This window comes from Palaemon carinicauda, chromosome 17 (assembly GCF_036898095.1).
Source record: "Palaemon carinicauda isolate YSFRI2023 chromosome 17, ASM3689809v2, whole genome shotgun sequence".
NCBI lineage: Eukaryota > Metazoa > Arthropoda > Malacostraca > Decapoda > Palaemonidae > Palaemon > Palaemon carinicauda.
Genome location: NC_090741.1, coordinates 41,800,082 through 41,923,067, shown reverse-complemented (window position 1 = coordinate 41,923,067; position 122,986 = coordinate 41,800,082). Strand labels below are relative to the sequence as shown.

Here is a 122,986-nt window from a genome sequence, read left to right as displayed (position 1 = left end):
GTCGATTTATCTGAAATAGGGAACAGTCAGCCCCAATAAATTTGTGGAGAATGTTGGTAAATTTAATATCTCCAATGAATCTATCTGAATTCCCTGTACACTATTATTATTATAGTAGGTTGGTTGGCCAGGCCACCAGCCACACGTTGAGATACTACCGCTAGAGAGTTATGGGGTCCTTTGACTGGTCAGACAGTACTACATTGGATTTTTCTCTCTGGTTACGGTTCACTATCCCTTTGCCTACACATACACCGAATAATCTGGCCTATTCTTTTTCAGATTCTTCTCTGTCCTCATACACCTGAAAACAGTGAGATTACCAAACAATTCTTCTTTGTTCAAGGGCTTAACTTCTGCAATGTAATTGTTCAGTGGCTAATTTCCTCTTAGTAAAGGTAAAGGAGACCCTTTAGCTATGGTTAGCAGCTCTTGTAGGAGGAGGGCACTTCAAAATCAAACCATTGTTCTCTATTCTTGGGTAGTGCCATAGCCTCTGCACCATGACCTTCCTCTGTCTTGGGTTAGAGTTCTCTTGCTTGAGGGTACACTCGAGCACACTCACTATCTTAATTATCTTCCTCTTGTATTGTTTAAGTTTTTATAGCTTATATAGGAGATATTTTATCTTAATGTTGTTACGCTTCTTAAAATATTTCTTCTTCTTTTTTCCTTCCTCACTGGGCTATTTTCCCTGTTGGAGCTCCTGGGCTTATAGCATCCTGCTTTTCCAACGAGGGTTGTAGCCTAGCAAATAATGATAATAATAATAATAATAATAATAATAATAATAATAATAATAATAATAATAATGTCTTGTGAGAGCTTATTGTATATTCCTAGGGCCGCATATTTGAAAGCTCTATACCCTACAGTAGACACATATCTTAGTTACATTAATTTGCTAAATATAATTACAAGACTTATATATAATATTGTAATGATTTATTAACCATATTTTTCTAGATCATGCTCTCAAAAATTTATGCATATATTTTGTATCTCGAGTAACAAATAAACCAAGATGTGTAATTTTGTAAATTATTAAATTAGGTGGGTTATGTTTACAGAGAAAAATGCTATTGAATGTAATCATATTGTAAATATTGTAATTAGAGGGTTATAAACATTGAGTTATATACATTGTTCATCATTTATTCTTAATATGTTTTATGTTCATTTGAGTTATATACATTGTTCATCATTTATTCTAAATATGTTTTAAGTTCATTTCAGATTGACCGTGGTCATTGTTCAATAATAAAGACATTTGAATAAATGGACCAAGCTCTTATTTAGTAATAGTAAAAAAATGTGTAATTTAACTTTTTAAGAAAAAGATAGAAAAATAACAAATAAACAAAATGCTCTGGAAAATTAATGTAACAGGTGATTTAACTCTGACCGGTAGTTTGATAGTTATACGAAGAAATGACAAACAAGAACTACTTGAGGATGTCTTTAAATCCTTTACCAGTATGCATTTGTGATTGATATAAAACTTGAATGTTTCCTCTATTAAATATGTATTCATTCTAATAACAAGTTAAATAAATAGATAGAATTTAAAACAATGTTTATCATGTTTACAAATCGAACAACTTCAAGAAGAAGAAACATCGAAAACCCAAAGTAGGCAGTTCAATCAAAACAAACCGTGTTGTTCAGCGAAGTCTGCGAGGAACTTCTACTACAATTCAACTTCAACTAACACCAAAGTAAGGAAAATGCTGTTGTCTGTTACCTCTAAACGGCCAAGTTAGTAAGTGATTAATTCAAAATGACTGGACGGTATGTATATATGTGTAAAGCTATATTTATGGAAATGGAAAGGTTCCACATAATCGTAGACTCCAGGGTGTGATTCCCGACTCATTTTCCTTACCCTAAATTAGACGTTGTTACTTGTTCATACATCACTGGTATTGTTACCGGTGGTTACTTATTACCGGGTGTATGTGTGATGAAGGACATGCTCCATACTTCCCTTATATTTATCCTTATTGGTATGAATACTGCAGTCTAAGCCCTCTAAGGCAGTGGGTCTTGAGTTCCCCGTTAGAAAAGTAGGTAATGAACGCTGCTTGTAGGTTAGGTTAGGTGGGAAAGTTTGTGGCATTCTATGCACGTGTTCCTGTCTGTCGTGATACAAAGGCTCCACACAATCTATTCCAACTAAACTTGGTGGATGCAACCTTACAAACCCCAGGGTGTGTGTATGATAGGGGCCACCACGGTGTATGATGGATGACAGCTTACTAAGAATATGGCAATGTAAGGGGGATGCAGTCGGGCGTTGGCTGCCCGGTTAAGTAAGGACACGGCTGTTAGGTTAGGTGGTGTCCAAAATCTTTGCACGTGGGAGAAACTGGCTGCTGATATATAGAGGCTCCTAAATTCCTTGATACCCTCTCCAAGTCCAGTGTAATGAGTTACTCAATGAACACAACCACCAATTAATCCTAGTACAGTTAACTTAAGTATACTGTGGCATGTTAACCCTCTCCCCATAGTATCCAGTAAAGACATGCTGACATATGTACAGTAAAGACATGCCGACATAGGGAAAGTAGGATTTATTTGTTAGGCCATATTTCTTGCTCTTGTTCCTATGTGAGATACAAACCATCGTCCTTTATTAGATAATTTCAGTGGTGACTGATATAGTAGTTATTTTCGGTTACTTCCTCAGCTGTATGTACGTCAGAGGAAGTGCTATGAGGTAGTAGAATACTATCCATCTCCTCTTCCACTGGATCCATCCGCTAGAGAGTAATGGGGTATTTTGACTGGCCAGACAGTACTATATTGGATCCTTCTCTCTGGTTACGGTTCATTTTCCCTACACACACACGCACACACACCAAATAGTGTGGCCTATTCTTTATATATTCTCCTCTTGTCCTCATACACCTGACAACACTGAGATTACCAAACAATTCTTCTTCACCCAAGGGGTTACTGCACTGTAATTGTTCAGTGGCCACATTCCTCTTGGTTAGGGTAGAAGAAACTCCTTAGCTATGATAAGCAGCTCTTCTAGGAGAATGACACTCCAAAATCAAAACATTCTCTAGTCTTGGGTAATGTCTTAACCTCTGTGCTATGGTCTTGGGTTAGTTCTCTTGCTTGAAGGTACTCTCGGGCATATTATTCTATCTTATTTCTCTTCCTTGTGTTTTGTTAGTTTTTATAGTTTATATGGGAGATGTGTATTTTAATGTGGGTACTCTTCTTAAAATGTTTTATTTTTCCTTGTTTCCTTTCCTCACCGGGCTATTTTTCAATATTAAACTTACCCGATAATCATGTAGCTGTCAACTCCGTTGCCCGACAGAATTCTACGGGAGGGATACGCCAGCTATCACTATACTAGAAGGGGGTGTACTCACAAGCGCCACCTGTGGCCGGGTACTACAGTACTTGTTGTTGACGCCACCTCACTTTTTCCTCTGTCGTGCTTCCGGCAAGACGTTCTTGGATACGCTTATGATTTTGGAGTATTGTTCACGGTTTGGTGAAGTATTTCTCTAAAATTTGCAGCTATTCGCTATACTCGAAACTTCTATATTAGCTTAGTTAGCTTTTGGAATTAATTTAATTATGGTGACGAAGAGAGTATGAACTCTCTTTCACCTTTTAATGGCCGACCCTTCCCTTAGACGGAAGTGTTGGTGTCTAAGAGAGTATAGACTCTCTTTCTTAATTTTGCTTAACAAAAGTTATAGATTTATTTTATATCTCTCCGCCTTTTATAGGCCTCTTCGATTAACTTCCTTTTATTATAAAATTATTAAAATTAATTTTTTATATATTCGACCTTTCCTAATGGTAGGCGGTCTTTTCTTGTACCGAAGTTAATTAACATTGAGCCCGTCATTTCGGTTTTACCTGTTAACATATTATGCTATTTTAATGTTTTTGAAAGAATTTCTTTGATAGTCTCGTACTGTTTTCAAAGTTGAACTAACGTTTTGTTTTGTCTCTGCAGTTGTTGACGTTTCAGAACGTTCAACTTGCGCTCTATCGTTACGATAGAGAGAGAATTTTCACGGTGTCACGTTGCAGTAAGAGTAACCGTGTCTAGCGTTTTGTTCATTCTTTCTTAACTTAATGGTTTTAATTCTACAAAGGAACTTTTCATTTTGGGAAATATTTTCCTTTAACAATAATATGTTTTAACGATATATATGATTGGGCTCTTCTCTCAGGTTCTAAGTCAAGAGAGAGAGAGAGAGAGAGAGAGATAGAGACGGAGGGAGAAAGAGGAGGATAAACGTTTCGTTCAAGCGGGTAACGTTGTTATCGTTTTTGCTCTTCTCCCTAGTCTCTTTAGGGGAAGAAGGTAAACGTTTCTAGAGTTTTTCTTGTTCTCAAACTTTATGCGGTGAGAGATTTTAAACGTAGTTTATTTGATCTAGTGTTTAGTCTCTTTCCAGCCACTGAATTATTTATCTTTCATTAGATTTTTCTGTTACATTGTAATTCTGTTTTCGCAATTACTAACTTTTGAGAAAGGATAGAATTGCGTGTTTCAGGTACAAACCACTTAAAGTTTCGAGTTCAGTGAAATAAGTGCAAACAGAAAATCAAAAGTGATAAGTGATTAGCGCAAAGTGTGTCAGTGTTGTGCGTGAGGGTACTTCTGTGCGTGCCAGTCGTCCTCCCAGTCCGGGACCTCTTGCAAGCTCCCAAGCCCAGGGGAGAAGCAATGTCGAAGGGCAAAAGGGTTCGGCAGGCCTTGATCGGCGCACAGAAGTATCCTCGGTGGTTGCGGGCGTGTCTTAAGAGACCGTCACTCCCACCCGCAGACGATTGAGCCCTTATTTTGCTCGTCTGCAGAAGAAATTTCGGGGAGAAAACGCTGGTCTCAGGTCTCAAGACCTCTTAAACGTAAAGTCCAGACCTATGCCAGACGTACGAAGTTAGAGTTCAACAACCCGGATGCAGTCATTGGGTTAGCTCTGACTCTCCTCAGTCTCAGGTGACTGCACACCTCCTAAGAGAGGTAAGGCGATGCCACAACAGACCTTATCGTCTGTTGATCCCAAGACGACTTTGCTGCAGTCCATGCAGTCGCAGCTTGGGGTCTTAATGCGTGAGTTTCAGGCTGAGAAGGTTACACCTCCTCCTGCGAACGCTCCGCCTCTCCGCAGTCCAGTCTGCCAGGCGTACAAAGTTGAGGTTCCTCAGGCTACCTTACCGCGTTCTGAGTTGCCAGTTACCAGCGGTGTGCAGCAACCTCCGCCTCCTCCTGCGAGAGCTCCGCCTCACCGCAGTCCAGTCTGCCAGGCGTACGAAGTTGAGGTTCCTCAGGCTACCTTACCGCGTTCTGAGTTGCCAGTTACCAGCGTTGTGCAGCAACCTTAACCTTCCTTAAGGCAACCTCAGCAATGGGAGCAGGAGTCTTATGCCTTACTTCCTCCGCTTCCGCTTGCGGTTCCACCAGCGAGGCAACAACCTCTTCCATCAATGAGGCAGCCACCTCAGCACTCGCTGCAGCTTAGGCTAGCTCCTCAGGAACCTCAACTCGCGAGACAAGAACTGTGTTCTGCGCAGCCGCTATCTCAACTCTCGCAGCTCACACCTCAGGAACCTTAACTCGTTCCTCAGGAACCTGCTACTGCGCATCCGCAACCCTTACAGCAAGCGCAACTCTTGAGGCAGCAACCTCATGCTATGAGTCAGCCACCTCAACGCATGCATCTGCCACTTTCTCCTCAACTTGAGAAATAACAAATGACAATAATAACCTTCATTACTTTCATAACTTGCATTTGTAATCATATACATGTATGCCTACACAAACATTATGATAATGGAGGTTATTTGTCTGTCTTATATAAAAATATATATGTATTCCTTGCAATATATTTTTAACAATATCGCAAAATATGGCAAAATTATGAATGTAAGGTAAATATTATGTTGATATTAAAACCCCATGCAAGCATGCATGAAGCACTCTAGCACTGGTCATGGAATTTCTGAGAAATGTTAAACGCCATGCAACACGCTCTGCTTACCTTACAGCATGCTCTACATACAGCATGCTCTGCATTCAGCATGCTCTGCATACAACATGCTCTGCATACAACATGCTCTACATACAGCATGCTCTGCATACCTTACCGCATGCTTCTCAGTCATACATCTTTGGTTGTTGCCAACTCACTAGACTGTCAAGCAGTTTCATAATGTTGCCTTCTAGTCTGCTGCTTTTGCACCATTGAAACCCTCACTGAGAGAACTTATCTTTTCTCGGATATGGTCCCTGTAGATGAGAAAGTGCTTTTCTCCCTCCTTCTGATATTCCCTTGAGGACTCTGTCATTTGGAGAGGAGCCTTTAGCTGCGTAGCCTCCTATGGACTTTTATTTAAGCATAACATGCTTCCAGGGAAGGTAATGGTTCCACTTCAGTCACTAACCCCGTCTGTTACCACACCTGCTCCCATAGACCTTGAGCTGTGTTGCAAGACATACAGTCCAAGCTTAGTCCTTGTTAAAGGATTTTTTGTTTACGGAGTCAGTGTGTCACTGGGAAGACGTTCAACAACCAGCAGAAGTGACTTGTTGTGACGCAGTGCGGCAACCTCAGCAACCCGATAAGGAGTTGTCTGTACGACCCAGACAGTCTAGACAGCTTCGGGTTGTCACTGTACTTCCTCGCTTCCCCATGGTTGACAGTTCACAGACTGTGCAGCAGTACCATGATCTTGTGTCCGGCTCCGTCAGACGACTGGCTTTTAAGAGCTCCCACAAGTCGTCGCTGTCTGGAGATTCTCAGATGGACTATGGATCTGACCAAGGAACTGGGCCTCCTGGTCAATTTTGAGGAGTCTCAGCTCATCCCATCCCAGACCATTGTCTCCCTGGGTATGGATCTTCAGAGTCGAGCTTTTCGGGCTTTTCCGTCGGCCCCAAGGATCTTCCAAGCCCTAGAATGCATCCAGAGCATGCTGAGAAGGAACCGATGCTCAGTCAGGTAGTGGATGAGTCTAACAGGGACACTTTCATCGCTGGCCCTGTTCATCGTGTTAGGGAGAATCCACCTCCCCCCCTTCAGTATCATTTAGCTGCTCACTGGATAAAGGACATGACGCTAGAGACGGTCTCAGTTCCTGTTTCCGAAGAGAGGAGGTCTTCTCTCGCGTGGTGTAAGAACAGCTTTCTTCTCAAGGAAGTCTACCTTTGGCTGTTCAGAAACCCGACCGCCGTCTCCTCTCGGACACATCAGACACGGGCTGGGGTGCGACTTTGGACGGACAGGAATGATCGAGAACCTGGAATCAGGAGCAAAGGACACTTCACATCAATTGCAGGAGTTGTTGGCGGTTCTTCTGGCCTTGATAAACTTCAAGTCCCTCCAGCTTAACAAAGTGGTGGAGGTGGACTCTGACAACACCACAGCCCTGGCTTACACCTTCAAGCAGGGAGGGACTCTTTCGTGAAGTTGTTCTAGATCGCAAGGGACCTCCTCATCTGGTCTAAAGATCGAAAGCTCATGCTGGTAACGAGGTTCATTCAGGGCGGTATGAATGTCATGGCAGATCACCTCAGCCGGAAGGGTCAGGTCATCCCCACAGAGTGGACCCTTCACAAGAATGTTTGCAGCAGACTTTGGGCCCTGTGGGGTCAGCCAACCATAGATCTGTTCGCTACCTCGATAACCTAGAGACTCCTATTGTATTGTTCTCCGATTCCAGACCCAGCAGCAGTTCACGTGGATGCTTTTCTGCTGGATTGGTTCCATCTCGACCTGTATGCATTCCCGCCGTTCAAGATTGTCAACAGGGTACTTCAGAAGTTCTCCTCTCGCAAAGGGACACGGCTGACGTTGGTTGGCTCCGCTCTGGCCCGCGAGAGAATGGTTCTTAGAGGTACTGCAATGGCTGGTCGACATTCCCAGGACTCTTCCTCTAGGAGTGAACCTTCTACGTCTACCTCACGTAAAGAAGGTACACCCGAACCTCCACGCTCTTCGTCTGACTGCCTTCAGACTTTCGAAAGACTCTCAAGAGCTAGGGGCTTTTCGAAGGAGGCAGCCAGAGCGATTGCCAAAGCAAGGAGAACATCCACTCTCAGAATCTATCAGTCTCAAGGGGAAGTCTTCCGTAGCTGGTACAAGACCAATGCAGTTTCCTCAACCAGTACCACTGTAACCCAGATTGCTGACTTCCTGTTATATCTAAGGAAAGTAAGATCCCTTTCAGCTCCTACGATCAAGGGTTACAGAAGTATGTTGGCAGCGGTTTTCCGCCACAGAGGCTTGGATCTTTCCACCAACAAAGATCTACAGGACCTCCCTAGGTCTTTTGAGACCTCAAAGGAACGTCGGTTGTCCACTCCAGGCTGGAATCTAGACGTGGTCCTAAGGTTCCTTATGTCATCAAGATTTGAACCTCTCCAATCAGCCTCTTTTTAGGACCTCACATTAAAAACTCTTTTCCTCGTGTGCTTGACAACAGCTAAAAGAGTAAGTGAGATCCACGCCTTCAGCAGGATCATTGTTTTCACATCTGAAACGGCTACATGTTCCTTGCAGCTCGGTTTTTGCTAAACGAGCTTCCTTCACGTCCTTGGCCTAAGTCGTTCGAGATCCCAAGCCTGTCCAACTTGGTGGGGAATGAACTGGAGAGAGTACTTTGCCCAGTTAGAGCTCTTAGGTACTATCTAAAAAGGTCTTAACCTTTACAAGGACAATCAGAAGCCTTATAGTGTGCTATCAAGAAACCTTCTTTTCCAAGTTCTAAGAACTCAGTTTCTTACTATTCAGGCTTCTGATTAGAGAAACACATTCTCATCTGAAGGAAGAAGACCTTGCTTTGCTGAAGGTAAGGACACATGAAGTGGGAGCTGTGGCTACTTCAGTGGCCTTCAAACAGAGCCATTCTCTGCAGAGTGTTATGGATGCAACCTATTGGAGAAGCAAGTCAGTGTTCGCATCATTCTATCTCAAAGATGTCCAGTCTCTTTACGAGTACTGCTACACCCTGGGACCATTCGTAGCAACAAATGCAGTAGTAGGCGAGGGCTCAGCCACTACATTCCCATAATCCCATAACCTTTTAACCTTTCTCTTGAATACTTTTTATGGGTTGTACGGTCGGCTCAGAAGCCTTCCACATCCTTGTTGATTTGGCGGGTGGTCAATTCTTTCTTGAGAAGCGCCGAGGTTAAAGGTTGTGATGAGGTCCTTTAGTATGGGTTGCAGCCCTGTATACTTTAGCACCTTTGAGTTGATTCAGCCTTCCAAGAGGAACGCTGCGCTCAGTAAGGAAGACGATCTTATTAAAGGCAGAGTAACGGTTCAAGTCGACTTTCTTACCAGGTACTTATTATGAAATACGGGATACTTAGCTATCCTTTAGTCTTGTACACTGGTTTTTCACCCACCCCCCTGGGTGTGAATCAGCTACATGATTATCGGGTAAGTTTAATATTGAAAAATGTTATTTTCATTAGTAAAATAAATTTTTGAATATACTTACCCGATAATCATGATTTAATTGACCCACCCTTCCTCCCCATAGAGAACCAGTGGACCGAGGAAAAAGTGAGGTGGCGTCAACAACAAGTACTGTAGTACCCGGCCACAGGTGGCGCTTGTGAGTACACCCCCTTCTAGTATAGTGATAGCTGGCGTATCCCTCCCGTAGAATTCTGTCGGGCAACGGAGTTGACAGCTACATGATTATCGGGTAAGTATATTCAAAAATTTATTTTACTAATGAAAATAACATTTTTCCTTGCTGGAGCCCTTGGGCTTATAGCATCCTGCTTTTCCAACTAGGGTTGTAGCTTAGCAAGGAATGATAATAATAATACAGTTCTGTGTGGCCGACGCCGTCAACATGGAACTTATTGCTAGTTATTCTTTGCAATCCGTTTCATTGATGGATTATTGGCTGGGCACGGTAGGGTGTCTCGTTGAGACAAGGGCTTATTGAAACCCGAAAGTAGGTTGGCATTATCTACTCTCGGGAGCAAGGACCATAGAGTTTTTGACAGAACGTGGTCTACTGAGTTCTGAGACTTATGTCAAAATTCCAGAGGCAGGTGCCGAGGAGAGAGGCGATGAGACACTGCAACGCCGCAATGGACGGCCCCTCCATGTTTCACGGGGACGACAGTGAGGCAGTCGCCGACAGGTGGAGGAGAAAGACTAAAGACTCACTCCTTCAGAGGGTCATTACCTGTCGCTCTTGTCACTTGGCACACGTGCCGCAGAGGAACGCTGACAAGAAAACCCACAGTCGGGAGAAAAGTGCACCCAAGAAGAAGGCAGCTCTGGAGTTTAGAAGCCCTTTTTGACCCAGGGGTGGGAGAAAGGGTAAAAGAGACAAAGTTCCCGCTATGGAGGTCATTCCCCTGGCCAGTCGACTGTTGGGGGGATGTATGAAGAATAGATGGTAGAGGGGGATGCATTACGAAGCAAACGCTTGGTCCATTTCTGTATTAAGCAAGGGATACATTGCCCCTTTAACCAACTTTCCCCCTCCTCCTGACCATCTAGTCCCGTTGTCCAACAATGACAAATTCCTACTCGGAAGGATCAGTGAAATACATGGGCAGAAGAAGGACCATGTTAGAGGACAACTCTCCAAGAGGTCCTGGAAGGGTATCTAGGCTTCTACAGTCCCTTATTTCTTGTAGAAAAAGCGTCTGGAAGCTGGAGAGCAGTCTCGGCCTTGAATGTGAGTGTCCAACAGACTCCGTTCAGGATGGCAACTGCACAAGAATCAGACCAGTTGTCAAACCTCACGAGTTCATGATATCGTTGTATCTAAAAGACACGTACTCTAGATCCCAATACATTCTTCTTCAAGGAAGTAACTATGATTCACAGTAGCAGGAAAGATATACCAATTCAAGGTGCTGTTTTTCGGCCTGTCCACAGTACCTCCGGTACTCTCGAATGTCTTCACTGTAGTGTCTACCTGGGTGCAGAAGAACGTCTTTCATCGCCTTCATTATCTAGATGATATGCTGATTCTCGAGGTTGCCCTTCTCCTCCATCGAGACATAACTTCTTGTGTTATGTCAAGATCTGGGAATCCGGATAAATTACGAAAAGTCTTTTGCAACCTGTCCAAGCATGGTGCATCTAAGGAGGAGCATAAGGACCACACTGTGCTAGATCTTTCCATCCAAGGATTGGATAAGAACACTGAAAGAGATAGCCAAGAACTTTCTCTCGGACAAATTGCCAGCAATTCGATGGAAAAGGCTGTTGGGACACATTTGGTCTCATCAGTGGCAGCCTTGGACCTTTTGGTCTCAGCATACGGACCCATCAGACACCCTGGTGCTATTAGGTCCTGAACAGAAAAGGGACCCTAGTTGGTGGATGTTGGACATAAACCTACTTGGGAGTACAGTAAATCTTCTCTCTCCCCCGGATTTGGTGCTCTTCATTGATGCATCAAAATAGTGGTGGAAGGGCTCACCTGGGACACCTTACGGCATCCGGGCTGTGGTCCAAATCTGAAAGGCAGTGTCAAACTGCCTAGAAAGGAGGGCAGCCAGTCTCTCCCTCAAGCATTTCATTGGCTCCTTTCAGGGCACTCTGTAGTGCTGTTGAGCGTTAACACTAGTATCCCACATTAAAGAAGGAGGAGATACTTTTTCACAGCACCTATACCGGCTGGCTGTGGAAATTCTCAGATGGTTGGAAGAAAATTTGGTAGCCTTAACAGCCTGCTTCATCCAGGGCAAGAAGAGCGTGCTGGCGGACAATCTGGGCAGTAGGACTCGGATAGTTAGCTTTAAATGGTTCTTGAGTCAACAAATAGCCAACAAAGTCTCGACTTTGTGGGGTTCGCCGAAAAATGACCTGTTTGCGACATCCCTCAAGCGGAAACTTCCGGTGCACTCCTCTTCAGTACCGGACCCTCAAGTGTTCTGGCAGGATGCTTTTCAACACCGAGTAAGGGGGCTATTGAACAAGGTAAGGGCATCGCAAGATCTAGCAATGACCCTCATAGCTCCACTGTGGCAACATGCAGAATGGTTCCCGTACCTTCTTCATCTGCTCACAGAGGCACTGAGGGAAGTCCCTCCACTTCACGAGCTACTCGGACAGCCACACGTGATACCATCGCTACGTCTTCTCATGGATATTATCCAGCAACTGTTCGCATAGTCTGCAGTGTATCAGGCGAGGTGGTCAGTCTGTTGTTGTTAGTGTAGTGGACAGGGTATCGCTACACTCAGTGCCTCTATTCCAACAATAGTGGAGTTCCCATTACAGAGAGGAAAAGCTCTATTCGGTGTCGACGGTGAAAGGCTATCGCTTGCCCTTAAGCTTAGTTTTTGAGTTGGAGTTAAAATTTCTTTCTCGAGGGAATTTTCTCATAAAAAACCGAGCGTACCTGCCCCAGTCGCAAATCAGACCACCTCCTTGGATCATTGTCAGGGTCTTGCACTCACTGAAAGAAGCACCGTATGAGCCTCTCTGTCAAGTCTCGGAAAGAGGCTTGATGTTGAAGACGGCCTTCCTTTTAGCTCTGTCCTTTGCGAAAAGTCGGCGAGCTACGTGATCTCTCCTACGACGACATCCGTTCAAGGGCATGGGGGTAAGTCGCATTGTTTTGTCCCTGAATTGTAGCAAAGACTCAAAATTGGGCTGTAGCGGATCCTAGATTGAGGCCCTTTCGGATCGAGTCTCCGATCTGTAACAGGTGACCCTGATCAACTATTACTATGCCCTGAGGGTGCCAAGGTTTTATCAAAACAACAAGAGGAGCTCGTCCTTGGATCCATAGGTTCTTTGTTAGCACGGGAAGACGAAGAGGAGAGTCATGAAGATTCCTTTTCTTTTTCTAGCCCTAATTGTCCAGGCCGTCATCCTATGAGGATAACGAGGTGTGCAGGTCCCTCTCGAACAGCTTGTACGAAGCACAAGAGGTCATTCCGGGACAATAGCAGCCAGTTAGTTTGTGGACTTCTACCCTCCTCAAGGGGAGTCTCCTAAGAGCGGAAGGTTTGTATGTTGCGCTGGGATAAATGACAAATTTGTACAGTAGATAATTTGTATTTTTCCTAGTTACACCGTACAAGCCTGGAGCTCTTTACACATACTGTTCCTGTCAGCACCTACCTCTGAAAAGTTCTGCTTCTGTTACTAAAGTGACGGTTAGTCGCTATTGCCGAGCAGGGAGGCAAGCCTGTTCTGCTTCCCCCCCCCCCCCCCCTCTAGCTAGCAAGCGGAGGGTAGCTATACCTCATGAATAAACCTTTATTGGCTACTTTCAACATCACTGAAATGAATACTTAAGTAAAGATCTCCAAATTTTTGATGCTGAATTCCTTATGGGAAGTTGTGTTATGCATTCCTCTCCATGTTCCCGTAACCAGACTCTTCCTTCATTCTAAGCAGTTCCTTCCTAACTTTCGTATTGGCCTTCCTATTATATAGAATACTTACTGTACAATAAAACTTGCGTACGTAGTAGGTTGGCCAGTGTACCAGCCACCCATTGAGATTCTACCACTAGAGAGTTATTGGGTCCTTTGACTGGCCAGTTAGTACAGTACTACATTGGATCCTTCTCTCTGGTTATGGCTCATTTTCCTTTTGCCTACACATACACAGAATAGTCTGGCTTATTCTATACATATTCTCATATGTCTTCATACACCTGACAACAGAGATTAACAAACAATTCTTCTTCACTCAAGGGGTTAACTACTGCAATTTAGTTGTTAAATGGCTAACTTTCCTCTTGGTAAGGGTGGAAGGGAGACTTTAGCTATGGTAAGCAGCTTTTCTAGGAGAAGGACATTCCAAAATCATACCATTGTTCTCTAGTCTTGGATAGTGCCGTAGCCTCTGTACCATGGTCGTTCAGTCTTGGGGTAGAGTTCTCTTGCTTGAAAGTACACTCGGGCACTCTATTCCATCTTAAAGTATTTCTCTTCCACTAGGTTTTTTTTTAAGTTTTTTATAGTTATATAAGAAGTATTTATTTTAATGTTACTGTTCTTGAAATATTTTATTTTGATTTTTAATAACTTCTCTTGTAGTTTCCTTATTTCCTTTCTTCATTGGGCTATTTTTCCTGTTGGAGCCCTTGGGCTTATAGTATCCTGCTTTTCCAACTAGGGTTGTAGCCTAGCAAGACATTATGATGGTGATGATGATAATAATAATGTGATCTGTTTCCTGGTAGGAAGCATTTGGAACTTATGCCAGTTTTGCTGATCAGAAATGAAGAAATCCAAATGTATTCTTCATTTCTAAGGGATCTCGGTTATAGGAAGGTTTTGATTGCGAGCATTGGTCAATATTCTCCAATCAGATCACTTGGGCTGTGCCCGTATGTTTATCTCGCCTCAGCGGTCTATGCTACGTGTTTGTAGGTGGACTTTTGCATACATATCCAACAAGAGATTGAAGATGCATTTCAATGTTGTCTTTCAGAAGTAGTTGCTTGTGATCGGTCATTAGTAACAGGTCCCTCGCTTGATAACCATCACTAAGATTTGCTGTAATACAGTTTTCCCCCTAAAGAGGAGTGTTCTACTCTGATATTACCCACCTGCATGCATACTTACGTGGCCAACTCCCGTTGGATTAAATGCAATTGGAGAACAGGATTTTCCCCATTACAGAATAGTTGCTTGCAAGTTGTTGCACGTCTCGTCTTGCTAGGCAATTTCCGTCCCCTCGTTAGCTGATGAGAATTGACTTTTCACTTGACAGGCAAGGTTCCTTGGTCCTCTCAGTGGAACTTGCCAATTCTTCAGGGAGGAAGCAGCATTCACAATCCTTGGGAAGTGTTGGCTACCCTATAGAGTAGTTTGCTGACCAGGTAACCCAGAGCCCGTCCCATTTTCCGATAAATGTGAAAAATTATTTCCTCGGGGATAAGTTGCTGGTACAACCTGTTTCCCGTAGCCTTAATAGCCGCCGTTTACGAGCAAATGCTTCCACCTGAAGGAGCGCATAATGTTACCCGTCGGGCTTCTCTGGAAGGTAGGTCGTATGAGAGTACTCTAGTTCATTCCGCTTGGGTGTTAGCACAGACCCAAGTCTTGCTCATTGTTGCTCACCCATTCACCGAGCACTAGCGAGGTGGGTGGGCGAACTCCTCTGCCTGACGGAGGTCTGCATGCGATCTGTGTCGTCCGCTATTTTAATGGCAGCCGTGGATACTTCACAGGACCGAACCTTGGTTGGTCTCCTTACTCAAAGATTGATACATGCAATGTTCCGCACACGCTCGCTCTCAATCCTCTGATCGTACTTCTGACAATATCAGATTCTTACACGAAGGGATCTGCGAGGTAGCATGCTTTCCGGAATATAGTGGACAAGTCTTGGGCTGCATGGTGCACCGTACCTCCTAGTGAGGTAGGCGGACGAGCTCGTCTGCCTGATGAAGGTACACCACCTCTTCTACATGTGCTATCTTGGGCAAGTCTTCCTATCAACACTAGTGAGCGTAACAAGCATTGTCTAGAATGAAGATGAGATCTACCTCGCTATCGCACGCTGTGCTTGGGTAGACAGGCCCGCACAGGTAGACTACACCTTGCTTGTGCGAGCTGAAAAGCATGTGCGCGTAAGTGCCCCGTATTATCTCTCGCCTCTCCAATGCTATCCTTGCAGTCTCTCTACTTTGCGAGAGGAACTGCAGATTCCTTTACCAAAGAAAGTAGCTTTCCCTTCACAGGCAGATTGCTTTGTCACTCGTGGACAGTGCCCATGTCCTTGGAGAAGTCTAGCACAAGGTAGGACACGGGGCGACATCCTCTTGTGCCTATGGCACTCCTCCTATATTGAGGAAACAGTCTTGTATTTGAGACACCCCTTGGTTCCTGGACATTGTTCAGGCGTTGAAGTAGGCGGTCTCGGGATCGACCAATATTCCTTTGACAATTCCACCTTTTGGTTTTGGTCTTAGCACCTCAACCCACAGAACACGTTGTTGCCGGTAGGTATAGAGCAGAAGAGAGACCGGAGTGGTGGGTGTCGGACACCAACCTGCTCTACTCTACTCCCCCGGATTTGTTTCTCTAAATAGGGTCATGATAAGAAGGGTTGGGGTACTCGCCTGGCGCACCTCACGGCATCCGAACTTTGGTCTGAATCAGCGACAATGCCACATAAACCGCCTGGAATGAGGGTAGCTTTTCTTGCCCTCAAACAATTCCATCAGCTCCTTTCACATCTCTCTGTAGTGCGGATGAGCGGCAGCACTATGGTGGTGTCACGCACAAACAATGAAGAATACTTTTCAAGGCCCCTCTGCCAATTGGCTGTGGAATCCTCGGAGGGACGGACAATAACTATTCTTTCAGCCCATTTCATCCCGGGCAAAAAGAATGCGCTGAAGGACAATTTGATAGTAGGCTCCGAATGGTCTCCGAAATTACAGGTAGCCAACAAAGTTTAACTTTGTAAGGTTCACTGACAATCTACCTGTTTACGTCGTCCCTAAACTGAAATCTTTCGGTGCACTGCTTGCTAGTACCGGGTGCTCCGGCCATTGATAAAGTTTCCTTTCAATATCCGTGGGAGAGGACAGAGGATTACACGTTCCCCTCTTGCATTGTAAGGACGTTTCTTAGAGTCAGGGCATCCCAAGATACTGTGATGACCCTAGTTGCTCATAGGGCAACATGCAGAATGATTCCAGGTCCTTCTGCATCTGCTCACAGAGGCACCAAGAGAGACTACATTTACCGGTGTACTGTACTCAGATACCCATATGGAGACTTTTCATCATGTGATTCCATTGCTTCATTTTCATGCCTGGAGGCCATCCAATAACCCCTCTGAAAGAAAGGCTTCCGAGACTTGGGACAGAAGAATGTCAGGAAACCTCTATGGAAGCATCTGCTTTAGTAAACCAAAATGGACTGTCCTTTGTGGTTGGTGTCATAGTCCGGGTATCGCTAACCTCATTGCCACTATACCAACAATAATAGAGCTCTTGTCGTTCCTCAGAAAGGAAGACTGTTCTGTATTGGCAATGAAAGGTTATCACTTGGCCTTAAGCCTCAGTTTTTAAACTGAATGGAGTCGGCATTCCCTCCTCAATGGAACGGTCTCTTCTCATATGGAATTCTGAGCGTACCTGAAGAATTACCAAATTGAAATAATTTGTTTATTTCTATGCGCATACAAACTTCAACTTCATTTATATGGGGTTATTCTACGACAAGCCAATCAAAATTGTTGGTGGCATTATGCTGTGTGTTGTGTAAACGCAGCGTATGTGCAATGAGCAAGTGGGAGGTTGCTCACATCATCTCCCCACAACACTGCTGGTCGCCAAGTTAAGAGGTTGTTCTCTCACTTCCTCTCCTTAGAAGTCAGGATGCCTGAAAACTCTAAATCAATCAATCAATCACTTCCTCTCCACGGTCGAGCCTTCGCATTCATCTTGCATACCCTTTTAGTGCATATATTTTATCTTTAATTCATGTCACGATCATTTGTTTTTACTCGTTAACTGTGAGATCGAGTGAGTGCTATGTCCAGTAAATCTCGGTGCATGTATTTGCGTCTTTGCCCAAGACAGGGTGGCAATATTTTTGGCATCCTTATGAGTCGGGCAGAAAGGCACGCACACCCTCTCAAGTTCCTTTTGCATAGACAAGAGATGTTGAGGAGAATATTCATATAACTATTGTAGGAATTATGGATTGGTCTCCCTCCCATTGGGAGAGCTTTAGTTCTCACTGCTGGAAACTAAAAGATTTCTTCAATGCCGAGTCTCCTGATGCATGCACAGTGTTTACCCAGCATGATGCAATCAACAAGTTTGATGGGCTGGTCGTAAAAAACAGGATTAGTGGTAACCCCATATAAATGGCTCGAGTTTATATAGCTAGGAGAAATGCAAATATGTAACATAAAATTTGTAGTTTCTCCTAGCTAAACAAGCCTGAAGTGTTTTGCACTTGCTGGTCTGGCCATCACCCTCTCCCAGGAGTCCTGCCACAATTGCAAAATGATGGTTGTTTAGTAGTGCATTTGTGAGCAAGGTGGTGGGCCTGTCCCCACAACCCCCACGGCTAAAAAGCGGTGGGTAGTTATACCTCGCAAAAGCTTTAACAGTTTTTTTCAGCTATCACTAAAATACTATTTAAAGAGCTTCATGTTTGTATAGTTAGGAAAAATACAAATTTCAAATTATTTGTATTCATAGTAAAGAGCTCAGGTTTGTATACAGTAGTTAGGGAAAAAACAATTTAATTCCAAATTTATGTTAATAGAAACTTGGCTTTGTAAACTGATGTCCTTTTTGTCTTTTGAATCATGATTACCTGTACTTAATTATATTATTTGTTTATAATCCTCCTTTTCAGATGGAAGACTATTCGTATATGTGCGGAGAATGTTTCCTGTTTTGCGACAACATTGACAGTTTCATCCATCATGTTTGCCCTAGTAATGTAGAAGGAGCAAATCGCCAGGAAAGAAAGAAGGTTGTACAGGGAAAAGGTCAGTAGACTACAGTTTTTGGATGTTGGTGTTGCACTTCTTAAAAAGAACAGTAATATAGTTACCGGAAAGAATGTGTATTTGTTAGAGATGAAAGAGAATAGTTGAAAATTGTAGATGTTTCGAATTTCTCGTCTCTTACTAGGGATTGATGTTAAATCCTCTTATTATCCTTATATTTTAAGGCGATGCTCTTAATCTGTTAAGTGAGCCCCTTTTCGTTTCTTGATTATAATGTGTTTGATAGTGTGCACCGGCTAATTTTGTGGGGAGTCTCGCGTTATTGTGAAATTCCTCTTAAATGTGTGAATTTGATAAAGAGTCTGTTCGTGACCATAGAAGAAAAACTCATCCACTTAGTCATTAGGTGTGGAGTTGGTTGAAGAACATGCTGAAGAACTCACAACAGAGCTGGAGGAGTTACAGGAGATTTCCCACAGGGAGGTGATGCAGGAACTCGGCAATGAGTGGAGTTCGAGGAAGAGAAGGTCCTTGCTTGAAGAGAAATTTGTGAGATCCTCAGCATGTGGCAAAAAGTATGTGATTTTGTTGAAGAAAGACACCCTGAGAAATTGCATACAGGAGAGCGAGTGTCTATTAAATGAAACATGGTTAACACACTTCAGAAACATCCTAAAAAAGAGGAAAAAGCAGACCTCTTGATCGCTTTCTTATAAAATGACCGTGCAGTCCAAGTGTTGAAGGTGAAAAGGTCAAAAGAGCCAAAAGTGATAGTGGAAGTGATAAGCCTGTGTAGAAAAAAAGAAAAACAAATACAATTACAAAATGAAAAGCCCAAATCAAAATACAAAAGGAAAAGCAAGAAAATAAAATTACAAAACGCAAAGCAAGGAAAAAGTGTGTATAGTAGGCTAGGCTATGCTGTCTCATCCCTCTCCCTGCCTCCTCCTCATCCTAGCTCAGCTTCATTAGCCGCTCATCCCTGTCTCCATGGTGAGTTGGTTACAGTTTTATTCTTTTTTTTTTTTTTTTTCATTCATCCTTTCTGTTACGTGGACTTAAATATTAAGCATTTAGTAAGTTCATTCAACATTTTTAATTGTGTATAATCTTGCCGCTTTCTACAGCTACCATATCGTGTGTGCGCGCACAAGTGTGCGTGGTAGCCTTGCTTCTCTCCCTCCCTCCTCCTTGCATGCATCTCGTACGTTAGCACTCGCCTAGGCGGTGAGTACAACTCAATTTTTTTATTGTTTTTATAAACATTTATTATTATATATCAATTTCCTTCTCATTAGTGTGGTATTTATCTTTCTTTAGTGATTGTTGAGTGTAATTTGAGCATAATTCAAGCTTGGTTTGGGTAATTTCCTAACCTTGGAATGGATTAATTCTGTTTCTTTTAATTCAAATGGGAATAATTATTTCGAGATACGATTTTTTTTATACATCGGCGGTCATGGAACGAATTAAATTTGTATCTCAAGGTATTACTGTACTCAAGGAAATGTTTTCACCTACGTTGTTTATCATTCTCATGGATTTTGTTATGTGTAGAACAGGTGGAGATAGTGGAGAAGGATTAGACTGGATTGGCCATAGGTAATTAGCTGACCTAGAGTATGCTGAAGATGCTGTCCTTATTAGCAGAATACCACTGGATTTGCAATGCTTGCTTACCAGTATGCATGAAATATCACATGAGGTTGGGCTCAAGGTAAACCCAAGAAAGACAGAGATGATAACAGAGTTTTCAATAGAAAATGAAATATCGTTGGAAGGAGAAAGGATTTAACGAGGTAGAATCATTCAAATATTTAAGAACTATGATCTTCAATACAGTGTCTTTAGAAATAGAGTTTAGTTAAAGATTGAAAAAAGCAAATCAGATAATGTCTAGTTGTTCCGTAACCGAAATACAAACCACGCTATTTACAAAGGGTTACCTTTTAGCGTAGCTGAAATGGCGAGCCATTAGAATTTAACGAGGGTGTATTACCCCCGCGCTAGTTAGCGGGGGGGTAGGGAGTGGTAGCTAGCTACCCCTCCTCCCCCTCACACACAGGTGAATACTCACTTTCACTTTTGGCTCGGACTGTGACAGACGTCTCTGTCTTGGTCCTCGCTTGGCAGCCATTGTCTGTTTTGTCTTTACTTAATCGCTTACTTTTCTTTTACTCAATATATATGTAAACATGTTTTCATGTTTGTATATATATTTGAGTATAGAAATAAGTAAGTTTCCTTTTCAGATGTGTGTGTGTAGTGTACGATATCTACGTGGAGGCCTCGGCAGTTAGGCCACCACGGCCTAATTTTATGGGTTGCGATCGAGTTTGACTTCGGTCTTTCTCTCTCTCTCTCTCTTGAGGTCGTTCACCCTTTTACTATGTTTTACTACGCCCTTGTAGCTTCCTTCCCGTGTGGGTGGGGTTGCTACGCCGTACATTTTGTCTCAATTAGTTTATGAATCTAATTGTAGTTGTTAATTTTTCAGCTTGTAGAACGATTCCTTTCGGGGTTTTCGTTTTTTCTTTAGTGTTCATTCATTTTTAAATTACATAATTACATAGTTACATAATTATAATTGTTATAATTCTGTTTTGGTTACAGCTCTCCTTCCGCGAGTGTAAGTGGTTGTGAGGGCACGTGCCTGTTGTGTAATTCTTGTTCCTTTTCCTCGGGATTCCTCTTCGGAGCCTTCCCGGGGGAATGAATGTGTACTAATATTATTTGTTTTATTTTTTTACAGTTACCGATCTAGTTCGTTTCTGTAATATAGCAACGGTGTGAGCTGTCTGGTTGAGTCCTGGGGATTCGGCTGTTGCTGCCTCCCCCCTTGTATTGTCGTCAGGGGCGTGTCTCCTTCTACTGGTAGTACTCCCGTGTCGACGGACAGCTCTCCAGTTCATTTTAGAACAGTCAGGAGGCTTGCCTCCTTGGGCGGATAACTTTCCTTCCGAGGGAAGTTTTTTCCTGTCCAGGCTTGAGCTTTTCCTCTTTTGGGGGGTTCTTCTCTTGCCTTTTTTTCGTGCGACTATGCTCTTGGTGCTGAGCGGTCGCACCTGCAGTTTCGCTCAAGGGGCTGGGCAACTGCAGGAGCTCCTCTTCGGAGGATTGCCCCTTTTAGGTCACTGGCTGACCAGTCTCTTCCACGAAGTGTTTCTCTTTCGTTCGCGAGAGAGTACACTCATAGAGACTCCTCTTCGGAGGTTTCTTCTGTTGCTGTTGCTGTTGCTGTTGCTGTTGGCCTCCCTCGCCGTAAGGCCCTCCGTCCGCCTCGTCGTAAGGGGCCTCTCATCTCCCTATAAGGGTGCTTGAGGCGCCTTTTTGAATCTCCGTTTGCAGCCTACAACTTCTTTTTCTCGATCTTCCGTCTTGGTGCAGATGGACAGCAGTCTAATCTCGTCTTCCGACGGGCAACGGTCTTCCCGACGGACAACGGTCTTCCCGACGGACAACGGTCTTCCGACGGACATCAGTCTCCCGGCGGACAACGATCCCTTCGGGGCAAAGGGTTGCCCCCACGGGGGTTCTTCCCTTGCGTGTCAGGGTTTCCCTGCGCGCCCTTCTGTTCGTCAGTGCTCTCCTGTTCGTCAGCGCTTTTAAGACGATCTTCCCTGCGGTTCCTGTTACGTGCCCTGTGCGCCCACGTTCGCCCTCGCGATCTAGAACTTCGGTTCAGGTCGGGGTCAAGGACTCTTCTTCTTTGCGCAGGCTTCCACGCGTAGCCTTCTGCTCGTCAGCGATCATCAGCTCGTCAGCGATCATCAGCTCGTCAGCGATCATCAGCTCGCCAGCGATCATCAGCTCGCCAGCGATCGTCAGCTCGTCAGCGATCATCAGCTCGCCAGCGATCTCCGGATCGCCCACGTGTGTTACAGCTGGCACGCCAACGTTCTCCAACACTTCTGAAGGAACATGGTTCGCCAGCTACTAGCTCAACTGCGGATGCTGATCGCCATCGCGCGACCCTCAACTGCAGATGCTGATCGCCATCGCGCGACCCTCAACTGCGGATGCTGATCGCCATCGCGCGACCCTCAACTGCGGATGCTGATCGCCATCGCGCGACCCTCAACTGCGGATGCTGATCGCCATCGCGCGACCCTCAACTGCGGATGCTGATCGCCATCGCGCGACCCTCAACCGCGGATGCTGATCGCCATCGCGCGACCCTCAACTGCGGATGCTGATCGCCATCGCGCGACCCTCAACTGCGCGCCATCGCACAACCCTGAACGATTGCCCGCTTACGCATGCTGCTCCTCATCGCACAACCCTGAACGATCGCCCTCTTGCGGATGCTGATCACCATCGCACCCTTTCACGCGATCATTCACCTGCGCATGCTGCTCGCCATCGCACAACCCTGAACGATTGCCCGCTTACGCATGCTGCTCCTCATCGCACAACCCTGAACGATCGCCCTCTTGCGGATGCTGATCACCATCGCACCCTTTCACGCGATCATTCACCTGCGCATGCTGCTCGCCATCGCACAACCCTGAACGATTGCCCGCTTACGCATGCTGCTCCTCATCGCACAACCCTGAACGATCGCCCTCTTGCGGATGCTGATCACCATCGCACCCTTTCACGCGATCATTCACCTGCGCATGCTGCTCGCCATCGCACAACCCTGCACGATTGCCCGCTTACGCATGCTGCTCCTCATCGCACAACCCTGAACGCTCGCCCTCTCTGAACGATCGCCCTCTTGCGGATGCTGATCACCATCGCACCCTTTCACGCGATCATTCACCTGCGCATGCTGCTCGCCATCGCACAACCCTGCACGATTGCCCGCTTACGCATGCTGCTCCTCATCGCACAACCCTGAACGCTCGCCCTCTTGCGGATGCTGATCACCATCGCACCCTATCACGCGATCATTCACCTACACATGCTGCTCGCCATCGCTTACCGCCAGCGATCTTCTTCACCTACGCGGCAGCACGATCCCTCGCCGTCACGCCCATTCGCCTGCGCGCCCGCGCGATCGCTCGCCTGCGCGCCCGCGCGATCGCTCGCCTGCGCGCCCGCGCGATCGCTCGCCTGCGCGCCCGCGCGATCGCTCGCCTGCGCGCCCGCGCGATCGCTCGCCTGCGCGCCCGCGCGATCGCTCGCCTGCGCGCCCGCGCGATCGCTCGCCTGCGCGCCCGCGCGATCGCTCGCCTGCGCGCCCGCGCGATCGCTCGCCTGCGCGCCCGCGCGATCGCTCGCCTGCGCGCCCCGCGCGATCGCTCGCCTGCGCGCCCGCGCGCGACCGCTCGCCCTCGCGACCGCTCGCCCTCGCGACCGCTCGCCTGCGCGCCCGCGCGACCACTCGCCTGTGCGCCCGCGCGACCATTCGCCTTTGCGCGACCGTTCGCCCTCGCGCGACCTTAGTTCGCGGCGAATTCCACAGCCGGTGGTAGCAGCAGGGACGCGTGCTCCTAGGCGGCACTCGGGATCACCTCCATCCAAGCACAGTTGGTAGTGCAGGACGAAGACAGGTCAGTACAGCATTCTTCCCACCTTCTTTTCAGGCAGGAACCGTCGTGTCCTCTCCAAAGGATCGCCCGATCCCTTTCACCTTAGCGAGGATTTCGGACTCTGTGTCCTTGGAGCAGCAGACATGGTTTGATCCGCTGGCACGGGCGTTAATGAGGTTTATGAAACCAGCACTCACCGGCCAGGGTAACAAACCAGCGGCTGTCTCTCCTACGCTGAAGAGAAAGAGAGGAGTGGACTTCTTGGTGACTTCCCCCAGGGCGAAGTTGGTTCCCAAGAGGTCGGTCTCGAGGGTCCCCTCTCCTGCACGAGTACTCTCTCCTTCTCCCGCCCTGGAAGGATTTTTGGCGGGGGGGCTTTCCGTTGAAGATTTCTCCATCGGACAAGGGGTGACTGCTTACCTCTTCCTCTGGGAGCTTACCAGGTTCTTTCCCTCCTCGGTTACGGCCCGAGGTTTGGTTCAAGGAAGCTACAGGAAGATCAAGGGTACTTTCCTCCTCTCGAGCTCAGGCACCTTGGCCTTTCGTCGTTAAGTATCTACTTGCGGACAAGCTCGATGTTGTACCATCTGGACGCACTGACTGAAGGCTTCCTTCGGGTGTCTCATCTGTGGAGGTCAACGACCTCAGACACCCTTCCATCCTTGAGAAGAGTTTTGTCTTTGCCCAAGGACAGAGACTTAAACATCTGCTGTGCGGAGTAAATCGACTTCCGGTTTCACTCCTCCAAGGCGCTTTCTTCCAGACTCTGCAGGGCTCCAGCTCCCTTTTCTTTCAACCACGTCGGCCTAAGTTATCGGCTACGACAACTGGGACAAGGTGTCCAATTGCAGTTTCCTCCTGTCAGGAACAGATGGCACGGGAGACTCCCCCGGGGGGGCATAGTCCTAAAAGGAGTTCACGAACTCTAGGATTGCAGGTTTTTTCGCTGGGAGGATGCTTAAGGTTACTCATCCGAATGACAGCTTCCCGATGCCCATTCCCGCACAATCTCTGTGAGTAGCCAAGGATATCGCGCCTGCCGTCTCTGTCAGCGAATTCAGTGTCTCTGAACCTCTATGCCATAGCATCAGCAGAGTTGCCCGGTTGGGCAGAATGATCCATACCTTAGGCGAAGGTCTTCCTTAGGATCATCGACGGCTTCACCCCCGGCCCCCTCAGTCGATCCTTTCTTGTAAGGAAGGATCTGAGAGGGGATGTCCATAGTCGACCTCTCAGCCCTGATCAAGTTTGTCGAACAAACTTCGGCCAGCGTAGACCAGCAGAATCGATCAGACTGGTAACGAGGCGACAGGACTCCTTTAACCCTGGATCGGAAGGACGGGTACTTTCAGTTTCCATTCCATCCATCTTCCAGGGTGCTCGTCGAATTCAGCCTAAACTGCAAGTATTCCTGCTTATGATGCAGTGTGGCTATCCCGCCGTGGCATAGCAGGTTTGTTTCCCCAGAGAACTCTCCCTGCCTTCCTCTTGGCCGCTCAGGTGCAGACTTCCGCCTCCTCTGCTGTTTGGAGGGCTGGTCAACTCCGGTAGGCTCGGGTTTCGACCTTCTTCAGCGCCGGGAAAAGCTTCCGAATGCTGACCATGAGTGTGGGCTCATGGTATTTTGCTTGGAGCCTTCTCTTCCTCTGCCTCAACATCTGGAGTATCTGGCCATGATATTGAGTCAACCGCCTTACCACGTTGGAAACCCCGCTTCTCGTCCGTCCAGCGAGGTTAAGCAACGTCGGTACTTGGATGGGTGACCACCTGGGGACGCCAGATTCTGTTACCACATCCTCCGAGCCTTCCTTTCGGTTCACCGTGGCAAGACTGAGGAGAGTCGCAGTACCTGTTCTCAGTCAAGCAGAGTTTTCAGCCCTACCTTGGAACGTTTCCTAGTTCTTCTTTCCTCATTGACCCGTTTATAGTCCGAACGGTCGCCTCAGGATAAGTTCCATGTGGGGCGATCCAAGTTCCGGTGGCTTCAGGCAATGTTTAACCGGACTCCCTGGCCCTATGGGACCAGCGGAACTATTAAACCTGCAATGGGTGTTGACCTATGGAGCCTCTTGATGGTAGTGGATATTCTCGTCCTTTCCCCACATTCTTGATGCGGTTCTCGGACTCGTCAAAGGAAAGGGGGGGGGGGCATGTTCCGGTCCAGGCCTATGGTCAAGACCTGAAGGATACCTCTCCATCATTCAGGCAGGCTTAAAGGCCTTAGTCTGGCCCCTCTTCAGATCCTACCGCTCCTGCCAAGTCGCCCCGTTGCGTGTCGACTTCATGCTAACCAGCAGGGGACGCATTTTCACACCTTCACATCTTGCAGTAGAGATATCGGGATGATTGAGATTCTCTCAATTCCACCATCGGCTCTCTCATTCCAGGCAGGGGAATGTTTCTCTCAGACTATCCGAGCAGAGCCTCATAGAGAGAGTGTACCTAGGGGTCTTTGACCTTGGGTAACCAGCAAGTGCTGGTCTGGGGGACCTGATCGCGACAGCTTGGAACCTCGAGCTTCCGCTAGTTTTCCCCCCAGTCTCAGACCCCGAGACTCTGGCAAGATGCATTCCGGTGATGGTGGGACAACTTCGACGCCTGCGTCTTCCCTCCTTTTTGTCTGCGGACAATGGGTCTCAACAAAACCAGGTTGTCTGTCAACCTTTCAATGGGAGAGCTCCACTGGGACTATGTGCAGAACGGTTTCTGGACCCTCTGCTTCCCCTGACGGAACTCCCGGGAGAGCTTCTCCCACGGCGCAGACTACTCAAGCAACCACACTGCGACATCTCTCCCGAACCGGGGCGTCGCTTCGGCTTCATGCCTGGAGACACTACGCTTCCTCCTCTAGAAGAGACAACCCGCTACAGTCGCGGTACGGAGGTCGCGTCATCTGCGATAGTCATCCACAGGGGTCTCCCAGGCAAAGTGAAGAGTCTAAGGTGGTTGGTGCCGTGGGAGATATACCTCTTCCTGTGAGGCCTCTTCTCCAGCAATAACGGTCTTATTGCCTTTCGGCGGGAGGAAACTCCTTTCCGCTCTTGGCAATGAAGCCTGTCGCTCAGCCTTTCCCTGACCTTCAGGCTTAAAGGAATAACTTTTTCCTGCCCGCTGGATCTATCCTCGCTCATGCGAAGCTACGATCGTCCCTGCCCTAGTCGGAGGAAGACCTCCAACTTGGAGCATGGCTCGGACTTTTAGTCCTTTAAGAGATCTTCTCAAGACCCTTTTACGACAGGCCTCGGATTGTATTCCGCCCTGGGTCTTCTGCTCACTCTGGCCACGGCCAGTGTGTAAGCAATCTTCTTGGTCTCTTACTACTCCCCCCCTTTCTAAGGAAGAGGGGAAGGCAACATTCAGGCTCGCTCCTGAGTTGTTGGCTAGACTCAGAATCTGAGGGTCCCGACCCTTCGGTCCGATTCATTCAAGATTTTGAGTCTCCATTCTGTGTCTGATGTCCCAAGACCTTCTCTTTCTTGCCAGTACAGGAATCGAGAGGTTAGCGCTGGGAACAGCTGCAGTTTGGCCTCAGTTGCAGCCGATTTGGGAACACAAGGAGGACATGGGGGGAGAGTCACCAGTATACCTCTTCAGCCCGGACTCAAGGACATTCATCTCGACCTGTCTTCAGATCCTCCCCCGTCACGTCGCCCTACAGCACGATGTTGGATACATCGCAACGTCCCTCGCCTTCGAGTAATACTACTCTGTGACGCAGGTGCTACAAGCTGGAGTCTGGAAGCGTCTGATGACCTTCTCAGCCCGCTTCCTGCAGGGCGTGACCCACAGGAGTCTCGATACGTTTTCTATCGCTCTGTGGTGGCTACACAACAGCTGGTCTAACCTCAGGCTCCTTTTTGGACAGGTAGCAGAAGGTTGAGGGCATTGTTATCAGGTTTTAGTCTGCATGAACGAAAGAAGTATGTCTGGCCCTTACTTCTTTCTTCATCATCCCCTCTACGGGGAAGCAGCATCCTGGTCTCTGCATAGCTGACCTCGAACCTCTGCAGGTAAACCATGCTTCCTTGTGTTCCGAGTATTGAGTCAATACTGTCGCGTCCCCCATACCCTGACGAGGTGGTATTGGGAACGTCTTAACCCAGAGTTCCTTCTGGAACTCCAGGTCAACTGCCTAAGACGGGTCACACTTCTTCCTTCACACACAAGCTTACGTAGGCCACATGGTTCCTTGCGGTGCAAGGAACTTGTGAGGTGCAGGGACTCCTTTTCTCGAGTGCGACTCACTCGGATTCTGAGTCCCCGGGTAAAGCCAAAGCCAGTATGGCTGGGGACTTTCCACCCTTCCTAAGGGATAAGTCACCCTTTGTAAATAGCGTGGTTTGTATTTCGGTTACGGAACAAATGACAAATTCGAAGATAATTTGTATTTTTCCTAACCATACAAACCTTAGCTATTTACACATATTTGCCCGCCAGCCCTGTCCCCCAAGACAAGTCCTACCTCTAAGTGAAAGTGAGTATTCACCTGTGTGTGAGGGGGAGGAGGGGTAGCTAGCTACCACTCCCTACCCCCCCGCTAACTAGCGCGGGGGTAATACACCCTCGTTAAATTCTAATGGCTCGCCATTTCAGCTACGCTAAAAGGTAACCCTTTGTAAATAGCTAAGGTTTGTATGGTTAGGAAAAATACAAATTATCTTCGAATTTGTCATGTTAGGTAAAATTTGGAAAGCAAATCCTCTGAAATTTCATGTAAAAATCAGGCTATATATCAGTTTAGTGACATCGGTGTTACAGTATGGACGTGTCGTGGTATGATCTATCTATCTATCTATATACCAAGGCACTTCCCCCAACTTTGGGGGGTAGCCGACACCAACAATGAAACAAAACAAAAAGGGGACCTCTACTCTCTCTGTTCCTTCAGCCTAATCAGGGACCCAACCGAGTTCAGCTGGTACTGCTAGGGTGCCACAGCCCAACCTCCCACATTTCCACCACAGATGAAGCTTCATAATGCTGACTCCCCTACTGCTGCTACCTCCGCGGTCATCTAAGGCCCCGGAGGAAGCAGCAGGGCCTACTGGAACTGCGTCACAATCGCTCGCCATTCATTCCTATTTCTAGCACGCTCTCTTGCCTCTCTCACATCTATCCTCCTATCACCCAGAGCTTTCTTCACACCATCCATCCACCCAAACCTTGGCCTTCCTCTTGTACTTCTCCCATCAACTCTTGCATTCATCACCTTCTTTAGCAGACAACCATTTTCCATTCTCTCAACATGGCCAAACCACCTCAACACATTCATATCCACTCTAGCCGCTAACTCATTTCTTACACCCGTTCTCTCCCTCACCACTTCGTTCCTAACCCTATCTACTCGAGATACACCAGCCATACTCCTCAGACACTTCATCTCAAACACATTCAATTTCTGTCTCTCCATCACTTTCATTCCCCACGACTCCGATCCATACATCACAGTTGGTACAATCACTTTCTCATATAGAACTCTCTTTACATTCATGCCCAACCCTCTATTTTTTACTACTCCCTTAACTGCCCCCAACACTTTGCAACCTTCATTCACTCTCTGACGTACATCTGCTTCCACTCCACCATTTGCTGCAACAATAGACCCCAAGTACTTAAACTGGTATGATAGTGAAACAATATCCAATAGATTTAGTAGGTTTGAAAACAAAGCCCTCAGAAGAATATCGGGAGTTAGAGGGCAAGACAAGATTAGAAATGAAACTATGAGATTACTCGAGTGGCATATAATTTAATGTGAAAGATCTGATTTAATGTTGTTACTCTTCTTAAAATGTTATTTTTGGGCTCAAGCCAAGTCGTCCTGATGGAAGGTTCCCATTGGTAGCTTTCTAAGGGATATTTGGCTACAGTGATATTCCCAGAGAATTGACCTTTATGTCTTCAGAATTCTAACTCCTGGCGCAAATATCCTTAAAATTTTTCTTCAAGGATATCGCACAATATCAGGGGACGTATATCTTGATACGACACATAACGATCTTCACCCCGAATAGCGTTTTCGTTTCGAGGGGGAAGAGTGGCGAAAAACAGAAGGGGAGCCGTTATCAAGGTTACCCTTCCTCCCGTACTATTACGAGTATCCAAGATGGCACTCATTCCTATTTCTGTAGCGATTTCGTACGGTGGTTTTCCCTGTTGATCTAACGTTTTTGATCGTTATCGAGAGGAATTATTATGCAATCTCCATCTTCTTCTGCCTCTGAAAAGTTGAGTATTTATTCTTTACAGTGTATAATTTTTAGCTCCTGCTTCACAGTGAAATGACTGTAATTTATTGTGTTATGGAGCTTGGCCGGTCACCAGAGGCGCCATGGGCGCTGTCGTTCGTTATGCATGCGTTATTTAGTTAGCAGAACGACATTCCTGGTTGTAATAGCATTAATAAATTATGTAAGCTATTTAGGCACAATTATACTAATAAAGATATATTTATGTATACAATTTCCTCTTCCTTATGACGATCGTATACGTAGTAATTTCGGCGATTTAGGTAACGGAGATCTCGCCCTGCGCTAGGCTACCTAGCCTATGCGCTTTAGTATACTTTCATACATTATCCCCGTTTACCCATGTGTATCGTTTTATCAATTCAACGGGAGATAGTATATCTCCTAGAATTAGTTATATAAATCGATACTAGTCTCCTGTGGAGATTTAAGGGTAATCCCTCCTTCCCTCTGAGTGCCGCCATAGGCGACAACCCTATTTTTGTCTTGCCTTAGAGTAGTTCACTCCTTGACTAGGCTAGTGTTTTCTGTCTCCCACCCTTGCCGGCGAGTATCCTGGCTTGGGTTTTCGACAGAACCTCTGAGTATTCAGTCTTTCTGCCGGCGGCCGAGCAGCAGGGCGAGTAGTCACTCCCCTGCTGGCTTAGAGCTGTCGGCATAGGAGGCTAAGCCTCCCAAGGCCGCACTTGATGTGATAGTATGATGCCGCCACCTTCTCCCCTGCGATCTAGAAGACTAGTCCTGTTTCGGCAGACCCCAGGCTGAAGAATAGATATTCTGCTGCCGCCTAGGATGGCGCCGAAGGCGCCGAAACTGAAACAAAGTTTCACCCTTGTGTAGAAGTGGCGGCAATCCTGCTGCCTTCTTCCACACTTGATACAGGACCCTTTTCCCTGCCCCTCTCTGTCCTTTAGCGATGGCCTAGCTATCGCAATCCTGTGGCCGTCGTCCTACAGTCTCACCGCTTGCCGGGTAGATTGTGGTGCCAGATGCGTCAGGAGTTTGGAGAAGATACGCATCAAACGCTTGAAGAGATCTAAAAAGACCGATACCAACCTTACTACGATCACTTCTCAAGCCATGGTCGAAGGCCAAGAACCTAACGAGGACTGTACCCTTACAACCATCTACACCATCTGTAACCATCCACACAGATGCCTCGACGGAAGGATGGGGAGGTCACTCCCATCAAAGGAAAGTCCAAGGGACTTGGTCTTCTTTGTTCAAGACCTTTCACATCAACATTTTGGAGGCTATGGCAGTCCTCTTGACGTTGAAAAAACTCTCTCCTCGCAGATCAGCCCACATCAGGCTGATCTTGGACATCAAAGTGATAATGAGATGTCGGAACCGACAAGACTCGAGATTACCCCATATCAACCACGTGATATTTGCCATCTTTCGTCTGGCGGAAAAGAAGAGGTGGCACTTATCAGCTGTTCACCTTCAAGGGTTCCGCAATGTGACAGAGGACGCTCTATCCAGGCTTAAGCCGATAGTCAGAATGGTCCCTAGACGCAGACTCATTCTCCTTCATCTTGGAGCAAGTCCCAGAACTGCAGATCGATCTCTTCGCGATGAGCGACAACAAGAAACTACCTCGATATGTAGCCCCATATGATGACCCTCTAGCGGAGGCGACGGACGCCATGTCCCTCGATTGGAACAAATGGTCCCGGATTTACTTGTTCCCTCCGACCAATCTCCTGCTGAAGGTCCTCAACAGGCTGAGATCCTTCCGAGGAACAGCAGCTCTAGTGGCTCTCGAGTTGCCCAAGAGCAACGGCTTCCCCCTGATAATGGAACTGAAGCTGAGGCTGGTCCCTCTACCGAACCCAGCACTCTATCAATGGGTTCAGAAGTAGACTGTCTTCACTTCATCACAGAGAACCCAAAACCTTCATCTCATGATTTTCTTGCCTTAGCGGTTAAGAAAAGATTTGGGATCTCAAAAGGCAGTATAGACTTCTTAGAAGAATACAAGTCCAAGTCGACTAGAAGACAATATGAATCGTCTTTGAAAAAGTGGGTTGCTTTCATTAAAGCAAAAGGACCGAAAGAAATCTCGATAGACTTTTGTCTGTCCTTCTTTATCCACCTTCATGAACAAGGTCTGGCAGCCAACACAATAACTATGTGTAAGTCGGCCCTGACTAGACCTCTTCTATACACCATCCAAGTGTACCTGACGAACGAAATCTTTAACAAGATCCCGAAGGCATGTGCTAGACATGGTCCTTGGACAACGTCCTACATTATGCTTCAACCGTGAACAATGAAGATTGTTCTGTTAAGGATCTAACCCAAAAAGTTATTTTCCTGTTCGCTATAGCCTCAGGGGCTAGAGTTAGTAAAATAGTGGCCCTATCCAGAAACTAGGGTCACTGAAGTGGGAGAACTGAATCTTTTTCCCGATCCAACCTTTCTCGCCAAAAACGAGCTACCCACTAAGAGATGGGGTCCCTGGAGAATCTGCCCTCTGAAGGAAGATGTCTCTCTGTGTCCAGTAGAATGTCTAAAGGTCTATCTTCGAAGAACTTCAGACTTCAGGGGAGGACAGCTCTTTAAAGGAGAAACTTCAGGATCAAACTTATCCCTAAAACAACGGAAGGCGAAGCCTACCTACTTCATTTGCAGAGCGGATCCTGACAGTACACCCACAGGTCATGATCCAAGGAAAGTTGCTTCATCGCTGAACTTTTATCAGTATTTATTTATTTATTTATTTTTTTTTTTTTTTTTTTTTGCTGTTGTGTCAAGTGCTCCATGCAGAGTAAAGATTACATCGAAGGGGAGGATCCAAATGGAAGATGCCATCGACTTTCTCATCTGGGAAAAGCCAGTCTCTGCTCTGCCGTTTAATTTAATATGAACCTCAGCTTTCCACCAGTCAAGATGCCACATCTTCCTCGCATACGCCTTTCCAAGCCAGCAAAGGCTTGTTTGATGACTTTAAATGATGGTCAATGAAAAATTTTAAAATTACCGTAGAGTCGGGCTCAGCGGACCATGAGGCAATGAACGTTTTCCCATTGGAACTTTTCAATATCATTGAGGAGGATGTGTATTAACCAGAGCAAGTTTGGAATATAGATGAAACTGGTAAGTTTATCAACATTGATGTAAAACTCTTATTTGTCTTGATTAAAATGTTGAACTGTACGCACGCTTAATATAACGTAAATGTAATTAGAGAGTACATACCCATTATATGATATTATTATAATTTGAATTGTTATTACAGCATTATATAGTATGTTTTTTATATATATTGCTTGTCAGGTTTGTTTTGGAAGATGCCTCGGAAAACATTTGTTGCTCAGTAGGAACGCTGTGCTCTTGGTTTCAAGGCAGCAAAGGGCAGGTATAATGGTGTGATTTTTTTTTTTTTTTTTTTTTTTTTTTTTGTTTCTCTAACCTTAATGCATGTAATATTTTAGACTTTTAAAGAATATATGTATATACTATAACTACACTTTATGAAATATTACGCGTTGCTTTAAAACACATTCTAATGATTTTCTTTTTCTGTTTTCTAGGTGTACATTGACTTTTTAAGTCTGCAAAGCCCTGTGCACTCCAATGCTGCACCATGAACCTGATGCCTGTATACTGAATGCACAACTGGTTTCATTGCTGCTTCATGCCGGAAGTTGATTGCTGCCTACAGAATGAAGGGTTGGAATTGAAGGTCCTGCTGGCCCTTCATAATGCTTTGGGGCACTCATTCTCCAGTAAAATATTTCATCTTAATGTGCAAGTGGTGTTCTTTCCTCCTGACACCACTACAATCATCCAGCCGATGGACCAGGGCATCATGTAAAACTTCTAAGGCCTATTGCTGCAGGCGGGGGATGGCACGACTCCAAGCAGCCATGGATAACAGTCCTGTCCTTGATGTCATCCAGTATTGGAAGAGTTTCACTAATGCAGACTATCCGACTGTTGTCGAGGAATCATTCAACATCAAACCACAGACTTTGAATGCACGTTTGAAATGTTTTGCGAAGGACTTTGGCAGCTTCAGTCCTAAGGAAGTTTCTAAGCAGACCCTCAAGAACATCGTAACCTTAGCAAGGAAAGTGTTAGTCTAAGGCTTCGAGGAAGTGTCTGAGGACGATTTCCTAGAGTTGCTTGATTGGCTGGATGAGCTGACTGAGGAGGATCTGGCTGAATTAGTCCATTCAGTAAGTGAGGAGGAGATGGAGGACAAGGCCAATGAGTCTGACATAGAGGATGAGGGCATCACATTTGAAAAGATAGCAGAGATGTCTTGGATGGTGGAGGATTTACGTAAACCCTGGATAGGTGTGGTGGGTCGTATACGACCCAAGGTTAAAAAAAAATTTTTTTGCTATAATTTTTCATCCGTATAGTTGCGAGTGATACCGTCCTGCGAGACCTCAGTTCAGTGTGCGCAGCAGTCGGGTGAGGATGCATTTCATCCCAGCTCTTTTCCTTGAGCTATTTTTGAGATACCCTCGGGTCGTGCTCGACCCATCAATACCTAATTAAGGTAAGTTGTGTAATATCAAATTTTTATATAATTATTGAATGTGCAGTAGTGTTTAGGCGTTTATAAAAAAGGATTGTTGTGAAGTGTTGTGAATGTCTTCTACCCCGTATGTTTTTATAAAATAGATTATAATTTCTCCTGTTTTTGTAAGTTTGTACCTTTATGATAACTTGATTGTGATCATTATTTTATTTTTTTTAATTACAAAATAATCTATAAACTTCATTCTATCTACCATAATATTTTTCTGCAAATCCTCGAACAATTATATAAGTAAATGACTCGCTGATTTTGACGTATTTCTCCATTTCAGGTAGCAGATTTGACCTTCGAAGGTGATGTGGTTGGCGGCCATTTTGTGAGCGGGGTTGGCGGCCATTTTGTGAGCATATCCGACACAAGCTGGCATAGCTCTGTGTATTCATCTTTTTTATAAAATTTCTGATATTTTCATGCATAAATACCATACTCAGCAATGGATATAAGGATTTGTCTTGAAAAATTTCATGATGTAGCTGGAAAAAAGAAAAAAAAAATTCCCCTTTATAAAACATTAAATAATATCCAAGTGCAGATTCTTTTACACATTTTTGTTGTACAATAATAATGCAATTTCCTGTAAAAATTACAGCCACTGTCATTTACCCATCCCCAAAAAATGTTGAAAAGTGGATAGATTTTTTTAGCCAAAAAAACATGCACTTTTCTCATTTTATGAAATGCTCCCTTTTGGTTCCTCTCCCCCCCCCCCCCCTGGATCTCGGAAAATGGTACTCAGTTATCATAGAATAAGTGCTTAGAATAGTTTTAGTTTATTTCGATTTTTAGATTTTTGGTGAATTTTTTTGTAAAGTCATTGTTTTGTATACTTATATTTTTTTTTATTTATTTGTAATAAATATTTATTTCGGACTTGGCTTTTATTTACTTATTTTTGGATATTAGAATATTCTTTTGAATTTTTTTTTTGCTATTAAAAGGTTGTGAATTGATTTGTAAATTAATTTTTTATGAATTTGTTTTTGGACCTCTGGTCGGGGTCGTCCCACAATACCTATTTAAGGTGGTCAAATAACGATACCTATCCAGGGTTGAAACTATGAATGATGGTACAATAGCTGGTCCCTTGTCAGTGTTGTTCCTGAGTGACCATTAACAGTAACTCGTGTACTGTATAGCAGCAAAATAGAGTAAAACACATTACTTGATAAGCTCTACTATTGGAGAAAGATAACGATTGATTGATTGATTTTATTTTATCTGGTATCCTGACTAATAAGGATATTGACGCCAACATAATTTGTCAGAAATAAAGCTTAAAAAAATTTCTAACCATAAAAGAGAAGATGTTGTTATAAAGTTGATTAGCTTTCAGAAGACCTGCATCTGAAGTACATAAAGCTAAAAATACTGTTAGCATGGTACGACACAGTGTCCAAGAATATTGACAAGGATGAACCTGCCGTCTTCACCTCGAGCCTCTAACTATTCTTTTTTCGGTACTATAAGTGGGTCATTTGGTCAACAAATGCCTTGCTGTCAAGGGTACTAAACAGTTGTCGAAATATGACTGGTATTGGCCAGTTAGCATAAATTAATGTGTCAACAGTGTGTGACCAATTAGTCTCCCACTTTCAGGGCATTATGTTATACTAACAAAGGGATATAACATTCGTTATTTCTCTCGTCTTATTTTCGACTAAAGTATCCCAATGGTGTTGCCAATTATTGGAAATCAAATTCTTAATGCTGGGTAAACAATCATCACAGAGAATGGGATACATTACTGTACTTTCATGGTAGCAACTCGGCTGCAACAATCTTTGCCAGTAAAGCTACCCTCTCATTTCCTGATGCACTACATGTGCTGGAACCCAGCAAAATCAAACTGTTATACCTCTGTTCAATACAGTAATATAAAGCCATTCTAAAATCATGAAAAACAAAGGTTTACTGGAATTAAAAGCTTCCAAAGCTGGAAGGACACTCCTTGCATCACTAAAAATGGTAAAATTTCCCTCCTCCTCCAACGCTATTTTCTTGATAGCGGTTAGTATGCCTTATACCTGTAGTTTGGCAGTAAATATAGAAGCTATTAGAGGAAGTGCACCTCTACTATTAAAAGCATTACTATATACTCCAAATCAAAGGCCAGCATCTGATTCGGAGCCGCCATTATATATAAAAGTCGATTCCCAATGTTCTGCAACATTTTCCATAAAAAGTGACCTAGCTTCTAAGGCGGTCATATTTTTTTAACACCATTAAAATATTTACAAAAAGAAAACTGGCAATTTTCATGGAGGCGTTGATGATATCTTAAATGGAAGCACCCTACTTCTAATTATATCAAGACTGTATCAATTGTTTCACCCGAAAACCATAAGGTTGAGGAGATTTTGAGTGCAACTCGTAGTACGTCGAGTGCCTCATAAGACTTGCAGTCTGATAGGCTAAAGAATTACGAAGTCTCTGCAACTTAAACCAATACCAAACACTAGAAGACGTTTGGTAAAGGTCTAAAGGTAATAACAGTGTCAACAAGGAGGCTTGGGATAGGCAAGGTTCTAAAGGCTCCTATGGCCAATCTGATACCAGTACGGTGTATAGAATCTAAATTCTTTATTCGACTTGGGGTGGCTGAGGAGTGTATCTTGCACCCGTAACTAATTTTTGAAAAAATTAAGTCCTTGTGTAACTTTAAAAAGGGATTTTGACGAAGGAAAAATCTATTTCTGGGAAGAGACCTGTGACGCCCGGTGAAAGAAGTCCTTCTTTACACTTTTCTGATATAAATCTTCCAAATATACCAGAAAAAGACATTTTACTTTTAAAGCTTTCAAGTGAGGAAACCTTATAAGACTACAATCAAATATAAATCCCCAAAATTTAACTTCTTACGTATGGGATACATTTACCTTTGATTTACATATCCGGGTCAAGATGTAGTCTCCGAATATGACTGAAATGGACAACCACATTTTTTTTTTTTTTTTTTTTTTTTTTTGAAAACTTAAATCCATTCATATCAGCCTATTGAATTGTTTTGTTGATTAAGAGTTGTAATTTTCTCTCAACCATTATCACTATCGCTAGCAAATGATATAGAGAGGTCATATGCAAATAGTATTGAGAGAATATCTTGAAGGAGAGAGGATATCTCAATAATGGCTAATGCAAAAAGGGTTACACTCAGCTCACTACAAGCCTATTGCTTCAGAGAATTTATCTAAATCCAATGAAGACTTGAGAGAACTCCCTCTTCCTGACATTTGCATACCATAGCTAAAAGTCTCTTATACCCTTACCAAGAGGAAAGTAGGCACTGAACAATTACACTGCTGTAGTAACCCCTTGAGCGAAGAAGAATAGTTTGGTAATCTCGTTATTGTCAGATGTATGAGGACATAGGGGAATGTGGAAAGAGTAGGCTAGACTCTTCGGTGTGTGTGTGTGTTTAGGCAAAGGAAAAAAAGTCTTAACCAGAGAGGGGAATCTAATGTAGTACTGTCTGGCCTGTTGAAGGACCCAATAACACATTATCTTTAGTAGCTCAACGGATGGCCGGTGCCCAGACCAACCTACGTATTGTCTGCGAGTAAAAAGTTTTGCTATGTATGAGCATTTTTAGTTGACAGATACTAACCAAACTAGCACACAATGTGCAGAAATAAGTCATGCAATGCCCATACACCATTCGTGTAGTGTTCTTGCGATTTTACGATAAAACAATGTCTAATTTCCATAAAATGCCAAAAGCAGTAGTGATTCAGGTAGTGATAGTGATGATGTTTGAGAGAGCCAGATATTTTACCATAAATCTCCCTCCAAGCAGTAACCCTTTCCTCCTCCTCCTCCTCCTCCTCCTCCTCCTCCTCCTCCTCCTCCTCCTCCTCCTCCTCCTCCTCCTCCTCCTCCTCCTCCTCCTAGCCATGACTATCCTTAAAGGTAAAGTGTGAGTTGATCTGTCCGTATTTCTACCTTTTATTATGAATTATTATTTTATTCAATTTTGATGTTACGTGTTATAATTTTTACTCTACTGTTAATTACCATTACAAAACTTTTAAAAATGAGTTGTGTATATATATTTGTGTGAAATGCATCTAGTGCTTTTTCATTTTTTATGGCTACAATTGTTTTAGGATACAAACATTTCGGTGTGTGAGTTTGCTCCCAGAATGAATTAATGTAAACTCTTAGCTCAAGGTACTACCATAATTGTTATTATTTACGAACTGTAATTATTTTATATTTTTCTTCAGATATAGTTGAGTCAGACTCTTCAAACAATGAAGTTTCCATAGTGGTTACTGCTGACCAGGAAGTTGCACAGTGTGAGAGTGAGCAGGTTGCTGACCATGTTTCAAAAACTGTCAAAGTTACGGATGGATATTTATCGACCGGTCCCGAGTTCAGTGATATAGATGGAACTGAAGATGATGACACTCCTGAAGTTAGTGTTAGGAAGAAAAGGAAGAAATACCAAGCAATGGCAGATGAATATCGTGTCAATCGGATTATGAGGGATAAGGACTTCAAGCTTGGCAGAACTCATCTTTATAGCTTCAAAGATACTTTAGGTTAGAGTGCAGCACTTTAAATCTTGAAGTATCTGTATAATGCATCCAGTGGTTGTGCGTGTTTTAGCTTTGGAAAGTTATTATTTATGATGTACAAACATTCCATAATAGAATTACTGTATTGTAGTATGGAAAGTTCCAACATTCCATAATAGAATTAATGTAGTTTGGAAAAGTAAATAAAAGTCCCTGCTCTTTGCTACTGCTGCTACTGAAACTTCTCATAAGAGTAACATGGCACCTCGCTTCTCCCTCTGGGAGAGATTTATTTATTATGAATTATACTACTTTGTTATAAAATTCTATGCTCTTTTACCTTAATTTTCTGACATCTATCTATTGTCCATTTATGTACCTAGTATACATGCATTTATCTACTTTGGATTACCTTATAATAGAAATCGGTCTTTTATAAGGAAAACTATTTTTATGTAAAGTGGGAAATTGTGTATCCCTACATCAATTGCATTTCTTGTACAAATCACAGGTGACTGGGATGAACGTTCCACCAAGCTGTTGATCCATCTAATTCAGAAGTATCCAAAAAGCCACTTCCTGTTGCCTACAAGAGCTGAAAGAAGGTTGATTCATTGGGAGAACATACACCAAGAAATGGAAACAGCTGGTTACACTTTCACGGTTTTGCAAGTGAGTTTTACTTCAGGGAGTTTTTTTTTTTTTTAAATCACTGGGTCTCCTTTTCCATGTAGATTTCTCATTTATAGATTTTCATTTTGGTTCTGGTTAGAACAGGTGAGTTTTCAATTTGGTTGTTTATAAGTATTGCAGTTCCCCTAACTGCATGCCTTTTGAGCGATCAAGAGTAATGACTAGGGAGACTTGAGATCAGATGGGAAGTCAGGCAGGGAGCATAAGAGAAAGGAGACATTAAAGTGTACTCCTTTCGCTAATAAATGACTTTTAACAATGTTTTACAAGATCGAATTATTCAACTGAGGTAATTCAGTTATGCAAATGTTTAGTGGAACTGATATTGTTTGGCATTTTTATTGTGATTTTTAAGTGTTATAATTCTGTATTTTAGGATGTAAGTTAGAATGTAGAGACCTTCACTGTAAATGTCAAATTTAGAATCTAATGACCATTGTAAATGTCAACCCTACATTGATATAAAGGACCTCAAAAGGATATTCAATCGGTATTCTTTTGTGTCGGGTGACTAGACCACTGTTTACCTTTCCAGTCTATACAGTATGGGGCTTACTTTCAGAATTTGTTCTTGAATCAAGGTAGATAAAGTCCCTTTTATTATTTCCAGAGCTTACTGAGCAAGGTACCATGTGCTATATGTCATGGAAATAATGCAAAAACAATCTTTTTTATAAGGCCAAAAACAGTGTTTGCATTGTGTATAATCCAATTTTTAGGGGCAGTTGCTTGTAGATCAGTGATTTATACTTGTGCAAATTATCTTTAAACTTATCTTTATTTTAGCTCTGGATTCCAGTTTTGAATTCCATTTCTTTCTATTTTTTGTCTTTCAATCTGTCTACTATGAAGTTTTTTTTGCTCTAATTTTCATCCTAATGTATAAGTGTAACTGATTTTGCTATTCCTTTTTGAGTGTGTATAAATGTCAGTGGCCTCATTAAAGTAGTCAATGTACCTGTACCAAATATTGCTAAATATGACAAACTGAATAAGGCATTTGGGTTCTGTAAAGTCAGGCTGTGTTTCTGAACTGTATTATTTTATATTGTTCTTTTCATATCTTATTTTTCCAGCTACGCATGAGGTGGAGGGAAGTTCTACAAAAGTACAGATGGACTGTAGATTATAATGATGCCTATGAAATTAAGAAGAAATGCGAATATTTTGATGAAATGAATGAACTTTTTGGTGAGTGTTGAGATTGAATTTTGCTGCAGATTTTAGTAGAGTACTTTCATTTGAACGTACCGGTATTGATTAGAATAAGTTCAAATTATGTTAACATATCTATACGGTTAGCCCTATGTCTTTGTGGGTTCTGTTTTTTGCGTATTCTATTATTCGCGGCTCGCATTTGTTTGGCCATTTCACGTTTTTGCAGTTAGTACAGTACTGCTGCACACGGCCCGACATTTTAAAGTTGCCTGCGGAAATTTGGACCTGGCCTCGCTCAACGCCACATCTCTTGCCAACTTTGTATCACTCTCCCAGCATCCACCATCAAGAAAGTAGTCTCCTGCTAGTGTTTTTCAAGCAACATGTGAGTTTTTTTTCAACTCCAGTGCCCCCAAAAGGTCTGCTTCATCTTCTCAAGGTACCATTATGTGGCAGTGGAAGGTTTATGGCAGTTGTATGTTGATAAGTGCAAGAAAGGTATGTTGGATGCAGCCGCAGGACGACATTTCGATGTACAGTAAAAGAAAGTACCATGGGGGTATACAGAGAAGAATGAGAAGATTCGTTCTATTGAGGCTGACAGTACCTCATGCAGCATAAGTGTTGTACCGAAGGTGAGGGAAAAGAGCATGATCCAAATTGAAAATTGCCCCTTTTTGTGGATCGAGGATCAGCATCACTAGGAAAAAGCCATCTACTCGCCTATCATCTGGGAAAAAGCCAAGTCTATGCTCTCCTGTTTCAAGCAAGATGAACCTCAGCCAACTACCGTTCAAGACATCGCATCTCCCCCATATATGCCTTTCCAAGACAAGAAAGGACAGTTTGATAAGTTTAAATAGCATTTTGCATTGGAAAATTGTGAAAATTGCTGAGGAGTCTGCCTCTGTTGACCATGGGATAATGAAAGGTCTCAGAGTTTCACATCATCATCGAGGTGGACAAACTAGGACAAGTTTGGAATATGGATAAAACTGGGAAGTTTATGAACAGGTATGTGGAATTCTTATTTCCTTCTTGATTTACCACAATTGCCAAGAAAGTAGTGTAATAATTTAATTACTGTACAGTACGGTAACTATCAGTAATTTGAATGTTTATAAACATTTATGTGAAATTCTTAGTATCTGCTTTCTTGATGTACTGCAACCGTTACTTTGTTGCAGTGAACACACGCTTAATGCAAATGTTAATTAGCGTACATACTCGTATCTACATAAATGATAGTTTTAATTTGAATTAATATTCATTACAGTATTATATAGTGTTATTATATACTTTTTTATGGCTTGACAGGTTTGTTTTGGAAGATTATGCCGCTGATTACATTTATTGTCCAAGAGGAACGCCATGCTTCTGGTTTCAAGGCAGCAGAGGATAGGTAAGCTAATAGTATAAATTTTTTTCAGTTTCACTTAATTTAAATGCATGTTATTTTTTAGAATTTTTTTGTCCCATGTTGAAAATATGCACTCTATGGAATATTACTTATTAATTAAACCCCATTCTAATAATTGTTCTTTTTTTCCTGTCTTCCCAGGTGTACGTTGATTTTGTGCAGAGTTGCTGTGGGTTATTTTAATAGGTCTGGCTGTATCTATGTCAGCAAAGCCCTGTGCACTTCAACACCGCAACATGAACATGCTGCCGGTCTACTGGATGCACAGCATAAAAGCCTTGACAATGAGAGAGCTCTTCCTGAACTAGCTTCATTACCGTTTCATGCTGGAGGTCGGCGTCAGTGACCTTAGATGTCAGGATGTCAGAAAACCCCAAATCAATCAATCAATCATGCTGGAGGTTGACCAGTATTTTCAAAGCAAAGGGTTGGAGTTTCAAGTTCTTGCTCACCCTTGATAGCACTCCAGGACATCCATTTTCATTAAGGTACTTCTTCCCAATGTGAAAGTGGTGTCCTTTCCTCCAAATACCACTGCACTTATCCAACTGATGGACCAGCGAGTCGAGAACTTTATGGCCCATAATAGCAGATGAGTGATGGGGTGACTTCAAGTAGAAGTGTATAACGACTCTTAACTTGGATGTTATAAAATATGGAAGTGACTTCTTGATTGCAGACTGTCTTTCTTTTTGTTGAGGAATCGTTTCAGAACGTCAGGCCAGAGACTGAGAATGCTTGTTGGATGCGTCTATGGCCAGTGTGTGAGAAGGATTTTTCTGGCTTCAGTCCTGAGGAAGCTTCCCAACAAACAGTCAAGGAGTTTATGACCTTAGCAAGGAAAATGCTAATTGTAGGCTTCGAGGAAGTGGTTTAGGACGATGTCTTGGAGTTGCTTGATGGGCATAAGGAGGACCTGCCTGAATTAGTCCATTCAGCAATTGAGGAAGAGGAGGAAGCCAAGGTCGATGAACCTGGTGAAGATGAAGGCATCATGCTTGAGAAGTTGGCAGATATGTCATGGATGGTGGAGGATTTAAAGCAAAAGGCCCACACTATGGACCCTTCAATGGTGCATGCCCTCAGTTTCATGCGTACCATGAATGTGAGGGTTTTCAGCTTGCAGGAGCATCGTAGATAAGATGAGGTGGCAGCAAAACAGCTCCTCATATGTTGCTCACCCCTTGCGTGAAACAGCCACCTTGTCTTCCAACCACAGAATCTCTTGAATGTGAAACTCCTGGAACCCTTTCTGCAGCAACCCCAGTGGAGCTCCCATAAAACAGTGACGAAGATGGATTAGATCCTTTTTCCAAAGATATTTTTCAGGAAAATTTACAGCTTTTAAAAGTGAATAAGTTAATAGAAATTACAGTATGTAAAATCCTTTTTAAAATTGTATTTAATATTGAATTAGATGTATTTTACCTTACAGTACATTTCGTACATTACGAACCCATTTTGTCATTTTTGCTTTGGAGCACTGATGACTCATCCACGTTAATGTGTTTTGCCTTGCAGTTATCCATTTGGAACTGCACGGCTTATCCTCATCCACCTCCCCTAGTGTGCTCTTTGCAGGGTATTACAGTATCTGGCAAGTGATGTCATAATATTTAAACTTAGTTTTTAGCAAATCCATTAATAGTATTTGTAACATTACTATTTTTTGCAGTATTAGCTGTACATATTGCTACAGATATATTTACGTAAGAAGGATTTTTGTGTACACTACGAGAACACTTTGTTCAGTGAACATAAGTCCACTACAGTACGCCGTAAGGTTTGCATCATGCATCACAAGTTGTTACCGCGTAGGACTTTGTACTGTACATAAACGGTAAGTGTTTTTATAGTATTTTTTTCTCAACATTATTGTAATATAAATACTGTGTTCATACGTGTAAGAGAGTGAGTCATTAACAGTATTTGTAGCTAATAACTATTTTTTTACGGGTGTTAATTTTACGTATTACTGTGCATATCTTTACGTCGTAAGGATTTTTATGTGCACAATGAGTACTCTTCATCTTCAATGAAGACAAGCAGTCCACGGCGCTGCAAGGATTGCATCATGCACCACAAGATGTTATTTCATAGAACTTCTATGTAAACGGTTAATGGTGGTGTAGTACTGCTCTGCACTTTTCTTCCCATTGTACATGAAACTGTACTACGTGTTAGCGCATGTACATTAGTGTACTTTGTGCGAAATACTCTATGGTACAGTAGATACAGGCTATGTGTTAGGCGAGTTGGTAGGGTTGTGAGGCGACCTCTCAAAGACAGTGATCACTTAAAAAAGTTGTATTTTGTCTCACCTTAGCTGATTAAGAAGTGCTGTACTGCATTTTTTATTGTTGTAGTGATAGTACTGTACTTATATATTACAGTAATATACTGTACTTATATATTACAGTAATATACTGTACACTAAAGTACAATATCAACAAATGTTGTAAGATAGGAACAAGTGGTTTGTTGTTACTTATACGTAAGGTGGTGTGGCAATGTCACTTATGAGTTGTCTTACCGTTTACATTAATGAAGCCGTTATAATACTGCAATATACTAATACAATTACCTCTGATTATTGATTATGCTGTACAATACCAGGATGGAAATCACTTGAAAACAATATAGTGCAGTCCGGTGTGTTACCTGGTGTGTTAGTCGACCGCTCGTAGGCAGTGGTCTGTTTTGGAGGGTTATGACTAGTCCCATCATTGGGCACAAAGTATTCGTGGATTCTCACGCTTCACGGGTTTATCTGTTACCCAACCCCTCAAGTAAGGAGGGGCGAGTGTACAAGTCTTAGTTTTAGCCTGAGAAAATATTAATTTTATGATAATTTGTCTAGCCCCTCAATCAAAGCTTATTAAAAGTTAGAAGGAAACCTTCATGTTGTCATGTTCGGAATCATACTAACCCCTTCAGGACAAGAGGGTCACTCATGTCCCAGTATACCTAAAGGTTAAGATTATGGCGATCCCTGCACAAGTATTTTATATTACAATATGCTGTACTTTGTATCCTTTGCATCGTTTTATGCCATTCACAAGCGATTATTGTTTTTCATGTTTTTTTTTAGTAACTTCGGCTATATATTTCATTGCTTTCTATTTGATTTATCATTTTTAATTGATTACATCATTGTTTTATTAAAAAGAAAGTCTTATATCATTCATACTTAAAGAAGCCATGACTCCATGCTAAAGTAGCCAGGTTGCAATAGATGAGAAACCGAGGAACCGTCTTTGTCTTAGTAAGTATAGTTAGTTTCATGGCTTGATTTTGTTACATAACTAAGTAATTCTTTTGAAATTTATAGGCAAAATAGCAAGAAATTTATATACAAAATTTCACAGACAATGGTTTTTGGTTAACATTTAAATTTGGAGTTGATAATATTGCTAGTTTTTATTTGTTTTATGGCGAGGTCTGAATCGGAGAAGCATTTTAGTCATTTCTCTCATCATTACGAACGAGTTAAGAAAGAGCGGTATTGGATGTAAGGACAAAAATTGCTGTTCTTATGACTTGCAGGGTAATCTAACATTTATTTTCAAACCACAAAGGTTGATATAGATTTTAAATCCTTATCGTTGAATATAAATTTGGATTTCTTAGACTTCAAGGTGAGAAATATGTATGCAATATGATATGATTACCAAGTTGAATAGACACAGATATAATAAATCAGAAATGGCTTGAAAAAATAAGGTTGTTTGTTTTAACTACAAATAAGGCCAAAATAAGTCAATACTATAATAGTTTTAGGACTAATATACTGTACTAGGTTTATACATATAGCTTAAGGGGACCATCTGCTGTGGTGGATAATGTAACAACTTGAAAAAATAAAAAAACAAGTTGTTTCTACATATGCAGAAGCATGTCATACATACTCTTCAGAAGTTTCAGCCAAATATTTCTACGAATAATAAAGATAAAGCAGTCTTTAAATGATGTCATCCTAACTGTGTCATCTGCACGATTGAGTTTGACAGAATCTTCTTTCCGTGTTTATTTTTGCATACATGCAGTGATGTTTTCACTCATGTTTCAAAATCTCGTACGTCTGGCAGAGATGTAAGACATTGGTAGAGGGTAGGCAAACACAAACTATGATCTACGAGAAGACCAGCCAGTTTCCAAAGACTTGTAGAAGTTATGATGCACTTGTGAATGTTTACTTGCAGTTCGTAACTACATTGTGTTTCAAAATGTCCTCGTGAACTTTATAGCAAGGCCAATGCTATCTAAGGGCAAAGAATGATAAAAAAGTAAGCAGAGAGCAGCAAAAAAGAACCAAGAAGAGAGGGAAACATGAAGAGTGCAAAGCTTGAAAATTCTAACTAAAACTCTGGCAACAACGAGGGGCCGCTGGCAACTCATGACACCCTTACAGCAAGGGTATTAGTATAGTAAACTTAGGGTTTAAATACTTTGTTTAGGGAGCCTTCATGTAGGAATAAACAATAAAAGTACAAATTAAAGTTATCATAATGTTATTTTCCTGTTTCTAACAAAAAAAAAATTAATAGCAAATCTTTGTGAGTTTTTAACTAAAAAACATACTTATTCGGATGTCGTTAACCGTTTCTTGGTTATTTATTGTTCAATTTAAGAGAGAAAGATATTATTGAAAAGATGAATAAAAATCCTAAATTTTTTGTGACAATTATGATTTTCCTTTTTCTCTTTTTTTTTCATTATTATTTTGCATCCAGACAAAGAAAATAAGAAAAAAAACTTCATTAACCCTGGATATGGTCGTATATGACCCGAGGTTGAAAAAAAACACGTTTTTTTTTTGCCATAATTTTTCGTCCGTATTGGTTGCGAGTGATATCGACCTGTGAGATATCAGTTCAGTGACCTGTGAGATATCAGTTCAGTGTGCGTAGCAGTCGGGTAAGGACGCATTTCATCCCAGCTATTTTCCTTATGCTATTTCTGAGATACCCTCGGGTCGAGCTCGACCCATCAATACCTAATTAAGGTAAGTTGTGTAATATCAAATTTTTGTATAATTATCGAATGTGCAGTAGTGTTTAGGCATGTATATAAAAGGATTGTTGTAAAGTGTTTGTGAATGTCTTCTACCCTGTATGTTTTTATAAAATAGATTATAATTTTTCCTGTTTTTGTAAGTTTGTACCTTTATGATAACTTAATTATGATCATTATTTAATTTTTTTCAATTGCAAAATAATCTATAAACTTCATTCTAGCTACCTTAATCTTTTTCTGCAATTCCTCAAATAATTATATAAGTAAATGACTCGCTGATGTTGACATATCTTTCTCCATTTCAGGTAGCAGATTTGACCTTCCAAGGTGGTGTGGTTGGCGGCCATTTTGTGAGCATATCCGACAGGAAAGCTGGCATAGCTCTATGTATTCCTCTTTTTTTTTATAAAATTTCTGATATTTTCATGCATAAATACCATGCTCAGCAATGGATATAAGGATTTGTCTTGAAAAATTTCATAACATAACTCTGCCAAAAAAAAAAAAGATGAAAATTAAAAAAAACAAAAAAATTTGTCCCTTTATAAATATCAAATAATATCCAAGAGCAGATTCTTTTACACATTTTTGTTGTACGATAATAATACAATTTCCTGTAAAAATTTCAGCCACTAACTATATCAGTTACCTACCCCAAAAAAATGTTAGAAAGAGGATAGATTTTTTTAGCCAAAAAACATACGCTTTTTTTCTCATTTCAGGAAACGTTCCTTTTTGGTTCTTTCCCCCCCCCTCAATCTCGGCAAATGGTGCTCGATTATCATAGAATAAGTGCTTAGAATAGTTTTAGTTTATTTTCATATTTAGATTTTAGGTGAACTTCTTTGTAAAGTAATTTTATTTGTATACATTTTTTTATATTAAAAGGTGGTGAATTGATTTGTAAATTAGGTCATTTTTTTTGGACCTCGGGTCAAGGTCGACCCATGATACCTATTTAAGGTGGTAAAATAACGATACCTATCCAGGGTTAAAAAGACAAAAAGGAAAATAGAAATTATCACACAGAATTATTTGGTTTATAAAGAAGTTTTTATGGTATGATTTTCAATAAAATTGGTGTCATATTAGTGGAGAAAAGGCTACCTAATTTTTTTTATTTTAAATCATGATATTTGCTAGTAAATAAAGTATTTGATCAAATGATTTGAAATTTTTGAATGAAGAAGGTATTATATACGTCTAAATCATATGTATATAGAAAGTGGGTATTTTAAATTATTCAAAAAGAAAAATGCAAGACATAGCGGATGGTCCCCTTAACAGACTTTTTAGACCAACTAGTTCCTTGCTTGAGGTTTTAAATCTTGAAGATATTTTTTGTTGTTGAAATGGTAGCATATATGTTTCAGTTGAGTATTAGGAGTCCAATCACACAATAGAGCTGATTTGTATCACTTATACTGCAGATGATATACGACTTCCTCATTCTTATCTGGTACAACTTGATATTTCAGCTACTGTGAAAGCACTAGCTTCAGGGGAATCTCTTCTAGAATCATACCATCAAAAGATGTGTGCTAATTTACTTAGTAGGGTCACGTTGAAGACTCCTTTCCTTGTGTTGTGAGGACTTCACTGATTCTTCTGAAAAATCTTTTTACAAGTAGTTATCGCACTATGATCCTCAATCATTTAGCTGTATGAGCTACGGCTTCTGGCCGAAGCTATGGAGGTGAGGCTGTCTTTTGGATAGTCAGAATAGTTGGAGGATAGGAAATGGATTTGAAATTTATCTGAGGTCAATTGAATGCTATTGGGATATTTTGACAATGTATCCAGTTTGTCCAAAATATGTTTAAAGAGGAAAAACTTATGAAAAACTTGAAGACTTGGTTTCTCCAAGAAACTAAAAGTGACTCTGTTCTCTGGTTCTTGGCCTGGAAGTATTAGAAAAGATTTTTACAATCGATTGTTTAGTCCAAAGGTAAATATGAGTCCCTTTTTTGGAATTAATATATGAGAGATCTACTTTATTGTTGTCACTGTTCTTGAAGTATTTTGTTTATTGATTATCTTGTAGTTTGTTTATGTTCTTTACTTACTGGGCTATTTTTACTTGTTGGAGCCCTTGGGCTTATAGCATGCTGCTTTTCCCATCAGGATTGTGGCTTAGCTAGTAATCGTCGGCGCCCACTCGTGTCCGAGTATTGGGTTCTGTCGTTAGCCATCAGCCTCCTATCTATGGGGTGGGTATGAAGAAGGGTGGAGGAAACGACAGAATGCCAGTAGCTGGGTATATTGTTTTGGGTGGTCGTGGCTTTGCAACGGCCACGCGCACACACTTGGCCCACACCGTTTTCACCGCGGCTCAAGACATGAGACAGGCGGCTTCTCCGATGTTGGTTGCATCGGGCTGCTGGGTTCTTGTTATGTCAAGGCCAGCCTTGTTGCCTGCCCGACAGGCATTGCCCTCTTCCGCCGTTGGGGTCTTGTTTGGTTTGATTTTGGAGTTTTCCTTCTCCTAGCCTTTGCCTATCTTAAATAAAGGAGAAGGCCTATAGGGGTCCAGTCTTGGTCTGGTCTCTCAGAACTGGCCTTAGCGGTATGGTTGAGCCTGCCAGGGTGGATAAACTACCCCACCGCCATTGCCCAGCCCATCATTGAGACACTCAAGCCCCTCTACTGCAGCAAAGTGCTGGACCAACAGAGGGGTTAGCTAGTAATAATAATGATATATTGACTAGAGCAACGTTCTACAGTTTCCATTATTATTTCTTAAACGGGTCTGAATAAAGATTAGATATGGTCATTTACCTCCTCCCCAGACCATTTTGAAGCAGGTAATTCTACATGTAATGCTTGCATCTCATTACTGTTTTAAGGGATTTGATGAAAAGAAGTCCTGAAATTGTCAGAGATGGTGGAATTAGCATTATTTTGGTTGTTGATTTGAGTAAGATTTACATCTATTTTAGGTATGTTAGAGCTTGTAAAACATGTCATGTGGTGGCTGCTTTGAATACTATGGTGACCACTTGAGGAAAGCCAATTTGAACCAAAAATTGCTGTGAGCATTAATACTGTACTCGTATTTATGTCCAGAAACTTATCTGCAGTCAAAGCTGGGTTTTAAAGGGTCGTTTCCACAGATAATCTTGGAATGGTGTGGAAACTGAATACTGTATTTTTCAAGTCTGTTAAGGCAGCCCTCATATCTGTATACATCCATCCAAATACTGTCTAAATAAATGAATTTATCCCCTTATAAAAGCAGTTCTAACTTCTGACAGTGCTTGGCAATTTTTTATAATTGCTCCTGAGGCTTCACAGTTCATGAGATGGTTTCAAGTCTATTTTTTTTATGCCACACCAGTCTCTTGCCTTGTCTATGAGCATAGGTAACAGACAAGGTGCATTCGTTTGAAAACCCCTGAGGCCGTATCCAAGTCAAAATGTAGAAGAGCGCCTCTACCACCTCCTGACTACCGTTTATGGTTTCTTTAATAAGTCAGACCTCAAAGTATCTGAGGTGGTGCATTGGACAAGATGTGCAACACTAGCTGTTTGAGGTATTTGTGTGGGGGGTTTGCTCTTTTGTGGTAAGAGGTGGATAGCCAGTGGAAAGTGTTGCAGAAGTTGAGAAATGCAGGAAAACTAGAGCAGGCCAGACCTCTCCTTGTTGGAAGCGTCAAATAATATAGCAGGTGACTTTCTTTCTAGACTTTGAGAGATATTGCAAATGGCGGGGGAGTGTGTAGGCTGCTCAGATGAATGAAGCAATTTTTTTTTTTCCATAAATAATATGAAAATATTAAAGCTGCTAGGTTGAAGGGATGCCATAAAATTCCACTGGTACTATCTGCAATGAGGTAGTGTGGGATTAAAACAGTGTAAGATGTTTCACGTGTACTGTATCCTGAGTATGTTGTACTAACTTATTTTGTCTCCATTTCATAGGGGATTGGGACAGAGAATCAACTCTGTGTTTTCTGAAGCAGATGCACCAGTTGAGTTTAGAAAACCAGAAGAAGAAAATCCTAAGAATAGGATATGTTGGTTGGGAAAGGATCACAGCAGCTTTGAATGATGAAGGATATAGGTGAGGCTTTATTAACATATTTTAAAGTTATACCTTATGAAAATTTTTATATTTTGTTCAGTATAGCTTAGCAACCTCTGCTGTTCATAATTAATTGATAATAACAAAATGGCGTAGTACTGGATATTTATTTTCATGATATCTGAATTGATATAAACAGCTTTATCTCTTTAGGATTTAACCCTTTTACCCCCAGGCTATTTGGAACTTTCCAACCCTTAACCCCCAGGGGTTATTTTTTTTCAAGCACATTTTGCAGTATATATTTTTTAAAATTGCTCTAACAGCCTTAATTTTCGTCCTAGAGGGGTCAGGTTGGTCTCATTCTCTTGGAAAATGCCTGAAGTTTCTCAAAAAATTATCAAAAATATGTAAAAAAAATGTAAATAGCATTTTTTTGCAAGGATATACCGGTATGTCCATGGGGGTAAAGGGATGAGTTTTGTGAAATGTACCAGTACGTCCTTTGGGAGTAAAAGGGTTAACCCCTTCATTACAAGGCAGTGAATCTCCCTAATTCGTTGTTTGAGATTTTTCACCAATCGATATACACGTACATTTAATCGGTGATAACGTACATTTCCATGATTTGGTTTTACTGCGCATTACTGAATAAATTTTTCAAAATTTTGCTTTTTTTCCCATTGTATTTGACTGGGGGAGGGGGAGGGTTAGGGAGAGGGAGACTTAATAAATTTACTTCCTGTTTGTTCATTTGTTTTTCTGTTGCCTCACCTGACACGTAATGTGAACTCCCATTGAACTATGAACCAGGTATATGAACCAGGTAATCCCAGTTATTGGTATTTCAGGGTTTTGGGAATAGGAAATACGCAGTTCACTTTTCTGAGCAAATACCGCTGAGAATGTCAATAAGTAGAATGATTAGAGTAGACTAACTTCTGTGTGAAAAAAATGAACAACACTAATATGAAATATATTATATATTTATGACATGAAAATATTTTGGAGATGATAGTTGAGAAAATAAGTAATGAGAAAGAAATGAATAGACCTTCTCTGTATATTTACAGCTATCTAGGTTCCGAATGTGTTCAGCATTACTGATATTAAGAAAATTTCCTGAGACGTGGAATTTTTAAATTTATAAAAAAATAAGGGGAAGATTTATATGGTTTGAGACATTTTCAGGTAATTATTTATAGTACTGTATGGAGATAAATTGATGTGATTTTGGACATAATTTTGTAATGGAATTCAATCAAACTGCTGCTCTTAACTTGCATGGCTGGCATCGTGGATGGGAGACAGATGGGGAGAGTGATACAGCTATGTCTTGCTTTAGAGAGTGCTTACTGTGGGATTTGATCATATGGGTACATAAAAATAATCTAAAATAGGCCTTAAATAATCACAAATAAAGACTAGAATTGCAAGTGTCTCAGTTGGTCGTTGGGTGAGATGTGAGGATAGCGATGTCTCTAAGCTCGTGGGTCTTAGAGTACCATAGGCTAAAGAGAGTGATGTGATTATGAATAACAAAAACACACTAAAATAGATCCTATGCAATATGGAATAAAGGCTAGAATTCCAAAATCTTTGTTTGTTGGCCGAAGGAAGGAGGGACAAAAATCAAGGAGGGTAGGAACTTTTCTCGTGAAATAATCATTGGTGAGATATGCGAAAATGTGTTGTATGCTGGTTAGATAAACTATTGATTTTAACTTTCTTATTGTTTATATTGGCAAATGACTTGTTTGGTGCGTCGTACACCGTTGTACCCAGCATGTTTTGACGTTCAGTATACATCATCGTAATGAATAGGTTAATATTTTGTTTTCTAAAATTATTTCAGTGTTTAGAATTACTGTGGAAAATGCAAATTCAAATATTACAAGTTGGTTAGTCCGAGCTAAAGGTTGTATTTCACATGGAACAAGTTATATTGTAAATTTTTAATAAAAGCTATTTATATATGGTTTGCTTCAGGTTTTCAGTTGATATGGTGGAAGCCAGATGGAGAAACATGGTCACCTTGTACAAGACAATGGTGGATCATAATGCCTTGCCAAATGTTGAACCTCAGTCTGTTGCTTATAAAGATGACTTGGAGAAGATTCTCAACTATGTTCCCAAACGAAGACAGATATACGAGAAGGTGAAAGGACGGTCTGTGAAAATGGGTGAGTGAGGATGGGGTTTCTGATTCCTCTGAATGTAGATTAATCTTATGAAAGAAGTATAGGGAGCCCTTGCTAAGTCTGAAACCTCCCTGAGTTGGAATGATTTTGACGAGTAAACAATCTTCATTTGCAGTTGCAAGGTTTTATTGTTGCTCTCTTTTATATTTTTCATTAAATTTTTATCTACTACATACCAAATTATTGGCAAAAGAAGGATCATTGTATCCTGGTGTTATCAAATGCAAAAGTCACTTATTCTAGACAAATTACTGTATTACAAAATGGAATATTATTCTTTGCATGTAGCCCTTTTTTTTTAACGAGGAACTTCGTGTCGTCATTGGCTAACTTCATCGTATGTCAGTAATTTAAAGGCTAGGCAAAAAGCTAAGTGTATAATAATGAATTTCTAGTAAGGTTTTATAACATAGTAGGACTAACATGGTTTTTGTCTGATAATTGTACAGTACGGAGCAATAAGACCTTTTTGGAGACTATTAGAATTTATTCTATATTTGGTGTTTGTATTGAGGAATGCAACTTTATGGGTAATTATCAACTTATCAATGAACTGTTCCTAAATAGCTTCTCTCTTTGGAATCTAATCAAGTTTGATATATTTTGTTTTAAGAAGTGCGACTTGACCTTGTTGAAACCATGTTATTTTGGGGGCACTTCAAATATGGTACTTTTTTTGTTTCAGTCGTGGTTTTTTTTTATTTTAGAAACCATTTGAAAGGGGATTTTCATTACAAAAAAATTTAAATAAATCTTTATATTTTAACTCTTAAATGTATTATTTTATCAATATTTATAGGAGACACTTTCAATTATGACTTTTTCATGTGAGTTTTTCCAACTTTAAAAAAAAGTTACTTTCTAGATTGTAGGCAATAAAATTCTTGATCTTTTGTATGACGAAAATCTTTCAAGCTTTGAGGAAGTAGGCTTTAATAATTTTTTATGTAGGGATTGATAGAATAGACTTTTGTATAATAATATGCTTTTATCCGTAATTTGTTCCGTAACTGAAATACAAACCACGCTATTTACATGGGGTAATTACTTCGGCGTAGCTGAATGATGAGCCATAAGAATTTTAACGAGGGTTTACTACCCCTCCGCTAGTTAGCGGGGGTAGGGAGGGGTAGCTTGCTACCCCTCCCCCTCACACACACCGGTGAAAGGCTCACTTTACTTTTGGCTCGGATGGCGATCGGATGTCTCCGCTCCCATCCTCACTTGACAGCCATTATTGTTTTGTCTTTTTAACTTACCTTTTCTTAACAAAGTCCTGACTCGGTGGGGCTCCCCTCTGTGGACCGGTTCGCTACAGCGATGAACTAAAAGCTCCCGCTGTACTGCTCCCCGGTCCCGGACCCCAAGGCCGTCTGGTAAGATGCCTTCGGGACAACATCGATGTGTTTGCCTTCCCCCGTTCTGGCTGATGAGGAGAGTACTCTACAAGACCAGAGTATCGGTCAGTCTCTCAATGACCCTCCATAGCTTTGCTAGGACCTCTCGCAGATGGCTCACCAGTCCCTCTGTAACTCCTTACGGAGCCTCCGAGGGAACCCCCCCCCACGCCACGGGTTACTCACACAACCACATGCCATCATCCTCCGCAAAGCTGTAGCTTCGCTTCGTCTTCCCGCCGGGAGACTATCCAGCATCTCCTCAAAGAGAGAGGTTTTTCGCAACAAGTTGCGAAAAGGAGGTCTGGACACCTGCGCAAGTCTTCCGCAGTAGTCTCCCAGGCGGAGGGGCGAGTTTCTGTGGTCAGGTATCGTGGAGAGGGTATCCCTCCACACGATGCCGCTTCCAGCAATAGCGGAGCTCCTCGTGGGATTGCGGGATGAAATGTGCCTTTCAGTTTCGGCTGTGAAAGGCTATCTCTCAGCCTTAGGTCTTGCCTCCAGGCTCAAGGGATTGACATTTCTCCCTCGCTGGAACACACACTCCTCATACGAAGCCATGTCCTCTCCTGCCCTCAGTCGAAGCTCCTCCTTGGAACGTGGTTCGAGTCCTCAAGTCTCTAAAGAGACCTCCCGACGAACCACTACGTAAGGCCCCAGATCACCACCTTACTGGGTAGACAGTGTTCCTGCTAGCCTTATCCTCGGCCAAGCGAATCACATGGTCTCTCATACGACTTCGCCCATTCAGGGGGGTATGGGGAGGCAACGTTCAGGTTCGTCCCTGAGTTTTGTTGCCAAGACTCAGAACCCGGGAGTGCCGGACCCGCGGTTCGACTCTCCAGGTTTCGAGTCTCCAGGTTTCGAGTCTCCGTCCTGTAGCAGATGACCCAGACCATCTCCTACCTTGCCGGTAGGGAGTCTGAAGTGGCGTCTTGAGAGAACAGCTGCAGTTCGTCCCCAGGCTCAAGCCTCGTTCGTGGACCCTGGGAAAACGAAGAGGAGGGTCACCAGGAATACCATCTCAGCCCGGATTCGCAGGGTGTTACACCCGGCCTTGAATCCTGACCCTTCTCCGTCGCATCGCCCTAAAGCCCATGATGTCAAGGGTGTAGCTACGTCCCTGCCCTTCACGGAGCATCAGTCAGTGATGCAGGTCCTGCAAGCGGGGGTGTTGAAGCGTCAGACCATCTTCTCAGCCCCTTACCTGCAAGACATGACCCACAGGAGGCTCGATACGTTTCTATCGGCCCTGTGGTGGCTGCACAACAGCTGGTCTAAACCTCAGGCTCCTTAATGGACAAGTAGCAGAAGGTTGAGGGCATTGTTACCTGGTATTAGTCTGCATGAATGAAAAGATCTGTCTGGCCCTTATTCTTTTCTCCATCCTCTCCTCCCTTGGAGAAAGCAGCATCCTGGGTTCTCTGCACAGTTGACCTCAAACCACTGCAGGTAGACCATGCTTCCTTGTGTTCCTAGTATTAGGTGTAATACTGTCATGTCCCCATACCCTGACGAGGTGGTATTAGGAGAGTCCTAGCCTAGATTTCCTTCTGAGGAACTCCAGGTCAGCCGCCTAGGACAAGTCAGCCGCCTAGGACAAGTCACTTTTCACCTTTGCGCACACCTTACGTAGGCCGCGGCAGTTTCACAACCGCTAGCGAGGAGCAGGGATTCCCTATTGTCCGAGTACTTAATCGCTCGAATATGGAATCCCCGGGCAAGCCAAAGCCAGTATGGCAGGGACTTACCACCCTTCCTTAGGGTTAAGTCACCCCATGTAAATAGCGTGGTTTGTATTTCAGTTACGGAACAAATGACAAATTTGTAGATAATTTGTATTTTTCCTAACTATACAAACCTTAGCTATTTACACATATTTGCCCGCCAGCCCTGTCCCCCAAGATAAGTCCTACCTCTAAGTTAAGCGAGCCTTTCACCGGTGTGTGTGAGGGGGAGGGGTAGCAAGCTACCCCTCCCTACCCCCGCTAACTAGCGGAGGGGTAGTAAACCCTCGTTAAAAATTCTTATGGCTCGTCATTCAGCTACGCCGAAGTAATTACCCCCATGTAAATAGCTAAGGTTTGTATAGTTAAGAAAAATACAAATTATCTACGAATTTGTCATTCTCCTCATTGCTGGGAATCATAAGGACATATCAATAATTATCATATTTCAGGGTTACCAGTGGAGAGTCCCTTCCCTCAAATATACAATAAACATTACATGTACCAAATGTGAGCGCATGAATAAGACTGTTATTTTCGACTGTGCATTTTTCTTGGCAAATATTACGTTCCTGGCATTTTTTATTTTTGTCGATACTTTTTACATCATTCAGCATAATAATAGCAAAAATTATAAGTATATGAATAAGCAAAGAAATAAGCATAACACAAATATGGCAAATGTTTATGTACAAGTACCTTATTGAATATAAGAAAACCGATAATTTAGTCCTAGGGAATATTAGAAAATGGTGATGTTTGTATATGGGTATACTGCATGGATTACTAGAATAATTTTCCTTGAATATGTTTAAGAAAAAGTAAATAAAAACTTATCCAGGACAGAAAATAGTTACTTAAAACACCTAGCTCGCTACGCAAATATACAAAAAGTATTTTTGCTACAAAACAAATTTTTTCACCAAAAAAGCTATTTGAATCCTAATATAAAGATGTTCTCAGAATTAAAAATGCAATAATCTGGATTTCCAAAAACCAGAGGTTACGAGTTTCCCTGCTGAAGAAACTGGTTCTATGAACAAATCTTTGGAAGAGAAATTTTGATTCCTTGACCAAGGTTCGGCCATGTAAGTGCATGTGCAATACTGTATGTGAATATTATTTTTTATTATTGTTGTTATTACTTGCTAAGCTACAACCCTAGTTGGAAAAGCAGGATGCTATAAGCCCAGGGGATCCAACAGGGAAAATAACCCAGTGAGGAAAGGAAACAAGGAAAAATAAAATATTTCAAGAACAGTAACAACATTGAAATATATATCTCGTTTATATACTATAAACTTTAACGAAACAAGAGGTAGAGAAATAAGATAGAATAGTGTGCTCGAGTGTACCCACAAGAAAGAGAACTCTAACCCAAGACAGTTAAAGACCATGGTACAGAGGCTATGGCACTACCAAAGACTAGAGAACAAAGGTTTGATTTTGGAGTGTCCTCCTAGAAGAGCTGCCTACCATAGCTAAAGAAAAAAAAAAGTGTTCTACTCTTACCAAGAGGAAAGTAACCACAGTTACAGTCCAGTAGTTAATCCCTTGAGAGAAGAAGAATTGTTTGGTGTATGAGAACAGAGGAGAATATATAAAGAATAGGCTATACTATTTGATGTATGTGTAGGCAGAGAAAAGTATCCAATGTAGTACTGTCTGGCCAGTCAAAAGACCCCATAACACACTAGCGGTAGTATCTCGACGGGTGGCTAGTGCATTGGCCAACCTACAACCTTTAATTCAGAAAAGCTTTGACCTTTACCCATGAATACTCTCATGTTTATATGATGGCATTAATTGCTTGATTTTTGAAATTTTTCTTATTACAATTTGAATCGCTCTAACCTGGGAACTGGGGACCTGGGTATGGCCTCGCTACAGAAATTGACCTTTATAAGATCCCAAAGTGAACTCTATAACCATATCTGTATTCTACATACATTTTGGCATGTTATTAAAGATAGAACACAGTTTGAAACCAGAAATACTGTAATATTGTAATATTTACAGACTTGTTTGCTTACAAACTATTTTTTTTTGTGATGAAATACTGTAAAATTAAGTTGGCTGACTGGTTAGTTCTCAGAAGTTGTGGTTTCATTTCATATTTAGCGCTGTCTGCAGTTGAAGCGTCCTTTTTTTTTTTTCTTCCAAGATTGGCAAAATTTGAAATAATAAATTCAACATATTTTTAAAGACTTGATTCTTTGATGATAAATAAATGGAATACCACAAGTTTAACAGAGTTATTTTCAATATTCTCAGCAACGGAATAAATCTCATTAATGATTTTCCTATGCAGTGAATCTTAGTATTTCCCTTTTATAAATGTAATAACATTACATTGATGAAGTTTTAGTATTTAAAGATATGATAATACTGATTGTAGATGCTTATATAAATTCTGAAAAATATTTATACCTTTTGTAATAACACATCCTATGAAGTATTTAATTGCAAGCCATGACATTTAGAAAAAAAATTTCTTGAGTCTGAGGGATTTGTAATAATATTGTTTTCCATAACTTGTGTTAGGAGAAAATTATATTGTTTAGCAGATAATTAAGCACAGAAGTAGTAATATTTCTCTCTCTCTCTCTCTCTCTCTCTCTCTCTCTCTCTCTCTCTCTCTCTCTCTCTCTCTCTAAATTGTTGTGATATTTCAGGCTGAATATTTAAAATGGTAAAATATATAGCCTATCACACATTTTGTAGCTTTATGGCTAAACAGAGACTTTACATTTTTTTTATAGTAAATTAATTTATCTTTGTTACAGAGCGTTTTCCCAGTAATATTCTCTCTCTCTCTCTCTCTCTCTCTCTCTCTCTCTCTCTCTCTCTCTCTCTCTCTCTCTCTCTCTCTCTCTCTCTCTCTCTCTCTCTCTCCTCTCTCTCTCTCTCTCTCTCTCTCTCTCTCTCTCTCTCTCTCTCTCTCTCTCTCTCTCTCTCTCTCTCTCTCTCTCTCTCTCTCTCTCTGATTTCAGGCTGAATATTTAAAATGGTAAAATATATATCACATATTTTGTAACTTTATGGCTAAACAGAGACTTTACATTTTTTATAGTAAATTAATTTATCTTTGTTACAGAGCGTTTTCCCACCAATGGAATAAAAGTTCTTTTGCAAGCATACAAAGATCATATGGACCAGTTTATGGACACACGGGTGAAGAATACCGAAGTTTGGGATGAAATCCAACAGGTAGTTTTAAGTGAATTGCATGATTACTTTTAAAGACAGTAGCAAATACCTTCGTGATTCATAGGCCTTATTAAGAAAAATATTTAAGGAAAAGGATAAAAAAAAAAAAATTTTATGTAAGTACTTGATTAATCCCTTGAAGAATATAAAATTATAATAGTCAGAAACAGCTTTTGAATATTTCAAATCCACATAAAAGAATGGATTTTTTTTTTTATTAGAGATAAAGGGAAAATAATTTGATCATGTAGCAAAGTTTCATTAAAAGTGATACTGGACAGAGCTATTATGTTATCCATGGACCTAACGATTGAATTTTCTTTCTCTGTTTTCTTAACGTTTTTCATTATAATGGTAGAATTAAAGAATAAGAGCAAGCTAAGGAAATATTGAAAAATATAGTCAAATTTACTAGCTTTTTATTAGCGTCTTGACATTTTAACCGTATTCATATGAATAGTGGCCAAAGGAAACTGTCGAGGCAAATTAAATTGGGATCTGTGGATTTCTTGGCACTTATTCCAGGACTAGGTCTTTTACCAGTTTGGCATGTTAATTCCTTCCCATATTATATATGGATTTTTATAATGTTTTCATGTGCTTCAGATTCAAAATCAATTTGAAAAATATTTCTAACAATTAATAGACACTTGGGTAGCAGTCACTTTTATTAAGTTTTAATATATATATATATATATATATATATATATATATATATATATATATATATATATATATATATATATAGATAGATAGATAGATAGATAGATAGATATATATAGATATATATAGATATATATATATATAGATAGATAGATAGATAGGATTTGTTTCTTGCAAGTCATCTTTGATGTGCACTGTGATACAAATTGATATGAGTTTTTACTGTCATTCAGAATGTCAAACCATTTACTCTGACCTTTTAGGTGCATTTATTTTGAACTTATTAAAGGCCATGAATTTCCCAAGTGAGTTTCCACAGATTAGAATTCCCATACATAAAAGAGGGGACCATTTTAAGAAATTCATATGTTTTAATTCAATATTGTTCTTTACAGAAGTTGCATGAGGAAGGTTATGAATACTCTACTAGCAAACTGAAAGACATCTTGAATGGAATCATCAAAGGCTTTGAAAAAACTCAACTCCATAACAGTTTGCCAGGAGCTATTCGCCGGGATGTCTCGTACTATCGTGAACTCTCGGAAATACACGGAGCTCATGGAAAATGGCCCCATGTTCAAACATCGAGGACTGTTGATATGAGGATGAAAAGGAAATTTCGCCTTAGGCTTCGTATGTATACACTTTGATTCAGGTTTTGCAGATATTAACTTATGGTTCAGTTTTTGTAGACAACTTTTTATGGTTCAGGTTTTGCAAATATTAATTTTTTGATAATTAACTTCGCTTGCTTTCTTTATATCCTTATATTCTTTTTAGAATTTATCATCAGTGTAGAAAGTTCTGTTTTATGACAGAAATCGTTAATTTCTGTTCATGACTCTTGGAGATCTATTGTAATGATACTATTAGTGCAATAGTTAATCCAAAGATAAAGGTTCAAAATCTGTAAGAGAATGTTTTTAGTGTCCAACCTTAACCTAGAAGTTAGTCAAAAATTATTTATTTTTTGGATGTGATATACAATATCAGAGTATTTTTTATATATTAATAATTTTAATAGCACTGTTACTTAATACCATATGTATATTGTTGTTTTCTTTCATGGTTTATTCTTTAGCTCTCAATTTCTGTTCCTGTATTTGCTTGCTTTTTCTATTGTCACTCCTGGGCCTTGGGGTTACAGCTTTGCTTACAGTAACAACAATAATGATAATTATGATTATGTGACTAAAAATTTATTGCTATAGCTCATGGAATTTGTTTTAATTCTAAGGATGAAAATTTTGGTGTGAAAAAGTTATAACTGGTTGGCCAGGGATTATTTAAGTGAGTAAATGGCCTAAAAATAAGATGACAGCACTTAGCATTTTATGGACAACTATTAGGTGATTTTGAAAGATTATAAAACTAAAACTATTTAGGTTAATATTTGGTACTTTAATTTCTAGTGAAACTGAATTCGCTATATGAAGTAGAAGAATGCTGGCCATTTTGGCATCTTTCTGTATGACCAATGGGCACCAGAGCATAATAACTTGCGTATCAATCGAGTAAAATGTGAACAATTCATTTCCAAAGTTCATTGTTCACTTTGTGGAGAATGATAGTAGGTTACTGCACATGTGTTGCTTGCATTCACTTTTAACAGCTTTTTTTTTTTTTCTCCAAATAATTACGCATGAGTTTCCAGAGTTTGTTTGACAAGTCCTTTTTTCCCATTTGCTTCAGTTTCCCCATGACTACTGTCACAAGATGTCTCCCACGGGAATTCAGTCTATTTAAAAGTTTAGTAGTAATTTCATATATTTTGGTTATTGATTGTTGAAAACACACTGTTTAATCTGTATAGCTATTATTGCTCATGTGTAAGAAAGAAATATCCCTGAAATAATGACCCACATGATTGACGTACTGTACTCGTCTCATCCATGCTCCGCTTAACAGAATGGAGGAACAGTGATATTGTTTATTTGCAAGCGAAGCAAGGCATGATGGAGCAAAATGAATTCAAAGGTCCTAATATGATTTACCTGTATAGGTCATTACTGTAAACTTGAATTTCACGCTACTTACGCGAACCATATATTTTTCCAGCTAGTTTTCTTGTTTATTATGTATTTTTGACCATCACTATTATTTCATGGTGTTAACCCACGCAATACCACACTTTCCTACTGGGGTCTCTCCATAATTGTTATTATAGGGTGGAAGGATTATTCATGATCAGAAATTAATGAAAAGCAAGATAACAAATCAGATAAATATATGGGTCATGCATATAGCTAGAAATTAAGGTATCGTTTGTTTACCATTTTGATATTTAAAAACTGGAGGTAGAAAGAATTTTTTTTTTCCTTTATGGAAAACACTGATCAGATTCTCTTATCTTGTGTGACTTTTCAGACATTGGATATCTTGGAGTAAATATTAGCCCCATACATGATAAAAATAAACCTTTGGAAGCTAGTTGTAATAAAAAAAAAATTTTTCTTAGATGTTGGATTACAGTCTATTTTGCAGATACAGTACTGTACTTTTGGCCATCCTTATCTGCGGGTTCTTTCTTCACAGTTTCACTCTTTTGCGGCACAGAGAATCGTATAACCTATGAGATAAAAGATCGCATATTACCAGGTTTGCGAGAAGTACTCTCCTTTTGAAACAGAAACAGAAAGATAATCTTGATGATGAAATTACCATACCATTGAAGTGTTAGTCCTTCAGGTTCTGGAAAATTGCATACAAGTAGCCATTTAATCCATTTTTTATAGAACTCAAGGTTCAGGCCGATAAATGTAATTATCAAGAAAAAGAACGAATGATAACGTATAAAATTGTGTTTTCAGTGACAGGGAAACTACAGTAGCTGCTACTTCACGAAATAAACTTGAATGTAGAAAAAGCTTTTGGGCTTATGAAGCAACAGTAAATTGTGCTAAAGAGATGTGTGAAGTTGGTTCTGAGAATGTTTGTAAGATGAACAATTCGAGAACCAGAACTGCAGATGGTTCCTTAACTAAATTATTTTAGACTTAAAAATATGAACAGATATGCTGGTGAAGTGTCAATTTTGTGTGTATAATCATGAATTTGAAAAATCAAAGTGCCCAGCTTTGCAAAAAGTCTGTGAAGCATGTTAAGGAAGAAATCATTTCAAGGCTGTTGTAAGAAAAGGTAAAATTGTTAAAGAGAAGAACAAAGAGGCAGATGAAGGCTACAATCCTTACATGTGGATGGCACCGGTAGCAGTGAAAAGTTCAAGTAGATTAACTACATTGCTAATTGTAAACAGTACTGAGGTTAGGTTTCATTTGGACACTAGTGCTGACGAATTTAATATGTCAGAGGTATGTCTAAAGGGATCAAGTGCAACCAACGTCTATGAAACTTGCCACGTGGAATAAATCCAAGCTTTCGACCAATGGCGAGACGACATTGAATGTGAAGAACCCCAAAAAGGATGAAATTAGAAATGCAACCTTCATTGTAGTTTCAAATGACCCAATGTGTTTACTTAGCTCAAAACATGTCAAGAAATGGGATTTGTTTTTATCAATGGTAAAGCCTTTGTATAAAAAACTGACGTAATGCATGAGATCAGTGACGTTGGTGACCTTGGAGATGCTAAACTTAATGTAGATTCTACATTACAAGCAAGAATAATACCGTACCGACATTTACCCATTGCATTGAAATCAAAAGTTGAAATAGTTACACTCTTGTGAAAAGAGGAGTTTTGATTCCAGAGACTTAACCAACTGAATGGTTTAGTCAAATGGCAGTCGTTCAAAAAACAAAAGGAAAGTTTAGAATATGTATCGATCCTCAGATACTCAACAAGGCTCTTAAAAGGAAAAATTACAAATTACCTATTTTGGAGGATAAAACATGCAAAGGTACTTAGCAAACTGGATGTTCAAGATGCATTTTAGCATATGAGACTAGAGGAATCCAGCAAGTTAACAACAATGATGACCCCCTTTGATAGATATCGATGGGCTCGTCTACCATTGAGGCTGAAGGTGAGCAGTAAAATATTTCAGCGAAAATTAAATGAGACATTGGAGGGGCTTCAGCGTGTATAGTGTGTGGGTGATGATATTATGGTTGTTGGTTTTGGAAATGAGGAAGACAATACAATGTGTGATCACAAACAAATTCTTCAGTCATTACTTAAGCGTAGTCTCAAGGCCAAAGGATCAAACTAAAGGAAAAGAAATCTATTTATAGAAAAAAGGAAATCTCGTTTATGGGGCATCATTTAACATTATCCGGTTTGTTGGTTGATGAGAAGGAGATAAAGGCCATTAAAGAAATGCTTGCCGTTATGGATGTTTCAGGAATTTGGAGGCTTTGTGGAATGGTGCAATAGCTATCAAGGTTTTTACCCAATCTGGTTGATGATTTAGAACCTATCCGAGGATTAACAAGAATGTAAATTTGAATGGAATGATGAATCCACTCCCTTTTCTCATTGATCAAAGAAAAGATCACTCATGAACCAGTTCTGGCTCATTTTGATCAAAGTAGGAGCGTGTATTATAGGTTGACAGCAGCAAAGATCGTATTGGTGCAGTCATTATGCAGGAGGGAAATCCAATAGAATATGCATCAAGGACCTTAGCTAGAAATGAATGTAATGGGGCTCAAATTGAAAAGGAAGTTCTTGATGCGTTTTTTGTTTAGAGTGATTTGACGAGTATACTTTACGGCGACATGTTCATAATGACCATAGGCCTTTTGCCTCAATTCTCACAAAGCCATTAAGTCAAGCTCCAATGCGTTTACAAGTTTTTATGATGAAGTTGAACCGGTACTACGTCAAATATCAGTAAAAAGCGGAAAAATCTTATTGTTTGCCGAAACCCTTAGTAGGGCCTGTGCAAAGAGGAAATTACGGAAACACTAGTAAGGACGATGGATTCATGAAAAAATACCCTGATTCAAATTTAAAGGAAGATAGAGACGCCACCACAAACGACGAAGAGGTGCAAGAATTGTCTGTAATCAAGAAAGGATGGCCTGCTGGTAAACACAAAATTCCGAAAGTATTAAAACCGTACTTCGATTTTAGGGACATCATGAGTTACCAAGTTGGCATCATTCTAAAGGGAACTCGTATACTGATTCCTGGTAAACTGCGAAATTCAATCAAACCAAAACTATGCAGCTCATCTTGGTTACAATAGCTTGATGTGACAAGCAAGAGATGCAATATTCTGGGCTGGGATGTCGAAAGAAGTAAAGAAAATGGTCTATTCATGTGACATTTGCCAGCAGTATAAACCTCGAAACCAGAAAGAATCGTTGATGCATGTTGATGACGGAGGCTGACCCTGGAATGAAATTGGTGTAGATTTGTTTCAGATTGCTAGAAGAAATTTAGTTATTGTTGTTTATTATTCTGCATTTACTGAAGAACGAGTTTCTAATGTCAACAATGTAAAACCTTGTGATAGCAATAATCAAGATGTGTGCTAGATACAATATTCCTACCCAATTTGTGTCCAATGGAGGACCATAATTTAGCTCATTTCAGTTTAAAGGTTTTATTAAAGAGTGGGGTATAGAGCATATGATGTCATTTCCGAAACATCCTCTAGGAAATGGGAAGGCTGAAGTGGCAGTTAAAATAGTAAATGAATATCATGAAAAAGACTTGGGGGTAAGAAATCGGTATTTGCTATTACTAGAGTTGAGAAATACACCACTTCAAGACTCTAACCTCTGTAAAGCTCAGATGATGTTCGGATGTAAATTACATTCGATAATTCCTGAAATTATAAACAGTGATAGTACAGTTTCTCAAAAGAGGTAAACCCGGCGGGAATCTGTAAAGAAATATTATGATAAAACTGCAAAAGAAATGACTCCATTAAACGTGGGGCAACCTGTATATTATCAAAATCAGACAAGAACGGTTGGAAAAAGGGTTCATTAGTCATACTGAAGGAAACCGATCCTATATAATTGAAAGAAAGGAAGGAGGAATATATAGAAGAAATAAAATTCATATTCGTCCAACTATAGAGGATTCATCGGCAATACCAGAAATCAAAAAATCTAGCAAATCAAGGGAAACCAACGTTAATGGCGAACAAACAAGCTCTCCTATTTGGGACATGCCTAAATTGCCAAGAAGATCAGCTCGTCTGCAAGAAAAGATGAAAGGCGAATAATTTATTGGTTTTACATTTTAATGTAAACTATGGATCTTACTTGTTTCTTATGTTGTATCATTTTGTTTAGTTTACTTATTTTTGTCAAAACCTAAAGAAAAGGGATGTTTATGATAATTACTTGTTTAGTTGTTTGTATATATACAGTTATCTGAAAACAACCTAACTACTCTACTGTAGATAACCAACCTATTGCAATATTACTCGCATGATATTTATCTTTTGTTTATTATAACTATAGAGATCCTAAAGTAATAGGAATAAAGCGCAGCTCACAGTCTCTGTAGTTTTATATTTTTACCAAAGGAAGTAAGCACTACATATTGTATGACATATTTACCAATTTAATGTACTGTAAATGTGTGACTCCCTACGGTACAGTACTGTACAAGAGACAACGCATCAGGAGTTGGGTCATGTTTTACACTGCTGCGTAGAACTTTACTAAAATGGTTAGTGGTCTTTGTATAAAATATTTACACTTAGTTAATCTTAAAGTATCATTGTAAAATATAGTATTACAGTAATGTATAGTATTGTTTATTAACTGTACTGTATAGTACTGTAAGTAAATACAGTACTACAGTAGTCTATAAAATATAAATGTAGGCTGTGCGTGCGGTGAGTTGGCAAACAATGCGAGTCGTCCGAACGAAAACAGCGAACACTTACAGTGCAATTAATCTGTACTGTATTGATAGTATTATACAAGTGTTACTGTACTATACGCTACTGTATTAGCGAGTGTTATATTAGATAAGATCAACAGTTTTTGGTGTTTTGAGTGTCCCGTGACTTCTGTAGTGTTACCTACTGTACTGTACCGAAGCCTTACCGTATCTAGTACATAGTGTACATGTGTGCACATGTACACTTACTGAAATGTGTTCATATAACAGTACAATACGTACACTGAAAGAAACCAAGTAAAAACAATATTAGACAGTACTTAGTGTGAAAGTCGATTGCAATTGGCAGATGGTTGTGATAGGAGTTATCCCACCCTAGGGCAAGAAGTATTCAGGGATTCTCCTTCTTTGTGCGTGTTTGTTACCCAACACCTGCTAATAAGGAAGGCTGACTGTATATCATTTACTCAAAAAATTATCCATTTCAAAGTATAAAGTTTTTCATAATCTCTTAAGATAAATAGAAGAAAGACCAGGGATGATAAAGGAATATGCAATGGAAGATGAAATATCATTGGAAGGAGAAAGGATTAATGAAGTGGAATCATTTAAATATTTAGCAACTATAATCTCTACAACAGGATCATTAGAATTGGAGTTTATTGAAAGATTGAAAGTAGAAAATTGGACAATGGCTAGGTTAAGTAATATTTGGAAATTAAATCGCCTGAAATTACATATAAATATCTGGCTATATATCAGTTTAGTGAGATTGCTGTTAATGTATGGATATGAGTCGTGGTATGACAATGAAACTATCTCCAACAGATTTAGTATATTTGAGGACAAATCCGTGAATAATATTGGGAGTTGAATGGCAGGACAGGATTAGAAATGAAACTATAAAAGAAATTACTCACGGGCCATATGTGAATGAGACCATGGAGGAGTTGGGAGACCCAGGCCTACATGGCTGAGGACTAGGAAGCGTGAAGTAGAAGATGAATGGTGAAGTATTGATTTAAAAGCTCAAGATAGAGAAACTGGCAAAATCTAACCAAGGCCCTTTGTGGCAAAAGGCATAGGAGGAGATGATGATGATTCTCTTAAGGAAAGCTCTAAATTTAAAAAAAGTTGTCTCAAGTCTTCCTTTATAAAATAATAAAAGATAAGATATGCATGGTCTTTGTACTTTTAAAACATTTTGCATAAATCAAATTCATATACCTTTTTTTCTCCTATACAGAAGCAAGTCAACAGTTATGGTCTTCAGAAGAATCTAGAGCATTGCTGGAGACTTACCCTGATGTGCTTGAAGCTCACGTGAACCAGAATGTCAGCCATCACGCTAGTGATCTTTGGTTGCAGGTGGCTAAGGCATATGCAGCTTCTGGCTTCCCAAAACGCGATGTTCCAGAGGTAGAGTCGTGGTTTAGTTTGTCTTAGGGCATGTTTGATTAGTATGAAATGGTCAGGGCAATGAGTTAGAACTTGATTAGACCCTGAATTGATAACATAGTCGTTGAACTTCCCAAGAGTATCTGAACAGTATGTTTCATTGTATCATGTTTCTGGGACAAAGTGGTTTACCACGGGGCTTTTGAATTATGAAATTTGTTTGATGCATCTATGAAGTGAATGTAAATCTCATAATTAGATCATATATAATTATCTATTGGTCTCCAAAGCTTTTATTTGTCAAGAATTTTTTATTTTGTGGCTAACCTCTTAAGCAAGTTTGCTTTCAGTATAGAGCCAGAAAAGTTACCTATTGGAGGAATTACTTTTATGTCGATAACCTTTACAATTTGAAACCTCTATTTTTAGGGGTCAAGATTTTTATTTCGGCATCAATGATTTCCAAGGTCTTTCATTTTCATCAACAGATTGCTGTGCATATTGGTCTCCTCCGAATGGGGTATTCCCAAGGAAATGCCTTCCCATTCCTTGAAGAGATGCGGAAGGTTAAAGAAACCGAAGAAGCAGTATGCTACAGTCCTGATGTTTCAAAGTTTACTGGAGGTATGTCATGATTTGACTGTTGAGTAGAGATCATGTCAAAGAACTCGTGAAGTTTTTCTATTTTATCTAATAATTTTGATAGAATCCATAGTTATGCAAATGTTAATCTTTTCATGTTTTATTATCCCTCTGTGATAATACGTTATTATATTTCTTAAATGTAGTTCACTCCTTTTATCATTGTTAAAGGTCTCTTTTAAGTTATAGTTTGGTAATTCAAGAAATATATACTATGTCATTCCTTGATGATATTAATGTTGGTAAATACTTTTGTTAAATACATAAGCAAGGATTAGAAGCTAATATTATGCAATTTTTAGATGTAGAAGTGATATATTGGAGTCATGAGGCTGTCAAGTGTCTCTTGGAGTTGTACTTGCAACACCAAGCATCAATGGCAAACCATTCTACCGGTGAAGTTTTTGGAAAAATCAGGGATGATATGCAGGATTTAGGCTATGGGTGAGTATGCTCATATGATTTAATGGTGTCTTAATTTGCAGTGTCAGTGTTTAAATTTTTTTTTTTTTTTTTTTTTACAAAAGTACTGTATGTTTTTATACAATCCTATTGCTTTACATCTGTATATCCAGGTGATGCTTGTACATGACTATGACTGTCCTTTTGTCAGATAGGTCAAAGTCATCAGTTAGGGACATTTAAATACCACAAGTATTGGCTGTATGAGTAATTGGTTTGTTAGGAGTTTTGGGATTGAAAGTCAGGGTGTTAACTCTACAAAATATGTGCTTGCTATTTGTTTAGACCTTATATAATATTTTCTAACGTGGTTTGCTAGTTGTTCATATATGCAATAAAAACCTATGACCTTTAATAAGAGTATGAATTCTGCGTAGTTGGAATGGCTGTTAAGCTTTTAACGCGGTAAATGAGGCTGGCTGTCGGGTGGCTGGTAGCACTTTGTTTAAAGGTTTAACAGATGCTCATGATTAGCAGAGGCAAGGGGCAGAGACAATGCCTTAGAGACATGACCATATATCCATATGATCAGTTACCAAGCCCCCTCTCCACCCAGGCTAGGACCAGGAAGGGCCAAGCAATGGCTGCTGATGACTCAGCAGGTAAATCTAAAGGCTCCCCTAAACCGATCATCCTTAGCTCACAAGGGTGGTGAGGTTGCAGGCACTACAAGAAACTATCTAATTTGATGGGGGCTCAATCTCCTGTCCAGTAGAACGCCAGGCATGGACGTTTCCAATGGGGCACCACAACTTTGACTTTGGTCGCTGTGGAGTACAGATGTACTTTCCAGCACTTAGCTGGAATTTCTAATCGTTCTCCTTTTTCTTCTAGTTACGTTTTTTTGGATTGCTGTTGTGATGTTGGTTCTATGGTCAAACATATGGCTTTGTCTTGACAAACCTGGTAAAGGTTCTAGAATAAACCGGAAGTTGACCCACATGTACTAGGTCACTTTCTTCTCTTCTGTTGCATCCACAGCCATGGAATTGGCAGCAATGATAAGATTACAGGCCACCAGCTAGGTTGACCACTGGTTGGGAGCCTTGGTGTACTTTGTTTTGTCCTGGGATTTGTTGTATCCCAAGATGATGAAGAAATTCATTGACCTCTTTTCTCTGTGGCAAAGGCAGTGATTCTTTTGGCTTTTCAGTTGGCCAAAAATGGGTTAACTGGATATTTAAGAGAAGAGATGCAGTAGCTTGACATTTCCCGAGCCATCTGAGACAGGAATCTGCACTCACTCTGGAATGCAACGATCCTGAAAATCTTGACTCATAACCTGCAGAAGAGATAGAGAAGACCATCGAGAAGTGGAGAGATGCAAGTCATGTCTCTTATTCACAGAGCAGTGATCTTGAAGTCTGTGGCCCTGCAAGATTAACTGCCCCAAGAGCTTCTTCATAGCAGCCACAGAAAAGATGGTAAAGCCCAGATCAAGATCAGTGGCTGCTGGATCTTCTACCTTTAGGAAAGGTAGCAATTATGCTTCTCCCTTCTGCTTCCAACTGGAAAAGGAGGCAGAGGCTGTTGAGATCAGCGAGTCCAGACTCCAGCTGGAATGAGCTGGGGGATGCCTGTCAAGCCATTGGGCAACATAGCAGCAATACAGTGTGAAAAGTTTTTTGGTGAAAGTCGTCCTGGATGAGTACCACCACCTGTTCATCAACCCTCCCCCACCTCTCAATCACTGATCATGTTCCAGTTGTATCCTCAAGAATTCCCAGAGGCTACCTTCTTGTGAGTGAAGTGAAGGTGTTAATAGAGAAAGACACTCAAGAACTTGTCCAAGATGAGTCCCATGGCTTCTACAGCCATCTATTTCTGCACACCTGGTGAACAAGGCTCGAAGACGAGAAGAGCCTGCATATCAACCTGTCGAAGATGCTAGCTGCTCTTCTAGCTTTGCAATCTTTCCAACAGAGTTCGATGGACACATGGTACCATGTGACAACAATACCACACTGACTAATGTCAAAAAGAAGGGAGGGACGGTGTCTCAACTCTTTTTCAACTCTGCAAAGCAAGTACGCATTTAGGTGTTAGACAATGCAGTAGAGTTGTCAGCAAGGTACATTCTAGGCAAGAGGAATGTACTGGGGGACACACTCAGCTGCCTGAGCCAGATAGTAGGTACAGACTGGTTCCTCCTTTCCTGCATGGTGGAAAGGCTTCTTGCCTGTTAGGACTCCCCAATGATAGACTTGTTCACAACCCACCTGAACAACAAGCTTCCAGTGTTTTGTTGTCCAATCCCAGAACCATCTGCCCCTCTGGGAGACCCATTTCAATATCCATGAGACAACCTGGATACGTACGCCTTTCCTCCAATACAACAAGTACTCAACAAGATGACGACTTTGTACGTCGGGCTAACCCTGATGGCTCCTAAGTGGCCACAAGCCAAATTGTTTACAGATTTTCTGTTGTTCTTATTTTAGGTACCGGTTCAACTACCCGAATGGCCCAACCTTCTTTATCAACTGCACGTACAATGGTTCCAGAACTTAATGACTTCCCGGTCACTTCAGGGGTGGAGACTATCCAGCATCTCTGAGAGAGTTTTTGCAAGGCACTACATGGGAGATCTCTAGATATCTCAGTAGATCCTCTCCAGCTGTTTACCAGGGAAAATGGGCCATCTTCTATGATGGGTGTCATAAACTGGGTACTTCTCCAGTCAGAGCCCCTCTCAGTTTCCGTGGTGAAGGACTACCGATCAGCCTTGAGCCAGGTCTTCTGAGTGAAAGGCTTGACCTTTATTCCTTTTAAGAACTGTCCATGTTAATGAGGAGCTTCAAGCAATCTTGTCCTCCTAGAGAGCTTAGACTCTCATCCTGGGACATCTCCAGATGTCTTGCCTCTATTAAATGCTTGCCGTATGAGCTTTTAAGATGGGAATCAGGCAGGCGTCTTACACTTAAGATCGTGATTTTCTTGGCGCTCACTTCTGCAAAAAAATGTAGGCAAACTTCATGGCACATCGCATGCCGTTAGACATTCCAAGGGATGGAAGGAGGCTCATTTGGCCTTCATTCCTTAGTTCATGGCTAAGATGTACAGCCCAGCAACCCACAACCCAAGTTTTGAATCCTTCGCCATCTCTTTCCCTAAATATGCGACTAGCAATCGGGATGACCTAATTTTCTGTACTGTGAAGGTGCTGAGATTCTACCTCGAGAACCTAGTGCTTCAGACCTGAGCACAAGGTTTTTCTTGTCACTGGAAGGGAAAAATGCTGATCTCCAAGGACACCATCTCCTGGTATGGTGAAACCTTTAAACGTGCTTACTCTTCCTTTGATGGAACTGCGAGTGGTCCTTTGAAAGTGCAAGCCCATGAAGTTGAAGGAATTGGCTCAACCCTTTCCTTCAGGAAGAATCTGTATGTGGCATAAGTATGGAAGACCAGAGTCTGGAGACAACGGATAACCTATACCGCCCGCTACCTACGGGAGTATAACCATAAGTCCCTGGACACATTCTCCTTGGGACCTGTGGTAGTTGCTTAACAGCAGTCATGGCATAAATCCAAGAATGAAAGGTAAGGCTATCTGGCCCATTTTCTTTTCTTTTTCCTCTCTTGGATTCTAGCAGTCATGTTATAGGGCTGGAATGGATGAGCAATGCGGGTATGCTACCCAATAGATCACCTTTTCTTTACATTGGTTTGTATTTAAGTATCTCTCCCATCATTCTTTATAAGGGAAAGGGTGGAGAAATGCTGCATCCTCATCAATATAAATGCACTCCAGTTTGACACAATCCTATAGGATTGAGATTCTCTCAAGACTATCCACTTGACATAGTGGAGGCCTAGTCCAACACGCCCATCATCTCTGCTCAGATAGTTAAGAGTCATGGCGTTCGGTCCTCTTCAAGACCAAAGTACATTGACTTGTCCCGTGTCAGAAAACCAGCCAGTTTGGTTATATAGTCTCCCACACCTTATAATAATTTTCATAAAGTTCGAAGGTGTCTTACCTAAAAGAGCAAATCACAATTTTTTTTAATGTATTGTAAAGTATTCAATATTATAATTTCATTTTCTTTCAGATATTCAAAAGAAGAAATCCATGACCACTTCAAGACACTTATCATTCAGTATCGAACAAGAATGTCGAAACTCTGGGCTCAAACGGAATCAAACAGGAAATCTTCCAATCCAACGGGTGCTCCCTACCTCGAAATGCTTGAAAAAGTGGTTCAATTAAGGAGAAAGCTATCTTTGAGTTGGACATCAGGTACATATTTTGTTTCTTATTCATAATTGCATGTTTGGTTCTTTCATATATGTAGGCTAATTTGATGAGGATTATCAGTAACATTTTTACTGTGGGCTTTTTTCATTCTTTTGTCTTGTGTATTCTCTGCCTAAATTCCCATTTGGTCCAATTCCTTATATTACCCTTACTCTATGGTTTACCAGGTCTTTTCACTAATGTTTTCTCATCTACCATATCTTTCTGCTACCTACTTATTTGTAATATGATTTTATATTTTATCAAGGCACTTTTTATTTTAGAATCTCATATCTTGCATTCTTTTCTTTAAATTCATATATATTCATTGGTTCCAGATATACATATCATAAATACAATTTGTTTTAACAGCATATTTCTTTTTCATCTAGGCCATTTATTATCTCGATGCTCTCTCAAAACCTGCTACTTTTCTCCTGTGTCATTGCCCCTTATTGGTTTTATATATCCCGGAAATAAGTGTTTGTTCGTACACGTATACAAACTTTTGTTTTCTAATAATTGGTAACAGCATTAGGATAGTTTAGATGGAAATAAGATGAGAGAAAAAACAACTTTTATATCTCTTTGGAGGTATAGCATGATGCCCCGAAAGTGGGAGACTACTCTGTTGTTTTTGCATTGGTCACGCTCGGTTAACACACGAGTTTCTGATGACTGGGCAACACCAGCCATATTTTGATGACTGTTCGGTACCCTTGACAGAGAGGGACTTGTTGACCGAATGCCCCACTTTTAATACCGTAAGAAATAAATATGTTTGAGGCTCAAGGTGAGGATGGCAGGTTCATCCTTGCCAAGATTCTTGGACATGTCGTACCATGCTAGCGGTATTTTTAGATTTATTCCAGAAGCAGGTCTTCTGAAAACTATTTCAACTTATAAGGACATCTTTACTTGTATTGTTTTGAATTGAATATCCCTTTATTCTTTATTTGTAACAAATGATGTCAGATTCAGTGACCTTAGATGTCAAAATGCTAGTGAATTCTCAATCAATCAATTAATCAATGGCCAGTCATCTCTGTCTTGAGCTTTTAATTCAATCCTTCTCCATTCATCATCTCTTACTTCATGCTTCATAGTTCTTAACCTTGTAAGTTTGGGTCTTCCAACGCTTGTAGTGTCTTTTGGAGCCGGGTTAAATGTTTGGTGAACTAATCTCTCTTGGAAAGTCCAAAGAGCATGCCCAAACCATCTCCATCCTCCCTTCATCATGATCTCATCCACATATAGCAAATAATCTCTCCTATAGTTTCATTTCTAATTCTGTCTTGCCATTCAACTCCTAATATTCTTCTGAGGGCTTTGTTCTCAAATCTGCTAAATCGGTTGGAGATTGTTTCATTGTCATACCACAACTAATGTCCATACAGTAACACCTATCTCACTAAATTGATATATAGCCAGATTTTTTATGTAATTTCAGGCGAATTGATTTCCAAATTTTACTTAACCCTTCCATTATCTGATTTTCTTTTTTCAATCTCTCACTATCTCTAATTCTGACCCTGTATTGGAGATCATAGTTCCTAAATGCTTGAAGGATTCTACCTCATTAATCCTTTCTCCTTCCTCCTTCAAATGATATATCATTTTCCATTGCATATTCCATTCTCATCATCTCTGGCTTTCTTCTATTTATCTTAAGCCCAACCAACCTGTGATATTTCCAGCATTCTGGTAAGCAAGCATTGCAGATCATGTGTTGTTCTGCTAATAAGGACAGCATCATCAGCATACTCCAGTCCAATCATTCTCCACCATCTCCCAACTGTTTTACACATTACAAAGTCCATGAGGAGGATAAGCAACATAGGTGACAACACATTCTCTTGGAGTATTCTGCTGTTCATTGGAAATTCATTTGATAGGACTTCACTAACAAACTTTGCAAGTGCTATGTCTATGAACAGACTTGATCAAATTTACATATTTGAAAGGAATTCCATAATATCGCAGGATTCTCCACAATATTGACCGTTGCAAACTATTGAAGGCTTTTTTGTAGTCCACAAATGCCATCAAAAGTGTATATCTATATTCTATATATTGCTTTACCACATGCATCAAAATGAAAATTTGGTCAGTACAACTTATACCTTTTCTAAATCTTGCTTATTCATCTCTCGGCTTTTCAACAATCTTTCTCTCTAGTCTTTAGAATAAGCATACTATGTATTTTCATGAGAACTAGTATAAGTGTGATGCCTCTGTAATTATTGCAAGCAGTCAGGTCTTTGTTTTTGGCCATTTACACCAACACTCCTAACTCCCATTCATCAGGTTTTTCCTCTTCATGCCGCAATCTACAAAATAATCTTGAAAGTATTCTAGGGGTCACTTCATTTTCACCCAGTATCATCTTGGCATTTATTCCGTCTCCTGAGTTTTTTAATGATAGCTTCCACTTCAAGCACACTTAATTAATTCATGGGTACATCAAGGTCTTACATCAGCTTCAAGTATATCAATAAGATTATTCCCTTTGTATCTCCTATTATTGACCTCTAAAGTGTTCCATCCAATGTTGCCTTTCTTCATCCTCTGTTTTTATAACAGGTCCATCTCTCTTTTTGATGGGTATATTCTTCTTTGCCTCCATAGAAATTTCATTAATAATTCTATTGAGTGATTCTTACACCATAGCCACTCACTGAATTCCTAACTTTGCCAGCCTCATCAGCTTGCCTGTATATTTTCTCTCTAGTCATTCTTGGCTTTTCTTTTGACCTCACTACCAATACTGGCATACTTAGCATGCTCTACCTTGTAATTTTCATTAATTCCTCAAAAACTTTCAACAATCAATTTCTTTTTTTGTTTCCTTTTTATAGTATCCCATGTATCAATTGATATCCATGGCTTTCTTCTAACTGCCTGTCACGAAACTTCACTACCAAATAACTGATATTTTTTTTATATCACCAATGTCACGAAACTTCACTACCAAATGACTGATATTCTTTTAATATCACCAATTTTAATTAATTGTCTGCTCCTAAAGTCTCTTAAGACTTCAAATCGATTCCTTCATTCAAATGCAAATGTGTGTCTGTGCTCATCTTCTAGAAGCTTGGTTTGTATCAAACCTAGGAGTTCTATCTACATTTCTGTTTGGGGCTTTGTTTTAATTTCAGTGTACCAATGAGGAGCTGGTGATCACTACCAATATCTGCACCTCTATAGCTTTACATTTCTCAGTCCTCCTCCTCTTTATTAATAGCTATGTGATCTATCCGATTTTTGTAATTGGCACATGGTGAAGTCTATCTATATTTGTGGATGTCCTTTTTACTGAAAAAGAGTACCCCCAATGACAAGATTGTTTGTTGAACAGAAACTTATGAAATGTGCTCCATTTTCTTTTGCAACTTTGCCAAGACCCTCAACCATCACATTCTTTATTCCTTGATTATTCCTTCCAACTTTAGCATTGAAGTCACTAATTACATTTCTCTCTGGGATCCTATCCATTACACTTTGCAGTTCTTCATAGTATAGTATTCATCTTTCCTTTCTTCAGGGGACTCGCTTGTTGGTTCATAGTAAACGATAATACTGATATTGCGCACTACTTTGATTTAAACTTTGCGATTAACAATCTACTATTTACAGCTTTCCATTCGGTTAATACCTTTTCTGCTCTTGGTGTCATCATCATTACTACCCCTTCTCTTCCAACTCCATCTGTCCTCTCTGAGTAGATATATATATTGCTTTGGTCTAAGGTTTCCTTTCCATTCCCCCCACGTGTTTCACTTAGGGCCAAGATATCTAAACTCACTCATTTTCCACTTGCTGTAACTTCCCAATCTGATTCATGGTTTTGACATTCTAATTACCAATATTTAATATTTCTTTAGTATTAATAAATCGGGAGGTTCTTGGTGCCCTGCGACGCCCGGGACTGCTGTCCATTCTGTCATCTTCTCTTTCCATTGACTGACTAAATCCATAGAGGATTCATTGGCTAGATTCATCAAAGGATAGCCAGTTCCTTGTGATGCGCAGTGCCTATCTAACTAAGGCAAGCGACCCCTGCCAGTTCATACTAATTCCAGTAAGATCATCCACGAGGCATCAGGAGTTGAAGCCGAAGAGATAGTTTGTCTATCGCCTTAAACCCAATCCGTCATCCTGCTGCCTGTGACTTCGAGATTTAGGGATGCATTTCCTCCACACCCAAAGTTCTCTTTACTCCACCAGGTTTCTCAACCTCTTTTATAACTGCTGGCAAACATGGATTGCTAAGATGTAACATCTAGCATGTCTGTATGCCATAGAGCTGTTAGCCAGGTACATTACAGGCATAGGAAATTGACTTTTTCTAACAATTCTTTTGCTAGTTTTTGTCCAGTTGTCATTTGTAACAACTATGGTAATTGTTTACTATCGTAGGAAAGTTGAAATGTAAACAAAATAGTTGTTGATATCCAAATCATTTGTTCATAAAACAAATATTTTTTGTTCTGTTGTTTATGGCCATATATGTACTAATTAACAATACTTTTATCATTCATTCTTTCTTGTATTTTTGAACTTACTGAACTAGAAGTTGGGATAGAGGTGAAGAAAAAGAAATTATGTAGTTCATTATAGTTTGATCTCATAAAAGGCAATCACATGATACACAATATACATAGAATATTTTATGCACAATTAACATAGATGCTGTCTAAGGGGATCAGAGCAGGTGCAAGTATGCCTTACACCTTCAGACAATATGTGGTGTTTCTTGGTGTTGAGACAGGGTAATACCCTGTGGATTTGCAGGAAGGCTGTGGCACACATCCTGAGTGCACTTGGTTGTCCTTCACTGCTCTGCAATTGATCCTCAGATTGCTCTGGACTCAAAATTTGAGCCGGCAGATCGCTCTGGTTGGAAACAAGATCTTCTTCTTCTTTGTCTACATCTTTTCCCACTTCTATGTGGGGTCGATGTTTCTGGTCAGCTTTCTCCATCTACCTCTGTCCCACACCTCATCACCGGTTAATCCCTGTGATCAAAGGTCATCCTTGATACAGTCCACCCACCTTCGCTTTGGTCTCCCTCTCCTTCTCGTGCCCTGTACCTCCATTTCCATCGCTCTCCTCCCAATATACTGTCCATCTCTTCTCATGACATGACCATACCACCTCAGTCTACTTTCTTGGATCTTATCTGATAGTTTTCTAACTCCTGTGGTACCCCTAATTACCCCCATTTCTTATTTTATCTATTCTTGTCACCCCACACATCCATCTCAACATTCTCATCTCCACCACATCCATCTTCTCTTCTGTCTTCTTTTTTGCCCACGTCTCCACTCCATACATCATTGCCAGTCTCACAACTGTCCTATGTACCTTACCTTTCAACTTGACCCCTATTTTCCTGTCGCATAGTACCCCACGCACTTTTTTCCAATTCTTCCATCCTGCTTGTATTCTGGGGTTTATTTCCAATCATAGGGATCTGCTGGCTCAAATTTTGAGTCCAGAGCAATCTGAGGAGCAATTGCAGAGCAGTGTAGGACAACCAAGTGCACTCGGGATATGTGCAACAGCCTTCCTGCAAATCCACAGGGTATTACCCTGTCTCAACACCAAGAAACACATATCGTCTGAAGGTGTAAGGCATACTTGTGCCTGCTTTGATCACCTTAGACAGCATCTGATGTTAATTGCGCATAAATTAGTTTATGTATATTCTGTATCATGTGATTTCCTTTTTTGAGATCAAACTATAATAAACTACATAACCTCTGGTTGGAAACAAGATGCAGACCAAAAATAAAATCTTGTGGCTTGATATCCAGCAGATGACCGGCATAGAGGATAGACAATGCTACTATGCTACATAAATTCAATAGTTAATTAAATTAATGGTATCATACAGTTCTATCATTAACATAATGTTTTTTTTATTAAATAATGTATAATTATATTTTATATCATTCGGCTTGGATTTATCACTGTGTAGATAAATACTGGTAGGTTTGTGTAATAATGTTTTAGAAATTGCAGTCTGGATTAGTATCTCTTACTTGCATATTAAGCTTAGAATAAAGCTTCAATTGAAAAAGCTAATGGCTTAATGTCCCAGTTGGGCATAATTATTATTTATACTTCCAACATGATTTTTTCAGGTGTGATGCCACTAAGCTCTGAGGCCGCAAGTGTTGTGTTTGAAGTCGCTTACAAGATAGCTGGGGAAATGTTCCAAGGCTGTGTATGTACGGCCGAAAAGAGGATGATACCTGAGCTCATAAATCAAATCCAATCTCACATTAGAACTAAGAAGCTCCTGAAAGTTATTCCCAGAACAAGACAGGTTGGTTTTGATTCAGATTCTATTGCTACTTGTTAGTTTATTGATGCTACCATTCTACTTGGTCATCAGGTATTGCTTTTGCGTTGGAAACTAAATTGTTGTATACTATTAGGAAGAATCAGAACTTTCTTAGTAGTGTTGAGAGTGGCAGTTTTGTTTTTAGGTATATATGTATGGTCTTCAATATTTTTATCCTAGTAAAATCATGGTACAGCTCTAAATTTTATAGTACTAATAATTATTTGTCTACTGTACTGGGTGTAGAATCATATTTGCATATCTGTTGAAGATAAATAGCCCTCTCCTGGACCCTTTTAGAGGCTCATATACTATAGTTGCCCTATCCATTTAGAAGTGAAGAGATCCTCAGATTTGGTAGTTACAGTGTATCGGTAAAGTATGATTCTCCTCAAGGTCGTCATTAATATAAGTGGGGCTGCTCTTCTTACATATACCCATCTGTTTATTGTAATAGGTGATGCACTCGATTCTATCATTAACCCTTTCACTGTGAGGCAGTGGATTCCCCTCATTAGCTGCATACGAGATTTGTTACTACGGGATAAACATGCGGTTAAGCTACATTTTACTGCTGATTGACAAAATAAATTTTCAAAAGTTTTCTATTATTTACTATATTTTACTTCAAACAACCAAAAAATTCTTTCTATTCATGGTAAAGGATTAAAGAAGAATTTTTTAGAATTTTGTAATATTTTACTAAATAATACTAAAGTGCACTGTGTAAAAAAGTTTTATATTCATTGTGAAGTGATTATGTTATTACGTAATAATTCCATGATAGATAGCCATTGAGATATAAAATTACTCGTCGGTAAGAGAATTAATGTTAATACAGAAATGTAAAAAAAGTGTCCACAATTAGAACTCTCAATTGACAAAATTATTCAGTGGGCTGATATGAAAGGATTTAAGTTTTTGACAAACAAACCTGTTGTCCATTTCTGTTGTATTCGGGGAGTACATCCAGACCCGGATATATATATCAAAGGTCCTCACTCAAAAGCTTTAAAAGTAGTGTCTTGAGGTTCTGAATCTTTTAAAAGTTTTGTCCCATACATCATTTGGCAGACTGAAAACTATTTTCAAGTTATACAAGTCCTTAATTCTTTCAAATTAGTTATGGCTGTGAAATATACTCCTCAGCCACCCCAAGTCAACTAAAGATTTTAGATTCCATACATCATACTGGTATCAGGTTGGCCACAGGAGCCTTTAGAACTTCGCCCATCCCAAACCTCTTTGTTGATGCTGGGGAGTTTCCTTTAGACCTTTACCAAAAGTCTTCTAATGTTCGGTATTGGTTTAGGTTGCAATGACTCCCTAATTTTTTAGCCTTTCAGACTGCAAGCCTTGTAAGGCACTCGACATACTTTGAGTTGCACCCAAAATCTCCTCAACCTTATGGTTTTTGGGTGTAACAGTTATTAAACAGTCTTGATATAATTAGAAGTAAGGTGCTTCCATTTAAGATATCATCAACCCCTCTGTGAAATGACTCGAGATATCTTTCTGTAAATATTTTATTGGTGTTAAAAAGAACATGGCTGAATTAGAAGCCAAGTCTCTTTTTATGGAACATGTGGAAAAACATAAGGAGTCAACTTTTATATATACTGATGACTCCAAATCTGATGCTATCATTGGATTTGAAGTACATGGTAGCTCTTTTAACTGTGGAGGTGCATTTCCTTTAATATCTTCCATATTTACTGCCGAACTATATGGCCTACTAACTGCCATTGAGAAAATAGTGTTAAAAGAGGAGGGCAATTTTACCATCTTTAGTGATGCAAGAAGTGAACTACCAGCTTTAGAAGTTTTTAATTCCAGTAACCCTTTAATTTTAAAGATTTTGGAGTGGCTTTTAATTATTGGTCTGAAACGTATAACAGTTCGATTTTCCTGGGTTCCAGCACACGTAGGTGTGTGTGGAAATGAGGAGGCACGTTCACGGGCAAAGAATGCTGCAGCCAAATTGCTACGAAGAAGGTATCCCATTCTCTGTAATGATTTTTTACCTCCAATTAAGAATTTTACTTATAATAGGTGGCAACAGCATTAGGATAGTTCACTTGAGAATAAGATGAGAGAAATAAGTAATGTTATATCCCCTTAGAGATATAATGGGATGCCCTGAAAAGGGGAGCCCACTCTTTGTCGTCTCCACGTTGGTGACACGTGGATGACACACGAGTTTCTGCTGGCTGGTCAACACCAACCATATTGCGGCGACTGTTTGATACCCTTGACAGTGAGTCATTTGTTGACTGAATGCCCCACTTATAGCACAAAAAGGAACCGATATCTGTTTGAGGCTCGAGGTGAGGATGGCCGTTTCGTCCTTGCCGAGATTCTTGGACATATGTCGTACAATAATAGTGGCATTTTTAGATTTGTTTCGGAAGCAGGTCTTCTGAAAGCTATTCAACCTTTATAACATATTTGCTTCCGTGGTTTTATTTGAGTATTTTTTTTTTTATTGTTTATTTATAATGAATGATATCGGCGTCAATGACCTTCAGTGTCAGGATGCCAGAAAACTTTAAATCATTTATTCATTCTAGATACCATACTTTGGCACTTTGCAGGCATCTAGAAGAATGGTGTAGAGTTTCTCCTGGTAGTATTCCTTGAAGAGGAGTTCACCACTCAAGTATGCCTTGTATGTTGCACCTTAGGCGATAAGTTTTTTTGTTTGTATCATTCCTTCAACTATCAAAGTTCTTATACTTTACCTTGCCCTAGTTTCCACGTCTTATTCAGAAACAAAATTTTTGCCATATCTATTGGAATCAAGACATGTAACTCTGTGGTGTAGTTTAATTACTATACTTTATGCAGTAAAGATAATAATATACAATATGGAAACCATAGCTTTTTGAGAATTTAGTATAGTAATAATTTTATTGGAAAAAAAACAGGGAAGAAAGCTCTAAGTGATAGGATAATAGATGTGAGAAGCTAAAGAGAATGCTAGAAATAGGAATGAATGGCAAGCAGTTGTGATGCAGTTCCAATAGTTCCTGCCGCTTCCTTCGGTTGCCTTGATGAACGCTGAGGTATCGACAGTAGGGGATTCAGAATATGAAGCTTCATTTGCTGGGCTAAGGTGGGATGTGGCACTCTAGTAGTACAAACCAAATTGCTGAATCCCTCGTTGGGCTGGTGGGAACGAAGTGAAGAAAAGTCCCCTTTGTCTGTTTTATGTCTGATAGCTGAACTCGGTTGAGTCCCTTGTTAGGCTGGGAGGAACATAGAGAGTAGAGGTCCCCTTTTTTGTTTTGTTTCATTTGTTGATGTCGGCTACCCCCCAAAATTGGGGGAAGTGCCTTGGTATATGTATGTATGTATGTCTGATAGCCCCCAAATTAGGGGAATTCCTTGATAAGTACATTTATATAAAAATAAAGCCATGAAAACTGATATGAATATGATAAACCTTGATTTAAGATAGTCATTTATTTACATTTCAAACAGAAAATCATTAAGTTTTTATATTTTCCCCAGATTCGTCTTTACTTGATCTCTGCTATGAAAAAATTTGTAGAGGGCAGTGAAGAAAACTCTTATGTAGCAGAAGTACACAAGTTGCTTAAGGCCGGGGGTGTGGAGAGCTTCTTCATGAATTTTAAAAGTAAGAATGCTATATAAAATTTATTCTTTTACCATGCCATGAATTTATTTTAGTATTGCTTTTTATAAAGTATTTTATATATAATATTGATTTGTAAGGTGTTTTACCTCAGTTATGCCCAACAAAACTTATTATATAGTGTGTAGAGCTAATATTTTATATTAGTTCTACAAAATATGTCAACTGGCTAAATTAAATTGACCACAGTTACAATGGCAAAACTCTTTTTTTTTATAACATTCTGTTGATTATCAAGTAATGCCAGGTATCTGAAATTTATTTTAAATTCATTCCTGATGTAGAACTAATTTATCGTTAGGGGAGTTTTTACAAAAATTTTTGAATTTCAGGAAATTTTGCAGGACAGGATGTTCAAGTTAAAGCTTCAAAAAATCTCATGAGAAGAAAACTGCAGCAGCCAAAAAAGCCAGCTGGTAAGTGTGACAAGTATCTTGCGATTCAGTTTCGGCTTAGATATTAATTTTCATTCCTTTTAACCCTTTTACCCCCAAAGGATGTACTGGTACGTTTCACAAAACTCATCCCTTTACCCCTCATGGACGTAGCGGTACGTCCTTGCAAAAAACTGCTATTTAAATTTTTTTTTGCATATTTTTGATAATTTTGAGAAACTTAAGGCATTTTCCAAGAGAATGAGACCAACCTGACCTCTCTATGACGAAAATTAAGGCTGTTAGAGCATTTAAAAAAAATATATACTGCAAAATGTGCTTGAAAAAAAAATAAGCCCTAGGGTATAAGGGTTGGAAAGTTCCAAATAGCCTGGGGGTAAAGGGTTAAGCTCTGGGGTTTTCAGGTACCACTATATATATGAAGCTTTTGATTCTCTCACTATCATTATTAGATTTTGGAACATGCTAAGATCAAAACAATGAATAGTGCAATGGAAGTAATCTTTTTATAATTTACCTTTTTTTTGGCTTTGTTTGCCATTACTTTGATGTCTGCTACCTCCCCCAAATTTGGGGAAGCCCCTTGGTAAGTAGGTAGATACACTGTTCATAATACTAGGCAGGCAGTTAATTCTTAGTCAGGCCTTCTCCATCATGAGGCTCAATACTACAAAGTATTCTAGAAGTTTTATTCCAGCTGTGACCAAGTTGTGGGAATATCTTTCTAATTGGGTAGTTGAATCGGTAAAACTTGAAAAGTTTAAAGTTGCAGCAAATGTTTCCATGTTGAACAGGCTGATATGTCTTTTTATATTTTATATATATGACATATCTTTTGATGATGTTACTGGTTTTAGAATGATTTATTGTTAATTTTTTATCTTTTATTTATTTCCTTATTTCCTTTCCTCACTGGGCTATTTTTCCCTGTTGGAGCCCTTGGGCTTATAGCATCTTGCTTTTCCAACTAGGGTTGTAGCTTGGCAAGTAAATAATAATAATAATATTAATAATAATAGTAATAGTATTGTATTTTTTTAACCCTTTTGATGTCAGGAGGCCAGAAGACTCAAAATCATTCAATCCAACAATATTTATACAAGAATTTTATTTAGTGTACATTGATAATAACTCCAGTTTATGAGTATAGTATTTATTTTTTTTTTGTACTGTATTTAACATGTCTGGACATCTGTGATTGGTTACATTTGTTATATTGATATATTTTCTTTAAAGATTTTTTATACAAAACTGTCTCTTTGTTGATGTGTTGTGCTTCTATCATGACTCTCGTTAACCCTGGATAGGTACGGTCCTCGGACACCCCTTTAAGGGTATACTCGGACGCGAACGACCCCGACGCCAAAAAAAATTCTTGAAAAATCAGTTTTTGCAGTAACCTCCTTTTTTCTTTTGCCAAAAAAAACTTCAATGAATGCTTAAAACAACTGTAAAGATAAATACTACTCTTCTGCAGAAAAACTATTTATTATAAATATTTTAAAAAATTAAGTAGAAAAAAAAAAAGACCTGACATAAAAATTCATAAAAAAAAAGTTTATACATATATACACAAATCCTTTTAGGAATTGATTCTTGAATGTTTAGGACACATCTTGATGTATTTTGGATGAAGTCAGACCCATGGAGGTGAAGATCTGAAATGAGAAAAAAAGGGTAACTTTTTTTGGCCAAAAAAAATTGTCCAAATTTCATGAATTTTTTTGGGTACCCAAATGAAATAGGAAGTGGCTAATTTTTTTAGGGAATAAACATATGTTATCCTAAAATAGAAATATGTAAAAAAATCTTCATTATTTTGTAAATTACATTTATATCAGGGGCCATATCTAAAGGTAGTTTTTTGAGTACTTGGAAATTTCGTAAAAAAATACATATATTTAATATATAATATGATATTTATGCAGGTAAAAATATACCAAAATATCACAAATTCTATAGGGAACAAGAATATATATAGATAGGGCAGCTTACGCTTCGGATATGTCCACAAAATGGCCGCCAACCACACTGACTCAGACTCCCTAATCTGCCACTTGAAATGTAGGAAGGGTATGTCAATTTCAAGGTGTTATTTACTAATCTAATTATTATTGGATATGCATAAAAATTGTATGGTGGGTTGCTGGATAATTGTCGATTATTTTACGACTATAAAATTAAAATTCTGACCCAAAAAATTTTTTTTGAAGGGAAATAAAATCGAAAAAAAAAAATGTAAAACAATATTTTAGCTAAAAAAATTTGATGATATTCAATCAAAAAAAAAGTAAACAAAATTTTCCGACAAATAAACATCTAGAGGAATCATTACTCTGTGATAGTTCCTTAGTACGTAGTAATTTTGAAAGAATTGGGAAAAAACGAAAAAATGGCAATCACCGGAAAATCGAACACATACCTATATATACGCCATATCTGGCTAAAAAAAAGATAGGCATGGGTAGCCAGATCATCTAGAAACACTTTCCAACACTATAAAAATATAAGTTTTGCGACACTACTTGCCAATTCCTTACGGTAACATGACTAAGCAAAAAAATGCAAAACAAATAAAAAGGGGCACTCGTGGAAAAATGGCCATTCTAATATACGGCATTTCAGAAAAAAAAAATTTCAGCCATGTGCTAGGCAAACCATCAAGGCATATTTTCCGACAAATAAACATATAAATGAAATATTACTCTGTGATAGTTCCTTAGTACGTAGTAATTTTGAAAGAAATGGGAAAAAACGAAAAAATGGCAATCACAGGAAAATCGAACACATACTTATATATACGCCATATCTGGCTAAAAAAAAAATAGGCATGGGTAGCCAGATCATCTAGAAACACTTTCCAACACTATAAAAATATAAGTTTTGCGACACTACTTGCCAATTCCTTACGGTAACATGACTAAGCAAAAAAATGCAAAACAAATAAAAAGGGGCACTCGCGGAAAAATGCCCAACATTCTAATATACGGCATCTCAGATAAAAAAAAAAGACATGCACGTGTTAGCCCAACCATCAAGGCACACTTTCTAACACATAAACATGAAAAAAAAATCAATAATATACGGCAATTCCTTACTACGTAGTAAATTTTTACAAATATTGAAAAAAAACAGAAATTGGCAACCGCAGTTAAATACCCAATATACCAATAACTACGTCGTATCTGACAAAAACAAAATCACGCATGGGTAGCCAGATCATCTAGACACACTTTCCAACATTAAAAAAGCAAAAGTTTTACGACACTATTTCGCAATATTTTACGGAAAAATGACTTGGCAAAAAAATTAAAAAAAATTAAAAAGGGACACTCGCGGTAAAATGCCCGACATTCCAATATACGACATCTCAGATAAAAAAAAAGACATGCACGTGTTAGCCCAACCATCAAGGCACACTTTCTAACACATAAACATGAAAAAAAAATGAATAATATACGGCAATTCCTTCCTACGTAGTAATTTTTACAAATATTGAAAAAAAAACAGAAATTGGTAACCGCAGTTAAATACCCAATATACCAATAACTACGTCGTATCTGACAAAAACAAAGTCATGCATGGGTAGCCAGATCATCTAGACACACTTTCCAACACTAAACAAGCAAAAGTTTTACGACACTATTTGGCAATATCTTACGGAAAAATGACTTGGCAAAAAAATGAAAAAAAATGAAAAAGGGGCACTCGCGGTAAAATGGTCCTCGTGGTGATGAACGACATTTTAACTAAAAAAAAAAACATGCACATGGTAGCCAAACAATCCACCAAGACTTTCCACAACTGATAACCTATACAAGTTGCACCATTCTACGACAATTTCATAATACGTAATAACTTTGATAATTATGCAAACTACCTCAGAAGGGTAAACTCGGACGCGAACGACCCCGACGCGTCTCAGAAATCGGGGAAGGAGTACAGCTACAGCAATGCACATCTGGACACTACTAGAGCGTGTAGGGGCGACACCTCCTGCAGGTCGATCACCCACAAATTCAGTCACGGGTGAGTCACGTGAGAAAAACCTGTTTTTTTTTTACGCTCGGGGTCGCAAACGACCCACCGTACCTATCCAGGGTTAATATGATATATGATAACCATCTTTCATAGATTATTCATACTTTCATCATTTCAGTAATAGGCATTTGATTGACATATTTTAAAATGTTTTCTTAAAGTATTTTCGTTGTCCTGATGGATTATAATGTTTAATCAAAAAGTATTTTGTAATTTGGGCTATTTACCAGTTGGTACTTGCAAACACTTGTGATGTGCAGTATACTACAGTACTTCAGCTGTTACTTAAATATACTTTTATGATGGTGGGTTTCAAAACTTTAGTGTTAATCCACATAATTTTTTTATTTTATTAAACATTAAATGTTCCTATTTTTCCACAGGAAAGAAGCAAAGGCAACTTGAGTGTGGGAATGTTATATTAGACAGCGATTCTTCTGATATCTTTTACTCGAGTGTGACAGAACATAGTAAATCTGTATGCTGTAGGAATGATGAAATTGGTGGGAATACCGATAAGGAATGTAAAACATCACAAGCTGGACACAACAGTGCAAAATTCTATGTTAGCGAGAAAGCTGCTGAAGAATCTCCCGGAAGTGAATTTAGTGGAGAAATATCAACAAGTTCTATAAATAGCAAGTTGATTGAAATTTTAGATAATGACACTGGTAAAAATCGTTTGGATGCGAAGTCTAGAAATCCTACTAAGACTGAAGTTACAACCATAAAGGTAATTAGTGGAAAGAGTGGCATCGGCAGTGATGTACCTTCCTGCTCAAAAGCTGTGGTTAGCTTTCCCAATGTTAACTGTAAAATAGATCATAAAAATCCTTGTATATATGAAGAAAGAGAACACTGTAAACTCTCAAGCCCATCTACATCAAGCTTGGATACAGGTGCCTTAAAGTATCTGAATGAGGAAGTAAGTGGTGAATCACTGGAAGAAAAAGCCAGTACAGGAGTACGAACTAAGGTCATTCGCACAAGGTCTGGGAGAAGGACAAAATTTACCTTCTTTTCAAAGTCCTTAATAGATAACGTTGATGATGATAGTGATGTGAATATCCTCGAAGCTTCTTTTGAGGAAGAAACTGATGCCGAAAAAATTGAACTCAAAGATAAAAGTACTCAGTGTGGCATAAATGTGTCTGTTAAAAGGAAGAGAGGAAGGCCTAGGAAGCCAGTAGAACCTTTGAGTCGAAGTGTAGCAGCTAGTACCGAACATAACGAGAAATTAGTGATCAAAGCAAGACGACATCTCTCTCCTCTTTCGAACAGTAATGTTGTTAGTCAGATAAATGAAAATAATTATGATGTTGAAGATTTTCACGATTCATTAAGCGTTGCTCTGGAAAGACACACGTTGAAAAGAAAAGAGAGAGAAGATGCATTGTTAGGCATTCTGGAAAAACGAAATGCAAATGAGAACATTGTATTGCACCAGATGATGGATATTTTTAAGAACATGAATAGTATTTTAGAAAAGAATAGGGCTAAAAATTGATACTAAATCCATTTCACAGGACAAGAAATTAGTACTCTGCAAGTCTGTAAAGAAGTTGAGATAATGTATGTTTAATGTAAATTAGGATTTTTTAAGAAATCCTAACTTGGCAAACGCTGCCGCAGTGAGGAGGGAGTTAGATCTCTTATACCAGGTGAGTTGTCAGTTGTTGTCCAGGTAGGGGGGTTTGCCCCGGGGCTCTGTGGTTGAGAGTTGGTGGTGAGGGACCCTCAATTTCACTTACCTTGTTGGTTGGCAAGTTTTAACTTGAAGGTTGTCTATTAGTCCGTCTGAGTTAGCATGCAATGCAAGTTTAATTACAAGCTATTTAGGCCTGTTCCAAAAATATAAGGTGTCTAAGATTACAGTGGTCATGATCAAGCCATTCACAGGCAAGGATGTATAATGATTGAAGAAGGTAACCATAGTGGCTAAGCTACAGAAAATATCGGACAGCCAGTTTTATTCCTTTGTATCTGGAGCGTGATGCTCTAACACTTTATTTGGAGGTGAGTGATGAAGACCAAGAGAGAGTAGCACAATTCAGGAAAAAAAAGTAGCATTTACTGATGATAACTTATCTGCTTTTGGAAAACTGGTATGTGTAGTGGAGGGGAGAACTAGTTGATATGTATGCTAATGAGATCAGGAGTTTGGCCGGTTTAGCTAATTTTGACAAGATTGATTTAGAAAATGTGATAAAACTAAATTTTTGTTGATAGATTCATTCCCAGATAATATTAGTGTTGTTTTGCAGTAAGTGTCAAATTTTATGACAATGGCAGTGAGTGAATTGATTGTTCATGACATGATTTTGTCATCTAAACAGCAACTTGCAAGGTGGTGTGGTATCTGTAACTGTCAGAAAGAGTGGAGGAGGAAGAGATGATGCAAAACCTGAGAATAGGGCTAGGCCTTTCCAGTTCAAGGGTAAATGTTTCCGATGCGGTGACCCTCATATTGTAAAGGCTGTAGAGAGAGACGGGTGAGGCGTTTTAGATATAATAAATTGGTCATATGGCCAATCGTCAAGAACAGGTCATGGGAAATTAGTAATAGGCAACTATTGCGCAAGTAGTTGCCCATTTGATGATAAAAAAGGCGTTCCTTTATACATTGGCTATGATTGATGTTTGGATTGGTAGTGAACCTACAAAGGGACTTTTAGATACAGGCTGCTCTACATTTGTGGTATATTCCAAATTTGTGCCCCAGTGTGGCGATGAAGTGTATACAGTATTGTATTAGTGATTTTGATAGGGGACACATTAAGTGTAAAGTTGCAGGTTGGGTGGGGCTAGTTGTGAATGGTAAAAGTGAGGGCTGTAGGGGCAAATCAGCTGCTTAATGGTGTTTATCTGGTGTTAGTTGATGTTATAGACCAATTGGGAGGTGTCACAATGACCCAAGGCAAGGTATGCTTTGGTGCTTTTAGTGTTGGTCAAGAAACTGAGCATAGACTTGGTGGCGAGAGTGATTACATTTGTTCAACAGTAGTAAATGAAGACCCAGACTTTCATGCTGTTTGCTGGACAGAAATGGACTCTTGGGTGGTTTTGGAAAAATAATGAACTTGTGACATTGACAAGTAAAGCAAGTAATGATAAAAAGCTTGATGGTTGGAAGACTGAAGAATTTGAGAAGGAACTGGACAGGTGGATTGCCAAAGGACTTAGTTTCATGGAAAGGAGAGGTTATAGCTGGTATTCCTCTGATGGCAGTGGAACAGCTAACAAAGAATAAGACAAGACCCGTACTAGATTTTCAAGAACGTATGTGAATGTCAAGTGACACACTGATGATGACTACTGTATAGAGGGAGATGCTACATAAATGGTGACAGACTGGCAAGAATGTGTCTGTTGTTGATTTGAAGTCGTCTTACCTACAGTTAAGCGTTGACAAAAAAATTTGAATATTTTGAGTAAGGATGAAAAAGTCAAGAAAGCAACTTGTTCAAATACAGATGACATTCTTATGAATGAATTTAGAGCTTCTGTTAGTGAGGTAATTAAACACTTGAATACATTTGGATTGATAGCAAAGTCCGAGTCACTCAATGGAGGAGCTGCTTTATGATTGGCACTACTAGAATTGGAGGAGAGTGGATGTTTCAGAGAAGTAATTAGGTGCCTGAAGTTGCAGATTTGTTTACAAGGAGGGAATTTTTTGTCAGTATGGTACATTATTGGTTCATCATTCCACGACTGGATGGTTAAGAGTTGCATGTAACTACATTAAGAAAAGAGCTTCAGGAGCAAGTTGTTACGATCCTGTCGGTGAGCAGTCCATGTTGATGATTAAAGGGGTAATTGAGAGTAACGTAGGGTGATCCTGTAAGTGGAAATTACTATTTCGTGGGAGTTAAGTGTTGTGTGAGTTGATGTCAGCAAAATTGCTATGGGTGTAGTTTTGGAGATAAATAGGAAGATTGCTGAGGATGTTGCTTGGCTTAGAAAAAAAGGATAATTTTAACCACATCAATGTTGCTGAACTAGATGTTTTGAAAGGGAAATGGGAGTTTCAAATCAATATAGGCGAGGACTGACTGCAACTGAGGAGCATGGCTAAAATCTATAGTAAGTGCTGAGAAGTTTGTCCACACACAGGGAGCTTCAGAGATGATAATCAAGTCATTTGGGTACATTGAAGGAGTTGATTACAGAGTTTGGTTCAAGTATTGTGGTTCAGATGGTGCCTACAGAGAAGAATAAAGCTGATATTTTGACGAGAGTCATGAAGAATTGTTGATCAGAGTAGTTGAGCATGCACATCTCTGTGGAGTTGCATAATGTACACCATATGGCAATAGACAGAACACTATATTTTGCCAAAAGTTTCCAGAGAATATGTGTATAAGGTTGTGATCGTTGTCAGTCCATTGATCCTGTGCCTGAGGTGCACAAAAAAGGTGAAATAAGTTAGGAAAGAAACCGTCCAGCTATCGATGTTACTCTTTTCAGATATATACCCTACTTATCAGTGGTTGACTGGTCCATGTTGTTTTGCAATATGGAGGCAGTTAGAGAAGATGCTCAAGAAACATCTGCCGAGTTTGATAGTATATTTTTTGAAAGAGGCCCAGTTGAGGAACAGTGTACAGTGTTTTGGAGATATATTTTCTCGGAACATGTTTAGGGTGTTCTGGCTGCTTATCAAACGGGAGGAAATGGAATAGTTGAAAGACCCCATAAGACCATTGAGGTTATTGCAGTGAGAGAAGGAATTAGTTCTATAGAAGCAGTATTCTGGTACAACAGCACACCAAGGTCTTGACAGGATGAATTGTCTGTTCCACAACTTTCAGTGTACAGATATGAGTGAAGATACTAGCCAAGACAAGCCCCTTTCAATTAAGATGTGAGAGATGATGTGGGTTAACTGCCCGGATGCCTGCTGTACTACTCAATGGCGTAAAGGGGTTGTTACTCATGTCAACTCCTTGAACAATATTTCCGTTGATGTAATGCCAAGGTATGTGTTGAATGTGCGACTAGTTATAATTCTATCTTCCCCAACTGATAGCTCAAGCAAAATGTCAAGTGGTGATTCAGTCTAGAAGAATTGGTGGAACCATAAGTGAGTGGTCAAGAGAAAGCAGAGAATAAGCATCCACAGTGGAATAGAATATATCCTGTATGGGTAGTTGAATATTTCTCCTGAGTTGTGTATGTTGATCTTAGAATATGTGGGTGTGTTGTGCGATTGATGCAATTTACTTTTTTTTTTTTTTTTTTTTTTTTAAATTCAACTTGGCAAACAATGCCTCAGGGACAAGGGTGTTAGTTCGTTTACACCTGGGGAAGTTGCCAGCTAGTTGTTGCCGCAGTAGGGTGTTTGCCCCGGGGCTTTGTGGTTGAGTGTTGGTGGTGAGTGACCTTTCTTTTTAACTTATCTCGACGGTTGGCGAGCTGTAACTTGAAGGTTGTCTGTTACGTACTCCATCTGAGGGAGCTTGCAAGGCGAGTTGAACTACAGAGAAAAAGCATGAAATTAAATCAAGGAATGATGTTGGACTTTTAATTAAAGTAATAGGGACAGTAATATCCCATAGCTGTTGAACTCATCCAAGAGTTGTCTTGCAGTAAGATGTGCTTATTTGACAAGAAATTAAACCAAAGCAAGATTTTGCTACACTATTACTTGTACCAGCTTTAAAAACTACATTACCAGATGCAAATATTAAAAATATGATCAAGTAACAATTGTGATATTTTATTAAAATGTCATATACATAATTCTCCACTTTTATATCACTATCATTATTCTTGAGCCTTATTTTGATCGATTACTAATTAAACCATACTCCTAAGGTTTTTTAAAGTCTCTTAAACATTGATTTATAGAATGAGATTAACTCCCAAGCCATTACCTTGTAAATTGTCAGTAGAGCAACTGGTTTATAGTGACAAGACCAAATTTTAATCAACTTAACTAATTTGGAAACGAACAGTGTTGCGAGTAGATTGGTATCTGGCAGCATCTAACATTGCTAAACATCTTTAATTATGATACCAGCAATGTATCTATATGCTATAGGGAGCTCAGTTTTTAATGTACATCTTATACCATTACAGAAATGTTTTTTATGTGCCTTGCTGTCCAAAGGAAAAGATAACCCTTTTGGCCGATCTGTTTGACAGTAAGCATTGTAATGAGAAATTTGATCTTTCTCATTCCTGTTTGTTCCTACACGGATACTAACTTCAGTGACATTTGTATGGGTTTATTCCTTCTGTAAGTATTCACTACGACCAGAAAAAGAAAAGGATGGCTAATTGCATAATTTAAGATTACTAGGCAACTCCAGGGCTGGAAAACATGCTTTAGCTACTGTAAGGCTGAGTCACTCTACTCTTGGTCGTCGCCTGAGACTGATCTCTATCCTTTGTTATGATCATGACTCCACAGTGCATTTAATTTTCAATGATTAGGCTATTATGAGTAGATTTTCAAGTACTATGCAAACTTGCCCTGGCCTTGAAGGTCAACCTTGTGAAACCTTCAAGAGTTGGGTTGAAGTTGATCTGCATCACCTTTGCCTGAACTGCCATTGTGAGCGGTGTTTATACAATTCACTTTGTGAATTTTGCAGGGAGTGGCCGCCCTCCCTGTGAAAGAGGTATCATACAAATCGCAAGAAGCGAGCTAAGAGGGAGAGATCTCCTTCCTAGTTGTCTTCCCTTGAGAACAAGAAGCATATGCCCCTTACTGTGATGCACAATCTCTCCCATACTGATCCTCCTTTATTGTAGCCCTCTGTGACCCCGGTAGCTGAGGATAACCGCCATGAGTTTCCTACATTCCAGATTAGTGATACTTTAGTCAATGTTTTGTAGCCTGTTTGACATAGCAATCAAGAGTTGCATCAGCCCCAGCACAGCCTGTGTGGGATTCAGTCCCCATATATTTATTTCCAGATTATACAGATCTGAACAGATATCTATCACCTCCCACGATCTTGTTCTGTGGTCAACAATTTATTTTAGATTTTCAGCATCAAGGTGACTTCTCACTTTTGGAGGATTCTCCAGTTACTACTGAAGATCTCTCCCCACTCTCAACCGAAAACTCCTTCGAATCTGCAGAATGAGCCTGGCACATCCCTGTGTACTGAAGGAACCCTTTTGTAAGGTTCTTACTTTTCCCTAACTCATTTCTACGAGTCCAGCTTGCCTCGTACACCGAGGGGTCTGCAGTATGTGTCTTCTCCACAGAAGGATTCTCTTGCTTCGTCCAAGAATGTCATCTTTTTCGGAGGTTGTTCGGACATCCTCAGTGGTGTTCACGACTGATACTTAGCAGGTATGGCTGATTCATCAAAGTACAAAGGGTTATCCCCTTCCCAGCACCCGTTTTGAAAGGCCAAAGTTATCACAGTATCAACTAACGTGTCTACTCCTCATGTTTTGACTACGCATATCAGTGTACCTACGCGCATACGTACAGATGTACCAAAGCGCACTGCCATCCCTGAGTGCACTGATATCACAGAATGTGCCAACATGCTTCCTGAATATGCCTCCATCTTATTTCGCCCTCAAGACACATGATCGTGCTGTGACCCAAGCACTCGACGTGCCAATGTGCCATTTGAATGCTCACTTCCTTCAACTTTGATTGATCTTCAAATAGATTCAAGCTCATGAGCTCTTAACTCGTTCAGAGCCTTACCTATCTTTGAAATTAATTAATGATATTAAACATATTTTACGGTGCCTTGCCTTACCTAAAGGAGACCCCCGGGGTACGGCGTCCCCAGCTTACGTTTTTTTCCCGTTACGGTGTGGAATACGATGTTTTTTCGTCCCCTCGTTTCGACATTTTTCCCCACCTTACGGCTTCGAATTCCAAAACTCAAACTTGGCGGTTTTTACGCATACGACTGTGCGAGTCACTAGCCTACCACCACGCTCATACGTCACTAAGAAGCTTGTCTGCTATTGGTTGGCGTCACGGCGTCACTAAGATGCTGATACGCTATTGGCCGAAATCCCTCCCACAATGCCTGAGAGAGATGCTGCCTCTCTCTCTCTTTGTTATATGCGCGTTCAGTTCAGAATCTCGTGTGCGTTTCGTAAAGACACGATCTCTTGTGAGTGCTTGCGATATCGTATTTTTTGTGCATTTTAGTGCTTAATTCTAACTTTAATTCATTAGCCATGGGTCCCAAGATTGCTGGTGATGTTAAAGGGAGAAGTAAGATGATGATTACTATGGAAATGAAGCTGGAGATAATAAAGAAATACGAAGAAGGCATGCGCATCGTTACCCTCGCTAGTATGTATGGCCGTAACCAGTCTACGATTGGTACAATTATCAAGAACAAGGAAGCCATTAAAGCAAGTAAGTCTTCTAAAGGCATGACTGTCCTTGCCAGTGAAAGGACCTCAATCAACGACGAGATGGAGAGACTCCTTCTACTATGGATTAAAGAGAAGGAAGTCGCTGGTGATACACTCAGGCAATCGGTAATTTCGCACAAGGCGAGAGCCATCTTCACCGATCTTGTGGAAGCCCAGAGAGACGGCGGAGACGAAAGAACGTCGCAGCAAGCTCCCCAGGAGTTCAAGGCTTCTCATGGGTGGTTTGATCGTTTTAGGAAGAGGACTGGTATTTACTCAGTCGTCAGGCATGGAGAGGCGGCCAGTTCTGACAGGAAAGCAGCAGAAGAATTCCTCAAGAAGTTTGAGAAATTAATTTCCAGAGAAGGCTACATTCCTCAGCAAGTGTTTAACTGTGATGAAACTGGCCTCCTCTGGAAGAAAATGCCCCGCCGTACATATATCACAGCTGAAGAAAAGAAACTTCCTAGCCCTAAACCGATGAAGGACAGACTTACGCTCGCATTTTGCGCAAATGCCAGTGGGGACTTAAAAATTAAACCCCTACTGGTATACCACTCAGAGAATCCTTGTGCCTTCAAGGCACAAAATATCACAAAGGAGCGGCTCTCGGTATTTTGGAAGTCTAATGCCAAGGCCTGGGTCACGAGGACCATATTTATTGAATGGATAAACGTCTGCTTCGGTCCTACTGTCAAGAACTTTTTAGAAGAGAACAATCTTCCTCTCAAATGTCTCCTGGTACTGGACAATGCCCCTGCTCACCCTCCTGGCCTCGAGGACATCATTCATCCTGACTTCTTCATCAAGGTTCTCTTATCTGCCACCAAACATCACCCCTCTCCTCCAGCCTATGGACCAGCAAGTGATTGCCAACTTTAAGAAGCTTTACACGAAGCATCTGTTCAAAAGATGCTTCGAAGTGACCGAAAGCACTCAACTCACCCTCCGTGAATTTTGGAAGGGGCATTTTGACATCGTTCAATGCCTGAAGATGATTGACAAAGCTTGGAATGAGGTTTCACTGCGCACCTTGATCTCCTCTTGGAAGAAACTGTGGCCAGGTGTTGTGGCAGAACGAGACTTCGAAGGTTTCGATCCCTCAACCGAAGACGAGGCCGTTGATGATCCTGCCCCTGAGGGTGATGTTGAGGAAATGATTTCAATCGAGAGGTCCATGGGGCTTGTTGTCGATGAGGCTGACGTCCATAACCTTATCGAGGAGCACAGGGAGGAGCTGACGACTGAAGACTTGAAGGAGTTGGAGTCAATGCAGTTGACCCTCATTCAAGAAGAGCACAGCTCTAGCGAGGACGGGGGGGAGACTGAAGAAACGACATCGGCAGAAATAAGGGAAGCTATCGGTTGGTATGAAAACCTTACGAGTTTCATTGAAAAAAACACCCAGAAAAACTTCACACAGGTCGGCTTATGGAGTGTGTTAATGACAAGTGTATGAGTAATTTTTAGAAATATGTTGAGGGATCGTCAGAAACAGGCTTCTTTGGATAGATATTTCTCCAAAAGAGAAGTGTCAGAAAGCAAAGATGATAATAGTGATTTTATTAAAAAAAGCTAAAAAAAAGTGATTTTTTAAGTTCTATAAAAAAAAAAAAAATCATAAAAAAATTTCAAAATACAAAAATAATAAAAAGAAGCATTTATAATTTTAAGTGTTTATTAGTAAGATTAAATTTATTATTAAGTGTACATAACATAATTAGCATTGATACGTTTTTATATCTACCGTCTCCTCCACCCACTACCAGCTCAAGTCACGTCACTCCAAAGGTAAATTAAATCTAATTTTTCCTTTACAGTACAGTACAGTATATAATTTTTATTTATACCTGTAATGTTACTTAATTATGTACTGTACAGTACATGTATATTATATATAAGTATACTGTAGTACAGTGCTTACTATACTATTTTGTTACGAACTAATTTTCAGTTTTTACCTGGGGTTTTGCACGCATTAGCTATTCTATTGCCCGCCATACGACATTTTCACCATACAATACCAACTCTGGAACGGATTAATGTCGTATGGCGGGGGCCTTTCTGTATTCTTAATGCTACTGAGAGAGTAGCTAATGTGTAAAATGCTGCCAATCTATTTCAGATTTCTTTTTTTTCAGAGACTAGTAAGGAAAAGGGCAATGGAACCCTTATCCCCTTTTCCTAGGGTGGAACAGCACCCATCACAGAGTGCTGTACTATCAAAAAGGGACTGTAAACACACTTCCCCACTGTTACAGTCTGCTTCTTGAATTAGACATTCCAGGTGGACTTCTGAAAGATGTTTCCTCACAAAGGTCTAGCTCAGACAGAGTCCCCTGTTATCCCACCTTGTTCTTACAAAGATAGAGACTTATTACAGGAGTGAATATGGCTCCTCTTATTCTCTTTCAGTATCCTCATCTTAGCATTCACTTCATAGATTGAAACGCAAGGACACACTTCGGAAAGATTGTCCGCTAATATCATTCCTATAAAGGAACCTCACTGTGTTACTCCTAAACAGGAGCCTACACACGATATCCCTTCGCTTATTGTTATTGAGGACTCCTCAGATTCCACTATGGGATCCGGCACCAGTTCTGCTGATGTAGCCTCTCAAGGTTCGGACATCTGGGTCAGAGATTGTCATTTCCTCAAAGTGATAAGTCTTATCTGCCATCAAGACAGCCTGGGTGACCCTTTGTACACCCATATTATAAGCAGGCGCTTTGCTATAGATGCCATCTTCTCTCAATCTTACAGCAATAAGCATTGATTTGATGTATCATTGTCAAAGGAAGCCTGTGTTACCCTGGATCTTTTTAACAACCAAGACTGAGGTGATGAGAATTCATTATGATCAAGTAGATTGTCAAAGTTGTCACTTTCAGCTCTTTCTCATTAGAGAAAGTTTTACATGGACTCTGAGGCCCATCCTAGCGCTCTCCCAATTGATCCTGATGTAGCTACTCTTATTCTGTGTGCCAAGCGATAAGCTGGCGAGCCATTGCTCCACAGTTTTAGTAAAAGAGATGCAAAACATGGAGGTTGCTGCCATGTCAGCTATCCAGGCCCGATCCTGGCTAGACCACTGGTAAGCAGCAGTGTCACGTTTTCCTATCACCGAAAATATGATAAACTCTGATGTTGTCAAACGGTTTGAGGAACTGTCAAAGTCTGGGACTAAGACCATGGAGTTTCTCTACTCCATCAGACTGTCTCCCTTTGGGGAAACTACTTCCTTAAATGCAGAGATTCTGTATTGGCAAACTGTTCCAAACAGTTGTCTCTCTCCTACAAAATTCAAATGTAGTTGACTTCGCTACCCTGTTCCCTCCTACAGAGGTTGCTGCGGCAATCAAGAAGTCAGTAAAAGCCAACCAGTCGACCAAAAGTCTAACATTATTCGGTATTGGTTTACGTTACAAAGACTTCCTAATTCTTTAACCTAGCAGATTGCAAACCATATGGTTTTGTGTAAAAACATTAGTAGATAGTCTAGGTATAGCTAGAAATAGTGCTCCCATTTAAGGTATCATCAACTCCTCCATGGAATGTACCAGAGATATATTTTTGTAAAATTTCATTAGTACAGGTATAAAAAAGGAACATGACTGACTTAGAAGCCAGGTCTTTTTATGGAACATGTTGAAGGATATAGGGAATCTACTTTTATCTGTACTGATGTACATAGTAGTGCTTTTAGTTGTAGAGGTGCACTTCTGGACATATTTCTAGGGGTTTTGAGTCTTCCATACCTACTGTCGAACAATTTTGCACACCAACTGCTATTAGAAAAAATAGTGTTATCTTTTGAGGGCTATTTTACCATTTTAAGTCATGCAAGAAGTGTCCTACAAGCCTTAGAAGTTTTTAATTCTGGTAATCCTTTAGTTTTTAAAATTTTATCGAGTGGCTTTTTACTATTGGATCAAGAGGTATAACGGTTCAATTTTACTGGGTTCCGGCACACACAGGTGTGTCTTGAAATAAGTAGGCAGATTTACTTGCAAAGAAAGCTGCAGTCGAGATGCTACCAAGAAGGTATCCAATTCTCTGTAACAATTGATTTCTGATAATTGGCAATAGCATTGGGATAGTGTAGCTGACAATATTATTTCCCCCTTGTAGGTACAGTATAACATGATGCCTCGAAAGTGGAAGACTACTCTTTGTCATTTTCGCGTTTGTCACACTCGGTTGACACACGAGTTTCTGCTAACTGGCCAACACAAGCCATATTGTAGCGAATGTTTGGTACCCTTGACATTGAGGTATTTGTTGACAATTCCTTTACTTGTAGTACCGAAAGAAATGGATATCTGTTTTAGGGTCTAGGTGAGGATGGCATGTTCATTCTTGAGCAGGATGTGTTGTACTGTACTATGCCAGCAGTATTTTTAGATTTATTTCTGAAGCAGGTCTTCTGAAAGTTATTTAGATTTTATAAGGACATCTTTGCATATATGGTTTTAAATTTAATACTCTTTTATTGAGATCACTTCTCCAGATGAAAGAGTCAAGGTCAAGGCTCTTGACCTACCACCAGCGGTGGATACCTGCAGAGCCATTGGAGCAGGTGGTATTTCTTTGGGCCAATCCCAGGACAACGGAAGTCATTCTATTCAGGGTATTGTGTCCTGTTCAATACTGTCCGCCCCAGTCAGTTCAGACTCCGAGTCCTATCATATTATACGAGAAGATCTCAAAAAGATGTCCATTAAGTGGAATTATCCAAAATAATCTCCAAAAGGGCTACAGAGGAGTTTTCGGATAGATCCCCAGATCTGTTATAGATCTCTCCCACTTTAACCAGTTTGTGCTTCAAACGAGGTTCAAGATGGAGACCCCTGCCACATTTTCCAGGCCATCAGGAAGAACGACTTTTGTTGACCATAGACCAGAAGACGTGTACTTCCAGGTTTCTATCCATCCCAGATCCAGGAAGTATCTCGGATTCCCTTTCAGAGATATGATCTACCACTACAATGTGCTTTTCTTTGACCTGTCTACAGCACCTCAGGTCTTCACCAGAAAGAATCTTTGCCTTAGTCTAAACTTGGGTCCATGCCATTAGCTTCAGACTTTTAAGGTACCTGGACGACCAGTTTCTCTTGGCTTAGTCAAGATCTCGGCTCCTGCATCAGAGAGATCTTCTCAACTTTTGCAGGGAGTTGGGAATAAAAATTGACTGAGAAATCCAGTCTCATCCCTCAATAGCACTTCAGATACTTAGGACATGGAAAGAGGCTCGCCTTAAGTCTAAACGTTTCCATCGTCAGACAGGGTACAGAGCTTCAAGCAAGTGGCAGAACCCTTTATCGAAATGGAATCTCTCCCAGCCTGTTTTTGGCAGAGACTCCTGGGACTTCTTACCTCACTAGAAAAGCTGGTTCCCTTCAGAAGGATGCACCTAAACTTGGTTTGAGTCGAGTATTTTAACCATAGAAAATACTTTTAGCAATTGTAAAGTCATGAGAAGTTAGAGACTTATATTTTGGTGAGAAAAGCTTTATTGACCTTTTATCAGACTCAGAATTTCTCATTTTTAGGATTTCAACTTTTTTTTTTTAAAGAAATACTGTAGACTTTATAGACGATTTAGATTTCTATTTATCACAGATTTTTACCTCAATTTATTTACTGTACTTTGTATCCATTATATTTGATTTAATTTATCCATTATCTTTAATATTCCTGTATATTTTATTAATTTATTTAACAAATATATATCATTTTCTTCCTGATAATTATTCCAACTCTGTAAGAGTCAAGTTTGACTCATTGGGCTGGTTAATCTCCCCTTTTAATAGTAATGATGAAGCTCTGTCATGGATGGATTACGATAAACTACCTGACAAGTGGGACCAAAATGGACTCTGATTTCCAAGTTCAATAGCCTAGAATCTGCTATTAGCTTCGCCAAATCTGGGACAGTGCCTTGAAACTGCATTGCCTTGATTTGGTTTCTACTAGTCTTGTCCAGTTGGAATCCTATTCGACCGGCATCTTTGAGAAACTGCTGAACTTAGGCATCCCATAGCTTGGGTCCCTTCAGGAGATCGTCGAGATCAACACCTGACTCTTCATGCCAGCAGGTCACGGCTAACTCCAAAGATTCTATAAGAGAATCTGGGCTTTCATGAACCTCCTTATACAGGGCTAGCCCAGTAAGCAACTTGAGAATTGTAGATTGTAGATTTCATACAGTTAGTTGATGCTGGCCAGCGCGATAACTAGTTTTTTGCGTCATTCTGATCACCTGGACAGTAATTAACAACAAAGTTAAATTTGGACAAGTCCTCCTGTGTCAGTCCTAGATGACTGTCTACTATCTTTATGTATTAAAGATACATCAAGGGACAGTGATCAGAATGGATCATAAAGAACTGGCCATAGAGGAAGTCCCTGAAGGTTTTCACTCCCCATCACATAGTGACCAGCTCACACTCGATGATAGAGTAACGGGTCAAAGTGAAGGAAGGTCATGGAGTCATAGGCTATCACCTGATGCTTCCCTGGATGCTCCAGGGACTCCTGGCACAGACAAGCACCACCACCTTCATCTGAACTGGTCACAAACGGCTCCATGGGTTTTAGCACCAGCTGAATAGTCAGGGTACGACAACGTAATAATTCCTTCCTTCTTGATCAGTTCCTTCAGGCACTCGAGGCAAGTCCATTTCAGTTTTTTGGCCCCTTGGGATTTTTGTTCTCCAATTTTCGTGTACAACAATTTGGCTATCTGTGAGCACATGGGATGAACTTCCATTGGAAGTTATCCAGTCCCAGAAATACCTGTAGCTTACACATGGTGGTAGGTTTAAGGAAATCCACCACTTTCTGGATTTACTTGGGTAGCTTACAAATACCACAACGTTGAACCACATGGCCAAGATATTTTGCCTTGACCTGAACCCGAGAACACTTAACGAGTTATATCAGTTTCAGGTGTTCTTCGAAAGAAGCCCCCAAAGATTAAGATGTCATCAGTGTAGATAAGCAATTGGCTTTTGGAAACTCATGTAGAACACACTGCATTTCTCTCTGGAACACTTGCAGATACTTTCTTCAGTCCAAACTATAAACATCTGAACTGCCAGTGCCTAAAGGTGGTAGAGAAAGCTGTGGACTGTACTGTACTCTGCTGTTTTCTGCTAATGATAAGTGGTAGTATCCACAAACCAGGTCAAGGGTTGTAAAATATTTAAGTCCTTGCAATGCAAATACAGAATCTGCCATGTTTGCAATCAGGAACTTATCAGAGACCGTCACTTAATCAGTCTAGGGTAATCTACACACAACCGTATACTGTTGTCCTTACGGACTGGAACAGTGGACAAAAACCAAGGAGATATGCTGTGTTCAATAATAACTCGTTCATGCAACTCATTCTACTGTTCCTTGATAGCGTCAGCAACAAGTTTTGCTAACTGTCCAACCCTCTGATAAATGGATCTTGTCATACAGGTGGAAGCATATTGGCATGCTTGAGCACTCTCCCACATCACCACCACCAGTACTGATGACCAAAAAATGATGACAAAGCATCTGGCAGAACTGGCCCTTCTGATAAGAACCCAGTTTTTTCTGAGGTAGACGGATTGTCTCTCTTCCAATATGCTTGGTTCAGGTGTCAGGTTGCACTCCTGTGTTATCAGTCAGAATAGAGAAACATCCACCACTGCCATGGTAAACACTTTCCCCAAGAGATCACCCTTCTTGATCTTGGCAGTTTCTACAGATAACCCCTGGACTAAAACTGAGGCTTTGCTAGATTTCAGTACTAGGATGCCAGGTATTGCTGTAGCTTTTCTTGACAGACCGGGAATTATGATGTTGCCATCATAATACATCAACAGCCAACAGTTGGACGGACAGGCAGGGCACCCAAAAGTGGTGTCAAGCCCCTTATGAAAATCAGTAGTGACAGGAACTACTACGTGCTCCGTACTGACAATCGGCTGTGTGGACCTCAAAGGGCTAAAGCACTTGCTGACAACAGGCTCCATGTATTGATACAGAATACTACCGAAAAGGCTCTCTGAAAGTACCGCCAATGCTCAGCTGATTCTGGTTTCTGTCAACCATCACACTATTTGCCCTCAAGATCTGGTAACCAAGTATCATGTGCTTAGCCATAGTCCCTGAAGGCACTAAATGGAACATACTGGGGGCGAAAGTCATTCCATGAATATGGAGTTAAGCAGTGCATTACCTTGGATCTTGAGGTCCTGTTTGTCTGATAGTGTCAGGCACCATCTACAGCTGGTATTCTTGTGCCACACACTGTCAGGAGATTAACTTTAACTCCAGATTCAATGCGAGCATCCAACGTTCCGGATGGAACCTCGGACAAGGTCACTGGGGCAACCTTTAGTGGCACAAGAGTCAACTGAGCCAGGTTAACCTGGAGGAGTCAGTAGAAGTAGTTTTTGACAGTGTCAGAGACAAGGTTATCACTGACCTCTCTTGAAAGAGTCATTAGATGCACAATAACCTTATCAGGTTGTGGGGTAACCTAGGAAATTGAGAATACTAGGAGCAAGCTTCCTAGCACTCGCATCCTACTTCGATGTAGCCCCATCTTCTACACCAAAGGCTTGGTGTTTAATGCCCTAAAGTACACTTCGGTACCAGAGGACTTCCTAGTCTTGGAATTCTTGCTCCTTTTCTTCTTCGTTGTCCGAGAAGAAGCACTAGATTCACTACTGCTTTGGCTATCCTGGCTACTGGTTGAAACAGAGCAGGACAATGGGGCTGTAGTAGCTTTCATGTGTACTGCCCTCCACCCAGGAGGAGTCTGGATGGTAGTGGTTTCCCTCACAGAGCTGTGAGCAGTAGTTGCCTGTTGGCCACCTTGTGGGACATGATGGAAAGTATGCACAGGTTGAGGCATCCGTGGCACTCATTCATAGCATGTCCTGGTTTCTCGCACTAAGTACAGTACCTCTTCTGGAACTGAGGAGACCTGTCCGAGGTGCGCGACGTTTGTAGGCGTACTTCCACAGGTGCAGGCTGTGGGACAGGTTGAGGTGGTGTACGTGGGTAGGCTCGCACGGGACCAGGTGAATGATTGGGGACAACCATGGCAAACCTGTTAGTATATGAGGTGTGCCGTGACTGTCCAACATGATTAATGGCCCATTCCTTGGTTTTTTTATTGCACTGACGAGCTGCCTCATCAAAGACACCCAACAGGTAAAGGACATCTTGCCAAGGGGCTCGACTGTTGGCAGAGACATTGATTGGTGCCAAGGATTGCTCTAGCCAACTCGCAGCTTTGGTGGGAATAATTTTGAGGAGCTTTTGCCTTGGCTCCTTCCTGTCCATTCTACACCCAGGGTATGCTTATCTATACAAGGAGGTCATCCACATGGCATAAATTTTCGACAATTCGCTCTCCTCCCATGTCAAGTGGCGCTGCTGAATCAGGCTTTCTTCCCAGTCTCTCTTCTCTTTCAGGCTACTTGGCACCAATCAAAGAGGAGAGATTTCATTTTCGGTCTGGAGAAATCCTGTTTGACCTCCCCCTTCAGGTACCATCCAAGCTCCGTAGTCCACCGACCAGAGCTTCCTGCTGTATAGCACAGTAGGCCTCAAAATCCTTAAGGAATTGGGCAAAACTTTGGCCACTTTCCAACTGGAAGATCCCAGGCTTGGGACTCTCCCGCTACCATACAAGCCCAATAAGTGGCTGTTTGACTGGAGGGCCATGGCATTCTCTATAGACACACTGTCAGCTGAGCTGACACTGTAGCAGGAGCCAAGTGTCACCAGAGGTATCCGTGCAAGAATATTCTTCACTGGTCGACTCTTGTGTCAAAGTTGACTATTTTTATAGTTGATCTGTTGTCAGCTTTGGCCTGGCGTCTCTGTCCGGGGATGGCCCCTTCTTGGCAGTGACTGCCTTTGCTGTAGTTGCTGATTTGTTTTCCTGTCTGCTGAACACTGTCTGGTCAGTCAAGAACTGATTCCCTAGTCCACATGCAGGGGACTTTAATGGGCTTAATAGGGCTGGTTGACAGAACAGGTGGGGAGGTAAGAGGCTCACTCAAAGCTGGAGACTCCAAGAAACCTGGTACAGGTGGGAATAGTTGTAAACCCTGGAGGAGGCTGGAGACTTCCAATCACTAGACACTCCATTTACAAGAATTTCCAAACCATTGACGTTTGGGTAAGGCGGGATGTTGAAGGGTCACTGGTGGTTGTGACCCCAGTGGCAATGTGACATGCTGGCGACGACCCATCTTTCAAGCACTGCCAGTTAGAGCGTCAGGGATCTTACCTGAATAACTAGGTTACTAACAATCGAGGTGAGGCTCTCCAGATCCCAACGAAGACTACTTTCTTTTGGCTTTTGGCTAAAGACGATGCCATATCTAAAGGTTAGGCTGCTCCCGAGTCTGGACACCAAAATTATGCAGTGTTTAATAGACTTTTGCTTACGGTCTATAGGGAAGCTGACCTCATTTCCGCCACCATATAATTATACACAGTGACCACAGACGAATCCATCAGGGGAAAAAAATCAAAGTAAATAGGGCACTGGGCACTACCCCACGTGTTGGTTCTGAGGAAGGGGACCCAACAGTAAGCTTAGAGCTCCTCTGAGATTTTTTCATTGGAATAGATATGGCAATTTAGTTAAGATTTTGTTTTTTATTTTGAACATTTCAAGTTATTAAAAAATTGTGAGCCAAGGAAACAGACATGTTATGTAAGGGGTGACAAAAATTCCAATAAATTATTTAATAAAAAGAATAAAGGGAAAAAATAACTTATAATCTTATAATTACGAAAAGGGGATAATGGATATGCCTCAATCAAAACAAATCCACACCTAAATTGATGTCTACACCAACCACCTACTTAAAAAAAAAAAAAAAAAAAAAAAACATGATACTGTTTAGACAAACTATAAAAATCTTGAAGGACCATGGGGTTTTCTTTCTAAAATGTTCCCACCCACTAAAGAGAGTGAAAATTTCATCAATCAAATTAAAAAAACCAATAAAACTAGCATATTGAGAAATCACTCAATTCCTTATGTGATTAATATTACTTGCTGTTAAGTTTCTAGGGTAAAATCCGGCATTCCAAGGTTACGTGGCTATTCATTTGAGTTCTTTATCTTCATTATACTAATGCCAATTGTGATTTTACCACAAAAGTTCTGATCACTTTTTCTAATGGTAATGCAAAGTAACCTTTGCTGGAGTTTTCTCTCAAGTCTGTGAAATCCAACAAGTAGGATTGCTATGTCTCTCATGTTCCAGATAGATTTTACACAACTACAGGAACTTTATCAATGTGTGGTTTTTTTGCACTATCCTGTCATTTGTAAAAATTTTAGTCGCTCACCACACTAGAACACTGAGAAGGTCTCCTGATTTGTTTTTATGTTCCACAGACCCTGTGCATCAGGAACACGGCTGATACCGGAATACCCGATCAGCATAGCTGGGAATCTGAGCTGGGGCCCAAGGCTCAGGACTGTGACCTGGGATCACTCTCTGGCCCTGTCCATTGGTTGTCTATCCCACTTGGCTACCAAAGTAACCGGGGTCCAAAGCACCTACCGGTGACACTTAGTTATGGCTACAGCCCTATGCATCATGAAAAACCTGGTCAAAACGAGTAAACATGGCCAGACAGGAAAGCATAAAACCCAAGCCTTGCCCCCAGAGGACACCAATGACCTTGTACCATGTCCCCAGGGCTGAAACACGGGGCCTGCTTTGCTACCGAGGTACCCTGGGACCTAAGCAGAAGATCAAGGCTGCAACCCAGCGTCACAGTCCCAGGGGCCCTAAACAGGGAGCCATAACACCAGTCTGCTTCCGGGGTAACCAGGGATGAGATCCCCACAGGGTAGAGACTTGAGGCCGTGACGGGGTGACGTCATTGGTCCCGGGGCGCCAAAACACAGGGTCGTGCCCTCCTTCCAGGATCATGAGTCACTCCTGTGCCATTCACCCCTCCTAAGTTAGGTGCTGTTGTACGGAGCCCTTTCCATGTCTACGGCTGACAGAACTTCTCAATTTCTTCCTCTATTTCTCTTCATCTTAGAGGAAATGAACAAAGTCAGAAGCCAAAGAGAGTGAAGAGTAAGAGGAGCAGGAGAAGGAAGAAGAATGCAAATGTTTCTTCCTCCTTTCAAACCTCCCCTCAAACCTCCCCTCAGGCCCCCCAACTGCCCTTCCTCAAGGGAAGAACCACAGGGGTAATTCCAAGAGGAACCACAACATTGGGGAACACTGTCACAGGGAGGGATACCCCTTATGGGGACCAAAAGCCCAAATCCACCAGGCACAAGGGAAGGGGAATGCACAGGAGATACAATGGGAACTCCTGTCACCAAGGAAACATTCCTTTTATGCCTGGAACTCCCAGGGAGGGGAAACTACTACAGACATCATAGGGGCTGGGGACATGCTGACTGCGACCTTCACAACTGACGTCGCTAGGGAGACACTGGTGTTGGGGAGCCTACCTGAAAGACCTAAGGAGTCCAAAACCTTCCTTAGATCACACTCAATGTCAGCAGGTGTGCAAATGGGGGAGAATCTTGAGCCCCCAATCTCTGATGTGGAGTAGCAATCTCTGGAGGAACCCCACATGCCACCAGAAGCTGTAAGCCTGCCGACATAAGTCCGAGGGCTGTTTACTGTTGACGCACATTCCCTGGGAATTGAGCCAGGGAAGTAAGCACAAAAGTGTTGATAACAGATGCACCCAATGAGTGGAACGAAGAAACAAAGCTCTTTTCAAAGCATAGCCCTAACACCTCAAAGGAGGACACTACCTACACTGCTCACGAAGATTATTGCAAACAATCATGCCCTTAGTAAGAGCAAAGTATGTATTTACAGACGGTTTAACGAGAAAAAACAAAATTTCAAGTCCCACAATCGAGTATCTTGCTTCACTTTATAACAATGAATAGCCAGCATTCACTTCATGAAAGAGAAAGAAAGTGAAAAGTTTGCATAAGGGTGGATCAGTATGTCTGTACTTGATGCAGCCAAAAGCGTAAGAGAAGAGACTTTGATGTTTTTAAACGGTTTGTTTAAAAGAACCAACGGCTATCTAGTGCTGAAAACATACTATATACCTAAAGGATGATTGTTTGTATTCACGTAGGAACTATTTAAAAGTATTGTGTATTTTCCTAGCTTCACAACCCCGAGTCCTTTAAAGTTAAACTTCCACCTCAACCACCCCGCTCAGTTCTGAGCCTAAGGTTAAAATTTAAGATTCTTTGACTGGCAATGGAGCAGGCTCTACGTGCCCCCACTCTGCACTTGTCACTAATTACGCCGTTAATGGATTCCACCGCCGTTTTACCTCTACTGAAAATTCCCCATTTTAAAGTATTCAAGTTTGTATAGCAAGGAAAAATACAAATTACTTTTCATTTTTTTCTTGGCTTTTGTTCCACTTACAGTACCATAAACAATTTTCATCAAGTTGGTTATGAATCCTCTCCCATTGTTTCTCCTGATTATGCTGTTAACTTCTAGGAGCCTCCATTTCCTACTTTCATTACTATGGTAAGTAGCAAAGGGTAGTTCACAACTAATCTCTTATGGTCACACTGTCATTTATTTCAAAACCCTCCTATGCTGTTTTCACTCTACATCTTATTTTATGGTACAGTAACATAACTAGCACAAGGAACCTCTCAGATACTGTCTACTTGTGTTTTTTATTATTTTATTTGATTGCTAGGCTATCTTTTTGCCAAGTGCTTATTCTAAATCCACAAAAAATGTTTTAGAATCTTACTCATGTGCATAGTACTTTATCAGTAGGGACTTCATGAAATCTTCCTTTATCGGCAGTTTCTGTAAATTAATTTTGTTGCATGCTATACTTGTAGACCTTTTATACTCTGTTTTTGCTTTGTTTCAGTTGGCATAGGTTAATAATTTTTCTTAATTTAATCCTAGTACAGTGGTAATGTGTTCGCCTTGCATTCACACGGCAGCAGATTGATCCCATCCTAGGACTGCGAGTTTAAGCTTTTTTTTTTTTTTTTTTTTTTTTTTTTGTGTGGGCGATACTGCTGTGGTTGGGCACCCCGGTGGGGGATTGGGCTTGCCTGGCTAAAGTTCTAGTGCATGTCTCTGATGATGATACTGGAACTGAAGCCAGATGTCTTATCTTACCTTTAAATATCAAATTAATCTGCTGCAATTTTTTTGAGAATAACTTATGTATAGCGTGACCTGACTTTCGTCCCCGAACAGTTTGTCAACAGACGTTTTGTGTAACCGATGTTTGGTCTAACAGCCGTTTTGTCGAAAGAGTATTATTATATGAAAAATTTATATTGTTAACAGTCAACCAGGTAAAGTACAGATATTGTTAAGTGAAAAGATTCTAAAGTTTAAACTAAGTTTAGCTTATCATGTTTATTATCCCAATTGCCTGTTTTACTAACTCTTGATAAACAACCACTAAAACTTCTCCTGTTTACTTCTTTTCCTTTTTTATTCCAGTTTTTTTTTTTTCAAAGGAACTTTGATATCAAGTGCATTAAGTAAAGCTATTAAAGATTTTTATTTGTGAGGATATGATAAAAAGATTGATTAAAATAAGATTGAATAAACAAAATTGAATAAAATAAGTGTTTAGAGCTATTACAGTCCTTTAAAAATCCATCTGAATGCCATTAAAACTTACAAATCATGTGCAATAGATTTTAAGTCTGTCATCTGAGAGTGTTTTAACCTTTCATTAACAATGGCATATTTCTTTTTAGTAATTCTTAGCCTAATACATCATATAGTTATTTCCCAATCATTTTGCTCTGTTTTTGATTTGGTCATAAAGCGACATAAATTTGGGTGAATGACCGACATTTGTACCTGTATTTGAAATGCACCCTGCCATCCTTCAAAGAAAGTAATTGTGCGTAATATTCCAAGCAAGGTATTTTCTCTTACATTTCATACTGAGATATCAAATAGTGGGCATCGTCACTTTCCCTTCTGTACTATGCGCTAACCAAGTAGTCTCAAAATAGATGAGAAATTCTCCTGGAACGTCATCTGTTTCCTCGTCTAGTGAAGCCAAAAATTCATTAAATACGTCAATGACATACACCTTTGGAACAAAAGCGAGTGTGGTAATTTTTTTCTTTTTTTTATTATGAAAGTATTCCTTGGCTCATTATATCAATTTTGTTTGCCACATGTCTGAGTATTTCTCCAGAGGCATTGATCAAAGTGGAAAAATCATCCACATAGATGATAATTAGAAAAATTTCCAAGCTGCTTATTGCTGTCTTTTTATAAATGGTTATTGAAGTAGAGTCCATAGCACTTTTTTCTTTAAGTTTGATGTATCATCTTTCTTGATTTATAAATTTTGTAATATAGTACACATGTAGAACTGTATGATTGTCTCCAAGGAGAGTATGGATGGTACAGTATACAGTAGATGGTTTTTCAGGAGCACTATCGAACATAGTCACAAATCCAGTGCATACTTTTCGCCAATCAATCGATAATATCTCGGTTGCCATTATACAGTAATGATGTTTTCTTCAAATAAAACGAGTCTCTCTCTTAACAAAACTGTAAGTTAGTCTGATATTTCTTTCCCATCCTGAAATTTCCTTTGTCTTCTAATCATTCAGCTAAGACTTACTTTTATAGGAAGAGAACCAGTTGCTTCTAACGGAAAGTCAGATGTGCAGTTTAGAACTATAGTACTCATCAGTTCTTAAGTATTAGAGTATATAAATTTCTCAGGGATTGGGTCCTTCATATGAAGAGAATAAGTAGTAGTTTTGGAAAGAAGTGGAGAGAGTCAGGAAGACTGGTTGGAGAATTGAAGGAACAGTGAAAGATGGAAATGGAAGGTTGTTAAAAGGAGAGGAGGCAAAGAAAAGGTGGGTGGAATATTTTGAAAGTTTACTGAATGTTGAGGATAATAGGAAAGCAGATATAATTGCTGTTGCAGGTGTTGAGGTGCCAGTGATGGAAAATGAGAATGAAAGGGATTACTGGGGGGGGGGGGGGGGGGGGCATGAGGAGAGCACCAGAGAAACGAGAGTAGGAAAAGCACCTTGTATGGATGGTGTGAAAACCGAGATGTTAAAGGAAGGTGGTGTGACTGTACTTGAATGGTTGGTGAGATTGTTTGATATGTGTTTTATGTTGTCAATGGTACCAGTAGATTGGGTTGTGCATGTATTGTACCACTATATAAGGGTAAGGGAGATGTATATGAGTGTTGTAATTCAAGGGGTATTAGTTTGTAGAGTGTGGTTGTAAAAGTGTATGGTAGAGTACAGATTAATAGGATTAAGGATAAAACAGAGAATGCAGTCTTAGAAGTACAGAGTGGTTTTAGAAGAAGTAGGGGATGTATGAATCAGATTTTACAGTTAAGCAGATATGCAAAAAATATTTAGCAAAAGGTAAGGTGGTGTATGTTGCGTTTATGGATCTGGAGAAAGCTTAAGATAGAGTTGATAAGGAAGCGATGTGGAATGTGATGAGGTTATATGGAATTGGTGGAAGATTGTTGCAAGCAGTGAAAAGTTTTTACAAAAGGTAGTAAAGCATGTGTTAGGAGAGGAAATGAAGTGAGCGATTGGTTTCTGGTGGGGCTCTGACAGGGATGTGTGATGTTGCTATGATTGTTTAACTTGAATGTTGATGGAGTGGTGAGAGAGGTGAATGCTCCAGTGCATGGATGAGGATTGAAACTGATAGACGAGAATGACCATGAATGGGAGGTAAATCAGTTGTTGTTTGCGGATGATACCGTACTGGTTGCAGACTCGGAAGAGAAGCTTGGCCGATTAGTGATAGAATTTGGAAGGGTATGTGAGAGAAGGAAGTTGAGAGTTAATGTGGGTAAGAGTAAGGTTATGAGATGTATGAGAAGGGAAGGTGGTGTGGGAATGAATGTCATGTTGAATGGAGAGTTACTTGAGGAAGTTGCAGCAAATGATGGAGTGGAAGCAGATGTATGTCACAGAGTGAATGAAGGATGCAAAGTGTTGGGTGCAGTGAAGGGAGTGGTAAAGAATAGAGGGTTGGGCATGAATGTAAAGAAAGTTCTGTATGAGAAAGTGATTGTACCAACTGTGATGTATGGATTGGAGTTATGAGGAATGAAAGTGACAGAGAAAGAAATTGAATGTGAGTATTTGAGGAGTATGGCTGGTGTATCTTGAGTAGCTAGGATTAGGAACGAAGTAGTGAGGGTGAGAATGGGTATAAGGAATGATTTAGCAGCTATAGTGGATATGAATGTAATGAGGTGGTTTGGCCATATTGAGTGAATGGAAAGTGGCTGTCTGCCAAAGAAGCTGATGAATGCAAGAGTTGATGGGAGAAGTACAAGAGTAAAGCCAAGGTTTGGGTGGATGGATGGAGTGAAAAAAGCTCTGGGTGATAGGAGGATAGATGGGAGAGAGGCAAGAGAGCGTGCTAGAAATGGGAATGAATGGTGAGTGATTGTGACGCAGTTCCGGTAGGCCCTGCTGCTCCTTCAGGTCGCCTTGGATGACCGTGGAGGTAGCAGCAGTAGGGGATTCAGCGTTATGAAGCTTCATCTATGGTGGATAACGGGGGAGGGTGGGCTGTGGCACCCTAGCATTACCAGCCAAACTCGTTTTAGTCCCTCATCAGGCTGGGAGGAGCGTAGAGAGGAAAGGTCCCCTTCTTTTCATTTTGTTGATGTTGGCTATCCCCCAAAACTGGGGGAAGTGCCTTGGTATATAAAAAAAAAACTATATAATTGTTTTATGCTTTTAAGCTAGACGTCCACATCTACTACCTTATTAATGAACACAGATATACGGTAAATAATATAATATTGATTATAATGAATTGTGAACTCTAGCTTTCAGACAAAGTGCAGTCCTTCGTTACAGTTTGAATGTCTTCACTTACAAATTCTTTTGTGAAAAAGTATGACTAGTTAAGCTTGGTTCTTACATTAAACTTTTGTAGTTTTTCATTCAACAACACTTAACTAATTATCTGATTGACTGTTAACTATATGAATTTTTCATATAACCATACTCTTTTGATGAAACGGCTAATGGACAAAATGTTGGTTGATGAACTGTCAGTGGACCAATTGTCGGGAAGAAAAGTTCGAGTACCATTCTGTATAGGAATACAATCCTTTTATTGTATGCTTTTAGTACCTCTATTTTTATAAACATCAATCTGTATCAACTTCCCCATTCTTGTACGATATTGGTATCTTTCTGGCCTTCATAACCATTGTGTTAGGAAACCCCATTTTTGGGTTTTTCTCTTCAAAACTAAATCCTGTGATCACTTAAATAGATTCCACCTGGCCATATAGTACTTAGTTGGTTCCTACCTGCCAATACAGTAGTTTGATGGTTCCTACTTGCTTATACAGTAATTTAATGGTTCCTATTAGTACGTGGTCCATCTAGGCCTTCTCTTAGCATCCTACTTCTATGCCTCAACTGTTCAACTTCTACAGCATCTGACAACGTAACATCATTTTATTCCTTTTCATTCTTTCATTTGCATTTAAGGCATTCCACCATAGCTGCTGATGATCATTCAGTGTTGCCAGTTAGATGAGGAAGTAAGTGCTTGCCAGGAAAAATTGTTGAAATAGAATGAAGGTTGGGCTAAGGATAAAATCTCGAAATGGATCAAGCTGTCGTATATTGCAAGATGGCAAAGTGAAACCATTACAACCTAAGAGGCGGACTCGCTGCAATGAACAGGTGAGTATTCTAGGAAGTAATTATTCTGACTCATGCTTCATTGCATATGCCATATATTTTGTTCATCTTAGGTAAGCATTTGAAGCCTTCATCTGAAATCTTAAGAGACCTTTGTTCAATGCATTTTGTGGAGCCTATTTCACCTGCTAAGCAGGTAGTGTTAATGATGCCTTTCATCACTTAATATTGTCTGAACACTTTTTGACCTAGGTAGGTTAACTATCTATTGTAGTCTCTGGTCCAACTTGTAAGTTTACATATTAGACATCATCTGTCCTTAGTGTCTATTCAAGTCTCATTTGATATCTTTGCAGCTTAGATATAGTCTCAGTTTTTTACTTGGCAGTCAACCATTACAGCTTAGGTTTTAAGGTTTAGGCTTGCAGGGTAATTATACACCAAATCAAGTGATAGGCCTACAAATGGCTAGATACAGGGAGAGGTGGAGGCGACTGACCGCCAACGTCCTGGATACGGCACTTCAGTGATATGTCAGAGGAAATATTCCAGTAACAAAGATCATATATCTCATTGTTTTAGGGAGCTTTTCTTAATATTGATTGGGTTTTGGGGTTTTATTTATGTATGGACAAATGAACTTTGAACTTGGTAAAAATTATAGTGTATAGATTTTTACTTACTGTACGTAGTCTGAGACTTGTGGTCAATACTACCAATACCCAGGTGATACAGATATTTGTTTTTTATTTGCTTACTAGTAAATTTAACACATTGGAGTATTAGTCTTATGAGTTGAATATTGTAAAACCAGTATACAATATTTACAAAATATATTTGCTAGTCTCTTATTCTTAGTCATAGCTTCAGAAAATAATATTTTCATATTTGCTATTTATTTAGTCCTCACATTGTTTTTTTTTCACAATAGTAATTTATAATTTCTTTTGTTTGAAAGGCATGTTGAGGAACATTCTCTTTGCTTTTATTCTGATGCCATCCAGCCTACTTGTTTGTTCTGTCAGTACTGTAACCTGGATGATTGCAGCAAACCTTATTTATTGTAAGTATACCAGCTGTGTGGCTTTTACTTTAATTTGTAGGATTTTGTCACTTTTGATAACCAACATCAGAGCAATAGGGTTACAGAGCTGTATGGAAAAATTTTTGAGGATTGATTAAAATGATACAGTACTTTTTTACAGTAATCTTAAATGTACATACTGTTATTCAGTAATAGAGTAATGGTATATAGTGGGGTACCACATAGTGTTTTCTACATTGTCCCTTTAGGTAGTACTAAAGGTTCTTTGTACCACAGTTCCCACCCACCCACTTCAACATTGCTTTGTCTAGACAGATATCATGTTTATGAACTTTACCTTAGTTTTAATTTCCACCAGAATTATTTAAAATAATTCAGGTCAGATCTGTATATATAGAAAACCGAATTCATCAGCTTGCTTAAATTTTTAAGAAGAGGTGGAAATTGCGTGGGAAAAATTAAGTTGGACAGTATTAGTGGGAGAAGCCAAAAAAGAATCTGTTGGAAGGTTAAAGCATCATCAAAGAAATTTTGCAAAATCTGTAGTAACACCTAAAGTATGCTACTTTTGGGACACTTATACCAGCTAGTTCAATACCGAAAGGAAGAAATACAAGAAAATCTATTTATTAAAAAAAGTTTTTATATTTCCAAAAATGTAGTACAACATAAATATATCACATAAGCTTAAAAATACATATTTGTTATACTATGCAGCTATATTTACAAGTGGACTAAAATTGTTAAGCAAAGGGCCAATGTCAAAAACAGTTTTTAATTAAAGTATCCTTTTCCGTTAATTTACGTAAAGCACTTTTAATACAAAAATTAAGCTGGCTGGATTAACTGATGCAAAATTATGACAACAAGCATTTAATTCCTTTTAAACTGTACATTATTAAACTAAACAATAGCAATGCAAAAATCTTTTAAAAATTCATTCAGCAAATATGATATCAGTTCTTACTATATTTCAGTTATTGTATGTATTTTTACAGTACAGTACTATTCAACTTTCCTATGTACTATGTGAGTGCAAGAATTTTGAAAGTAAATGAGTGCAAAAATATTCACTTGGAGAATAATATAGTTATAATGTAAAAGAAGAAATAAAAGAAAATACAAATAAATCAATATTGCTTATGCTTAGAAACCCTTCAGACTAGTGTAAGAGTGAGCTGTGCCACAAGAGGTGTTAAAAATCTTGGAGCTCCATATTGCATTCATAGGATGTTTGTTTTTTTCATGGTCACCAAATAAAGATCTAAAATATTTATATTTCTGAAGGAAAAAAATGCAACTATACAGTACAAGTTTAGCCTCTTGTGCACAAATTCTTACAATAACACCACCATTAATTAACCCTGGACTTACATCCCAATTTTTCAGATTTTAAGGAATTCAGAAGTCCAAGCAATATTCTCTGATAAGCCACAATTGCAGGATTATAGTGTGAGGCATTTCTTCACGTGCCCACTCTCTACACTGTACATCGCTTTGCAACAACAGCGACGTGTTGAATAATGGACCTAAATCCTGAAATTATGGTTTGCCACGACACATTAACTTTACTAGGAAGGCACCATGTCCTAGGCCATCCTGCCCGTAAAACCAGGTAAGCGGCCTTTTTTTTATTATTATTATTTTTTTTAGAAGTCTACACGATCCTGGTATTGCAGTACATATTGTATGAATATACTGTACATCATAGTTGATCTAAAGCTGGCTTTTATTTTTAGATGGAGGACAAAAATTGAATAGTGGGCACCCTCATACTCACAATAATTAACATTGGAGCAAGCATTAAAGCATAAACAAATTAAACATTGCTTTGGAAGACAACGATCAGCATTTTTAACATAGTAAATGACCACTCAGAGTTGTGTTTTCAAAACTTGTCTGCTGCTCCTGAGTTTTCATTAATTGAATAGTATAATAAAATCATACTGCCTTTCTAGCACAAATTGAAATCAAGAACAAGCACCTGTTAACATATCACAATTTTAACACATTACATCCTGATTTCTCAAGGCAATTTTTGTCCTGGTTTGATAGTTGTGACTAGCCAAGACTATTTATAAACTTTAGTTTTCATTATGAAACTAATGAAACAATTTGCCCGCTGTAATTGAACAATTAAAAGTTAACATGTAAATTTTATACTGGATATAGCTGCTACTTATTTGCAGAAAGATACTGTACTATAAATATTTTCCACCGAGCATGAGTTTACATTGAACTTGTAATTTAATAGCAAGCATGCCTAAAGGAAAGTAAATGCTAGTTTCCAAGCCCACCGTTAATTCTAGGGAATGCTTGCTCCAAGTACCAAATAGTTTTATTAAGCTGCTAAAATAAACTAATGAAACGTATATCATGATAGTGAATGCAATGATGACTTGGTTACACATTGTCACATTAAGATAAATCCGATATTTAAGTGACAAAGGAACCACCAAATTAAACTAGGTTTCAGTCTACATCAATCAAAAATTATTGCCAGCATTTCACGCAAAGGAAACTGATGTGATTACCGATAGTAAAACTGTATGACCAGGATACGTGATAGACTCCTGAAACTATTGTAACTGAATAAATTTGAAGGAATTAATCTTTCCTCTTAGTGGGTTAGTTAAGGAGAGCAACATACAGCATAGTGATGAATGGCATGATAAACCAATGTTGTATCTTGAAAACTTTTCTTTACACACTGTCCAAAGCCATTCTTAAGTAAGCTGAGAAATTCCAACACATCTGCAACAACCACCACATAAAAGAGCGAGATACTTAATACGGACTATTTTTCTCCCTCTAAGCAGCAGTTTCGCCAGACAAAACAAAAGGTTATTACATAAGTACATTTTCTCATACAGACTAGATAACATGAGGCCCTAACAGGGACAAAATATACATACAATCTTTGGTATTTCTCAACTAGATATACAAAAAGGACTTTTTCACAACATCAATATATGAACATTGTGATACAATATATTTCTTCATCTTATAACATGGTTCTTACTAAAATAGCTGCTGACTTTTAATGGGTTATATTATACTGTACATCTCACCTTTTGAAAAAAAATTACAAAATGGCTTTCATTCAACACACACACATATACACAAACAAGCACTTTTTTCATCACAAATTTTTCTACGTCACCATAGTGTACTATCGAAACACATTCTCTTGGTCATTGAGAATTGGGGAAAGATCCATGTCATGTTCTTTTGTTACCCTGCATTTCCATATTGCTAGTTCTGCTCTGAACACTTGACCTGCTCACTACTTCCCGCTTAATAACACCTTTGCTATCCTTCACATGACCTTCACTTTCACTGTCTGTCAAATGTACAAGAGCAGATGTTGCCTTGGACTCTGATCCAACTAATTTAGCATAATCATCTAAACTTGGCATAAGCTGCGCAGTCCTTTTCCAACCTCGCCCTAAATCACCTCTTGGTGTGTTAGACTCCAATTCTACTCTACTACGAGAGCCAAAGTCATCAAGAGATACTCGGCCTGATACTGTTGGACTATATTTTTCAGTAGTTATAGGAATCTTCGGTGTAGTGTTTTCAGATTTATATGTTGTTTTTCCACCAAGGTGTAGCAGCCAAATACGGTCGGTTCTGGCAGTCGTAAAGTGCTCTGCTGATGTAGAAATGTTCAAGACTGGTATCCCAGACCAGGTGGTTGAATTCGAGACATTCAAGATAGGAGTTCCCGTTCCCGGTGCGACAGTGAAGAGAGGCCTATTGCAGTTCTGTTCATCGCTGAAGTCCCCGCACGAGTCCCTGCCATCACAGACGCTGGTAACTGGGACGCATCTTCTGTTCCTGAAATACAAGAATCTTTAGCCTTCAAAATAAATAAAAAAAGAAGAAGAAAAAGTTTGTCAATTTTTCATATTAATCTGTACTACATTCACTCTCATGTTTTAACTTAAAACTCATATAGCCAAGCAAAATACAAGTATTTTAGAAACATTAACTGTTCCCTTTCCTTTTGGAATATTATATTCCAGACTTTTATTTATTAGCTAAGTTAGTTTAAATAACCGATACGAATACATACAAACCAGGTCCTTAAGAAGTTATTACTTCCTTACAATAGACCTTGCAAACCCAAATTATATATAATACTAACCAGTTTCTTGGCTGTTAAAAATTGACTAACTGCCTTTTACAACCAATCATACGTACTTGCCCGACTCATTCCACTTGGAGCAAGAACGTTCTTGCTCCAATTTTCATCCCTTATAAACAAGCACTCTAAGGCACTTACAATAAGAGTGAAAATTTTACCCATTTATATATATAGTTGATCCCTAGAATCCACTTGGGTGGTGGTTAGCCGGTCAACGCAACCGTCGCAAAATATTGTTACAAAAGAAAATGAGATTAAAACCCTTAAAAAGACTAGCTTTCAAAATCACGCAGAATATTATTGCAAAGTTGCATGGTGTAAGAATGTCTTAACAGACTTCGTTATACAAAGCATATCCTTGTCCTAGATTCAATTCCATACCATTCAAAGACTTACACAATTTTTGCCATGTGAAGGTCTAACTAATTGACTTCAATCAATAAATTTTAACACAAGCATAATTGAATTGAGCCTAATTTTTTTTTAACATACAAAATCATACATTCTGGAAATGTTTTGGTTTACTTTTCCTCCTCACCTGCATTGATACTCGTTGGCTTGGCACCGTCCTGCACATCCAAAGGGTTCATCTGACCCGTCTCGACAATCCGGTAACCCGTCGCAGAATTGCTGCTTGGGGATACACTGACTGCTGCGGCAAGTAAACTGAGTGTCAGGATTGGGGCACACTGAAACACACACAGGTACCCATAAGACAATGAGAACCAAGATCCGCAACTGAGTGGTTTAGGGAAAGAGGTTTCGGAAGTGTAGTTGACTATGGTTGTGTTAAGGTTATGGGACTAACGAAAACCAAAAAAAAACAGAAATAGCCAGTTATAAAAGTGTTAAAAGGGTGCTTCAAATTACTGCTTATACTGGCTTGTACTTTTTATAAAAAGGTAAATAAAATTGAGAAGATATTAGTAAAAAGAAAATATATTTTCATGCAAGCATTAAAACATAATTACCATTTTCATACAAAAATAAAATGCTTTACTTTCAAAACTTTGACATGATTATTACTGAACATTTTAAGAGTGCAAGTGATTTAAAATCTTACCTCCCTTTGCTGGGTGTTAGAGAAACAGGACAGCAAGACCACATGCAATCAAACACATGCAAAAAAAATATCAGAAGAAATCAGTCACATTAACAAGTCATGCTCAAAAATTTAATTTAAAGCCATGCAATAATCTCAAAATATTAAATGTAATAAAACACACAAACATGTGTGCTTTAAAAAAAAATGAACTTTTTCTAAAATGCAACAGCTACTGTACAATAGTCAAGAGTATAGGATCTACAAGAATACAGTACAATATGCAGGGAAGGATCTTCGGAAAAGTGGGCGAATCTCTTAGTTCTCAAAGCCTGATGTCTGGTAACGCTGGGTGTGTCTTGGTCAGTTCTAAATAGATTATCAATAAAAAAATAACTTCACCTTGTGGTAGCAATAAAACAGCATCCTACTCAAGAACATGATGTAAGAAATCATCAGTATTTTACCTGATATCCTACAGTGCAAAATAAAAGAGTGATTTTACAATACAAGTTGAAAAGTGTGGTGATTAAGGTAAGCAGACAACTTGTGAAATCCTGTGGCAATTAAGATATAACAGCTTTCTCTGATCTACACAAGATTTACTTCTCCTTACATTAAGCTATACTCTTATTTTACTTTATTTTTGTGTAGATCATTTCAACTATAAGCTCAACAAACTTTGGTGCAAATCACTGTCAGATTTGTGAAAATAAAATGATGCCAGTGGCATGTTACAGTACTTACATGTTGTGCAATTTACTTCATCAGAACCGTCCCAGCAGTCCATTTTACCATCACATTTTGAAGTAGAAGGTAGGCAGGAAGTATTGTTGCCACATTGAAATTGATTATTACCACAATCTGAAATGGGAAATACTCATATTAATGTCTTAATTTTTATCTTGAAAAATAAGAGGTGATATTTATTTGCGTATCTAGTAAGTTGTTAATCAGTTTAAGAATACAGTAATGAAATAATTATTTCAGAGAGAAC

The 122,986-nt window shown here is 40.0% G+C and overlaps 2 protein-coding genes across 5 annotated transcripts in view; one reads left to right on the top strand and one right to left on the bottom strand.

The window, feature by feature from the left end:
- Positions 1-1,621: 1,621 nt before the first annotated feature.
- On the top strand, positions 1,622-91,055 carry LOC137656694 (uncharacterized). Of its 4 annotated transcripts, none has more exons than XM_068390896.1 (17): positions 1,622-1,718; positions 18,326-18,461; positions 38,929-39,246; positions 39,734-39,894; positions 40,992-41,106; positions 51,431-51,572; positions 53,523-53,716; positions 59,956-60,068; positions 61,127-61,364; positions 68,750-68,922; positions 69,390-69,525; positions 69,846-69,987; positions 74,061-74,248; positions 80,398-80,582; positions 84,114-84,240; positions 84,591-84,674; positions 89,078-91,055. In XM_068390896.1, exons 2-17 carry the CDS (start codon positions 18,326-18,328, stop codon positions 90,199-90,201), a joined length of 3,576 nt encoding a protein of 1,191 aa, XP_068246997.1. In that variant the 5' UTR covers positions 1,622-1,718; the 3' UTR covers positions 90,202-91,055. The 4 variants fall into 4 exon arrangements, with proteins under 4 accessions (XP_068246997.1, XP_068246999.1, XP_068246996.1 ...); XM_068390898.1 differs by having other exon boundaries at positions 1,656-1,758; XM_068390895.1 differs by having other exon boundaries at positions 1,681-1,791.
- Positions 91,056-119,479: 28,424 nt separating this feature from the next.
- The window catches only part of LOC137656693 (uncharacterized), a 6,229-nt gene continuing 2,722 nt past the window's right edge, over positions 119,480-122,986 (bottom strand). The window contains exons 5-7 of the mRNA XM_068390894.1: positions 122,737-122,853; positions 121,486-121,636; positions 119,480-120,637 (exon numbers count right to left, since the gene is read on the bottom strand). Of these exons, the coding sequence (XP_068246995.1) occupies positions 120,019-120,637; positions 121,486-121,636; positions 122,737-122,853 (887 nt within the window). The 3' untranslated portion in view covers positions 119,480-120,018. The remainder of the gene's footprint in view (positions 120,638-121,485; positions 121,637-122,736; positions 122,854-122,986) is intronic.

Coding starts and splice junctions, on each gene's coding strand:
- LOC137656694 (XM_068390896.1), top strand. CDS start 18,326: ATGGAAGACTATTCGTATATGTGCGGAGAATGTTTCCTGTTTTGCGAC. Junction 84,241..84,590: donor CTTCTTCATGAATTTTAAAA/GTAAGAATGCTA, acceptor TTTGAATTTCAG/GAAATTTTGCAGGACAGGAT. Junction 84,675..89,077: donor GCAGCCAAAAAAGCCAGCTG/GTAAGTGTGACA, acceptor ATTTTTCCACAG/GAAAGAAGCAAAGGCAACTT.